Source organism: Nelumbo lutea, chromosome 5 (assembly GCF_056320005.1).
Source record: "Nelumbo lutea isolate HS-2025 chromosome 5, American lotus-T2T, whole genome shotgun sequence".
Taxonomy (NCBI): Eukaryota; Viridiplantae; Streptophyta; class Magnoliopsida; order Proteales; family Nelumbonaceae; genus Nelumbo; species Nelumbo lutea.
In genome coordinates, this window is record NC_142688.1 from 3296287 (window position 1) to 3440465 (window position 144179).

The 144179-nt window shown below is 38.4% G+C and overlaps 6 protein-coding genes across 18 annotated transcripts; 3 read left to right on the forward strand and 3 right to left on the reverse strand.

Moving 5' to 3' along the window:
* Nucleotides 1–5946: 5946 nt before the first annotated feature.
* LOC148849866 (ornithine decarboxylase-like) lies at nucleotides 5947–7921 on the forward strand. Its single transcript, XM_088947149.1, has one exon. The coding sequence runs from the start codon at nucleotides 6468–6470 to the stop codon at nucleotides 7746–7748; it is 1281 nt and encodes a 426-aa protein (XP_088803275.1). The 5' UTR covers nucleotides 5947–6467; the 3' UTR covers nucleotides 7749–7921.
* Nucleotides 7922–10271: 2350 nt separating this feature from the next.
* On the reverse strand, nucleotides 10272–35034 carry LOC148849867 (bifunctional nuclease-like). Of its 13 annotated transcripts, none has more exons than XM_088947680.1 (10): nucleotides 27059–27517; nucleotides 26891–26948; nucleotides 26708–26785; nucleotides 24084–24236; nucleotides 22590–22699; nucleotides 17826–17903; nucleotides 17649–17715; nucleotides 17297–17367; nucleotides 10826–10911; nucleotides 10272–10695 (listed from the first exon to the last, which is right to left on the reverse strand). In XM_088947680.1, exons 4-7 carry the CDS (start codon nucleotides 24174–24176, stop codon nucleotides 17661–17663), a joined length of 336 nt encoding a protein of 111 aa, XP_088803806.1. In that variant the 5' UTR covers nucleotides 24177–24236; nucleotides 26708–26785; nucleotides 26891–26948; nucleotides 27059–27517; the 3' UTR covers nucleotides 10272–10695; nucleotides 10826–10911; nucleotides 17297–17367; nucleotides 17649–17660. The 13 variants fall into 13 exon arrangements, with proteins under 13 accessions (XP_088803806.1, XP_088803808.1, XP_088803814.1 ...); XM_088947682.1 differs by having other exon boundaries at nucleotides 10272–10698; XM_088947688.1 differs by having other exon boundaries at nucleotides 17812–17903.
* Nucleotides 35035–40782: 5748 nt separating this feature from the next.
* On the reverse strand, nucleotides 40783–92491 carry LOC148849868 (phospholipase D delta-like). The gene is made up of 10 exons (XM_088945275.1): nucleotides 90894–92491; nucleotides 76679–76795; nucleotides 69394–69588; nucleotides 55290–55586; nucleotides 55119–55190; nucleotides 54785–54932; nucleotides 53742–53890; nucleotides 43536–43706; nucleotides 41598–41795; nucleotides 40783–41383 (listed from the first exon to the last, which is right to left on the reverse strand). The coding sequence occupies exons 1-10, from the start codon at nucleotides 91842–91844 to the stop codon at nucleotides 41090–41092; spliced, it is 2592 nt and encodes an 863-aa protein (XP_088801401.1). The 5' UTR covers nucleotides 91845–92491; the 3' UTR covers nucleotides 40783–41089.
* Nucleotides 92492–98653: 6162 nt separating this feature from the next.
* On the reverse strand, nucleotides 98654–109258 carry LOC148849869 (uncharacterized). The gene is made up of 13 exons (XM_088945276.1): nucleotides 109038–109258; nucleotides 106005–106115; nucleotides 105336–105448; nucleotides 104069–104191; nucleotides 103732–103937; nucleotides 103288–103363; nucleotides 101782–101835; nucleotides 101561–101641; nucleotides 101413–101445; nucleotides 101125–101178; nucleotides 100996–101037; nucleotides 99942–100020; nucleotides 98654–99064 (listed from the first exon to the last, which is right to left on the reverse strand). Exons 1-13 carry the CDS (start codon nucleotides 109075–109077, stop codon nucleotides 98871–98873), a joined length of 1206 nt encoding a protein of 401 aa, XP_088801402.1. The 5' UTR covers nucleotides 109078–109258; the 3' UTR covers nucleotides 98654–98870.
* A 26474-nt stretch (nucleotides 109259–135732) lies between these two features.
* Nucleotides 135733–137063, forward strand: LOC148849870 (24-methylenesterol C-methyltransferase 2). The gene has a single exon (XM_088943649.1). It carries the CDS (start codon nucleotides 135783–135785, stop codon nucleotides 136866–136868), a length of 1086 nt encoding a protein of 361 aa, XP_088799775.1. The 5' UTR covers nucleotides 135733–135782; the 3' UTR covers nucleotides 136869–137063.
* A 5433-nt stretch (nucleotides 137064–142496) lies between these two features.
* On the forward strand, nucleotides 142497–144078 carry CDSP32 (chloroplastic drought-induced stress protein of 32 kD). The gene has a single exon (XM_088942676.1). The coding sequence runs from the start codon at nucleotides 142970–142972 to the stop codon at nucleotides 143864–143866; it is 897 nt and encodes a 298-aa protein (XP_088798802.1). The 5' UTR covers nucleotides 142497–142969; the 3' UTR covers nucleotides 143867–144078.
* The last annotated feature ends 101 nt before the right edge of the window (nucleotides 144079–144179 follow it).

The window sequence follows — 144179 nt, forward strand, 5'->3', positions numbered from 1 at the left end:
ATTTTTCTACTTTTCAGAATGTTTTTAAATTTATTACATAATTTCTTTATTTTAACTATTTAAAATCTAGTTATGTTAAATATTTTATTATTTAAAATATTTAGTTATTTAAATACTTAAATAATATGTAAAATATTTAGATTTTAAAATATTAATTATTTATTGAATGTAATTTTCTATAAAATCATAATATATACTATTATTACATAATTTCATATGTTATAATTATTTTTCTACTTTGATGAAATTTTTTAAATTTATTACATAATTCTGTTATTTTAATTATTTAAAATCTAGTTATGATAAATATTTAAATCTAATATCTTTAATTCCCATTTATCTCCAAAATTATCTCTAATTTAGTAGAGAGTTTCTCTCCTAAATTATCTCTAATTCCTATATATCCTCTCCCCTACTTTTTCTCTATATCTATCTAAAGAAAGTTTGGATTAAAAAATTAAAAACTTATTTAAATATTCTAACAAAATTATATAACAAATTTAAAATATTTATTGAGAACACAAATAATAATTATTAATTTCATTGGTTGTTTAATCTAATCAAGATAAGCAGTGATTACTGTTTTATATTTTTAGAACAAAAGAAAATAAAAAAAAATATAAAAAATGGAGAAAATAGATAAATAGCTTCTCTCCAATGAGAGCTATGCTGACATAGCAGGACCAGTTAACTACCCTCTGAACCATGACCTGACCCGATAATCCCCTGTAAGGGCATATCGGGAAGGCCCCAATACGATACATACAGGCCGATACATAACGATATTTTAAACCTTGATCTACATAATATCACAGCCACACATGAAAACATCTCATCCTCCTACATAATATTATGCACATGGTAGTGTATTGTGGGTAAACGTGGACAGATTTCTTTAGAAAAGGCAAGAGATCTAAAATACTCGTAACCAACAAAACAGTATGCATAAAAGTGATGGCTAATCAGTAGGTATTCATTAAATTTTTTTTTTGGGAGGGGGGCGGTGATTGGTCTTCCATATCATACCTTCCGACATCATAGTTAATGGATTTACTCTTTAAAATCTATGGTTTCACTACTTACTAAAACCTATTTGCATTTTATTAAAACCCCCCTATAATTTGCAAATGGTTTACTCAATCAACTATTTCTCAAGAACCATTTGTTTTCTGTTTGAAAATGGTCACATGGCCACATAAATCAAATAGAAAATGTTTAAGGGCATATGTCCAATGGTTTTTTATTTAAAAAGTACCCTAACACATCAATTGTGTTTGGTTTGAAGGAACCCTTCCTTTTCCCTACCTTTTACTTCAAACCAAACAAAGCCTTCATACATGTCAAGCTTTTAGAGATGAAACCTCCCACTACAACAGAAATTTGATGGATAAGATGTTGAGTGTATGTGGTTGGAGAAGATCATGGTAATTTTCTCCCATGTTATCTATGTTTATAGGTTTAGTTGACTTGCATCGGTAATAAACTAATAACAACCACATTGTGATGCCTCTTATTTTTCTTTTTCTTTTTTTACTAGGGGTAAGAATGATATTTCTGTTTTTATCTTATTTTAGTTAAAATTGTGTGAACAAATGTTAAGGTTAAAATTGTCATTTCTACTTTTGTAAGGCTGATTAACTAAATGACAAGTTTCTTAAAGTATCCCTATGGTTTAGAAAATTGACTCACTCTACCCTTATATTATGTTTGGTTTGAAGGAAAAGATAAGGAAAGGAAGGGAAATGTAGGAAAACCTATAAGAGATTTGTAAAGGTTTCCCTACCTTTCCATTTAGAGGTGTAAAGTGGGCCGTGCCGCGAGCGGCCCATGCAAAGTGCGGGCCATGCCACCCTCCCCGGTGAAAAATTTAGGGGTCGGCCCGGCACGGCCCACGACCCAGGGCTGGCCCGTGGGCCGAGCCTTAGGCCAGGTCGGGTTGTGCATTTGGCCAAAGCTATTTATTTAAAAAAATTGATAAAAAACTTAAAATTTTAATTTTATATGAATTTTGTGTATACAATTTCTTATATATACAATAATTAAATAAATTACTATAATAAAATAAAAAAATATTTATTTTATTAATATATTATTATATAATTATAATTTATATAATATTATATAATATATATGGGCCGTGCTGCGGGCCATGCTGGTCCATGGACCTGAAACCCTAGGCCTAGCACGACCCACATGATCATGCCAGGCTTGGCATGGCCCGTGGGTGGCACAATCCGATTTACACCTCTATTTCCATTCTTTTCCCTTCAAACCAAACACAACCTTATTTTTTACATATTATCTTAAAGTACCTTTAAGTTTTCTAACAATTGTCTAAAACCTCCTTTGCCGAATTGTCGTTAAATTTCTTTCGCACTCTGGTCACATACGATATCATATGAATAATATATATATATATATATATATATTAAATTCCTAAAATACCCTTTATCGACATCTTCTTGAAAGAGATTTTTTATCCCAATTTCTCCTCGGGTACAGATTTCTCAGGGAAAAGCGATACATTACAGTCCATAATAATGCTCTCATGATCGTTGTGCGGGGTAGAGATTTATTGGCAATAAAACCCATTGCTCCGAGCACGGATTGATTAGATGAGAATCATCTCCAGATTTTATTTCGCCTTAGTTAGCTGTAGTTATAGAGAGGGAAGACGGGTTCTTATTACTATTCCATTATCGGGATCCATAGGGACGCCTACCAAAAACTCATGTTGAGCTGATGAGCCACTAGAATAGTTGTTCATCCAACCATCAAGAGATATTGCAATTCTTTGCTTCTGTTCACGCTAATAATTGTATTTCTCTCTTGCTAATAATTGTATAATAAGATCACGTCTGTTGTTTGTGTTAGTGTTAGGTTTGGCACTCAGGCTGGTGAGTGTGAGAGTGAACTGGGACATGGTCATTGACTGACCGACTCTACTCTGATTGAGTTTCACTAAGTTGGTTAACATTACCAGTTTAGTGCCAAATTACTGTAGATGGATAGGATGCGCAGGCAGGGGATACATGCTATATTTTGTTTTAAGAAGACAGATAAATGAATCTGATCTCTGTGTTTGAGTTTGAGAAGAGGGAGCTTTGACTGATGATGAATAGGTGGCAAAGAGGTGGACCAGTTTCGGTGGAGATCGATTTCTGATGCATCTGATGAATAGGTAGCAAAGATGTGATGTATTATGGTACTGTACATCAGTACCGATTCTGTAGGTTTCTTGCTTTGATTCTCCAATCTTTCTTTTCTTGTTGTTGATTTTTTTTTATTTCTTTTCCTTTAGTATTTACATTCGGAAAAAATTGGAAATCAGAGGTTTTTCAACAGTTGGGTATTGTTTTTCTTTTACAAATTTGATGATTAGTGAAGGGCAAATTCAATATATATATTGTTTTCCTTAGTGCTTATCAATGTGTGAATTGTCAAAAAATTTAAGGATATTTTAAGGCAATAGATAAACAGTAAGGGTCATGGTTTTTTAAAACTGAACCAGCGACTGAACTGGTCAGGGTTCCGGTTACCGGTTTGAACAGTTTGACCGTTCGACCCAAACAGCCAGCCCATTCTGACAAAAAATTGAAAAACGGTCAAAACCGTTCGAATGGTTAACCGGCCGGTTCAGCAGTTTGCTGACCAAAAACAACATTTCTGAGGAAAAACAGAACCGGTCATCTCAGTTTTTCCGGTCCAACCATCCAGTCTGGTCCGGTTTTAAAAACCATGATAAAGATAGAGTTAGTTAATTTCTTAAACCATAGGGATACTTTAAGAAATTTGCCCTTAAGTAAATTAGTTGTGAACCATAGGATAATTTGATAAAATAAAAACCATGTGGTAGATTTTAGTAAATCGATAAAACTATATGAGTATTTTAATAAATAACCCTTAAAGTTAAAAATGAGAACAAAATATTCTACAAGTTTTTTTTTCCCTCAAATTTCTCATACACTTCCATTTAACTTGCGACAGGTCATACGCGGAATGGAGGTGAAAAGTTGAGGAAAAAAAGGGGTAGAAAATGAGAACAAAATTTCAAGTCTTCCATGTTGCCATTTAAACAAATCAAAACAAACGTTTTCACTAATATATATATATATGCTACTAAATTATTTTTCATTTTTAACATGTACTTTGTATTTAATAGAAGCAAATGGATCATGGTTTTTAAAATCGGACTGGACTGGACGGTTGGACTGGAAAAATAAAAAACAGTTCTGTTTTATCCTAGAACTATTATTTCCCCCAAACCATTGATTTGGTCAGTAAATTGTTGACCGGCAGTTGAATTATTCGAACCGTTCAATGATTTAGTTGTTTTTTCCTAATTTTTTTTTTTACTTTTTGTCAAAATGAACCGTCTGTTTGATTCGAATGATCAGACCATTCGACCCAGAAACTAGACCCTAATCGGTTTGTTGTCCGATTCGGTTTTAAAAACCCTGGAATGCATATAGGATTATTTCTGCAGACAGATTTAATGTATGAAAAGCATGAAAAGCAAACGGTTAGAGAAAATTTCGAAGTCGGTTTTTTCAAAGAACGATAACATTTTCAATAAGCAAACAAGAGCAGGTTGGATTTTTTAGCTGATTTTCAGCAATCACACATCATATTGAGTAAAGCATAGGTTGAACGACCTGTTATTCGTTTGAAAGGAAGGAAATTTTTGGTGAGATCAATTAAGAAGTAGTCTTATTTGGCATACTCCTGACTTTGAAGAAGGTGGGATAAAAGTCATAAAACCTACCCTCCTATTTTCTCAGCCATTCCGCCAATGTGATTCTTGAGGCCCATGTTTTTTTTTTTATTTTTATTTTATGGGGGGGGGGGGGGTGTTCTCAAGTCAAGTTCATCATCACCAAATATAACATAAAAGTAGTCAGATAACAACCACAAAACAGTTGGGAAATGAAATCCCTGCAGCACCTACCTGTTATTCCTAAATCTTAATGGTAAAAGTAAAATTTCAAAAGATCAGCTTAGTATTAACGTTCTCGCTCGCCTATAGTCTAGCAGTTTTTCTGTTGAATTTGAGGCCTACAAGTGTGCAAGCAGCAGACAGAAAAGGGATTGCCACACTTTTCTGGGTTTATATTAAAAACAAAGAAACAAAAGGAAGACATACATAAAGGGACACAATGGGTTGAAACAGAGGAAAGAGATTGCCAAAATTTGATGGAAAGGCTGGTGTTTTTTCGTTGGAGATGGAGAGTTATTACCTATTTTAAAGATCTGGTGTTAGTGTTTTGTTTCTAAGAACATCTATTCCCGAATATACTCGTAGCAGTTAGCTAATGCTCAATAGGAATGAAAGGAAAAAAGAAAGAAAAAGAAGGATAGGTAATATAAAGGGTAGGTAGCGGTTATCTCAAGCGATCGAATAAAGAGAGGGAGATATATCGGGCTCCATTATTTGCCTTGTCTGCAAGCAACTTCGTTTAGTTGTTAAATTGTTTATTTTTTAGAAGAAAAATATGAAACAGAAGGATGATTCGGACTTAAAAAAAAAAATCTCCCTCCCAAATCCCAATAATGACCAAAAAAAAAAAAGAAAAAAAAGGAGGGCTAACCTACTGTTCTCATGCCACTAGACCTTTAGCACATAGATGATTCACAGGTAGCTCTGTGGATTAATTATATTGTTCAATCGGTTGGACTCGTTAGATGCATGTTTTGTAATCACGGGTTTAGGTAATTGATTAACATACAATTACTATGTGAGCAATCTTTTGGACGGATAATCCCAACTCCCATCTCACCATATTACGTGTAACCTGATACATTGTATCTTAGAATACGATTCTAGTACAAGAGTATATCCTTTTACTAGGAGGAAGAAAATTCCCAGCTCAAAGATAAATAGTTTGGCGCATGCATACTACAAGTCTACAAGACATGGGGATTTGCCGATTTTGGACACCCTCGGCCTCGGCCTTCTTGATCGTCACTTCCGCGTTACATACGCGCCGAGAGGAGAATCTTTGAATTTCGTATGCAGAAGGGGACCCATCTGAATTTCTCTTCAAACAAAATCAAACGACCTCCGTTTCCTCGAATCTGCAAAAGATAAACTAGCCCTTTTACAGCAAACCATAACAATTTCTGTGTTTTGAGTGACTCTGATATAGTTTGCATCTTTTTATTTATTTTTTTCTTCGGGTAAGCGGGTGAATTTGCATGTATCTTTCACCCCGCCTATCCTTTGTGCTGATTCTTTGAGCCCAAAAGCTAACTCAATCATAGATCACCTTTTCTCTTTTCTCCACTAAAAAATGGTGGTGGTGGTGGTGGAAATGGAGATGGAGGTGCCTTATATAGTATTTCTATATATATAAATAGTCGTCGAGGATGACAAAACAATTTCCAAGCGTTCCTTCTTCTTCTTCTTCTTCTTCTTCTCTTACGAATAAAACTATTTACTAGTGCTCTAGCTTAATTGGTTTCCTTCCATGGCCTACGAGCAACTTCGAGCCATGGGGTCGAGCCATAAGAGTCTCCAGGCCGTTTTGGCTGCGCCTGGGGTGAAGGGAAAGAAGGTCACCAGCTTATCAGCCGATGGTCTAACAGATTTCATTCAATCCATGATCTCCAAAAAACAAGAGATGAAAGACCCCTTCTATGTACTAGACTTCGGGGTGGTGGTGAGTCTCATGGACAAATGGAAACGTTCCCTCCCCAACGTCCGCCCCTTCTATGCTGTCAAATGCAATCCTCACCCAGCTTTCCTTGCTGCGCTTGCTGCGCTTGGGGCCAGCTTTGACTGTGCAAGCAGTGCCGAAATCGAGGCTGTCCTAGCACTCGGCGTCTCTGCAGATCGAATTATCTACGCCAATCCTTGTAAGGCCGAGGCCCAGATTAAATATGCAGCCAGCGTCGGAGTCAATCTCACCACTTTCGACTCTCGAGAAGAAATAGATAAGCTACGAAAGTGGCATCCAAAATGCTCGTTATTGCTTCGTCTGAAAGCCCCAGACGACGGGGGTGCTCGTTGTCCATTGGGACCCAAGTATGGTGCATTGCCCGAAGAGGTCACCCCTCTTCTACAAGCTGCTCATGTGGCCCGGCTAACGGTGGCCGGGGTCTCCTTCCACGTAGGCAGCGGGGCTACCCATTCGCGTGCCTACAGCGGTGCAATAGCAGCTGCTAAGGCCGTATTCGACACTGCCGTGGGACTGGGTATGCCACGCATGAGCATCCTCAACGTTGGTGGCGGTTTCACAGCGGGAGTGGGCCCACAATTTGAAGATGCTGCCGCTACCATAAATGCAGCCATAAAGGTCCACTTCCTCGATGAATCCGGTTTGACAGTAATTGCTGAACCGGGTCGGTTCTTCGCTGAGACGACGTTTACACTGGCGACCAACATCATTGGCAAGCGCGTACGTGGGAAGCTGAGAGAGTACTGGATCAACGACGGTATATATGGGTCCATGAACTGTATATTGTACGACCATGCTACCGTGACGGCGACACCGTTAGCCTGTACATCCAATCGTTCCAACCCTACTTGTCGAGGAGGAAAGACGTACACATCGACCGTGTTTGGGCCCACTTGTGATGCGCTGGACACGATTCTCACGGGTCACCAACTGCCGGAACTTCAGGTAAACGATTGGCTTCTGTTTCCCAACATGGGTGCCTACACGGCCTCTGCGGGGTCAAATTTCAACGGCTTCAACACCTCCGCCATCCCCACCCACCTGGCGTTCTCACCTCCAGCTCCATGCTAGACCGGTGTAGATGCTTTTCTCCTCGACTCCAACTCCAACGACGTCGCGGTTGTCAGGTAGCGCTTTCCTCTCTTTTTGTCTCCTCTCTTGTTGGGGGTGGTGGTTAGTTGTTAGTCGTTAGTGGACGGACTGTAACTTTGCACTTTGAAATATATCTTATAATTTCTATCTCAGGTTCCATTCCCTTTTTCTTGGTAGATATACTCATAAATTTGGTTCTCACACCGTCTTCGTAATATTTCAGCGGTACATTTAAAACATCATCCCATCAATGAATAAGATGAGACCAAATCACAATTTTCTTTTGGTATGCAAAAAATGAAAAAAATTCTTGGGTGCATTTCTACTTTGCTGGGTCTTTGATATTTGATGGGATTTTTCTTTTTCATGTCATATTAAAAAATAAATATTTTCTGCGGATGCCGGATGCCATGTATGAGTGCCTGTTTTGACCAAAAAAAATCTAGAAAAAAAAGTTGCACATTGGAATTTGGATGCCTTTAACCATTCATGCCTAAAATGTTGCCATGCAAGGCCCCCCTACCGCTGCAATAAGGTCCAATGCGTTCGTGAGATAATAACCTTTGATTTAATAAGGTCGGATGAGGTAAGTGTTTGAGAGGAGCAATATATATATAGGCACACACTCACCCACCACACAAAAAATAAATAAATAAATAAATAAATAAATAAATGAATAAAATCAATGACATGATATGCCCTGTGTCAGACATATTGTTTGTATCGAGGTTCATGGAAACACTATTTTAAAGGCATTTCAATAAACTTGTGTTTTAAATGTTAAAGATTACTAAAACCAATCCCCTGTTAAAATATCAAAAGAATCTATGATATGGGAAAAACAACTGAGGTTGCAAATAAGGTGTAATTTGTCAAAATTCATGGATGGGTTTCGATTTGAAGGCATTTCAATAAACTTGTGTTTTAAATGTTAAAGATTAATCCCCTGTTAAAATATCAAAAGAATCTATGATATGGGAAAAACAATTGAAGTTGCAAATAAGGTGTAATTTATCAAAATTCATGGATGGGTTTTAATTGGTAAAAACTTTTTCCATATCATATATTTTCTGTACCATAAATTTTCCCAATTGAAATGGTGCAAGATATTGCGAATACAAGGTATTTTATGGCATTAACAGATTCCGATACCTGAAGGGCCCCAATTGAATTAAAATCCTTATTTCCTCATTTCGAAAATATATATTTGTAGAAAAAGTTGTGTGCAATAGTCCACCTTTACGGGAGAATATTGAGAGAATATTTTTTTATGTGGGGATTCTGGGGACACCTAAGGTGAGAAAAATACTACCCATTGTGAGATAATGGCGTAGAAAGCAGTTTCCCCTGCCCTATGATGGAAGCCCAGGCGGCACCATCCCTTGTTCTAGGTTGTGGCGTCGTGCTTAGTGTTTTTACGGTTGTAAGGATGGCCTAAGTAAGGATTTTAAACATAACCTTTGGCTTCCAATTCCAGGGCCAACATTTATGTATCTGAAATGTTCATATATCATGTACAGAACTATTCAACGAGTACCTTCACGGCTTCACCATATCATTGTATGTGGATGGATTTTCTGAACAGAGCGCTGATATCAGATTATCATGTGGCACCTGAGTCCTGAGATGGCAGGCAAATTGCCCAAAAAAGAATTTTTTTTTTGGGATGTAAATGGATCTATCATATTTGAATCAGGTATATCTGAATCCCATCCGATAGAAAATGCATACGATCTGAGTTGGCCCTTGATTAAAATTTGATTTGGATCATTTATCAAATATCCAACAAAGGGTATCCAAATCCAATAAAATAGGATCAGATTTGAATCGGATGGGATCATAATACATTCCTTTTGCACCCTATGTTTGGTTTGAAGGAAAAAAGTAGGGAAAGACAGAAATGAATGTTTTCAACCCAATGTTGACCTATTCTAAATTTCTAACCATCCACTTCTACTAAAACCCATGAATTGGTCAAAAATCATTGACCTGATAAAAAATGTCTGACTCAAGTGGTTGGACCATTCACCCATTCAATCCAGTGATTTCATACTAAATGTGATTTTTTTAGGTAATTTTTCGAGATCTATGCATTGTAGGCACCTCATCCAACTATTTTTGCCACAAAACCCTTTTTCGTCTCAAATCACAAATTTTAGCATATTTATAAATAAAAATAAAAATAATACATAGATTACATGTATAAGTATAAATTATTTATTAATAAAATACATTTTTATATATTTTCTGATGTGACACGGTCTAACCCGTTTGACCCGGATGGCCAAATCAGTGATCCACAACATAAAAAAATAGTTCGATCTCCGGTTCAATTTTTAAAACATTGTTTTTCCACTTTTCCCCTTTGTACAAAAGACCTGCCTCTCTAAGCTACACAGGTCTCCTTACAAGTGTGCAATTATATGGAATATGGATTTGCCAAGCCATTGGAAGGAGATCGGATCTCCTGAAAACACAAACTTTGTAGTCTTAAGCACATAAATCCACCCACACACAAAAAACATTTCCCCATGAATTTAATATACATGCGTGAGAGATATTCACAATGTACATTGGATGAGCGTGGAAATATTCCCCAGTAATTTAGCACTCCTGACAAGACGATAGAACCTTTTTTCTTCCTCGCTCCATAAAAAGGAATTCACCATTGTTTATACATGCATATTCCATGCACTGATGCACATAAGTCAAGAATAAAAGATGTCATGATAATCCAGAATATGGTGCAACGTCCAATGGTCTAATGTCCAATGGCAAAGCTCCAACTTCTAAACCCATGAAGCTAATGTTTTCAACCCATTGTTGACCCGGCTCGCCAGACTGGTCGACCTGTCACCTAACCAGGAATCCAGGTCCATTACCCCCTCAACCACAAAAAATGTGGACCGAGTCACCAGCAAGTGACCTGCTTGAATTGTTGAGAGAGAGAGAGAGAGAGAGTGAAGGTAGAAATTATTAAGAAGAAAAGAAAACAAAAACATACAAAAAGGCCTGGTTCCATAGAGAGAAACCAGGCCCAAAGCGAACGTCAATACCTGGGTCTACGAGATGGCAACACACAAAAACACAAAAAGCAGACCCCAAAAGCTACCCCCAACAACTAGGTCCAACTACAGGCCCTCTACAGAACAAAACACCACAGTTAGTCAGTAACAAACCCGGGTTGAACCATCCCACCTGGTCAACAATAATGGGTTACAAATTAGACCTTTTTTTTAATCAGGAAATATCCTTTATTTTTGAGTAACTTTTATCAAAGTCCTAAAAACCTAAACCCATCCAAGTCTATTTTATCTGCATTCTTTATATATTTTCTGTATTTTTTGTCATTTTCATCATTAATAACAAAAATTCTTATATTATGTCACTCTGTTTAATATGATGAATTTAAAGACAAGGACAATTGATTATTGAAAGATGAAGTAGAAGGTAACTTGATTTTTTGTCATTTCCTCATGTTAGTGCACCAAACTACAAGGACAACTGATTATTGAAAGGCCGTATTCTTTGTCCTTCTTTAATTAGATCTTCTGGACAAAGATAATTGATCAAAGCAAGTAGTTGATCAAGACTCTTCCAAAGGATTTCAGATTGAGAAAAGTAGAAGGAAAGAGGGAGAAGAAGAAGAAGAAGAAAGCAGAAGTACACAAGGGTTTTGAAAAGGAGGGACAGATCGAATGAATCTGCCGCCATCACTCTCTCAATATTTATATATTATGTTCACTATTTGTAGGAAATGGCAGAATTGCCCTTAATGCTTACATGGCAAATAAAACAATAATAAACTGAAATAACAAGCTGTCTAAAATAACTACCAACTAATACTGACATAACTAACAAAGATTGCATGTGCTGTCATACGAACACCGTGGAGACCACAGCCGTGGAGCCTACATCAGTGTTCTCTACACTCCCCCTCAAGTTGGGAATAGATATTTGTCATTCCCAACTTGCATAGGTCTGCCTCTAACCTCTTCCTTGGACCAGCCTTGGTGAGAAGATCTGCAAGCTGCATGTTGGAGGTGATATACAGGAGACACTTCTTGTGATGAGACCCTTTCTCTGACAAAATGTCAATCAACTTCGATATGTTTAGTTCTGTCATACTACATCGGATTGTGAGTTATATTAATAGCCGTCTGATTATCGCAATACAACATCAAGGGCTTCTCATAATCAATACCCAACTCTTCAAGTAGTGATTTCAGCCATAGGATTTCGGCCACTCCATTAGCCATTGATCTGTATTCAGCTTCGGCACTAGAGCGAGAAACAACACTTTGTTTCTTACTCCTCGAAGAGACAAGGTTACCTCCTACAAGGGCACAATATCCAGAGGTAGACCTCCTGTCATCAGCACTCCCAGCCCAATCAGCATCTGTATAGACCTCCACCTTCATGTGATTATTATTCTTGAACAGTATACCTCTACCTGGACATCTCTTCAAGTATGCTAATATTCTCTCAGCTGCAAGAAGATGAGTAGTTCTAAGGGAATGCATGTACTGTCTGACAACACTGACTTGCATAACTGATGTCTGGCCGTGTGAGACAGATATAGGAGCTTTCCAACCAACCACTAGAACATAGCTTTGTCTTCAAGAGGCTCTCCATCCTTTGCACTGATCTTGTGATTCTGTTCAATGGGTGTATCTACAGGCTTGACACCTAACTTTCCAGTTTCCGCCAACAAATCAAGAACATACTTCCTTTGAAAAATAAAGACCCCCCGTTTAGATCTAGCAACCTCAATACCCAAAAAATATCGCAGTGCACCAAGATCTTTCACCTCAAACTCTTGATGGAGCTGTTTGAGGGACTCAATCTCACTATTATTATTCCCTGTCACTACAATATCATCCACATATACAACAAGTAAGGTCAAGGAAGAGTTCACTCTTTTAACGAACAATGTATGATCTGACTGGGCCTGTACATAGCCGAATTTTCCAAGGGCTAGTCTGAATCTATCAAACCAAGCTCTAGGGGACTGCTTTAGTCCATACAATGCCTTCTTCAGTTGGAAAACCTTCTTACCTATCTCTACATCATAAAATCTAGGGGGCAACTGCATGTAGACTTCTTCCTGTAAGTCTCCATTCAGAAAGGCATTTTTAACATCCATTTGGAACAAGGGCCAAGAGTAACTTGCTGCAAGGGCTAATAGAACTCGAATAGTGGTCATCTTGGCTACTGGGGCAAAAGTCTCCAAGTAATCTATACCATAAGTCTGAGTAAATCCTTTTGCAACAAACCGGGCTTTGTACCTTTCAATGGAGCCATCGGCATTATGTTTCACAGTAAATACCCACCTACATCCAACCGGTTTCTTTCCTTTGGGTAGGTGTATTATTTTTCAAAAGGGCATCCATTTCAACTTTCATTGCATCTTTCCACTCAGGAACTGACAAAGCTTCTTGCACTGTTCTGGGGATAGGAATATCAACAATGGAAGTAAGAAAGTACATATAAATAGGAGACAGACAATCATAGGATAGAAACTGGGAAATGCAATGAACTGTGGATGTGGTGCAACGCCATTTCCCTTTACGGACCGCAATAGGGAGGTCAAGGTCATCCAAAGGAAGGGAAGTAGCAACAGTGGAAGGTATCTCAGTGGGTCCTGGACCTAATAAGGGGACTGTAGTACCTGGATCTAGATCCGTAGAAGGAACTGGGGCTAGCCTAGACTGCTGATGACCGAAATCAACCTACCTCCATTGACTGTGATAGACTTTCAACTCCTGATCCCTCTGACAACCCTCACCAATACAACCCTCATCACTTAATAGAATGGGTAAAGGAACCTTAAATGAGTTAACCCCACTCCCACTGCGCTCCCCATGAGAAAAAGACCCAAATTCTCACTACTCTCCCCCTGAGGAGAAGCCCTAGGATAATAGATTACCTCCTCTAGAAGGTGACATCCATAGAAACAAATCTCCTCCCCAAAACAGGATCATAGTAGCATTAACCCTTTTGAGATTGTGCATAACTGAGAAAAATGCATTTGGAGGCCTTAGGGTCAAATTTGGAATAATGAGGTCCAAGTATCTGAACAAAAGCAAGTGTAACCAAAGGTTTTAAGAGGAATAGTAAACAACTCCTCGTCTGGGTATAGAAGGGTAAATGGAGGCTTCATGTCAAGAACCGGTGAGGGAACTTGATTAATGAGATACATTGCCGTAAGGATAGCATCACCCCATAAACGGATAGGCACATTGGAGGTAAACATAATGCTTCTAGCCACCGCCAAAATGTACCTATTCTTCCTCTCGGCAATCCCATTCTGCTGTGGTGTATGAGGACAAGTGCTCTAGTGAATAACCCCATGATCGAGTAGATAAGAGGCCAGTGGCTTGGCAAAGTATTCTTTTGCATGATCAGATCTGAGGATTTTGATTTTGACCCAATAAAAACGGGTATAGTCATCAACAAACAATAGAAAATATCTATACCCCCCATAGAAGGGATGTGATATGGGCCCCAAACATCGGTGTGCACAATATCAAAAGAATTACTACTTTTATTACTCGAGGAATAAGATGTTCTACAATGTTTGGCAAGCTCACAACTCTCACATCTCAAATTTGACATCTCAACAGACTCAAACAAAATAGGAAACAGACTCTGCAAAGACCGAAAAGATAAATGACCTAACCGATTATGCCAGAGCATAACTGGACTCACAGACTGAGAGACAAAAGACTTCTTATCCACAGGCTCTTTCCAATGAGAACTCTCTCCAAGCAGATAGATTCCATTCGTCTCACGGCCAGTCCCAATCACCTTCCTCGTCTCCAAGTCCTGAAAAACACATTAGTCAGGGAAAAAGGTTACTGAACAGTTCTGATGTTTTGTAATACTATTGACTGAAAGCAAATTAGTATCAAGTTTAGGAACATGCAAGACTGAGGATAAGGAGATAGTATCAGATAACTTAATGTCACCCTTGCCAGAAATGGGAACAAGGGAGACATTAGCAATGGATACTTTATCTCTACTAGAAGATAAGTAATAAATAGTGAACAGTGATGGCAAGCTAGTCATATGATCAAATGCACCTGAGTCTATTACCCAACAATGTTCAGTGTTACCTGGAGCTGAAGCATGGTAAGCTGAGGCTACGAGTACCTGAATGAGCAAATGCTGATGTGGCAGGGGCTGATGGTGACTGAGATGACTGAGCTAAATTCCCAACCTCCTATTCTAACTGTATTAGGGCAGCCCGAACAACAGCTAAGGTATCTAGGGGCGTGCCTTTTGTGCCTGATGAGGATGCAAAATCGGTATTCACAACCATACGAGCATTACCCCTTTTATTCCTTAGTTTTGCTGGGACTAAATGACAGTGCAGCTTCCAACATGTATCTTTCGTATGCTTAGATTTCTTACAATGTTCACATACTAGATCCTACTTATCTTTCTTCTTCATGTCCCTTTCTGTATCACCCCTAGATTAAGGTTTAACTACTACTAGAGCTGGGGGGAAGGATTGATGTTGCATCATAACCTTTCTTCTAGTCTCTTCACTATGCACTAGGGAGTAGGCTTGAGATAAGGTCACACTGTCTCCTATCAGTATCTGCTGTCTCACAATGTCATAATCAGAATTCGGGCCAACCAGAAATTCAAACACCCTATTGGTCTCGACTTGCTTTCTATGGGTCTGTGCATCTTTTAGACTTTCCCACTCAAGAGTCTCCAGATGGTCAATTTCATGCCACAGAGATTTCAAGGTAGAGAAATAAACAGAGACTGGTTTCTCTCCTTGTTTGAGGTTATTTACCTCACACTTCAGTTCATAGGCTCTAGCAACATTAAGGGGTTGGGAGTAGGTCTCTTTCATGACATCCCATATTTCCTTGGTTGTCTTTGCCCACAAGTAATTTCGGCTGATATGTGGCTGCATAGAGTTGCACATCCATGTCATAACCAAGTAGTTCTCCTGAACCCACTTGGTATACATTGGGTCATCCTTGGAAGGTTCTTTCACATCTCCCAATAGGTAGCTAAGTTTTCCCCTTCCCCCAATAGCCATCATAGCCGATTGGGCCCATTCCAAGTAATTGGATCCGTCAAATCTCACATTTGTAATCTGAAACGCAATCTCAAACATATTATCAGGACTGTTGTTCCCAAAGACACCTTCCCCCTGATTTTTGAACTCCATTCTTGGTTAAGAATCAGTAATTAAGAACTATTAGGGCTACTGCAATAGAAAACAATACTTAAATAACTGATCACAGTCAGAAATCTGTATGAAATCAGTTTAGATCTTATCTGAAACCAATCGACAGTCAGAATATAATTAGTCCGATAACAGTTCTCACCCCTAAAACAGGCTCGGAAGCCGAAACAGGTCTAGAAACCACTTAGAAAAACAACTTGTAATGCTGAAGCAGAATTAGGGTTTTAATCGTAGGGTTAGGAAAACCTTTGTGAGAACATAAACAGTGCTCAGCCGCACCTTCCAAAGGATTCACAGTCAAGTCCGGCCGTAGGGTTAATGACAAACCCTAAAAAAACTGATCGCCTCTAAGAAAATAAAGGAGAGTTCGGCCGCTCCTCCCAGATAGGTCCAGCCTATCTTGACTGACAGCAATCTCAAGGGAAAAATAAAAACTTACCCAGAAAACTCTGATCGCTACCTTCAATCGTGGCCTGAACCCTAACCTTCTCTGATTCTTCATGATTACCAAAACACTCTCCAAGCCTCTACAAGCCTTTGGGCAACTGCTAAACCTTTCTGGTAACCTCCAAGAATCAGCCAACGAACAGTCCTTTGTAAGCTTCCAGCCCTAGACAGTTCTCATGTGGTCGGTTGGACTAGACACACATGAGAAACCCAAGATAGGCTCAGATACCAAGTGGTCGATCAAGACTACAGTCAGTATTGGATTCCAAAGGATTTCAGATTGAGAAAAGTAGAAGGAAAGAGGGAGAAGAAGAAGAAGAAAGCAGAAGAACACAAGGGTTTTGAAAAGGAGGAACAGATCGAATGAATCTACCGCCGCCACTCTCTCAATATTTATATGTTATGTTCACTAATTGTAGGAAAGGGCAGAATTGCCCTTAATGCTTACATGGCAAATAAAACAATAATAAACTGAAATAACAAGCTGTCTAAAATAACTACCAACTAACACTAACATAACTAACAAAGATTTCATGTGCTGTCATACGAACACCATGGGGACCACAGCCGTGGGGCCCACATCAGTGAATTCTACAAAGCATTTTTACCCAAAAAGTAAAAAAATAAAAAGGCAATAGAACTCAAACAGATCGCATTCATTTAGCAAGAGAAATAAAGAGATGGTTGTGATTAGAAAACCAGATCAGGACTATGCACTTGTTTGTTGTGAATCTTGTGATTATTTATTTACCAAGACATGCACATAAAGATGGTTCATCCCAACAAATTTTAACAGCATAAGTGCATAACAGTTTACATTTTATTTACACCGACAATTTCCCTATTTGTAAGTTAGAGCTGTACATACCATTCTTTTGAAGACATTTTTTCTGTTGCATCATGTTCCACGGGATTATGGTTCCTCTGACTTGAGATTTTCTATTTAAGAGAAAAATACTTGCATTAGAAACACAAGCAATATGTATCTGTAAAACTTGCAGAAGAGTAAATGCTGAAATTGTAGTTTTATGAACCTAAGCAAAATCAATGAACTGCTGAAATCAAAATTCAACCGAGTTGTGACAATAAACTTTCTTTAAACATCCAAACCAAATGTGTGCTTGGCCTTCCAAACTTTTCTTCAAATTTAGTAAGGAGAAATAGGGGGAAAAATGAAAATAGTGAAGTGTACAAGTAAACAGCCACTTAGGTGTTTATACCTTACAAACCACCTAAAGTTCATAGCTTGATGTTCGGAGCTTTAAGAGTTTTTTTTTCTCCACATTGCTGCAGGAATAGTAAGCAACTGTGTCAGTCTAAAGTACATAAAAAAACAACAACAATAATGTAGAAGGAAATTGGTGGCTGTTTTGTTTCCTATACCGGCATCTCTGTACCTTTCTTCTTTAACAGCTAACTTGATACTTTTCACCAGATCAAGTTCCTTGGCCAGTATATCTGGACCATCTGCAGCACTGGAAAGATACATCCAATATTTAGAATGGTGCAGCTAAATTTATTCAAGGTTTTAAAAGGCTGAAGGTGTAGTTGAAGCATGGTGGCCGAAAAAGGTGAGGCATAAGTCTCAAGGGCGTTCTGAGGTGTAAGCCTTGAAAATTAAGAAAAAAAAACAATTGAAGTTTATAAATGATAGAATAACATATGATATATCAAGTTAGAATGATAGACGTTCATAAGCAATATAAACAACTAATCAACTAACAATTATAAACCTTTTTACATTTCAAGTTTCTCAAATTATTCAAATAATCAATCATAATGTTTTAGACTATCAAAATTCTCCATCATCAAAATTGTTTTCGTAAATGAGATACATATAATGAATCATCCATATAATTTATATTAGATTTATGGTTACCCAACAACTTAGAATAAAGGAAACAACTTAGGGATTTGATCTATCTATGCAAAAAAAAAAGTCAATAAAATGAAAATAAATTCATTAGAAAAAGGAATGAGATAAATAACAAACTTGGGACGTTAGATTTAGAATATTAAAAAAAAAAACTCACTTGATTTAACCAATATAAAACTAAGAGTTTGATTGGCCTTTTTTGCATTGAATTGTCCTAAAACACAAAGATAACTTGATTTGCCTTATTGGCTTTTCATTTAACTTTTTTTATTTGGCACATAATTACTAGAGTGCCTCTCATACATTTTGAACTATATAAATACATAAAATTTATTTTTGTTGTATTAAATCATTGGTTCTTGAGACTTACACCTTTTTATGCCTCAAGCTGCATCTCATGCCTTGAGGCTTGAGGTGTACGCCTCTTTCTGACAAGGGCCTTGTGAGGCTTAAGCCTTTTAAAATAATGGCTTTATTTGTATTCTTTACCATCAAGTGGCCTTAAGAATGAGCACATGTAAAACAACTAATTTGTTGGCAACAAGTCGACAAAAAAGTTGAACAACCAAAGAAATCTTCAGCATGGCAAAGTGGTTGGGGCAAAAATGGATCCAAACGTTTTTTTATCTGTAATTGATAAAAAAAAAATAGTTTTGTGAGTATTACAGATTACAGAAAAACAGCAAAAAGAGCAAGCCATTTTCTGCACATCCCAATACATCTTTAGGCCAGTCCCAAACAAGAAAAGATTCCCCATTTACGCTGATTGATAATTAGAAGTAATCAATACCTATGTGAATGAGGTATTCACACTTCTAGCCAAAGATCTTGCACGGTGCATTCCTCCCTCTATTCCCTATTAATGGGGAAATTTTGAACTTAAAATTCCAAATGGTCAGAAACAAACCCCCTTTTTCATTCTATATCATGAGAGTTTGGCAAAAGTTTTGGTGCCGGCTGTCAACCTGACTCACCTTCCTTTATCTGGGCTTGGGACTGGCAGTGTGAGACAAAAATATAATATTGAATTTTTTTTTTCCTTTACATTCTATCAAAAAAAAATAAATAAATAAACCCCTTTTTAGGCAAAACTATAATTATAATATTGAGACTTTAAATAGTCAATAACCTGTTCTAGACACTAATAACAGTTGGGTCAGACTAGAATATTTGTACAGGTGGTCAATCCAGAGTATCCCCTAGTTGACGGATAGTTCAGATTGCCCACATCATCTCTCCACATGAAAGAAATATGGTAGGCTGTGTAGGGAAGCTCCCTACTTGGGAACGGGATCTGCTCCTCACACGGGTGCCTCACAGGCACACCCACTTGTACGGGATCTCCCGTGACTAATAACTTATAAGTACGGGAGATGTTCCCAATGCATGATAGGATGTGTCAGTGAGGTCGGTGTGAGGACAGATCCGGTCTCCCCTACTTGACCCAATTAAGGAATATTTTGTACAGGTGGTCAATCCAGAGTATCCCCTAGTTGACGGATAGTTCAGATTGCCCACATCATCTCTCCACATGAAAGAAATATGGTAGGCTGTGTAGGGAAGCTCCCTACTTGGGAACGGGATCTGCTCCTCACACGGGTGCCTCACAGGCACACCCACTTGTACGGGATCTCCCGTGACTAATAACTTATAAGTACGGGAGATGTTCCCAATGCATGATAGGATGTGTCAGTGAGGTCGGTGTGAGGACAGATCCGGTCTCCCCTACTTGACCCAATTAAGGAATATTTTGTACAGGTGGTCAATCCAGAGTATCCCCTAGTTGACGGATAGTTCAGATTGCCCACATCATCTCTCCACATGAAAGAAATATGGTAGGCTGTGTAGGGAAGCTCCCTACTTGGGAACGGGATCTGCTCCTCACACGGGTGCCTCACAGGCACACCCACTTGTACGGGATCTCCCGTGACTAATAACTTATAAGTACGGGAGATGTTCCCAATGCATGATAGGATGTGTCAGTGAGGTCGGTGTGAGGACAGATCCGGTCTCCCCTACTTGACCCAATTAAGGAATATTTTGTACAGGTGGTCAATCCAGAGTATCCCCTAGTTGACGGATAGTTCAGATTGCCCACATCATCTCTCCACATGAAAGAAATATGGTAGGCTGTGTAGGGAAGCTCCCTACTTGGGAACGGGATCTGCTCCTCACACGGGTGCCTCACAGGCACACCCACTTGTACGGGATCTCCCGTGACTAATAACTTATAAGTACGGGAGATGTTCCCAATGCATGATAGGATGTGTCAGTGAGGTCGGTGTGAGGACAGATCCGGTCTCCCCTACTTGACCCAATTAAGGAATATTTTGTACAGGTGGTCAATCCAGAGTATCCCCTAGTTGACGGATAGTTCAGATTGCCCACATCATCTCTCCACATGAAAGAAATATGGTAGGCTGTGTAGGGAAGCTCCCTACTTGGGAACGGGATCTGCTCCTCACACGGGTGCCTCACAGGCACACCCACTTGTACGGGATCTCCCGTGACTAATAACTTATAAGTACGGGAGATGTTCCCAATGCATGATAGGATGTGTCAGTGAGGTCGGTGTGAGGACAGATCCGGTCTCCCCTACTTGACCCAATTAAGGAATATTTTGTCCATATAATTATATAATTATACAAGTATATTTAATTGCATGTCAATTATAAATTATTAAAACTGCAACTTGAATTTCTAAACGATTATTAAATAAAAACTTACACATGATTTTAAAAAATGGTGACAAGATTTTTGAATAACTTCACTGGCTCAAAGTAAAACATAGAAACATATAAGGGATAAGAGCCCTAAATTTTAGCTTTACTGTTTACATGCACTCCTATTGACCCAAAATAGTAACACAAATATCAATATACAAAGGGGATATAATTACTTATTTTTCCATTTTAAAAAACTTCAGCTGCGTTTGGTAAGAGTGCACATGCAGAACAAAGTGAATTTGCACTATCATTCAGTTTTGCAGGCATTTGGTAATAATACGTTTTTCGTACTGAAAAAGAAAGTAATTTTGTTTTTTCAACTGTTTTTGCACTCAAAGCTGGTCGAGATAAAAAAGGTAAGTTCCAACCTTGAGGTTCATGTTTTCACTTTCACGAACAAACATGAGACTGTAAATTTATGACTGCAAAACCGAACCAGCTTACATCCTTCTATTTGAACAAATTTGCATTCACAACAGTGCTTTCACTTTTTTCTCTTCCCAAACACAGCCTCCATTATGTATTTACTTAATTGCTTCCTCTAAAATGTTTGAAAAAAAGTTACCTAATTAAATCAAAGTTAGGAATTACATGATCTATCTGATTTCAGCCATGCAAAGGATGATGCAGCAGGTTCAAACCATTCATCAGGTGGACACTCCAGATTGACCTGGTATCCAATTCCCTAGTGAATATTATGCTCAACTTTGCATTGGTGGTTTCCCCAACACATTTTAGCATCCAAAGTTTTTTTTAATTTTTATTTTAATAGTGTCCAACTTTTTTTTTGATGAATTAACAGTGTCCAACTATGATACCAAAAAAGCATGATAATAGTATGAGTTTATAAGAATTGCACACAAGTCTTCTGAGGTTTGGTCATTTTGGCTGCTATGTCATTCATGTGATGCAGAGAAATGCTCTTGCTACTATTTAGACTGGACTTAATTTATAAAGTGCTTTTATCACATATTTACACAACCATATAGGCAAGGCCACCTTTTACACACCTTGTAGCACAGTAGCAGTGCCTCACATTGAACATGTATCTATTTTATAAGTGGAAGGGAAAAAAACTATAAAAGGAAGATACAATGGAGTCCTTACACCTTGACAACACAAATCTAATATTAAAACAAAGCCCTCAGACAAGTGGCATCTTATTTTTCAAGAAAGAGAAACTCATAGTGGTTATTCCCACTCTCAAAGAAAAGCTTCCTTACTCACACATGTGCCTACCCACTCAAATGGTAATTACCTCCACTGAAAAGAAAAACTCATTTTAAATGATGTAGGGTCCAATAAAATGGGTTATTATTTAGAAATAAAACTTGATTTAATCTATTAAATAAAATAACAAATGTCACCATAAAAAAATCAAATAAAATAATGGCCTATATTTACAACATAAAAAGGGTGTCAAATAAAATTTGTTAGAATACAAAAATAGAAAGAAAAAAAAAACAGAATACTGACCTTGTACTTAGTACGGGGGGTCATTCTCTAGTTACAGAAATAAGAAAGACCAGAAAAAGTAAAGCCTAAGAATGATTAAGTACCTGTCCAAAGATACATCATAAACTGACTTTGCACGGTTTCTTCTGTGTGCTCCATAAACAATCGTAATAGCATCAGACAAGATAATTTGTCTGTTGACATAAATCGGAACCTGTATTCAATTCAATTGTGAAAATTCTAGCATCATAGAATGATAGAAATTGCCTTTTTAATAATAGAACTTTCCACAAAAATAGAAGGCTTATGTCAATGCATGGCATGGTTTTGTGGTTGAATTTTGGCCCATTATTTACCAACGGATATGGCATTGAACAGAATGGAATGGTGAAACAGGATTCGTGTAGCCAACCTATATAGTTAGGTCAAGGCTTGGATGATAATGATAATGATTCAATTCAATTGTGACAAACCGTGACTCACGAGCAACCAAGACTTGTCCAACTTAAATTAGTTTATGCTTCCATTACACTAAAACTCAGAATAGCAAGTGTTTGTATACCTTCTACACAAATAAGCACATACCTTCATATGGTTTAACCAAAATGGCCTAGAATTTATTAGTACACACGTTATTTGGAATATTAAGAATTTAAGATAGAATATGCCTTTAACATGCCTGCTGAAAAAGAGATGCCTATAAACAATGCATCAGAATGTGCCTTCTATTTTATCAATGTCCCCAAGAATATTTCTTGCCTCTTCAAATTCCAGGAATCTAAAAAAGAAAAGTTCTCAATGATGTCATTTTTACATCTAAAAAAGTTCTCCAAGGATATTTTATACAGATGTATACAAAAATTCTTGAACACAGAGATGACCAGATTATTTCAAGGGATTTTAAAACATGAAACACGTATCAGAAAAAAAAAAGTTGGTAAAAAGGTCTACCTCCCATCCCAGGCCTAAGGACACAGCTGGACAAGGTACTGGACACAAGGCCATAAAGGCCATTACTAAATGTTGCTTCCAGCCATAGGGGGGTCATGGGAGGGGTAGATTGGATATGGTCCTAACCTTTGGCATTTTTTGCATAAAGCTATACAAGGCTAACACTAAATAATTGTAGTGTCCAACATGATAGAGCACTCATGTAAAAGTGTGCTGGTACCATAGATTTTTCTTTAAAATATTATATTGCAAGGGAGAAGTACATGAAAGGTGACTGCTGGACTTGACATACTCACAAGCGTTGACTGGGCAGGTATGTATGCACTCTGAGGAACCCTGGCCTCTAAGAAACTTGATTAGGATAGTTAAATCTCTGGAGTTTAGGGTTGCATCATATTATATTCCAGGGAATTATTTTAAGGATTCTCTATCCTTTGATTTATCCAGTTTATTTTTCACCATGTTTTTTAAGGAATCAATCTTGGGATTCAATGCCTTCTGTTGTATGTAGTCCAACCCTTTGAATTAATCACCACAACTTATAAGAATCAAGTACAACTACTAACAAAGCATCTTCTAGCTCTTCCAAGATCAATAACATTAATTGCTTCCAGGCAACAGGAAAGAAAAAGCCCTAAAAGCATTACCTTGCATCTTTTGGCCACATTTATGGCATCTGATGGGCGTGCATCCACACTTAGAAAAGCTTTTTCCCCTCGCTGCAGATATAAAAGCCTCATGAGGGCTAAAAATGAGCTTTCATAAACCTAATGTGTTTACCAAAAGGAAAGCAAAAGTATCTGGTACAAGCCAATCATATATGTAAGAGTTGGCCATTAAAAAAAACTCCTAGAAACTAGTTTATCATAAGTTCTATAGTTACTTGCTAAAATATATTCTGGCATGGTAAGTATTAACCACTCTTTCCATAATATGCACCATTTTCACCTGATGTAAAAAAGAAAATCATTATATGGAAAGAGTACAGCTTACTTCCAGTATATGTAATCAAAAGAATTGATTCCAAATGGCTGTTAAAGCTTAAGAAAATCAATTAAGATGTTTCCTTCAATCATATCTACACAGCAAACTGTTTATCACTAATTTTATCATTAGGTGTCTAAATTTGAAGCCAGGAGATTGAAGTTCCAAAGACTCAAAGATTATGTTTCACTTCTAGGTTTCAAAAAGATCAGCTTTGAAATTGCCATTAATCATATCCATGTTTTATTCTGACAAAATTATTATGTGTACTATGCAGCAGAAAAAAAAAAGAATTAAATTTGCAATGTACTGGGAATAAAATTTTTATAAATATGGTTCAGATTTAATGAAAAATAGAAGATGAAAAGGAAATGGGTGATCACAGGTTAGGAGAGAAGAGAAGATTACTCTCTCCTGCTTGGTGGAAGTTCAATTAAGTGAGTCTTACCCCAGCATGTGACATATAAATACTTTAACATCAATATATGAAAGAGAACAGACCAAAGTAACCCTATTCAAACCAGTACAAAGATAAGAATACTCCTAACCACACACCTATTACATCAATATATTCTAAGAATTCTAAACCAACATTAGGCCTCAAGAAGTCATCTTTCTCATCATCATCCAAGTCTTATCCCAACTATATGGGGTTGGCAAGATGAATCCTGTTTTGCCATTCCATTCTGTTTAATGCCATATCCATTGTTAAATTATGGGCACTTAAACAATTTCTTACTACTTCAACCCATGCCCTTTTTGATCTACCCCTAGCTCTTTTAGCCCCTTCAACTTGCAATAAATCACCTCTTCTTACGGTTTCTGTTGATGGTCTTCTATGTACGTGAACAAACCATCTCAATCTACTTTTTCTCATTTCATCACCTATTGGAACTACTCCTAGGTTCTTTCAAATGCACATTAAGAAATTACATGATGCACATCTCTGCAGAGATTATCTAACTACCAATGTTACAGTAATGCATAATAAAAGTAATGCAAATAAAAAATGAAACCAAAGCAGATAATTTTTTGTCATTCCAAAAAAATAAGCATGCACAAGACTTTACTTCTTTTCAATAAAAATTAAAGAATAGATAGACACTTTTTTAGAAGGGAAAGGATGGAGGGAGAATACACAAAGAATAGGACAAACAAAAGAATAACAAACATAAAGCAAACTGAGAAGGAAAAAAATGACTTAAACAAGTGATGAGAGGGTAATAACAAATTACAAATAAACTGATATTTGCTACTTTCTCCATGTTCAAGACTATCACTGATTTCAGTACATGGAGGCACAAAAGTAGGGCCACTAGTCAAAAAAATTGAAGGACACAAAAAGTTTAAGCAAACAATGGGCTTTCTGAGCTTTTTATGAACCATTGCTTATAGGCTATCCAGGTGGAGCCCACCTTGCAAAGCCAAATGCCACCATCGGGGAGCCCTCCCAAACAGGCATTAAAGTATTTTAAGAATTTATTTTTAATATGGACAAGCAACTTTACACATGTTTAGATATGGGTATTCTTTAATGGAAAGACATTTTTTTGGCTGAATGACAGCAAAATCAGGCTTTCTAGGTTTTTCACCAAACATTGCTTAAAAGCAATTTTAAGAATTGCTTGAACTTTTCATAATCAGTTATGTGATAAATTCATGGTGAAGACAAAGAATACCCCATGTAGAAAAGTAAATCATTGCGAAGTTCTTATCTAAAAAACATCTTAGTGTATCAAAGGAAATAAAAGTTATTCATCCTCTATTGAACAAATATGAGAAATAAGTCCCTTTTCTTTGATAGTAAAATAGAAATTTCATTAAAATAAAAAAGAGAATACAAGAGGAAGGTGATAAGCAAAGTTCATCCACCATCACATTATCCACTCTTGGAACATGGGAGGCTATCTTGTTTAAATAAGAGGAAAACTCCCTGAAATAATTATTATGTGATATAATCTCCCAAGGACCTTTCTTTTCCAGGGAGCCTAACAAATAGCATAGTTAAGATTTATTAAGACTGCTTTCACTCGCCACAAGAAGCAGGAAGAATAATGATATGCCTTGAATAATTATAAACATGAACAGACTGGTTCCGTAAGTCATAATGTCATATCCAGGTTTAGGAGAGTGGGAGTCAGAACCTAAAAACCTTGCTTGAATTATAGTCACATTTACAGAACATTTCAACTCAGAATTTTATTATGAAATATTAATGAAAGAGATAAATTATGAAATGACAAAGAAATAAGACCATAAGTTATATAAAGAGACGGCTAATACATACGTAAGGAGATTAGGTCCTTATTTCATAGCCAAGTTTCTCTACAAGATTTCTCACAAACTGGAACTGGTCTGGAGAATCCTGCATGAAGCACAAATTTGATTGCCAATTAGGAAGTTGAATAGAAAGAAAATGCAAATTGACAGTCAAGTAGCAACGGAAGCAAACTGAACAATGAAATCATACCCCATTTTTATCCTCCATGAATGCATCTATTATTTTTTTGACAGCATATTCCCCTGCACTAGTAGACAGAGTTACCAATATAAAAAGACTGTCCAAAATGACAGAGAATACTGGACAACGATGACTAGCAAAAGAAATTAATAAAATGTGAAAGCATCATATACATACCAACAATAATTGGCAATAAGAAGCCTCCATCACAAGAAACTTTTAGGAAAATTGTAGGAACCCTTGACCAATCGACGAAACATCAGCTTTGGACTCGTTTCCTTGAATAGGAAAAGGAAATAATTGACCAGATGACTGCCACTTTGTTTCTATTAGAATGCTTGAGTCAGGGGTATTTTGGTCATTCTAGTGTATCTTATTGAAAGTGAAATGTCTATTGTATCTGAGTTTAAGTTATGTGTCCCATCTTCTATGAGGGACAACACTGTCTTTCTTGTAACTTAAGTTTTATGAATAAAAGTCAAGTGGGTCAGCTAGGAGAGGGTGACTTTCACTTTTCTCTCTTCTAATCTGGCCGAACATTCTTCTCCTTCTTTCTCTTTTCTTTCTTCTTCCTTCTTCTCTGCTTTAACCTAGAATGAACTAGGGTTTATTCACATGGTATTAGAGCTGTAAGGTCGTATCCTTATTTTTTTCTTGTTGCTGTTCTCTTTCTGGGTTCGCTGCCAGCTTTCACAGTCGTCTTCTTCTTTTTCGATTGACCTGAGTGGAGGTTCGATAAGGGGCTGAAAAGGAGCTGTCGTTTTGTGAGTCTGGAGGTGAGAATGCCTCCTGTCGTTGCTGTGGTGATCGTTGAAGTGGTATACTAAACCCTCTATTCAGTATCGAAGAGGGTTGAATGTGGATGGGTATGAACACTACTGTTGTTTGTCCTAGTAAGGGACTATAAATGTTTTCTTGTTGCTTCAAAAGTTGGTTGTGGTGATTCTTGGTGTGACTAATATGCATTTCAATCGTATTCCTCTTCATATGTATGTTGAAAGAAGAGTTGTCAACTGCTGAGGTTCACAACAGCAGTAGATTGGTGGTGGTTGTGTCGTGGTGATTGGTGGTAGTGGTGGTTGGGTCCTAGACCTTGTGTGTAATCAGTTCTGCAGTATGCAACCCAAGTGTTTGATGTGAAGACTGAGTGATTTGTCTTAGTGTGTGATGGTGAATGGTTTTGCAGTGTGCAGCCCAGGTGTTTGATGTGAAGACTGAGTGATTTCAGCCTTAGTGTGTGGTGTGTAATGTGTATTTAAAGCTGGGATTGGTGGTGCTATAAGTGAGATAAGCCGTGTGAAAGAGTGTGTGGTTGTGTTGTATACATGAAAGTGAAATAATGGAGATGGCTTCTTCCGTAGATGGGAATGACAACAAAACCAACATCATGCTTTCTTCAGATTATATAAGTGTTCAAATGACATCCATCAAGTTGAATGGTGAGAACTATGTACCATCGGAAAAATCTGTGGAGGTGTTCTTGAAGGCCAAGAGGAAAGTAAAACATGTGAGGGAGGAGAAACCTTCCTCTTATTCTCCTGGGTTCAGTGATTGGGAACAAGATGATGCACAGATAATGACATGGCTTTGGAACAGCATGGAACCAAAGATTAGTGTGAACTTCATGTTCCTAGATACAACCAAAGAGATCTGGGATCATGCTAAAAAAGTTGTACTCTGGACAAGACAACACAACTAGGGTATATCAGTTGTACCAAGAGTACTTCAATTTGAAGCAAGGAAGTTAAAGCTTAGAGAAATATTATGCAAGTTTGAGGAACATCCGCAATGAGCTAAATGTGTATCACCCTCTAACATCAGATATCCAGATCCAACAAAAGCAACGTGAACAGCTTGATGTGACTAGGTTTATTATGGGCTTGAAGGTTGAGTATGAGCCTGTTAGAGCACAAATATTGGGGGGATCAACTCTCCCTTCACTTGAAGAAGTTTTTGCCCATCTCAAAAGGACATCCATTGAGCCAGTGGAACATTCTTCCTTCTCTGATAGATCTGGTTTGGTAGTGACTAAAGGGAGTGGCCGTGGAAGTAGAAGTGGTGGTGGCAGCAGTGGCCCTCCAAGCAACTGTGGTGGACACATATTTAACCGGGCTAGTGGCCGGACTGGAGGCCGAGAGTCAGGGGGAGGCCGCGGAAGAAGGAGTAATGCTCAGAGAAAATGTACACATTGTGGCTTAGAGGGGCACACAGTTAATTTCTGCTATGATTTGCGTGGTCCACCCAACACTTGGGCCAACCATGCTACATCTAAGAGTAGTAGCACCACTACTGAAAGCCAGCAAACTGTCCCAACCCCCTCCACACCCGCTTGTGCTTCCAGGCAGGAAATGGTGAGTGTACCACGGGCAGTGTATGAACAGTTCCTTCAAACATCTCAACAGAACACAGCTACACTTGCCCATTCAGGTATGGTTTGCTTGGCTTCCAAAGCCTCACCCTGGAACATTGATTCCGAAGCCTCGGACCATATGTCTAGGACTCTTGATGTATTTTCTTCCCTTTCTTGCTCCTCCACATCTCAATCAGTTACTCTTGCTAATGGTTCTACATCTCCTATTTGTGGTGTTGGTGATGTTGATTTTTCATCCATGTCTTTAGCATCTGTTTTATATGTTCCTAAGTTTCCGTTTAATCTTATTATGTCTGTTAGCAGATTAACCAAGTCTCTTGATTGTTATGTAACCTTCTATCCTTCTTCTTGTGTGTTTCAGGATCTCAAGACGGGGAAGAAGATTGGTGGAGGGCATGAAGCAGGTGGTTTGTATTACCTTGATGGTGGTGGCCCCCTAGTGGCTTTTCAGTCGTCTCTTACTCCTCTCCAATGGCACTGCAGACTCGGTCATCCCTCTCTCAAGTCTTTGAAGCTGCTAGTTCATTCTTTGAGTCATCTTTCATCGTTAGATTGTGAGTCATGTCAGTTGGGAAAACATCATCGAGTCTCATTTAGTCCAAGAATTGATAGTCGTGTCTCTAGTCCCTTTGCTTTAGTTCATTCTGATGTATGGGGTCCAGATAAAGTTGTCATACAATGGGTTTAAGTACTTTGCAATCTTTGTTGATGACTTTTTAAGGATGACATGGATCTACCTTATGAAAAATCGTAATGAATTGTTCTCTATTTTTCAGAAATTTCATGTTGAAATATGCACTCAATTTGGTGTTCATTTGAAAATACTTCGCTCTGATAATGCCAAAGAATACATCTCCTCACCATTTTAGCAATACCTAGAACATCATGGAATAATTCATCAAACTACTTGTGCCTACACCCCGCAACAAAACGGTGTAGCTGAATAGAAAAATAGTCATCTTCTTGAAACTGCTCGGTCCTTGATGATCAATATGCATGTCCCAAAGCATTTTTGGAGTGATGTTGTTCTTACATCCTGTTTTTTGATAAATCGGATGCCCATGTCAATCCTTGGAAGTCAATCCCCTTTCTCTGTGTTGTTTCCCACTTTGTCTCCCTTTCTTCTCACCTCAAGAGTCTTTGGTTGTGTTTGTTTTGTTCAACACTTGGGGTCTGGAGTAGACAACTTAAATGCTCGAGCTACGAAGTGTATTTTTCTTAGCTACCCGATGACTCAGAAAGGGTATAAGTGTTATAACCCAAAATTTTATAAATCATTTGTGTGCTCTGATGTCACCTTCTTTGAATCAGTTCCATTTTTCTTAGATGCCAGGGTCTCTTCTTCTCCCTCTGTGGTTCCTCTTCCTGTACCAGTTATGAACCCTCTTCCCGTAGCTCCCATTCCTACTGCAGATGCACATCATATGCCTGTTACTACAGAGAGGCCACCAATTACTCAAGTGTATACCCACAAAAGTGCTTTGGCCCCTCCACTTCAGCACCTGTCGGCAGATCCTACTACTACTCCTTCTCCCTCAAATCTTGATCGTACTTGTACTTCTCATCCCATTTCAGACTATGTTTCCACTGCTCACCTTTCTGCTTCTCATTGCAAGTTTATATCATTACTCTCATCGGTTCCCATTCCCAAGAGTGTACAAGAAGCTCTTACCTCCCTAGGGTGGAGGCAAGCCATGGAAGAATAATTCTCTGCTCTACAACATAATCACACATGGGAACTCACCACCCTTCCTCCTGGTAAGCACACTATTGGGTGTAAATGGGTCTATACAGTGAAGCATCTTCCTAATGGCAGTGTGGAACGATTGAAAACACGGTTGGTGGTCAAGGGCTATTCTCAGTTATATGGTGTGGACTATATGGAGACATTCTCTCCTGTGGCTAAAATTGGTTTAGTTTGGTTGTTGATCTCATTGGCTACTATGTATGATTGGCCTCTCCTACAACTTGACATAAAAAATGCCTTTCTACATGGTGATCTTGTTAAGGAGGTGTATATGGAGCAACCACCAGGGTTTGTTGCTCGAGGGGGGGGGGGGGCTGGTAAGGTGTGCAGGCTCAAAAAGGCAATCTATGGACTGAAACAATCTCCTTGTGCATGGTTCGGCAGGTTCAGTGAAGTGGTGAAGGCCTTTGGGATGAAACAGTGTCAGGTTGATCATTCTGTGCTCAACTATAACTCAAAAGATGGAAAAATCTTGGTAGTCGTGTATGTGGATGATATTGTCATAACTGGAAGTGACAGCAATGGAATTGACAGACTGAAAAAATTCTTACAGGATCACTTCAATACGAAAGATCTAGGGAAGCTAAAGTACTTCTTAGGAATAGAAGTTGCGAGGTCAAAACAGGGGATCAACCTATGTCAGAGGAAATACGTTCTTGACCTACTTGAAGAAACTGGGTTGTTAGGTGCTAAACCAGCAGAGACTCCTATGGAACTCAATGCCAAGCTAAGTGTGGATGCAGGTGAAGAGTTTGATGATCTTGGAAGATACAAAAGATTGGTGGGAAAGTTGAACTATTTGACCATTACCCGACCAGATATATCATTTGCTGTGAGTGTGGTGAGTCAGTTTATGCAACATCCCCGAGTTTCTCACTGGGAAGCTGTTATGAGAATTGTTAGGTACCTAAAGGGTGCTCCAGGTCATGGTTTGTTATACCAAAAGGGAGGAACTCTTGAGATAGTAGGGTACACAAATGCTAATTGGGCTGGCTCTATATCAAACAAGAGGTCAACCACAGGGTATTGTACCTTCCTGGGTGGCAATCTTGTAACATGGAAGAGCAAGAAGCAAACAGTGGTGGCAACAAGTAGTGCAGAAGCAGAATACAGGGCTATGGCCCATACCACCTGTGAACTAGTATGGATGAAGAACCTACTACAGGAGATGGGTTTCTCAATTGACAAACCCATGAAACTATACTGTGATAATCAAGCTGCTATTCACATCTCATCCAATCCTGTCTTCCATGAAAGAACTAAACATATTGAGGTGTGTTACTTTGTGAGAGAGAAAGTGATAAGTGGGGTAATAACTACATCCCATATGAGCTCAAGAAATCAGTGGGCAGATCTCTTCACAAAAGGATTGTCTTGGGGAAGAATAGATTACATTTGTAACAAGCTGGGACTATATGATATATACTCTCCAGCTTGAGGGGGAGTGTTAGAATGCTCGAGTCAGGGGTATTTTGATCATTCTGGCATATCTTATTGAAAGTGAAATGTCTATTGTATCTGAGTTTAAGTTATGTGTCCCATCTTCTATGAGGGACAACATTGTCTTTTTTGTAACTTAAGTTTTATGAATAAAAGTCAAGTGGGTCGGCTAGGAGAGGGTGACTTTCACTTTTCTCTCTTCTAGTATGGCCAAGCATTCTTCTCCTTCTTTCTCTTTTCTTTCTTCTTCCTTCTTCTCTGCTTTAACCTAGAATGAACTAGGGTTTATTCACAGTTTCTTCCACAAAACCTTGCTTACGCAGTTGGTAATGCCTGGTAGTCTCTGTGGTAGTTGAAATAATGAAAGATAACTATCAAAACTAGATAAAATATAAAGGACTAAACATAGGAAGAAAACTTAAAGTTTAAACCATACAAGTTTCATTAGACCCAGAAAAGATTACTCTAAATAATGTTATAATAAAAGAAAGAGGAAACTGGAAAAGATGGTTAATTCAGTATAATTAAAGCAGCTAGGCAATAGCTAGGAGCTTTGGCCTGGTAAGGTGAGTCAATGCCTAGGTGACAATCAGGTGATGCCTAGGCAGCAAATATGATATAACTATATATTATGGAATTTGAGTTGATTTTATATAATGCCAAAATTTTTAAATAATCTGCATACATACAAAAGAGTTAAGAGAACCAACTATTAGATCTACATGCACTCCTATTGATTGAAAATGGGTTATACATATTCATATCAACGTACAAAGAGGGCATAATTAGTTATTTGCCGCCACTAAGATGCTTATATTTATACTGCTTGCCTGGTCCATTGCCTAGGCGATCACCTAGACAATGCTTCAACCACATGAATGAAATTTAAAGAATATCCTGAGGTGCTTCACAAATGATAGCTAATGAAGTTGAAATTTCAAATATTATTTGAAACTCAAAAGCAAGACTAGGAACAAAAAAAAAATAGGTAAAGATAAAACTTACATAACAAGCAAATGAACAGACCAGACAAGAGACACACACAAACATATACTTCATATGGATACCTATTGCACAAGGGAAAGCAACTGAGGTAGTAATATGAAAAAGACCAAGGGGTCCGCACGCCCGTGAAAGTGATCCGATGTGAAGTGAACGTCGTGATAAGAATAGAGAAAAAAATGATTATTCGGTGATCTCTATACAGACTACAAATTGATGCAGATTATTAGAATTGGATGACTCGGCTTTACATCGTTTTCCATTTATACATTGATTTATTCTTTCGGGTACCAAATTGGATTCAAAGGCGCAGTGCATGGTTGATGTATCAACCATACGAGATACGAGATACGGCACAGAGAGAGAGAAAAAAAGATGAAATCCAGAATACATCTTACTTGCTAGTTATGTTTCCTGATAATCTGAATTCTTTAGGAGGTAAAAGCACAACTTGATGTTGATCTACGATATCTTCACCAAGTAAAGGTGAAAATGAATTTAAAATAAAACGAAGATAGTAAGAGAAGCTCAGAATCGCTTCTAATATACAAACTATAACGAGAACCTAAATACCAAGGCTCAGTTTGGGAAGATTACAAATATGTACAAAGTAGATACAAGGTTTAAAAATATAGGCTCAGTTGGGAAATAATGCGAATGCAAACATCTACGGTGCAAATACATACAACATGATACAAAATACAAGGTTTTGCACTCTACATTACTCCTGCCAAACTGAGCGATAGTATAAAAAATTTTGTATTGTACATATTTGTATTTTGTATTTGTATTCTTCCCAAACTGAGCCAAAGGAAACTGCAACAGAACGTTTTCAAGCAAGGACATGCTGCAAGGAAACAACCAAGTGATTGCAGCATTGAAGCAGAAAACAAAAAAACTAGCAATGATGGCGACCTTAATGTCACTAATTTCACCAAATTAAAGACAATCATTATTAGAAAATTGAAAAAAAAAAAAAAAGATAAAGGCGGATTCGAACCTGAAACCATAATGAAGGCTTCGAGGTAATCGTTGTCGCGTTCTTAATCATTATTATTGGATTCCCCACCAAAACTTCGACGAGAAGCCTTGCACTAAATGATAAACGATTTGGTTCCGTGAGATTTTCTGGTCTGGAAGCCTAATTGAAACGATGAATGAGATGACAAGCAACTCAGCGAATTCGACACAGAACGACTTGCATTCGCTTGGGCCATTGGAAAAGCTCCCATGCAGGAGATCGTACGGACGCGTAATTGGTTTCCGATCATTCTTCTTTTTATTCCTCCCTTCCGACGAAACGAAATCGAAGACAGGACCTCTCTAAGAATGAAGACCCACAGAGGATTGATAAAAACTAAAATGTAATCAAGTAATCGTTGAAATTAAGGGAAAAATTTGTCAACTGATTCCAGCGTTTTATAGGTAGACGGGATTTCCCGAAAGCAAATAAACGTGCGAACACTGTGAAACGAGAGCACCCGTACGGGAGATATGCCCAATGTGCGGCTGGATGCGATACTCTGAGAGTGGGTAAGAACTGCTGGTTTTAAAATACCGTCCTAATAAACCGCTATACCTTTCCCTCTCTGCTCTTGCTCACCGATTTGTTCTCAGCTACCTTCTTCGTCACGAGGGTTCTGACTTCTGCCTTTGGATTGGCTCAAATTTCTTCCGGTATAATACCATTACGGCATGGTAGGTGTTAGGCAAATAAAATATCTTCTTGTCCGATATCCAATCTGCGCCAAAGGCGCGCCCACATTCACATCTCAGCGTGTATTGCGAACATCTTTCAAAGTTGTCTGTGCGAGATGTTCTCAATGTTGAGATATGCTGCGGGACGGATATGTGAATTCCTCTTATCTACGTCAAATATGATGGATAATCTTTATATATATATATATATATAGATTACAAGATATGTGAATTGCTCTCTCCATTTCCTATTAATAAATTTATATAAGATAATTAGATATATAATTACATAAATATTGTTAGATATATATAATTATCTAATTATATAAATATATAATAGGTATTATAAATATTGTTATTAATTATATATTGAATCATTCAAATGGTTTTGACCTTTTTTTATTTCTTTTTTAATTTTTTATTTTTTTGTCAGAATGGTTGGACCGTTCGACCCGGTAACCGGACCCCTGACTAATTCGGTCTCAGGGTCAGTTTTAAAATTATATAAATATCGTTATATATAATTGTATTGTTAGATAATTAGATATATATAATTATCTAATTATATAAATATATAATAGTTATTATAAATATTGTTAATAACTAGATACCGAACCGTTCGAACTATTTTGACCCTTTTTTTAATTTTTTTGTTAGAACGGGCCGACCGTTGATCGTTCAACCGGTAACCGGAACCCTTACCGGTTTGGTTTTAAAAACCATGATGTTATGTCATTCGAGTGTGTGACTCATACGCCCCAAAAATGAAACCATCCTGGCCACTAGGTTTCGGGTCAATGGTTCGACTGTTTGATTCGAACGGACGGCCCGTTCTAACGACAAAAATTAAAAAAAAATGGCTAAAAACCATTGAGCGGGTGAACGGGTTGATGGTTCGACCACTCGGGTCAATGGGTCATTGATCGATTCAACGGTTTCTTGCCATGGACCGGGATTAGGGTAAAACACGAGTTGGTTGCCTGGACGGTTTCCAATTAAAAATATAAAAAATGGATGACCCGTTCTGACAACAAATATTACAAGCAAAAAATTGAGTGTGTGAGGTCCATTAAGATATACCATACGTGTTATGTCATTCGAACATGTGACTCATACGACCTAAAAATAGAACCATTTTAACCACCGGTTTGACTACTCGGTTTGAATGAGTAGCCCATTTTAACAACAAAAAAAAACTACCAAAAACTATTGAATGAGTCAGCAGATCCTAAGTCGAGAGCGGGTTTTGTAAATTGAGTCCAAAAGTTGTGTTTAATTTTCTATTAACAAACAAAGTTACAACAACAAGTATTAAAATTTTCAATTATTTAATTGAAATATATAAAAATTATATAAATTATCAATTATACTTTACATAAAATTCAATACATAATACATAAGTTGATATGCCTTATAATAATAATTTAATGGTTTTAGAGAATTTTAATTATAAATATTAGGAATATTTTAGTAAATTCAGTATATAAGTCATGTTTAGTTTAATGCTGTACCCTACCTAAACCGTTTTAAAATCCCAAAACTCACCTTTGCTCCAAAATCTTTTTTTTTCCCTAAAAAAAGGCTGCCTCATCAGAGTGTAGGGGCGAGTAGCTAGTGGAAATTGCCATCCTTGATATCGAATAATTATTTTATCAATATTTTTAAGGAATGGAGATCTATGCCCTGTTGTGTATATATAAAAAACTTATAGAACCAATCACAAGTGAGCACGCCACTATTGAATGCACATGAATGCACACTCATGTATATGAAACACTCTACATGTTGTAAGCTTTTATAAATAGCATGTCAAGCAGTAGTTAACAGATTCAGGCTCGTATTAAGGATCATATTAGGGTTGTTCATAAGAAGACCCAATTCGACCAAATCGACCAACCTGGACCGACCCAATCTGAATCGCCCGGGTTTTCTTCAGCACCAGTTGGTTCGGGTTGTAAAAAATCATAAATCGATGGTTCTGGTTGGTTTTGGTTTTCATGTGTGAAAACCGAAATGACCCGAACTGAACCAACGTAGTAGTTAGTTCCTAGTTAGTAGTTATAACCTACTTAGTTCCTACTTAACTAAGCTGTCTCTATCCTATTTACAACATAACTTAATTTCTAGTCTATAGTTAGGAATGACATTAATGGCATGTATTGTAAGCCAATTAGACAATGATTTTTTATTGGAAAAGTTTAAAGAAAATAATCAAAGGATCCTAGTTTCTATGGTCTTTTACACCAAATAAGCAACCAATTACAATTAGAATTAGGTGTATTTTTTACTTAGATTAGAAGGTTTATTGAAATATACAAATTTTTAATCTTATTTCTTTAATACAGTTTGACTTTTTATTTTCTTGATAACTTCTATTCTAAGTTGGTCCACCCCCCTTAGCCCCTCAACTCAAGCACAATCTCTAATACAATTTGACTCTCAAGAATCAAAATTTTGAAATTTCAATTTATTACCATGGTTGAACTTAGAGCCAAAATCGACCCAAACTGATCCAACCCGACTCAAACCGACCAGGTCGGTTTTGCTTAACACAAGATCGATTTCGGTTTCAATTTCAGGTAACCCAACCAAGTCGGGTTGGTTGGAAAAATTCAATAAACCGACCCAACCCGACCCGTGAACAACCCTAGATCATATATCCGGGTGAACTCATTTTAGCATCAGTTTTTAATACATCTTTGGTTCACCATATATGCAAGTTCAGCTTTGGTCACTACAAATTCATGCTCATACCATCCTCCAAACAGCCTCTTGCAATCTTGTATCGAGAATATCTCCCCATGATTTCATAAAGCACATAAGTAGGGAAATATTCTCAATAGGCTGTTTGAACGGGCATTGCACTGATGGAAGCCGACCTCTCATATAATCGCGTAGAAATCTGCATCTAAATGGATTAAACTCAATACAAGTTCCCAAGTTGAGCCTTAACCAGCCTGCCACCATGGTTTTCAAAATTGGACTAGACTAGACGGTCGGATCAGAAATACTGAGAACTGATTGACCGGTTCCATTTTTCCCCAAAACCGTTGATTTTGGTTAGCAAATCGCTGAACTGGCTGGTTAACCATTCGAACCGTTTTGACCATTTTTCAAAATTTTTAATTTTTTAATTTTTGTCAGAATGGGCCGACTGTTTGGATCGAACAGTCAGACCGTTTGAACCGGTAATCGGACCCTTGACTGTTTCAGTTTTAAAAAACATGCCTACAACGATGCACTAGCCCAATAGCAATAGCAGAGTTCACATCTAACGCCCCACAATTTCCCTCAACACATTCCGCCGTGTATTAAGAAGCTCCCAATGATGTATAAAAAATGATGATGTCATCATCGGGAGATGTTCCCAATATATGCCAGGGATTTTTTGTGATCACCTTCCCACAAAAAAAAATTGTCGTATAGGACATATAGTCCCTCATTGGGCTCCATTTGATAAGAGTGCAAATGGAATATAAATAAAAATATGTAGATTGCATTTTAATCATGCAAATGCAAAATTGGTTTAGTTTGCATCCATAAATTTACTTTCTTACCAAGCGATCTTTAGTTGTAATGAGTGTAAATATAAAACCCAAGATTGAAATACACCTTTTTAACATTAATCAGCTTTGAATGCAAAGTTTTTCATATAAACTTTATTCTCATTTTGAATGCAAACATATCTTGAAATTTGTGAAAATTACTACTTTCAATACATAAATGCATTATTACCAAACACCATCAAAAATAAATGAGAGTGCATATATGCACTCAATTGACATCTGAATTCTTCCCAAATGAAACCCTGGGAACATCTTCCCGTGAATTTAACATATATGAACAGGAGATATTCTCAACTTGTGGTTGGATGTCATGTGGGCAAGAGATCCTGGCTCTACAATGGCCACCTTACTATTGTCATTGTGGCATATCCAATAAAGATAAGGATTATTATATAAACTTAACTTCACTTTATTCCATTTTTCTTAAATTCATCCTAATTTTTCAAAAGAGTCATTTACTAAACCACCCTCTATAGTTTCATGAATTTACTAAAACTACCCTATATTTTGTGTTTTACTAAAGCATCCCCTATAGTTTGCAATCAATTTACTTAATTGACCTATTAGATGAAAGTGAAAAATAACAGTTTTAATACTAACATCCATTCAAAAAAATTAATCAAAAGAAACAAAAAACAAAAATGCCATTTTTACCCATAGTAAAACACAAATAACCACTATATTTTTCTCTAATTGGTCAATTTTGTTTTCTATACAAAAAAGTGTTAGGGGTACTTTTGGAATAAACAAAACCATGGATCTATACCCTTGAACATTTTCCACTTAGCTTAGGGATACTTTTGGAATAAACAACCATGGGTTAATGCCCTTAAACATTTTCCACTTAGTTTAGGTGATCATGTTACTATTTTCATATGACAACAAATAATTCTTAATGAAAAGTCGATTATTAAGGCTGCATTTGGAATCAATGTAAAAGTACACTAATGATGTTTTACACTGAACTAGAAAGTGACCGTTGTTTTTTTTTTTTTGAAAATAGTGATGGGTGGAAGAGTGTAAAGTTTTACATCGATTGTCAATGTAAAACATTAGAACTGATGAGGTTTTACATCAATTATTGACATAAAACTAAACTACATCCAAATGCATGCAAAACTGAACCAAAGTGTTTTTTACATCAATAATAATTACACCCTCTTTCCAAACACATACAAAACCGAACCGATGTAAATTTTACATTAGATCTTGATTTACATTGCATCCAAATGCAGCCTAAGTAAATAGGTTGCAAACTAGAAGAGGTGTTTTAGTAAAATACAAACTATAGGGTAGATTTAAGTAAATCTATAAAACTATAGGGAGTGTTCTAGTAAATGACACTTTTAAAAACCTCCAAAGAGCTGCCAGTCAAAAATATAGTCATTAGATGAACGATTTTTGTAGATTTACTATGCCACCCTTGCCCTTTTTTTATCATAATAAATTGTCAGAAATGGACACTTTTTTGAGTTCTTACTTCTTAGGTTAAGATGAAGAACTTCCAACCGGTTACCAAACACAACCCTCATCAAAATTGACCTGTCGGGAAACAAGTAAAGGTAGTGCAAAAACTGTCCATTTCTTAATTTTCATCAACGTGGAGTGCAGTGGATAGTTGCAAAAGGCCCTCTCGTTCAGCTTAATAGAGAATAGAGAAAAGGGAGCTAGCTACAAGATCCTCTGGCCTAACTATTGCCCAGGAGAAAAGCCGATTAAGCAACATACAAAAAAAAAAAGTTGGGGGCCTTGGGGCTATAATTCTTGAATTGGGATCTGCTCCTCACCTAGCGCACCTCACACTCACATCGCACCCTGTATTGGGAACATCTCCCCATCCCCATGAATAATAAATTTAAGGATGGGAGATGTTTCTGATGTACGGCCAAACATGCTGTGAAGTCGCAATGTGAGGAGCAGATCTGCCCTCTTAATTCTTATGGTTACTCACAAGACAGGAAGATGAGCCCGAGATTTTCAATTTGAAGTTCTTATTGCTCATGATTACAAATTATAGATCCATTTGGTTCGCAGTAGGAATCAGAATTGAAATGATCTATTCAGACAAGAATCAAAATTGGAATCAGAATCAACTGGAATACATTCTTATTCTCAAGAGAGGGGAAGAAATGGCCATTCTCTTAAATGAGAGAATGCCATTCCACCAGGAATTTAACGAATTCTGATTCTACCCAACAAATGATTGAAATTTCCAAGTCTGATTCTAGTAGACCCTATTCCCACAAACTGAACCCCAACAGTAAATGGAAGGTTTTACACGGGAATTCATTTTTATTCTATTTTTAAATGTAATATAAAAAAATACAAAGCATAAACGCACTCGTCAATCTATCAGAATCAATCTACAATGTAAATGGTTGGAGCTATGTGGTCAGAGCATCAGGGAGGGACGTATAGTTGCCGAGTACCTTGCCACCAACATCAGGAAAATTCTCGTACCCAGGCAAAGGGCCCACCTTTCCGTCAGCTTCCACCTGGATCGGGTACCTGAGAAGGTGGGCACGCATTTCTGTAACCTCCTCAGCTGTAAACTTTTTCCAGTTATCTTCAGCCATACTGTTCACAGTCCTCACACAATCCACACTCTCAGGCTCCAAGAAGCAGTCCTTCATTACACCAAGGTGCTCCACCCAGAGAGACATCCTATAACCGTGTATCTGCATGCATAACCAACAGTAAAGATTTTTTTTTTGTCTGGATTAACCACAAAGAAAATTGCAATAAGAAAAATTGCCGAGTCCAGTCCATTGATACCTAATCACAATCTATGTGTGATTTAAATTGTTATACTGGCTGGATATCTTGAATTAGCTCAGAATGTATACTATGTTGAAATTAAAACAAACAAAACATAGAAGAAATATTGCCAACCTGACCGCGTGGGCGTTTCTTCACAGCCCATGTGTGATGAGGTTGATAAGCACCCATAGCTATCTCTGTGTCCCTGTTACCAGCCAAAGATCGTTCATTGATATTGGCAGACCCTAACATGACATACTCATCATCTACTATCATTCCTTTGGCATGTACATAAATCATAAATCGGCGGGATCTTTGGGCAGCTGATGCCTGTAAGAAATCAAGCTCACCATCAAATCTCTTACAAGTGGAACAAGAAAATCATGCTCTGTACATGAAATTCTGTACTCAATTAGGTATCATGTAAATCCAAAATTAATCAAGTACTCAGTAAAAACATATTTACTTCAGTTTACCAACTATGGCATTAATATCCAAAACCCAAAAACCTAAAAGATGAAACATTCATTATTAAGGGCAATATCCTCCAGTTTGATGTTAAATGGTTTCAGGTGTGACTACGTCTTGGGTGGAAGTTCATAAGCTACATAATGGTAGATTGAACATGAAACTCTGTTTGCAATGCAAATCTGAACCAGATATAAATTTTGCTTCAGTTTTGCATCTGTTTGATTTTAATTATGGTTTTCACTATTATCTGATGCAAAATTTGTACCTTCTGTCTCATTTTCATTTATTGGCAGTGCAAAATTTTCATCTCAAAAGCTGATGAAAAATTTGCACCACTTTTTTTTTTTTTTTTTAACCCCAAAATTTACTCAGTGGAGGGGAGGCTTAGATTTGCGCCACTTTCCTCCTACCTAAATTCTCACCAAATAAAGTGGAGACCACATCAGTGCAAATAAACTCTATTTGCACTACCATGCATTTATATTGATGCAAATAACATTTGCACTGCATCCAAACAGAGCCTTAAATGTACAATCTCGAACTAAGCAAGCAAATTACATTTCAGATGAAGAGGAAACAACAAACAAATGCAATATGAAAATAAGTGGAGATGCAGTAAGTATAACAGGACGTATCTGTAATGGACTTTGCATAAATTCATGTTTCAACATTCAAATGGTATGCTTAAAACAATTAAGCATATGATCAATATGTCCAATTCAGGAATAATAAAAAGAAGGTACAAACTCATGTCATGTGGTGGCAAATGTACTTGGGCGAAAAAATTATGTAGAACAGAATACATTTTGAGATATAAAAACCCAATGTTTTAACAACCAGAAACTGGATTGGAATATTTTGTGTCCCGTTCAAAAGGTTCAACAGCTTAGCAGGCTGTTTGGATGATAAGACCCATTAGTAGGCCCCACCAAGGTTTAGAAGTTTCTCTACAATGCATCCAATGAAAATTCCCCACCTCCACCTCAAATCTGAACTTCCCATCCAAATCTCCAAAGTATTATGAACCACAAAAAGAACAGTAAAATCATACATAAGATTAGATACACACCTTTGGCAGTCAGTGAAGCATAATATTCCAGTAATTGTTGCTACTCAGTTAGGCAGAACAGGGCTTGGGATGTAACAATCATCCTATGTACCATATTAATACTTTGTTGTGTGATTCAACAAGGAATAATATTATAAACTCCATTCAGCTAGGTGTTTCTGGTTTTCTACTGCATGAAAATTATACACAATGAAGCAGAATTAACTCTGTAGCTGGCCATATGGCAAAAGGCTGAGGTTGAAAATGAAAATTATATGCAATGTCAGAGTGCTTTTCCCCCTTTTGGTGGTAATGCATAAACGTCAGACATAGAAAATGCCAAAAGACAATATAGGGTTTGGTCAGGCAACTAAATTTTTAACCAGACATCAAGAACAATTCAATCCAAAGTCTGCCAAATTGCAAATTCATAGTTGCTTTTAAGTGGATCTACAGTTGCAAAATCAGAGGCATCTAGCAAGCTAATGCATCAGGACACAAGGGACAATAATAACAACTAAAATTAACAAACAGAGTTGCTATGTGATTACCGTATCACCATTAGTAGAAGCTAGACTACTTGAACCAAGCATATCCTTGGGTAGTTCTTCCCGTTTACCAAGACAATAGAAATTCAGGTAGTCATTAACTTGTGAGTTCTCAGGCTGCACAGATTTTAGTTCCTTTGCAATAATTTCATACATCATTTGCATTGTTTGGCCCTGCAAAAGAAGAGTAAAAAACTAATTTTTAAGTGCCATACCATGTATGAAATAAATAATTTCTATATAAGTTCCTCACAAATATATCTAAGTGATACATACACCAATCCAAACCTAGTTTTTGAAACAAACCATATAGATATTATGATAAATGAAAATGAAATTGATCATTTTCTTTTATCAACACCATACTTTATAGAGTATTTTATTTTTGAGAAAATTTAACCAGAATTCATTAAATGAAGAGGAGGTACATGAGAAGATGTACAAAGCAGGGGAAGAACCCCTACGAATTACAAAGGAGGAAGCTAGTTGCTATACAAATGCTCCAAATACGCACCACATTTGGCTAAACCATCCACAGTATGATCGTGTTCCCTAGGAATCCAAACTAATTTTACATTTAAACAGCCCAAAGAATCCCTAGCCTCTGCCACTCAATCTCCAAGGACCCCCCTCTTTGTCTCTTAACCATTTTATAGTATTTGCTGAATCACCTGCAATGGCTAAATTCTGGATTCCTAATTTTATTATTATCCTGATTCCTGTGAGAGCAGCCATCACTTCAGCCTTTGTAGAATCAGCCAAACCAATTGGACTGCTAAAAGTCCAACATATATTGCCCCTTTTGTCCCTTACTGTACCTCTAATACCAGCTAATCCAGGGTTACCTAAGGCACTTCCATCGAAGTTAAGGGTCATCAGTCCTTTTTTTTTTATCAATAACAGATTCATTATATTCATTGAAACAGCATAATATTTATAGCAAGGAAGACAAAGACTCTTATCTTCTGAATACAACTTAAACCCTCAAAAGAAAGAAAAGGAAAAAAGAAACAGTTAAGTTACAATTTGGCCCAAAACATTGCTTCCCTTTCTATCCCTTGTTTAGCTAATCCATCAGCTATAGAATTAGCTGATCTCTTAACCCAACTCATCCTGATTTCCATCTCCCGCACCAGCCACTTGAATTTCCTCCTCTCATTGCTGTAGTTCCATAAGCCGCAGTTGTCTTTAATCAGCCACCCTATCACCACCTCCGAGTCCCCTTCAATTGTGAGTTTTCTAACATTCATCTCCTTGGCTTTCTGAACTCCTTCCATAACTGCCAAGATCTCAGCTCCAAGGGAATCCCCACTCGAATTGGGCTTGAGAACAGGGCAGAAATGATCCCATTCTCATCCCTAAAACACCTCCAATCCCTGATTGTCCAGGATTCCCCCTACAACTCCCATCAAAATTCCAAGACACCCTTATTTCTGGTTTGGTCTATGTGCAGTTTGCAATCTCAGCCCACTTTCTAAACATGTTATCCACTGTGTAGTCTGTAAATAGCTCTAGTGATTTCAGCCACTGTACAGCCCTTATATGGATCACAGCCCTCAATTCGTCATCCCTTATCTCATCTTCTGAGAAGATCCTAGAATTTCTTTCTTCCTATAATGACCAGCATTCTGCAGTCCTCAGTCCTCTCCACATAGTCCTTCCCCTTTTCATGCGCCACTTGAAGAAAGAAGGGGAAAAGAGACTGCAAGTCTGATGGAGGGTTCCACCTACACCCAAAGAGAGAAAAAACCCACTCCCAAATTGACTTTGCAAATTGGCAAGACACCAGTAAGTGAAAACCAGTCTCCCCATCCGCTTTGCAAAGAACATACCAATGAGGTGACAAGCAAGTATTGGGTCTCTTCTTTTGGAGCAAATCACCAGTTTGAATCTTTCCAGATAGGCTTCCCAACAAAAAACTACCAACCCTAGGAGGAATTGGTCTGCACCAAACCTCATTAACCGAGAAAGGGGAGGTTGTAGGACTGGTGGACTGGCAAAGGACTTTGAAGAAGGAAGCACAAGAAAAAGAGCCCGTGGGGGTAGGGGTCCAAATTCTAGATTCCACCTTAGAGGTGTCTAAGAAAACATTATCAAGAAGTTCAAGGAGGCTCAAAATACTGCCGAGGTTTGAGTCCCTCATAGCCCTCCTCAGACCCAGGTTCCACCCAAACCCAGAACTGGAAGAAGGGGTGAGGAAAGAAGAAATTGGCTCATTTTTAAAATCAGAGAAAGCATACAAAGAAGGAAATTGGTCCTTAAGAGGAGCATTCCCCACCCAAATTTGTTCCTAGAATTTTATGGAATTTACCTGAATTCAAATCATACTTGACAAGAGGGGAGAAAACTGGAAGCAAATCATGAATGGCTTTCCAAGGTGAAGTGCTTGTGGTCCTTGCTCTGATTCCAGCATCCCATCCATTTTGCTCCAACCCATGCATGCTTGCCACTATTCTAGCCCATAGCTTCTCTTGCTCCAAAGGAAACCTCCACAACCACTTCCTCAAAAGGGCCGAATTCCTTTTCCAGATGTTCCCAAGCCCCAAACCACCATAATTTTTACTCCTGGTCACCACCTTCCAGCTAACTCTATGGTCCCTCTTCTCCTATCCCGACTCCCAAAGGAAATGTCTCATCAATCTCTCCAGCCTACTACAAACCTTCCTTGGAATCTTGAACACTGAAAGGAAATAAATGGGTAAGTTTGCTAACATGGTCTTGATCAGTGTAGTCTGACCACCCAGAGAGAGATAATTCTTTTTCCAAGAGACAAGTCTTTTTTTCAAATCTTTCCACCACCGGGTCCCAAAAGTTCTCTCTTAGGATTATCACCTAGGGGCAACCCTAGATAATTCAAAGGCCACCCTGAAACTTCACACCCAAGTACTTCTGCACTCTCCCTAATCTCTCTCTCCTCCCGATTCACACCCACTACACAACTCTTCCCAAAGTTCACCTTCAAATTTGACATTTGCTCAAATAGTTGAATCACCAATTTCAAGTTCTTGATGAAATTCACATTACCTCCACAAAACAGGATCGTATCATCAACAAACTGTAAGTGAGTGAGTGGGATGTTCTTCCTTCCAACTCTCCAACCTCTAACGAGACCCCTAGAGTCTGCTCTGTGGATCAATTTCCCCAAAACATCAACAATCAGTAAGAACAAAAAAGGAGATAAGGAGTTTCCCTGTCTTATACCCCTAGTGGCTGGGAAGAAATCTACCACTGTCCCATTCACTAGCACTGAATAATGACAATTCCGAACACAACCCATGATCCATTTGCACCATATAGCCCCAAACCCCATTTTGGTCATAACTTTCCTTAAAAATTCCCAATCAACCATGTCATAAGCCTTCTCTATATCCAACTTACATACCACACCCTTCTTTTTATCCTTCTTGAAACTCTCCACACTCATTAGCAATGAGGATTTGATCAGTAATCTGTCTTCCACTTACAAAGATACCTTGATTTTGTTCAATTGTGTCTGGTAATACCTTCTTCAGTCTGAAAGATAACACCTTTGCAATGATCTTGTACATGCTGTTTACCAGACTGATTGGTCTGAAGTCCCTTGGATGTGAAGCTTCTTTCTTTTTGGGAATTAAAGCTATAAAAGTGGAATTCACCCCCGAATTAACAATTCCTCTCCTATGAAGCTCCTAAAAAACCATTAGAAGGTCTTCTTTCAAAATATCCCAACAGTCTTGATAAAAAGCCATTGTAACCCGTTCGGCCCTGGAGCTTTTGTTCTGTCCATAGAAAACACAACCTCCTTAATCTCTTCCAAGTCAAAGTTCCTTTCCAAACTTCTCCTGTTATCCCCCTACATCTGGCCAGTCCAAACCTTCTACCCACACCCTTCCACTTACAGGCCTTCTTAGAATGGATTTAAAGTGTTCTACACATGCCCTAGCTATCTCCTCTTGTTGAGTTAACTCAATTCCATCCACAACCAATTTGGAAATGAAACTTTTCCTTCTCCTTCCATCTGCCAAAGAATGAAAGTACCTAGTATTTTTGTCTCCCTTTTGCAACCATTTACACCTAGATTTTTGCCTCCAGCTTATTTCCTCCTCATGTAAGCAATCCTCTAACTGTCTTCTCAAGCCCCTTCTTAGTTCATTGTCTTCCTCTCCATATTCTCCCATTTCTTCTTTAGAGTCAAAGCTTTCAAGTTGGTCCATCAAATCTCTCTTTCTTTCTTCTATTCTCCCAAACTCCAAGATATTCCACTCCTTGATCTTTGCTTTCAAGAATTGTAGTTTCTTATGGAATCTCATCCCCTCCCATTCCACCAATGGGTTACACTCATTCCACCACTCCCTTACTCTATTGGTAAACCCGGGATGGAGTAACCACATATTTTCAAATCTAAAAGGGGCAGGTCCTCCACTCCTCTCTTCCATACATATCACTATGAGCTAATGATCCGAGGTCACCCTAGGTAGAGATCTAGATGCCAAGTTCCCCCAATGTTCTTCCCAGTCCACAGAAAACAGGAACCTATCCAGCTTAAAGCATATGGGTCTAGATTGGAGATTTGACCAAGTAAATGTCTTCTGGGCTAAAGGTATCTCCTTATGCTCAAAGGTATCCACAAACCTATTAAACTTCCTCATGCTTGTTGTCATCCTCTAATTGGTCTTATTGGTTTCCTCTAGGTATCTGATAACATTGAAGTCTCCACCCACACGCCAAGGTCCATCCCACAGCCCTCTTACATCATCCAACTCCTCCCACAGTTCCTCTCTCTCTGTAGTCATTTGGTCCATAGACATTTGTAAACACCCACACATTTCCATCCTCCTGCTGTTTGAACTTCATGGAAACCGAGTATTTTCCAATTAGTTCCTCTAAGCCTTCAACCACATCCCTCTTCCACATTGTCATTCTCCCCCCTGAAGCACCCCAAGAGGGAGCAGCCACCCAACTAATGCCCCTGGCTTTCCATACACTCCTTGCCCACCTATTATTAAACTCCATTCTCTTGGACTCCTGTAATAGTACAATGTCTGGGTCAAACCTCTTTATTACCTCTTTTACTATCGCTCTTTTCCTCACACTTCCAATTCCCCTCACATTCCAACTAAATATCTTCATACTCACTTCTTTCTTAGTTCCCTTCTACCCTTAACCACTACTTTCTCCCTTTCCTTCTATCTCCTTTTGCCCCACTTCTTGTGGGGTCATCACTCCTTCACTGATGGGGTTGGGATGCCTCAAGGATGTTTGATGGGGGTGAGGGAGAAACAAAAAGGGGTAAGCATCTCTATTGAGATCATTGAGTGAGAGTCCTTTGAACAGATCTGAGTTCACCGTCCAGAGGTTGCAAAGATAAGTAATATCTGAAATTAATTCCTCCAGGGTTCTGAATTTATTGTCAAAGAGGTGATTGTTTCTTTCATCCCAAGCACCTCACAACACTGCATGTAGCATTGATTGCCAATAAACTTTACCCCTTTTACTTAACCCTGTTCCTTGCCATTGATGCAAAGTGTCCATAATGTGCATTGGTATAACCCAGCTGTAACATGCCATTTTCAAGAAATGGAACCAAATCTTTTGGGTGAATTTGCAGTGAAGAAAAATGTGATCTGCTGATTCACCTTCACTGAAGCATAGAATGCAAACACAAGGAGAGATGGACAGTCTTCCCAAAAACTTTTTCTGCAAGAGATCACAAGTATTTAATTTCTGGAGACAAGCTTCCCAGACAAAGAAACAAACTCTTGAAGGGATGTGGCTACACCAGATCTTCTTATAAGGAAAGGAGGGATGTTGTTCATCAGCAATCAAAGCCCTGAACATAGACTTAGAAGAGAACTCGCCAGTAGGGTGCAGGGTCCAGATTCGGGTGTCAGAATAGGAGGGGGAGATGCAGGCTTCTTTAAGGGTCTGAATTAAGTCTATTAATTTAGAAATCTCCAAATCCCCTAGGGGTCTTCTGAGTTGAAGGTTTAGGGTGTTCTCAGCAGTTTGGTCTGAAAGGCAGGAAGAAATAGTGGCTTCTTGGTCAAGGGTAAGATTAAAAAGTCTAGGGAAAGAGGCTGCAAGGGTAGTTTCCCCCCCACCAAAGGTCTTTCCAGAATTTTATTTTAAAGCCATTTCCCACTTTATATCTTATAAAAGGAAAGAAAGAAGTATGGATGGAGATGATACCTTTCCAAGGATTTTTTGCGGATTTTATCCTGTTCAAGTGGAGATTGCTATCCCACCCATTTGCATTTGATCCGTATTTGCTTGAGATGACAGCTGTCCAAAGAGCATTGGGTTCTTTAGGGAACCTCCATAGCCATTTTCCTAAAAGAGAAGATTTTCTCTTTTAAGTGCCTAATTCCCAAACCACCTTCCTCTTTAGGCTTGCATACTTGTTTCCAACTGACTAGGTGGCTTCTCTTTTCCCCACCTCCTTCCCAAAGAAAGTTCCTTTGAATCTTCTCAATCTGATTTCTGACTTTGGTTGGAATCTGGAAGACTGAAAGGAAGTAGAATGGCAAATTTGCTAAGGAGGCCTTCAAGAGAGTAAGGCTTCCCCCTTTTGAGAGATAACACTTCTTCCAAGTTGATAGTTTCTTCTCACATTTCTCCACCACTGGTCTCCAGAAGTTGAGAGATTTTGGATTCCCTCCAAGAGGCATCCCAAGATAGGAAATAGGAAGATTCTCCTCTTTGCACCCCAACAAAGATTTAAAGTTTTCTAGAAGTTCCACTTCCATTGAGTTAAGAGCTACTATACTACTTTTGCAAAAGCTAACCTCAAACCAGTGATAAGTTCGAAACATTCAATTATCCTTTTAGTGTTTGTGATGTTGGTTATGGAGGCATCCAAGAACAAAATTATGTCATTAGCAAATTGTAAATGTGAAATGTGAATCTTGTCCCTTTCCACTTCAAATCCTTTCACCAAGTTAACGAGAATAGACTTATCAAATAGATAGTTAAAGATGTCCATCACCAAAGTGAATAGAAAGGGGGAAAGAGGACAACCTTGTTTGAGACCCCTACTAGCCTTGAAGTAACCTTCCGCATCACTATTTATTAATACTGAGAACCAAGGAGAGCCAATACAACCTTTAACCTACCTGATCCATTTTCTACCAAAGCCTCTCAACTTTAAGCAATCTAAAATACAATCCCAATCCACTTTATTGTACGCCTTTTCCAGATCTAATTTCACAAGGACCCCCAGGTTCCCAGAAGATTTTCTTTCTTCCACACACTCATTTGCAATTAGAATGCTGTCCACAACTTGTCTCCCTTTTACAAAAGCAAATTGGTTTGGGGAAATTAGATCTTCTAGGACTTCTTTAAGTCTATTGGCCAAAACCTTCGCCAAAATTTTATAGATGCTCCCTGTCAAACTTATTGGTCTAAAATCTTTAACTTCCAAGACTCCCCCTTTCTTTGGGATGAGGCAAAGAAAGGTTGAATTTAGGCCTTTGTTAACAATGGCAAAAGAGTGGAAATCCCTGAAAAAATCCATGAGATATGACTTTACTATTTCCCATCACTGCTGGAAGAAAAAAATTGGGAAACCATCCAGCCTTGGAGCCCTATTTCCATCCATGCTAAAGACAGCCATTTTAATTTCTTCCTCTTCAAAGCTTCTTTCCAACCAAACCCTCTTTTCAGCTGATAAAGTTGTGCCTTCCCATCTGTTCAATGTAAACTGGTTATTACTATCCTTGGAGTAGAGGTTTTTGAAGAAGGAAAGGAAGACTTCCATAATTTCCTCAGGATTCTCCACTTTCCTCTGGTTCAGTTTCAGCTTAGAGATGAAATTCTTCCTACTTCTTCCTGAAGCATAAGTGTGAAAGAATCTGGAGTTATTATCTCCTTCTTTCAACCATCTCACTCTTGATCTTTGTCTCCAGTAAATTTCTTCTCTTCTGACCAGCTGTTCCCATTCCTTTCTCAAATCTACTCTTCTACTTCTGTTTAAAGCATCAAGGGTCCCATTTTGTTCTCTACAATCCAACTCCTCTAATTCCATGAGGATTCTTTTCTTATCTTCTTCAACAGCTTTAAATTCCTCTCTCCCCCAAGCTTTAAGGTTTTTCTTCAGAGCTTTTAATTTCTGTAATAGCCTGAAACCAGCCCACCCCTCTACTTTGCAATCTTTCCACCATGCTGCAACCTTTTTGCTGAAATCTTTGTGATATAACCAGAATTTATCCAGTCTGAAAGGGGTCTTTCTTTTGATAATTCTTTCAGTGTTTAGCAAGATAGGCCAGTGATCTAAAGTACATCTTGGGAGAAGTTCTTGGCAAAGGTTGGGGAATCTCTCCAACCAGTCCTGAGAAATCAGAAATCTATCAAGTCTGCAACTTATGACATTTTCTTGCATATTTGACAAGGTGAAGAGTCCATTAGTAAGGGAGAGGTCACACAAGTTGTGTCTAGAAATAAAATTAGAGAAGTTCCTCATACTTCTGGTTGGGGCTCTACCATTGGAATGTTCCAAACTAAATCTGGTGACGTTGAAGTCTCCAGCTAAACACCACGAGATATCCTCCTCCTCGTGCAGGGAATCCAATTCATCCCAAAATCTCTCTCTATCAGAGGGAGAGTTGGGGACGTACACTCCGGTAAGAATCCATCTGAGCCCATCTTTAATATTTGTGAACAAAACCGAGATTGAGAATTCACCTTTATCAATCTCCAAACCTGAAATTTCGTCTTCCTTCCATGCTAGGATGATTCCACCAGCAGATCCCACCGCTGGAACAGCAGTCCATTTCCTACCCCTTATTCCCCAAATTATCTAGAACTAGGAGAAATCAGTGTAAGGAAATGATCTCCATAGCCCCAACCTTCTTATAAGGCATTGGGCCTTTGCCTTAAAAAATAAGCCCTAGCACAACTGACCAGCTAAACCATTGCAATTACATTCATCACCTTTGAAATTCCTCTAATTTACGCTGGAGAGATTATGAGATTTCCTTATTCCATTAGAGAAATGCTTTGTTTTCTAATGTGATGAGATGAAGAGAACTACTTGCACCCTTCAAGTGGTGTATGCTTCTCGTGTAAAAAATGCCAAAAGTTTTTGGTTAATGGCCTTCTTTGTCTCTTCATGTCTTCATGTAGAACATGCCAAGTATTTTGATATTGCCCTTTAAGGAGAACACGTACAACATTCCTTATTTCATCAAGGTAGTGATACAATCCCCAGTCCCTATCCCACTCTTTTACTCCATCTAATTGCATTTGTTGATCAACCATAAAGTATGTAAAGCACTCACTTTTAGCTATTGCCCTTTAAGGAGAGCCATCAACTCTGCTTTGGTGTGATGCCAATGGGGCCGCTGGTTATCCATGTTTTTGATAACCAGAACAATCTTGGAAGTCCATGGAACTGACATGGTTATAAACTTTTTTTGGTAGACAGTTATAAAATTATAACTTACTCTTGTTACACTTTTGGTACCAAGGGCATATACCAATCCAACCACCTTGAGTTTCCAGTTTGGTGGAATTTTGAACAAGTTGAGATGAACCTATGCCTAAATCTCCACCCATGATTGAGTTTGGGCAGAGGAATGCTGCAGCCAGGTCTCTCTCTGTAGCTTGTCAGAGAACCACAACAATGATTGCTCCTGTTCACTTTCTTTGTCCTTTCGTTTTTTTTTTAATGAGAAATAGACTAATTCAGGTTTCAACCTCTATCTATCCATTCTCAGATTAATTTCTTTCTGTGTTAATGCATGTTATAAAATAAGAACAGAAACAGCCAACAATCCAAGCATCTCTTCCCTCTGTACCCAAGATTTAAGCACCTCATTCATACCTCCTCTATCCCTTTCTACCAACTACCATATGAAAATCCATAGATATAACCACTTGACTTTCTTATCTCCTCTGCACTGTAAAATGATTTCTTGAATTTTTTATCAAGTGGCAGCGCACAGCAGTAGTCATGCAATTTGACCCAAATCTGGATCAAACCATTTTAAATATTCATTTTAACAGTAGGAAACTTGAAATTTAAGATTATTTGGTTTTGCAAATATTGTTTTTCACCTTTTCCCCAGTATGTCAAGATGATACATTATGTAAATGAGGAATTCCATTTTTCGTCCTTCATTACTTCCTAGGTATGTTACCAGTTCTTAAACAGTAAATGCCTGATAAATTTCTGAAAACAGAGTAAAGCTGCTTTGTGGATGAAATGATTTAGTAATTGATGAAAAACATTACCTGCCAATAAAGAATTTCTTGAACAGAGGCAGAAGTAGGGATACCCTCAGGCCACATTGGTATTACGACATACACTGCAAATCTCTCCTTAGCTCTTATTTTACTAGCAATTTTCAACGCCAATTCCATTGGTATTAGATTATCAGCACCTAATTAAACCAGGAAACATTAATTTGAGAAATTTAAATAGAAGCAAGTATGAAACATATAAAAATAGGTGTGTGTTTATCAGAAAAGATAGAATAGGATTACAAACAATAAGAAAGACAAGATAAGGTTCAATAAGATATTGAGGCAAAATAATTAGCCATGTTAGCTTATACTCAAATGAAACTACAGGTATGTGGAAGTCAAAAATGAATATAAATCGTTGTAGAATCATGACTTGAATGAAGATAAAAGGCATGGCTTTTGAAAATAGTCATCTAATGGTTAACAAAATTTAGATACATGGAGAAACTATCATCATCAAGCCTTGTCTTAACTATATGGGGTCAGCTACATGAATCCTGTTTTACCATTCCATTCTGTTCAGTGTCATATCACCGTTAAATTATGAGTGATTAAGTCTTACCTATAATTTAATAAAGGGAGAGGCATAAAACATGCAACAAAATAATATAAAATCTGCAAACATGCAACATGTGTTTTAGTTTAAGATACCTTCCACACACACAAAAAAAAAAATACTCATTATTATAACCATAAAGTTTTTTAATTGCTAAGATGATGTGCTAAAAATTTATTATAGTATGGGGTATTCAGCTATTTGACGACTTCTTTGCATGGATTACTATGTAATATGCACCATTGTCTTTTCAATTGTCATTTCGTGCTTGTCCTAGTGCATTGTGGATATGACACCCAACAGAAGAAAATGGCAGAAACAGGATTCATGTAGCTGATTCCATATAGGTGGGATGAGGCTTAGATGATGATCTGTATCTTCTCAGCAAAATGGAATATTTTCTCCAAGTGATGAAAGTGGTTTACTTCATAGAAAATGAACCATGCAATTCATACAGAGAAAAGTTGCTTCTAACCTGCACTCTTGTAAGATGGCCATCCGTAAGATGATCCAACAAAATACTGATTTTCGATATATATGAAGTGCTGGGCAGATCTTATTGCCTGGATATATGCAGTTTGAATGCTTTTCTCTATCACCAGATTTTTTTCACAGACAAGGTTCTGCAATAGCAAATATCAAAGTTAGACCTCAATAGAAAGTTTTTCCTTAATGAGCTTTTTCTCTACTTTCACTGAAAACTACTTGTTAAACTACCCTGAGAACCTTTTGTTTTGTGTTCCATTCACTAGTCCTATTCAATATGTAAATTTTGTGTTCCAATCAATAGGAGGGTTTTATAAATAGACCTGCTCATGAGCTTGATGAACATTTTTGGTAGGAAATCCTTTTAGTGACCCAGAATCAATAGATCGGAAAACCTGTCAAAGAAGAGAAACTCAACTAAGACTTATCAGAGAAAACCAATGAAAGTAAAAAAAAACAAGTACTTCCAGACTAGAAATTTGCACTAATCCAACCTGAACATGCCAGGTTTCAGGATCATCTTCCCTAGAAACCCATAGGGTAGAATCATCAAGAGAAACAGATTGTGAATTAGGATCCCCACGTGGACTAAGAATCCATGATATCCGTTCTATCTTTATCAAAGAATCATCATGCCAATGAGAAACCCTTTTGAAACGCCGTCCAAATTCTGACCATTTTCTTGCTCTTCTCCAACGCTGCTCAAAGTTTTTAAGCACATCATATGCAACAGGGCCTTCAATTTTGCAGTGCAAATCATGCCATGGTTGCCTTGGAGCCTTAGTTCCTGCCTATTATACATACAACCAGAAAGCAAGCAATCTAGATGATTCAAAAACAAAAGCACATGATAATAACATCACCACATATCAAATAGATGCATTACAGAACCAGAATCTTAAAGAATAAACTGTTAACATACATTGACATAGGACTGATTTGGATGCAGACAAAGATACCCATGGGAGAATCCTGAGTTTTGGGGGAAGATTGATTGTAGATGGAGTTCTTATTGCTAATGAACTAATTGATTCATGGAAAAGAAGTGGAAGAGCTGAATTGCTGTGTAAAGTGGATATAGAGAAGGCTTATGACCATGTAAATTGGAATTTCTTGGATTATATATTAATGAGAATGAATTTTGGTGAGGCAGAGAAATTGGATAAAAGTCAATATTTTATCTCCTTTTTTGGTGTTTGTGGATGGAAGCTCTTATAGGCTATTTTGGAGTTCAAGGAGCTGAAGACAAGGGGACCCTTTATCCCCCTGTTTTTCCAAACTGGTTGAGAGAGCAAGTTTGGGAGGACTGATGGGAGATTTTTATTTTCCAAGAAGAAGAAGAAGAAAAAAAATGTGAGAGAGACTAAAAAGCATGCTAGCAGCGCCAGCTATTCTATTTATATATTATTAGGGAGACTGTACATAATATAAAAGAAAGAAAAAAGACTAAAAATGCCCCTACAGTACATAGCTGGCATATTACATCACTCCCCCTCAAGTTGGGGCGTAGATGTCAATCATCCCCAATTTGTCACAAAGATCATAATGCCACAAGGAATTCCTTTGGTAAAAACATCTGCAAGTTGTTCTTCAGTGCTGACATAAGGAGTGCAAGCTTCTCCCTGATAAAGTGTTTATCTACCTCAATATGCTTGGTTATGTCATGGAGCACTGGATTAGCTGCAACATTGATGGCAGCCTTATTACCACAGTAGGGTGACATAGGACCATCAAGAGGAAAACCCAATTCTCCTACCAGATTTTTAATCCACAAGAGTTTAGCAACACCATGAGCCATGGCCCTGTACTCTACTGCACTAGATCTAGCAACCATACTCTGTTTCTTACTTCTTCAAGTCACAAGGTTTCCACCTACAAAGGTATAATAACCACTAGTGGATTTCTTGTTGTCCACTGAGCCAGCCCAATCAGCATCAGTATAAACTTCAACTTTCATATGTCCATGCTTCTTAAAGAAGAGGCCAGTCCCAGGAAATTTTTCAAGTACCTAAGAACTCTATTTGCTGCCTCAAGGTGTGCAATCTTGGGAGCATACATAATCTGAATGAGGACTCCCATGGAATATGCAATGTCAAACCTAGTCATAGATAAGTAGAAGTACTGCTTTGCATCCTTTATGGGCTTATCATTGCAATCCCCTAGTTTGTGGTTCACATCAATGGGAGTGTTAGCTAGTTTGGCACCTAGTTTCTGTAGAGAACACTGATGTGGACCCCACAGCTGTGGTCCCCACTGTGTTCGTATTGGCAGCACAGCATGTATTCTTTGTTAGTTATGTCAGTGTTAGTTGGTAGTTATTTCAGTTTGTTGTTACAGCTTCTTATTTCAGCTTTATTATTAGTTTATTTGCCATGTAAGCAATAAGGGCAATTCAGCCTTTTTACAATTAGTAAACATATAAATATTAAGAGTGGGTTGGCAGATCATAACAATTCGACCCTCTCTCTCTCCTTTTCTAAAACCCTTCGTGTGCTTCTGTTTTTCTCCCTCTTTTCTTCTTTTCTCCTTCTGAAATCTTCTCTTTTTACTTTCGGATTCAAGACTGATTGTAGTCTTGATCGACTACTTGGTATCAGAGCAAGGATTAGGGTTTCTCATGTGAGTCTGATCCAGCCAACCACATGAGAGTTGCCTAGGGCTGGGAGACTAAGAAGGAGGATCGGCTGATTCTTGGAGGCTACTGGTAGTGTGCGGCTACTACTAAGAAGATTGTAGAAGGCTGGGAGAGTTCCAGTAGTCAGGAAGAATTAGAAAAGACTTCGGATCCCCAAGATTAGGGTTTCGCATTAGACAGAAGGCGGCGGCCAGAGATCTTCTTTCACAAAGTAAGTTTTTGCTTGAGAACAACCTTGAAAGAACCATCTTGGTCTATTCTGAGAGGTGCGGCTGAAACTTTTTTCTCCTTAGGGTTTTGAGAGAAAACCCTAAAATTCAGAACTGTCGATTGGTTTCAGATCAGATCTGAACTAGGTTCATACAAAATTCTGTTTTCTCCTTGTTTATGGAAGACCTAGGCCGGCTGTTATCAGTTGCTTAGGTGTTGTTTCCTATTACGGTATCTTCAAAAGATTGCTAATTCTTAACCAATAATGGAGTTCAAGAATCAGGGGGAAGGTGCTTTTGGAACTAGCAATTCTGGTAATATGTCTGAGAATGCATTTCAGATTACAACTGTGAGGTTTGATGGATCCAACTACTTAGAATGGGCCCAATCGACCATGATGGCTATTGAGGGTAGAGGAAAACTTAGCTACCTATTGGGAGATGTAAAAGAACTATCTAAGGAGGACCAAACGTATACCAAATGGGTTCAGGAGAACTACTTGGCTATGACATGGCTGTGCAACTCTATGCAGCCACATATCATCCGAAACTATTTGTGGGCAAAAACAACAAAGGAAATCTGGGATGTCATGAAAGAGACCTACTCCCAACCCCTTAATGTTGCTAGGGCCTATGAATTGAAGTGTGAGGTTAATAACCTCCGTTTACTTCTCTACTTTGACATCTCAGTGGCATTGAATTGACCATCTAGAAACACTTGAGTGAGAAAGTCAGAAGGATGCACAGACTCATAGAAAGCAAGTGGAGACTAATAGGGTTTTTGAATTCCTAGCTGGTCTGAATTCTGATTATGGTACTGTGAGACAGCAAATACTAACAAGGGACAGTGTGACCTTATCTCAAGCCTACTCATTGGTGCATAGTGAAGAGACTAGGAGAAAAGTTATGATGCAGCATCGGCCCTTCCCACCAGCCTTGGCAGCAATTAAACCTAAGTCTGGGGGGGATACAGAAAGGGATATAAAGAAGGAAGATAAGCGGGATCTAGTGTGTGAACATTGCAAGAAACCTAAGCATACTAAAGACACATGTTGGAAGCTACACCCCCATTTAGTCCCAGCAAAACTAAGGAACAAAAGGGGTAATGCCCATATGGCTGTTAATACCGATTCTGCATCCTCATCGGGCACAAAAGGCACGCCTCTAGACACCTTAGCTGCTGTTCGGGCTGCCCTAACACAGTTGGAAAAGGAAGTTGGGAATTCAGCTCAATCATCTCAGTCATCATCAGCTCCTCCCACATCAGCCTTTGCTCATTCAGGTACTCAGGCCTCAGCTTACCATGCTTCAGATCCAGGTAACACTGAACATTGTTGGGTAATAGACTCAGGTGCATCTGACTATGACTAGCTTTCCATCATTGTTCACTACCTATCACTTATCTTCTGGTAGAGATAAAGTGTCCATTGCTGATGGTTCCCTTGTTCCCATTTCTGGCAAGGGAGACATCAAGTTGTCTAATACCATTTCCTTATCCTCAGTTTTGCGTGTTCCTAAACTTGATATTAACTTGCTTTCAGTCAGTAGTATTACAAAACATCAGAACTATTCAGTAACCTTCTTCCCTGACTGATGTGTTTTTCAGGACTTGGAGACAAGGAAGGTGATTGGGACTGGCCGTGAGACGAATGGGATCTATCTGCTTGGAGAGAGTTCTCATTGGAAAGATCATGAAGATAAGAAGTCTTTTGTTTCTCAGTTTGTTAGTCCGGTTATGCTTTGGCATAATCGGTTAGGTCATTTATCCTTTCGGTCTTTGAAGAGTTTGTTTCCTAATTTGTTTGAGTCTGTTCAGATGTCAAATTTGAGATGTGAGAGTTGTGAGCTTGCAAAGCATTGTAGAACATCTTATTCCTTGAGTAATAAAAGTAGTAATTCTTTTGATGTTGTGCACACCAATGTTTGGGGCCCGTATCACATCCCTTCTATGGGGGGGGGGACAAATATTTCTTGTTGCTTGTTGATGACTATACCCATTTTTCTTGAGTTTACCTTGTGCGTTCTTGAGATGAGGTTCCTGTTCTGACCCAGACCTTTCATCAGATGATTTTAACCCAGTTTGGGGTCAAAATCAAAATCCTCAGATCTGATAATGCGAAAGAATACTTTACTAAGCCACTGGCCTCTTATCTACTTGATCATGGGATTATTCACCAGAGTACTTGTCCTTATACACCACAGCAGAATGGGGTTGCCGAGAGGAAGAATAGGCACATATTAGAGGTGGCTAAAAGCATTATGTTTACCTCCAATGTGCCTATCCGTTTCTAGGGCGATGCTATTCTTACAACAGTGTATCTCATTAATCGAGTTCCTTCACGGGTTCTTGAAGTTGACAAGCACTTTATCAGAGAGAAAATCATCACAGGCAAAGTATGCACTCCATACATCAGCTTTGAAGACCAACTAGCAGACATCTTTACAAAAGGGCTAAACCATTCCAAACACCAAGGTCTCTGTGACAAGTTGGGCATGATTGATATCTATGCCCCAACTTGAGGGGGAGTGTTGACAGGTGTATTATATGTACTGTACACAGGTTTAGTGCCCGCAGGGGTAATTTTGTAATTTTGTAGACCTATTGTGTTGTATGGCTAGTATAGTATAAATATAATGCTTCACTCGACTGAAGCAGTTCCTTTGAGGCCTTAACTCAGTTGCCTCTTCTTCCTTTCTCCTTCTCTTTCTTCTCCTGCTCAACATTTGGCAAATAGAATGCCTTTCCCTGGAGTACCTTTCAAGTAACATAGAACTCTTTCTGCAGCAACTAAATGAGTATCTATGGGAGAATGCATAAATTGACTAATAGCACTCACTGCATAGGAAATGTTGAGCCAAGTCATGCAGAGATATAACAACTTCCCAAGCAGTCTCTGAAGCACTCCCCTATCAGATAAAAGTTCACCATCTGTAGCAGAAAGCTTATGATTGGGATCTGTTGAGCAAGAGCAAGTGAAGGGAGGAGAGGAGAAGAGAGAAGAGAGGTGAGTCGAGTAACTGAAAGCCCTCCAGAACACTAGGGGCGAAAGAATGATTTTATTATTTATACTAGTACAGTCGAACAATATAAACAGAGGAGAAATTACAACAGTACCCTTATGGTACTAAACCTGAATACATAAACAACTGTCAATAGGATCAATAGGAGTGGAGGCTGGTTTAGCACCAAGTTTACCAGTCTCAGCAAAGAGGTCAATGACATATTTGCACTGAGAAATGAATATACCATCCTTAGATCTAGCAACTTCAATGCCCAAAAAAATCGAAAATCTCCTAAATCCTTGATTTCAAATTCGGAGTTAAGAAACCTTTTGAGCTTACTGACCTCCTGGGTGTCATGACCCGTGACCACAATATCATCAACATAAACTATTAGAAATCAAGAACAAGGTATGGTCAAATTGAGTTTGTGTGTAACCAAATGAGACAAGTGCAGCCCTGAATCTCTCAAACCAAGCCCGAGGAGATTGTTTGAGACATAAATGGATTTCTGCAATTTACACACCTTCCCTTGCATTTCCTTTCCATACACTCCTGGAGGCAAAGAGATATAGACCTCTTCATGTAGATCTCCATTCAAAAAGGCATTTTTAACATCAAACTAGTGGAGATGCCATTCAAAAGTAGCAATTAGGGACAACAAAACCCGGACCGAGGTCATCTTAGCCACAGGAGCAAAGGTCTCAAGATAGTCAACACCATACATCTGAGTGTAGCCTTTAGCAACCAGCCTGGCCTTAAACCTCTCAATAGAGTCATCAGAATGATATTTAATTGCAAATACCCATTTACAATTCACTGGTTCCTTCCCTTCTGGCAAGTCAACAATATCCCAGGTATGGTTCTTATGCAAAGAATCTAGTTCAGCTATCATGGCATCCCTCCATTCAGGTTTTGATAGGGCTTCTGGTACAAACATGGGTATCACATGGGAAGAAACAAAAGCAAGAAAAGAAATAGTAGGTAGGAGATAGAAGGCTACAGGACAGGTGTTTAGAAATACAATGGGCTGTACACTTCCACTTGCCCTTGCGAAGAGCAATAGGAAGATCAAGGTCTGGGAAAGAAGTAGATGGGTCAGAGGAAGGATGACCTGTTACCTTAGTAATGATAAGAGGAGCAGGAGACTCATCTGTAGGAGTGTAAACAACTTGCCCATGTCTGAATCTGTCTTTGGTACCACCTTTGGGGAATAGGATGAGGTGGAGGAGGAATAGGAATACTGGAGGTAGGCCCAGTGGGAGAAGTGGACACCTCATTAGATGACTCAAAAGGAACAGGAAGAGGAACTGCTAGAGACATAGCAAAGGGTTCCTCAGATTTCTCCCCCTCAGGAGGAATGCTAAAGAAAGGAGTAGATTCAAAAAATGTGACATCCCGAGATACAAAACGGGTGCCACTAACCGAATCAAAACATCAATATCCTTTCTGCGTGGAGGCATATCCTAGGAAAGCACATTTGGCAAGCCTTAGGTTCAAATTTGTGCCCTTGATGGCTGTGAACATGTACATAGCAGGTGCACCCAAAAACACAGAGAGGAAGAGAGAAGAGATCCTCATTCGGAAAGAGAAGGCTAAAGGGGGTTTTGAAGCCAAGAACCCGGGAAGGCATACGGTTAATAAAAAAGGTAGCAGTAAGGACAACATCTCCCCAAAATTTTATAGGAACATGGGATGCAAAAAGGAGGGATCTAGCAACTTCAACCACATGCCGGTTCTTCCTTTCCGCCACTCCATTCTGTTGTGGAATGTAGGAACAAGAACTCTAATGAATAACCCCAAAAGTTTCAAGATAGGTTGAGAGGGTTTTCTCAAAATACTCCTTAGCATTATCAAAATGGAATATTTTGATCCAAGTGTTAAATTGGGTAAGAATGAGTTCATGAAATTTTTGCACAACAGGTGGTACTTCATACTAGGATTTCATGAGATAAATCCAAGTGTAACGAGAGTAATCATCAATAAAAAGGGTAAAGTACCTGTAACCCCCCATAGTAGGCAAATGATATGGCCCTCACACAGCAGTGAACAATAAGAAAAGGAGAAATAGATCTTTTCTTGCTTATTGAATAAGATTGTCTACAATGCTTTGCCAGTTCACATGACTCATAATGAAGACTAGATAAAGACACTCCCTTAAACATATCTGGGAACAAATGACTCAAAGCAGAAAAAGACATGACCAAACGAAAGTGATAGAACATGACTTTGTCAGCAAACTCTGACAAAACTGATTCCAAGGCAACTTCATGAGGTGGTCCAAGAACTCTATCAGGTGTGTCCAGCAAGTATATTCCATTCACATCATGGCCGCTCCCAATCATCCTCTGAGACTGCAGATCTTGAAAAACACAATGAGTGGAAAATAAAAGGTGTCAAAGGTCTTGATATTCCCCTTGCCAGAAATGGGAGCAAGAGACCCATCAGCAAGGGAGATTTTCTCTCTACCAGAGAGGAGGTGGTATGAACAAAAAAGATTAGACAAGCTGGTCATATGGTCTGATGCACCGAAATCAATGATCCAAGAGATTTTATGATTACCTGAAATTGAAGCATGGTTTGCAGAAGCACGAATACCTGAGTGAGCAAATGTTGATGACGATGATGTGTTGCCTGAAGAGTGAGATGTAGAGATAGTAGCTTCCAAGTGATTTAACAACCTTCCATACTTTTCAAAATCTGCCTTCATTGCTGCCAACTGTTCCATGGTTGACTTCTCTTCACTCTCCTTACTTCCTTCTTCAGGTACTGTGGCAACATTAGCTGACTTAGGCTTTCCTGTCTAGCTGGTCTTCTTAAAATTGTTGTTATTCTTAGGTAGAAGATCAGGATGAAGCTTCCAACAAGTGTCCTTAGTATGCCTCGGTTTCTTGCAATATTCACATACCTGCTCCTTCTTCTCAATTGGACTCTTCGATTTTATTCCAGCATGTGCAAAGTGTTCCCGTAGGTGGACTCTGTAACTAAACCTGATGCCTACTCTCCTCACTGCTTACCATAGCATATGCCTGGGCAAGAGTAACCTCATCTTTGGCCAAAATATTCTACCTAATGATATCAAACTCAGGGTTGAGTCCTGTAAGAAACTCAAAGACCCTATTTTATTCCACCAACTTTCTAAAAGTTTCTGCATCCTTCGTACTCTCTCATACAGCTAGCTATCTCCATAACATCAATTTCCTACCATAGGGATTTCAGCATAGAATAGTAGATTGCCACACTCTTCTCCCCCTGTCTTAGGTTCTTCACATCACGCTTCAACTTGTAGACTCTAGCCACATTCAACTTTTTGTGAATAGGTTTCGGTAACACTATCCCAGATCTCCTTGGCTAAGGGCATCCAGAGATAGTGTTGACTGATATGAGGCTGCATAGAGTTGCCCAACCATCCTATGACTATATAATTCTCCTGCATCCATTTCTCAAATTCAGGGTCTACCTCTTCGGGTTTCACCTTACTGCCTGTGAGATGCCCTAATTTTCCTCTACTATAGACATAAATCCTTATAGACTATGCTCAAGCAAGATAATTAGTTCTATCTAGCTTAATTGTGGTCACACCGGTCAAAACGGAATCTACCGAGCCAAGCCCAAAAATAGGCACTTGCTTGAGCTCACTTCCATATTGCTCCATTAATCAAACGAAAATAAAAAAACCAGAAATCTGATCTTTATAAACTTACTTAAAGTCAAACCAGTACCCAAATGCTTGAAAACTAGGGTTTCATTGCGTCCGACTATCGGGGAGAAAGAGAAAAGATGCAACCGCTTCTACTAGAGCTTCCCAATCTCTTCCAAAACTGAACCGCCCTCTTTTAGAAGTCAAAAGGCACCTCCCAAGCACAAAGCTCCACACCCAATGCTTCACTTTTATCTGTAACTTCGAAAATCTCTAATTGGCTAGGGTTTTGGGCAGAAACAGTACAGCATTGCTTCGTGGCAGTTTCCGGCCAAAATACAACTTTCCAAACCCTCTACCAACTAGGCAAAAGGTCCTCTAAATTATAGAGAACCTATCTCTCCATACACTCTCTTAATTGAAGAGTGTATGGGAAAAAGAGAGAAAGAAAAAGAAGGAAAAAGAAACCTGCTCTGATACCAAGATGTAAATCAATCTTGTAAAACTGATATAAACTTGGTAAAATTTAGAGAGAAAGAAAACAGAAAAATAGAGAACAGCAGTACAAAGGAAGAAGATGGAGAAAAGAAGAGGAAGAAGAAGAAGAATTTGAATGTCTCTTCCCTCCCTTCTCTAATCTTTTTGTTAAACTTCAATCTTAGGTTAATTAAAAGTATGCCCTTAAGTGAGCAGCCAGCTAGGCAGTAACATAGCGAGAACTAACAAAAAAGAAATAATAGGCCCATAAAGATAGGCCCATTAGCTAACAAATAAATAAATAGCATATTACAAGAAAAGATACTAGGGCCCATTCGGCCTAGTCTCTCTACAAACCGCATGCCCATGTCTATCCTTGAAGGTCATTTTCCATTCTCCGTTCTGTTTCCTACTTTGTCTCATTTTCCTCTTACTCCCAAAGTTTTTTGCGTTTTGTTCATAATCTTGGGCCTGGAATGGACAAGTTAGATGCTTGATCCACTAAGTGTATCTTCCTTGGTTATTCCAGGGCTCAAAAAGGTTATAAGTGTTATAACCTTGGTTCCTGGCGTTCTTTTGTGTGTTCTGATGTTACATTCTTTGAGTTTGTTCCTTTTTTTCTCCAGGTCAGGTGTTTCTTCTCTTCCATCACCATCACCTCCTCTTCTAGTTCCTGTTGAGGACCCCATTCCTCTTGTTCCAGTTGTGACCAAGTCTTTGCCTCCAGTTCAACTCCCTGCTAAACGACCACCCATTCGGCAAGTGTATAATCATCGTCAGGTATCGGCTCCTCCTCCAGCTTCGTCACCGTTGACAGATCCGGAAGTTGTTACCACCCCCTGTTTCTGACCTTGATCTTCCTATTGCTTTGCGGAAAGGTAAATGTAGTTACACTCTCCACCCCATTTCTAATTATGTTTTTGTATCTCACCTTCCAGCTTCCCATCGCCAGTTTGTTTCTATGTTATCCTCTGTCTCTATTCCAAAGGATGTTCAAGAAGCTCTCACTTCTCCAGGGTGGTGCCAAGCAATGGAGGAAGAACTCTCGGCCCTGATTCGTACTCAAACGTGGGACCTCACCACTCTTCTGCCTGGTAAGCATGTTGTAGGCTGTAAGTGGGTGTACACTGTTAATATTTGCCTGATGGGAGTGTTGAATGGTTGAAAGCCTGGTTAGTTGCCAAAAGTTATTCACAACTGTATGCTATCGATTACATAGACACCTTCTCCCCTGTTGCCAAAATTGGTTTCGTTTGTGTTCTGATCTCCCTTGCTGCTATGTATGATTGGCCCTTCTTTCAGCTTGGCATCAAGAACGCCTTTTTACATGGTGACCTCCTTGAGGAAGTGTACATAGAGCAACCACCAGGGTTTGTTGCTCAGGGGGAGGGTGATAAGGTATGTAGACTTAAGAAGGCTATTTATGGGCTTAAACAGTTCCCCCATGCATAATTTGGTAGATTCAATGAAGTGGTGATGAAATTTGGCATGAAACAGTGTCAAGTTGACCATTCCGTATTTAGTTATGAGTCCAATGCTGGGAAGATCTTATTGGTGTTAAATGTATATGATATTCTTATCACTGGCAGTGGTAGACCAGAGATTGATAGGTTGAAGACTTACTTGCATGATCACTTCTAGACAAAGGATCTTGGCAAATTAAGATGCTTCCTAGGGATAGAAGTAGTGAGGTCCAAGATTGGTATTAATCTGTGCTAGAGGAAATATGTCCTTGATCTACTAGAGGAGACAGGGTTATTAGGTGCCAGACCAGCTGAAACACCCATGGAACTGAATGTCAAGTTGAGTAGTGGTGTAGGTGAGGAGTTTGAAGATCTTGGAAGGTATAGAAGGTTGGTAGGTAAGCTGAATTACCTAACCATCACTCGGCCTGATATCTCATTTGCAATTAGTGTAGTGAGTTAGTTTATGCAAAAAACTCGAATTCCACACTGGGAGGTGGTTCTAAGGATTGTACAGTACTTGAAGGGAGCTCCAGGTCGTGGTTTGTTATATAAGAGTGGAGAAAGTCTTGAGATAGAGGGATACACGGATGCTGATTGGGCCGGTTCCATATCTGACAAAAGGCCCACTACAGGGTATTGCACTTTTCTTGGTGGCAACTTAGTGACATGGAAGAGTAAGAAGCAGACAGTGGTAGCAATAAGTAGTGCAAAGGCTGAATATAGAGCCATGGCACACACAACATGTGAACTAGTGTGGTTGAAGCATCTCCTAGAGGAAATGGGGTACTCGATTGACACAACTATGAAGCTATATTGTGATAATCAAGTTGCAGTTCATATCTCCTCTAATCCTGTGTTTCATGAAAGAACAAAGCATATAGAAGTTGATTGCCACTTTGTACGTGAGAAGGTGCTTAATGGAGTGATAAGTACAACATATGTGAACACAGGAAATCAATGGGCAGATCTGTTTACCAAAGGGTTGATTTGGGGAAGAGTGGACTACATATGTAAAAAGTTGGAATTGTATGACATATACTCACCAATAGACTTGTTCATGGGTCGGATAGCCCAACGGCCCGGCCCGCACCCAATCGGGTTTGGACATGCAATTAGGCCTTTTGGGCCTAACAAGCCCGATTGTGTGTCTGGCCGGACTCAGGATTTGTAAAAAAAACCCAGCTCGGCACGACTCATTTATATAATATAAAATACATAACATTTATTATAATATATATTAATAATTAAATATATACATTTTTTATTTTTTCTTTATAATTTCTCTCTCTATTCAGTCGCTTCAGCAGCGGCATGAGCTATATACTTCGGGCTTGGGCTCGGGCCTAGACCCAGGCTTCGGGCTTTTTATGAGGGCACTCGGGCCCAAGTTGTAGGCCTGATGGTCGGGCCGGGCTCGAGCTCGGGCCTTAAAAAAATCTGTTAATGCAGAGTGAAAGACCGGCCTGGCCTGGCCCATGAATAGGTCTACTCACCAGCTTGAGGGGGAGTGTTAGAGTTGGCTGTAAAGGGGTAGTATAGGCATTTTACATTAAGTTATATGCTAAATGTAATTATAAGTGGATCTTAAGTTAGCTGATGTGGCTCTCACTTAAGTGAGGGCATAAGAGTAATTCTGATTTGTTTAGAAAGGTATAAATAAAGCCTGTCTGACTAGAGAGGGTGATTTTTCTCTCTAATTCAACCAGAACAGTTTTCTCTTCTTCTCTTCTTCCTACTGTTTCTACAGATTCTTCTTCTTATTATTATCTGGAATTATAAGGACACTATACCTGAATTCTATCAAGTATGTTACAGACACTGTATAATGTTAGGAAGACAAAAGGAGGACTCTAATTTCTCAAGGGATAGGATTTGGATCAGAAATGTACTGCCTAAATTGGCTAAGGGGGTTAAGTAGGTATACAGGTGGTGGATGAGAGGTGTGTTTTGTGCAATAAGTATGGAGACAACAAGTCATCTACTGATTCATTGTGATTTTGTTTACTGGATTTGGGGAAAATGTTGGAAATTTCAGATAAGTTAAATTTCAGCTCTTTTACTGCTTCAAAACACTTCAAAATGTTTTTTAGATTGACAAGCTGCATAATGAAGATGACTAGATGAGTGACATGAATACTTTCTCTTCCCATCAAGAAACCTCAAATCAGGTTCAGATTTGTAGCCTTCACCAAAAAGGCATTCAGAATATCTGCTACCATTAATAGCAACATTTATCTAACAATTTTGTTCAATTGTAATTTTCTTTCTTCTTACATTTTTATTTATTTATTACATGCTTTATGACGTCCTGGGCTGACCTGTTTGACATGGATGATCAAACTGTTGACCCACAACCCAGAGCCAAGAACGGTTCAATTTCCGGGTCACTTATTACAGCACTGACAAGGACTAGAGTTAGCTACTTGGCTTGCCTACCAAGAAGCTCAAAACCTAATTAGAAGTTGAAGCATGTGAAAATTAAACAACACTGTGGCTACCCTTTTGGGTTACCCCCTATATGCCCATGTTTATTCTCCATATTCCAATAAAAAACTTGGTCTGAAGTTTTGTAGTATGTCCTAAGCATAGAGTTTTCTATAAATAGGGGCAGTTCAATTCTCTTGGATTGCAGCCTCAAATTTGGCATTTTTGTCAGGGGTGTGGAACTCCTCATAAGCATTAACCGTTTCATCAAAAGAACCGGCTCTTCATAAAAAATAGGTAGGTAAATCTTCTTGAACAGATTATGCAGGGGATAATGGCCATTTAAGGTTTTCTTGATGCCTCAGTTCCTTATTTGTACTCATTTACTTGGACCAAAAGAAGTAAAAGAAAAAGATGAGGATGATGAAATCCCCATAAGAGCATTGCTTAGGATTTGGAGATGTTATCCAAGATCAACTTCAAGGCTTGAAGCATATGTTCTATGCTGTGTGTCTATGCATTAGTCAACAGTAACTTGTTGAGGGTATTGGTGTATTTTTACAATTACTTTTCTTTGGTAATAAAATATGGACAGTGAAGGATGTTGGATTATGATAATCAATTACTTATTCCAAAACCGACAGTATATAATCCAAAAAGTCTACATGCAGTATTTCAAGCATAATGAAATAAGGAGCAGGTTAAACAGAAGTTCTAAAATAGAATCAAAGAATGAATTGTACTCACAGGGAATGTAGGATTGTGATAATCATCCTGAAACACAGAATCAAGATCAAGAAACAATCGATGATCAGGTGTGTCATATCGGCCATCACAAAGATCAAGCCCACCTATAAATGCAGTAATTTTTCTGTTATTTCCAGGTCCTTGTGTGTCCACTAACACACATTTTTGGTGATGTGTAAAAAGGGTACCAACAACCTGGATGCAGACATAACAAAAGAAATTTCAACAAAATAAAGATTATTAAGAAGCTAAAATCATCAAGTGGAATTATGTACATAAAGGAAATCTATTCTGGTTGTCAATAAAAAAAATTAAAAACTGAACCAACTTGAACCATCTTCCAACAAACAACCACCAATCACTTAATTGATATTTGTGTCTCTCATACCAGAAGTAGACAGGGTCAAGTACAGTTGTGTTAGACCACAAATAAATAAGGTCAAGCATGTAAGATATACTGATAAGTTCCTGAGGTGCATTTTCAGAAGCCAGCATAAGTTAGATATTTAGAAGTTGGTAGGCTTTTCTCTTGGTGCTTTTTTAAAGTTCTCTTTAATTTTCAGGAGGCAGGGGTGTTTTGGTATTTTCACATTTGGTGGTCCAGCTTTGGGATTCTGTTGTCTGTGTCATTCTTAATGTTAGTTTTAGTCTCCCAAGTAGGGGTGTCAATAGGTCAGGTTCAATTTGGGTCCATTTATACCCAGACCGGTACCCCATTATATGCATCAGTACCTTCTTTGGTGGGTCAGCACCCAAAGAGTGTAAAATTCAAATATCACCATTTTGGTGACCAATGGCAGAAGATCATCTAGGACAATGATTTTGAATTTTGAATAGGACGAATCTGTAAATAAAAACATCTTGTATTTTGAATGATGCTTTCCTGATACAAAATGCTCTGTATATATTATCCTTTTAGGAAATCTTTCCTCCAGTTAAAGTTAAAACAATACTTCACTTTTACTTTTCAAAGAAACCTGGTACTAGTATTTCCCAGTGTTTTAAAAGTGAGAGGCACAAGAAAAGTGCAAGGGCCTTTTAGCTCCAAGGTGTAAGGCGCAAGACGAGGTGTGTACCCAGACAAAGCCAGGCATAAACCCCTCTTGTACTATGGGGTCAGTGACAAATACACCCCCCCTGAAATTTCATTTGCGACAAAGACCCCCTGAACTTTCACTTTGCAACAAATACCTCCTGACCATTAAGTCAGATGATGGAATGTGTTAATTTACCAAAATACCCACCTAAACTTTTCATATTTTCTTTTTCTTGTCATTTTCTCTTAAACCCAGTTGACCAAAAATACCTCCATTTTCTCCAAATGAAACTATCTAAAATAACAAGAATCATTTCACTGGCATAGAAAAAAAAAGTTTTTTTTTTTTTAATTCTCGATTCACTTCACTCACATGAATGCCTTTCTTTATCTTAAAATATAAAAACTATCCACTCTGTTCTCCAATAATTCAAGAAAAAGCAAATGGAAGCATAAATTTATATCTATTAGAAAGAAACCTCTACCATTTCATTTGAATATTGAATCCAGCCAGAAATTTGCAAGGATCTATTGGAGCAATCAAGAGGCCTTCAATGTTATATTTAGAAAACTAATCAAATCATAAATCATTCAAATAAATAAAAGGGTATTTTGGGGATTTAAAAATAAATAAACAGCTGAATGAGAATTTTTTGAAGTTAACTGATGGAACTCTAATGGAGGGATTATCAAAAAAACTCTAACAGAGGGGAGTATTTGTCGCAAAAGTGCAAGTTCATGGGGCATTTGCCACTAACTCCATAGTACAGGGAGGCCTTTGTAATTTATACATAAAAACAGGCAAATTGATCAAAAAATACTTAAAATATGCAAACCTGAATTCTAAAATAAATTAAATACTTTAAAGATTTACTACCTCAAAAAAAAAAGCATAACATATAAAACAAATTCAAAGTGGAAGTGAAACCAAGCAAATGCAGATCATACCAAAGTGCTTCAAGAACTCAACAATGTTTGCTTATCTCCTAGTTGCATTACATCAATTTCCTAAAGCTTAGGAAATTGGAGCCTTTTATGAATGTGAAGCACTGATAGGCCTAAAGCTGGAGGAAAGGCCCCTCAGATGCAAGCCCAAACAAGCCCATAAACGAGTTTGGGGGCAGTACCTCTGAGCTGAATATTTTGCCATATATAATGTAGGAAACTGTGGACCCCACATTAAGTGTATTCGTGTGATACCCTGAGATGTACTTAGATTTAAATTGATTAGGATCAGCTTTCCTGGTAGGATTAGTTTTATTCTATCTTATCTAGGATTAGATTTATTTTAATCTTATCTTTTATTGCCATGTAAGCATTAAAGTTCTTTTACAATTAGGAAACTATGTATATAAATTAAGAGTGGGGTGGCTGTTTTTAAACACACCAACCACTCTCTTCTTTCTAAAACCTCTCCACCAGTTCTCCCTCTTCATCTCTCTTTTTCTTCTCATCTTCTCTCTTCCTTTCTTTATTTTCTGTTCAAAACCTAAGAGATATTTGTAGTCTTGTACGACTACTTATAAAAGGGGGTTGGTTTTGTGATTTTGGTAGCAGTTTATTCTATTTTGGGGTTTGGGATCAAAGATCAGTTTTATTGTTTTTTCTTTATTAGCGAAAACTTTGTTATTTGAGATCCTATTCACAAAAAGATAATTTTGCATGGACTCCCCTCCACTTTGGAGGATACTTGCAAGTCAAAGTGTGTCCATGAGCTGACTTGTGTCCAACTTTTTGAAATACATATCATTCTAATTAATTCATCTCCAAATTCTAAATGGCGGCCTAGACCTTTCAGGTTGCTTGAGGCTTGGAAAACGCATGAAAGATGCAAGAATATTATTTCTGAAACTTGGAATGTTGAGGTGGAAGGGACAAAAATGTATGGGTTGTCTAAACAAATTTCGAAGTTAAGTTAAATCTGGGAAAGTGGAACAACTCCACCTTTGGATTCATTGGAAAAAATATATATAGAAAAGCTCAACGCTGACCTGGTAGAGGTTCAAGGGCTTCCTCCTAGCCTGGCTACTGAATCTACGAGAAAAGAGTTGGAACTGAATTTGGATCTAGAACTCAAAAGAGAGGAGATATTATGGCATCCAAAGTCTAGAATCCAGTGGGGGATATGGCAAGTTATCTGGGTTGTGAGAAAGGAAATTGGCCCATCAAGTACCTAGGATTACCACTTGGTGACAATCCTAAAGCTTTGAGTTTTTGGAATCCAGTGGTGGAAAGGTTTGAGAAGAGATTAGCTGGGTGAAAGAGAAATTGCATTTCTTTAGATGGGAAGATAACATTGATCAAATCTACTGTAGCTAACCTTCCTGTCTTTTTTATGTCGATTTTTAGGATGCCCCAGGCTGTTGTGAGAAAGCTGGAAAAGATCATGAGAGACTTTTTGTGGGGACCTGGGGAAGGGAAGAAAGATTAGGTCTTATTGAGTAGAAGGAGGGCTGGGGATTGGGATCATTATAATTAAAAATTGGGCCTTATTGAGTAAGTGTCTATGGAGATTCCTCAATCACATCAGGTATGATTTGGTCTTGGGTCAAAAGATTAGATTTTGGAAAGATATTTGGGTTGGGGAGACCCCTTTGATGGAGATCTTCCCTTCACTTTATGCTATTACCAATCTCAAAGGCAGACCGGTGGCTGAGTTCATTTTCTCCTCTTCCTCTCCTTCTGAGCTAAATTGGAAATTTGGAACTTGGGCCTCATTAGGAATCTTAGAGAATCTGAAATTCCCCTTGTTTTTGCTTTGCTCTCTTTGCTGAATCCAGTGGTTCTTGGGGATGGGGGCATGGACAGTAGGGTCTGGACCCTTAATTCGGCTGGGACTTTCACTTGTAAATCCTTTTTTAACTCCCTTGTAGCTTCCTCACCTTCTCTTTCACCTACTTTACCTGTTAAGGAAATATGGTGTTCTCCCATCCCTCCTAGAATCAATGCTTTCTATTGAGAAGTGTTTCATGGTTGCATTAATACTTGTGATAAGCTTCAAAGGAAGTAGCTTGGGAGGGTTGTTTAACCCTTCTGCTTGTAGGTGTCTACTAAAAGAGGTAGATTGATGTGGAAATGCACAAGGGCAGCAATAATTTGGACAGTCTAGGAGGAAAGAAACTCTAGAATTTTGGGGGAAAAGAAGAGGAATAAGGAAGAACTGATTGAGGTCATAACCCTAAGAGTGGCACATTGGTTCAAGACCTTGAATTTGTTCTCAGACTTTAAGATTGATGATTTCTTCAAAGCTTGGGGGGACTATAGCTGCCTCATCTTCTAGAAGACAGATTGCAACAGTGATCTGGTCTCCCCTGCCTTGTGGCTGGTTGAAACTGAATTTCGATGGGAGTAGTGTGGGCAATCCAGGCCCCGCTGGAATTGGAGGAGCTATCAACAGAATTGTTAGCAGCTATTTATGGGCTTGAGAAATCCAAGGAAATGGGCTTTGAAAGGCTAATTATTGAAGGTGATTCCAAAACAGTTGTGGACTGGACCGACTGGTTAAAGAAAGGGGAAGGAGTTTCATGGCATTTAAGGAATGATCTTAGGAGGTTCAAAAGGTCTCCAGGGATATACTGATTCAAGTTAATTGGGTTAGAAGGTCGGCCAACAATTTGGCGGATAGTTTAGCTAAACAAGGGGGTTTGGACACTGATTCTTCCAGAATTCAGTCAGCTAGAAAAGGAGGATTCTGGAAATAGTTTAGGAGAGTTCCTGGATTATCAGATTTGTAATGTGATGACTTGTCACCCTCTTGTTATTTATTCTGGAAGTAGTTTAGGAGAGTTCCTGGATTCAGTCAGCTTGTTATTTATTCTGGAAGTTGGTCTATGTATTTGGGTGATGACTTGTCACCCTCTTTTGTAACTTGTTTTATCTTTAATTAAATTTTTATTTTACTTATCAAAAAAAGGGGGGTTGGACATATTTGTAATATTTGGGGGTTTGGACACTTGGTGTCTATTTGTATCCTCACAACTTCTTGTTGTGCTGCCTTAATTTGCTTAATGAAATATTTTTTCTGAGTTATTGATCAAAAAAAAAAAAACAAAAAGGCTTTGGAGGTTTGGGGAGCAACAAGGGAGTCCTTAGAGAAAAGTGAGCGAAACTAAATATGGATCAAGAAACTCGGATGAGATCTGGGTGTCTAAGCCAATCTTATGGATGGATTTTCAGTGCGGAAGGGAATTGAGAAAGCTTATAACCATTTTCAGTGTAGAGGTGTAAGATACAAGATATGTAATGGCAGAACAGTAAAATTATGGAGGGATGCCTGGTGTGGGGACAGATAATTAACAGAAGTCTTCCCAAATTTGTTTGAGTTGGCAGTTGACAAGGAGATAGTATGGCACATTGCTTCCAGTGTCGGAACGGAAGTATGATGTGGGCACCACAATTCAGAAAAAGTTTAGAGGATTAGGAAGTTGGTTCTGTGGTGGAGCTGCTGAAAGGGCTGTATGACACTCAGGTGAAATTCAGAACTTAGAAGATAGGAGGATATGGATCCGGGAAAGTCAGGAAAGTTTTCAGTGTTAAATCTTTTTCTGATAATTCAGCAGTTATAAATAGACTGAGGTCCCAATTAACACAGTTTGCTGGAAAAACATTCCACCCAAGGTGGCTTTTTTTTTTTGTGTGGACTGCCTACTTGAACAAAATCCTAACTAGAGATAATATAGTAAGGAAGGGTGTGGCTGTATTATCAACTGAATGTGTGCTGTGTGAGGAGGCTGATGAATCTTTTTCTGATAATTCAGCAGTTATAAATAGACCGAGGTCCCAATTAACACAGTTTGCTGGAAAAACATTCCACCCAAGGTGGCCTTTTTTTGTGTGGACTGCCTACTTGAACAGAATCCTAACTAGAGATAATATAGTAAGGAAGGGTGTGGCTGCATTATCAATTGAATGTGTGCTGTGTGAGGAGGCTGATGAATCAGTGAACCATATGCTGCTGCCTTGCAGATATGCACAAGATATTTGGGTTAAGTTTATGGGCATGCTTGCCATTAAGGGGTGCTGTCCACAATCTGTGTTGGATTTCTTAAATGGTTGAAGGTAATGGATTGAGTAAGAGAGGTTAAATCATTTGGATATTGATCCCAGCAGCTGTCTTCTGGAATCTGTGGAAGGAAAGAATTCCAGAAAATTCAAGGATAAGGAATGTTTGGTGGACAAAGTTTTTCAGATGATATTGGGCATGTTGCATTCATGGCTGAATGTTCATAAGTCTTTTAAGGGAAGGAGTCATGGTACATATTTTGTATTTGAAAATCTATTTTGTAAATTGCAATGGTATAGTTTATTAGCAATGCAGGGGCAGTTTTTTTTTTTTTTTGCAAGCTCCCCTTGTACAGTGTCTTTGTTGTTCAGGGAATTTTTAAGATAAATGAAAATTACTTTAACTTTTCTCAAGGAAAAAAAATGCTCTGAAGTGGATATAAAGCTACCCCAATACAACTTCTTTCTAACACCTCTCTAGACAATGAATCTATCTGATTTCTGGATGTTACACCAGAACAAAAGTTTCCTGAATTGGAATTATGTTGTTTAGCCCATGGAATATATACAGGAAGATGGAAAAGACAGGCCACAAAGGAATAGTTTCACTGGACACAACCATCTGATATATCAAAAACATAAATTAAATAAGACTCCAAAACATATAAAGCTACTCTAAAGGTTAGAACCCCCAATACAACTTCCTTCTTCCTAACACCTCTCCAGACAATGACTCTATCTGATCTCTGGATGTTACACCAAAACAAGAATTTCAGACAAAGTTTCCCTTAATAGAACTATACTGTTTAGCCCATGGAATGTATACAAGAATATAGAGAAGGCAGGCCACTAAGGAATAGTTTCACTGGGCATATGTGACAAGAAATTCCAATAGATTGTTTGCATAATTTAATAAAAAATGCAAAAGTAGGGATCATGTAGTAAACCAATAATAACATGTATGTATTTTGCCTTCCTGGTCAAGGACAGGAAAATTTTGCATTCAGAAAAGGAAATCGAGTTAACTACACCTAAGAAAAGAGAGATAGAAGTAGTAAATGAAAAATTAATAGTAGTTTCATCCACATATATCAGTGGATTCTCTGTTAATCTAACAAAGTTTGTAAAATGAGAACTTCCATTAGCATGATCAATTACTTCATATGTAATGCAAACATACTGCAGCCAAATGATAACAAAATATATTCCAACAAAACAATATAACTTATGACATGGTATAAATCCTGCCTGTTGCTTGACAACGCTAAGCTTATTGCTGGCATAACGAGGCGATAGCACACAAATGACTGATGAATGCTTGAAAAATTTCTTGGTTTCCTCATCATGAGTTTGCATCACACCAGCCTGCACCCAAAATCATGCTGCCTTAAGACTAAGAATATGTAGTCTCACCCATATTTAACAAAAAATATGGTTACAATTATCTTACAAAATTATATCCAGATAATGATGGCAACACATTGCAGAAGAGCACATAAGGGCAACATCCAGATTCCAGAGAACATTATAAGCATTTGCTTTATTAAGCAAATAGAGAGACATCAGCAAGAAACAAGTAAAAGTTTTCAAAATGGATAAATAACATAATATTTGTATACCCAGTGCCAATCATGAGTAAACATAAGTTCAGACACAACAATATTATTGAGATATTAAGATCAACACCAGGGCCAGAGCTCAAAAGTTTCTCCTGAGAGACCCATAGAACTTATAATAAAAACAAATTATAAAATCCAATTAGAAAATAGCATCAGCTGTCTCACCCCAGCACACCCTTTTTACATTTGAGCCCAAAACAGTTGCTGTCTATTGGCCCCCTGTCTAGCCAAAGCATCCTCCACACTGTTTGCAGACCTTTGTTCTCACCTTATTTGTAGCCGCATGTCTTTTGAATACCATCTGAACTGTCTTAATTTATTTCTTAAGTTCTATATCACTCTCTTTTCCTTCATTAACCAGCTTATTACCTCATTTGATTCACCTTAAATCATCAACCATTCAACTCCCATTTCCTTGGCTTTCTGCACCCAAATACTTCTGCCAAAATTTGTCTTTGTTGAATCTCCTTCTCTAATTGGACCTGAGTACATCACAATTATAGTTCCCTTCTCATCCCTTTTTACTCCAATTCCAGAAATCCCAGGATTGCCCATGCTACTTCCATCAAAATGCAGCTTTGACCACCTGCTTTCCAGAGCCATCCAATCCTTTTTTTCCTTTTGGTTTTTAGATGGCAATCCTCCAATTTATAATAAACCATTCTTTTTTTATCAGTAACTCAGAAAAAGGTTTTATTAAGATTAAGAGAAAGCAGGACAAGACATTGTGGAAGATAAAGTAGACACCAAGTGTCTAAAACCACCAAAATATTACAGCTGAGCTCAAAATATGGTCCGACTCCGAACCCCTTGCTTAGGTAGATCATCTGCCAGGCTGTTGGCAGATCTTCTAACCCAATTAACTTGAATAAATATGTGTCCCTAGAGGGCCATTTAAACCACCTAAGAACATTCCTTAGATGCCAAGATACTCCTCCCTTCTTTAGCCAGTACACAACTATTTTGGAATTGCCTTCAATAATTAATCTTTCAAGGCCCAATTCTTTGGTTTTCTCAACTCCAAAAATAGCTGCCAAGAATTCTGCAATTGCCACATCACTAATGGACCTGAGAAGAAAGCACATATATTTCCTTCCTTGTCCCTGATTACTCCTCCAATTTCAAAGGGGCCAGGATTGCCCACACAACTCCCATCAAAGTTCAGTTTCAACAAGCTGCTTGATGGAGGTGACCAGCCCACTGTTGCTATCTGCCTTCTAGAAGAGGAGAAAGCTATAGCCCGCCAAGACCTAAAAAAAAATCATCAACCTGAAAGTCAGAAAACAGATCCAAGGTTTTGACCTGATGAGCCATCCTTAGAGTTATGATCTCAATCAAGGCTTCATCATTCCACTCCTTTTCCCCAAATATAATTGAATTTCTTTCCTCTGGAACTGTCCAAACCACTGCTGCCTTGGTACATCTCCACATTAGCCTGACCCTTCTATTTGTACAACTGCAATTAGAAGGCTAAACAAACCTTCCAAGCTGACAGGAGCCAGGAGGGAGCAACTACAACCAAAAAGTGAAACAAACCAATCCCAGAAAAAACCAACAAAGGGATAGGAGATTAAGAGATGAAATGCAGTCTCGCCATTTAACTTACATAAGCAGCACCAATTAGGGGATGACACCAGTTTGGCCTCTTCCTTTGGAGCTTATTGCAAGTGTTAACACAACCGTGATACACAGAAAGCATGGACTCTAGGAGGAATGGGAGAACACCAGATTTCCTTGACAGGGAAAGAAGGAGAATGGGAAGGTAAGGAGGCTACAAGGGAATTAAACAAAGGTTTACAAGTGAAGAACCCGACATGATTAAGAGTCCACACCCCCATCCCCAAGAACTAAAGGCTTCAGCAAGGTAAGCAAAGCAGACACACTGGGGATTTCAGATTCTCTAAGGTTCCTAGTGAAGCCCAAGTTCTAGTTCAACCCAAGAGGGGAAAGAGGGAGACAAATAAACTCTGATTTTCCAATCGAGGTGAGCAAAAAAAACCGAAAAACCGGTTAACCGAACCGGTCAGTTCAGTTTCGGTTCGGTGTTTCTAAAAAACCGAAGGTACCGGTTCGGTTTCGGTTAACCAATATAGAAAACTGGCGGTTAACCAAACCGACTCGGTATACATATATTTCTATATATTTATATATATATTTATTTATATTATATATATATATATGTTTATATTTTTTATATATTATAAATTAATAAATATGCATTATATATAAATATATATTTTATAATATATGATATATTATTTATTATTTAAAATATAATATTATATATATATTTATAATTTTTATTATATATTTATATATATTTATAATATATATTGTAAAAATTAAAAAACTGAAAAACTGACGAACCGAACCGGTGGCCAACAATCGGTTAACAAACTAGAGTTCGGTTCCGGTTACCGGTTTTCCAAAAACCAGTAGTACCAGTTCAGTTCCAAAATATGCCCCACGGTTCGGTTAACCAAATCGTGTTTTCCAAAAACCATAGTAGCTACAACCAACATCTCAGGTTCGTTACAAAATAGCTATTTACTCATTAGCCCTCACATTTCCAATGCCCATCCCCCCTTCTGTTCAACTTCGTCAACTTCTCCAAACTAAGCAAATTAACCTCTCATAATCCAATTTTTTTCACCACAACTTGTGAGCACCCCACCCAGAGAAATAGGAGTAGTGGTGTAAATGGGTTATAGGATGTTTGCAATCAAGTCATTACTCAAAACTTGTCAATGGTTTGGGCTGTTCAGTGGTTGATTTTTTTGAAGGTACTCAAGGTCTTAGACAAGGCAACCCTGACCCATTATCGCCTTTCCTTTTTACCTTGGTAGTTGATGTTCTGAGCTAATTGATCTCTAGAGCCAATAGCCTATAGCTAATTAAAGGTTGGTCAGTTGGGAGGAATTCTAGTCACTCATTTGCAATTTTCTAATGCTATCCTAGTTTTCTATGATGTGGACTGTAGAGATTGGGTGGAAATTTTGAAGTTGGTAGTGAACCTTTTTGAGAGAATCTCCAAATTTGAAGATTAATTTATAATTTTTTTAACTTATAATAAACCATTCAAGCATTTTAAAATTGTAAATGCAATATGGTAATTGTTAGACAGTGTATGCCCTTAGCTCCAATCAACATGATGTACATTATGACATTTATTTTAATGAATAAAGTACATATTTGATTCATATTATTATGGTGTGTTTTTGTGTAATACCCGTGTTAGTTTAGAATCTTCACAGTCGTTGGATGGACCTGGGGAGATTTATCCTACAAAGGCTGACACTGATGTGCCACCAAGTTGGTTGGGGTAGCTTGTCTCAGCTGCCAGGGTGAGACCTGAGGTACATGCAGTGTGGGTTTTCTTGAAACCCTGAACCGGACCAAAATTCCAGTATTGCCCTGGACCTTGGAGATAGATGGGCAAAACTATAATGTTACACCTGACCCCTAAACTCGATTATGATATTGCACTAGGTGTCGGATTGGGCTATCTTTGATATGCCAATCAGTGAGATCCTTAGAGGGGGTCAAAACCTGGGTATGTTGGTACAGTCCGAGAATTCATCTGATTGGGTGATCATAGTGACAGGACCATCCCCTTTGTCAGATAAAGTAAATGATCGGGGATGCACTCTCTCTGATGGAAACCTAAACTGCCGGCAGTTGATTTCAACTGTTGAAATTTGTTTTGCAAAATATATTTATATAGATACACACACATATATTCAGGGGTTCATTGTATTCAGTAGTGAATTCGGCCAGGCCTTGTAACAGAGGCTGGGTTGAACCCATGTGGCTAATGTGTAGATCAATGATAGGGTCCCACGCCATACAAAGAGAGCCAAGCTAGCCAACATTAAAGTGGAAGTGAGCCTGAAAGCTTAATGGGCCTAAAATCCCATTAAGAACTGGGTTAATTAGATTAATTAAATAGGGGCAGATCTGGGATTTAGATCAGCAGATAAAATAAGGGATTATCCTTATCCACTTAAAGAGTCCAAATCCAAATAAAGATTTGGATCAAAGGAACTCCTAATTTGATTAGGAAGGCTGATCTTTATCTGCAGATAAGATAAGGGATTATCCTTATCATTAAAGACTCCAGATCCAAATAAAGATTTGGATCAGGAAACTCCTAATGAGATTAGGAAGTTGTCTCTTTTAAGGCTATAAATAAGAGAGCAGGGTAAACTTTGAAGACACACTCACTCAATACAAAGAGAAGACAACTCAGTTAGACTGATCTTGCCTTCAGCTCTTTTTCTCCCTGCTCTTGCTGCCCTACCCTGTTCGATTTCCAATTCTTGGATTTGATCAAGATTCGATCTTGATATTGTTTCTTGCCAGAAGAAACAATTTAGAAGTTGTGTTCATTGTCCCATTTGGTTATTGCTGAAGAATCACAAGTTCTTGGTGAAGAACTACTTGTTGATCTTACCTCATCCTAAGCTGTGTCATCTTCAGTGGAGGGAGGATTTGGTACACTCTTTGGGCGTGAACACCTACATTGGGAGGAGAATTCTTGCGTGGATTCCATATCAGGTATATCCCTCCCTAATTTTGGTTTTAGATTTGGTCCGGTTTAGTTACAAGAACGAACCTTGAAAATGTAGTTTTCTAAATCGAGAATGGGATTCCCGGATGGGAGTAAATAAATTTTTGAAATTTCGCCCAACCTTCCTGTAGGGTTCGGCCATCCATATGATGGATCTCCCATCCCTTCAGTAATACTATAGAAGTGCCCATGTAGTACCAAGTATGTATAAATTGTTATGTTATACATAACCAAATTATGGAGTAAGAATTAGTATGGAAGTGTAGGATCACCAAACTTGTGAATCTCTAGAGGTTAGAAGTATCGAAGGAGTATGTGTTTATGTATACACATTATGCTACACGGTTTGGGGATACACTCACTCACAAGACTTGTCCCCTGCATTCTTGCCCAGGCTTTTAAATAGGCCAATACAACTACCATGGTGCCTTGTAGGACAACCTACCCAAATGCCCAGCAATGGGCCTATACAACCGTTTGTCCAAGTTGTCCTGTTGGAGCCACATGGCCCAAACCCAAGGCCATGGCTTTGCATGTGCACCAAGTGTCAAGGATAGCCTCCAGCATTCCACCAAGCTTGCATGTGCTGCATCGCATGCAACTGTTCCCATGCCTTATCTGAATGCCAACACAAACAACTGCTCATAACAACCCATGGCCAATAATGGTTGCCTATGCATGCACACACCTCGTACACATTAGACACCTGCATGTCCACTTGCCTAGCTCAGCCAATTTGTCTCAGCTCGATCAACTCCACCCCAACTCACTAACGTTCAACTAGCTCCTAGCTAGCTCAGTTCAACTAACACACCCTTCCAGCTCAAGTAGCTGCCTATTGTCATCTATAGCTACTTGCACTATTGCCTCCACCTAAATCCTTTGGCCATGCCAACAGCCACCATTGGTCATGTTCGCATGACACCATGAACCAGGCTAGATACCCACGCTACACCCAATCCAATACTGCCTTGTGCCTGTGTAGGCCGCCTGCGTGTCCCTATGCAATACATAAGCACTCCATGCTTCTGCTTCAACTTAATTTGCCAACCAGCCTCCTACTTTGGACATCCTTCCACCCTACAAATATAAAAGCTTTGGCCGCCATCATATCTTGGACTTCTATCGATCACAACTTCAGGGAATTCCCCCATTAAATACTTTTTAACTTTGGTATTTTGTTCAAGCAAAGAAGTACATTCAAATCTCACAACTTGATGTCCAAACTACTTTGTTTCTTAAATAACAAGATTATCCAAGCTAATGCCATTTTGGAGTGGAATCCATTCACATTTTCAAATTATAGTTATAAAATACATAAGTTGCACTCCTAAATTTAACAATGTGTGGATTCATTCATGTTCCAGTTCTAAATCCTAATAATTACAAATTAGAGTGGACATGTCCCCTCAGGGAATGGTTTTGGTTATCAAGGTATACACTAAAAAATAAAATCTATAAATTGGACAGGCCATAGGCCTATACCCATAGGGTTTTCCCTTGCTATTTATATGCCCAAACTTCAATGGGTTCTCTTCTTGTAGCGTGACTACCTAAAGCCAAACATAGAAGCCTGCTAGAACAAATCAAATATAGAAGGATCTAAAATAGAATATGTAGAGAACACTGATGTGGGCCCCACTGCAGTGGGCCCCACTGCAGTGGGCCCCACTGCAGTGGTCCCCACTGTGTTCGTAGGACAGCAGTATTTGTTTCAGTTATAGTAGTGTCAGTTTGAGTCAGTTTGCTAATTCAGCTGTTATTTATTTCAGTTTTATTTACTTTATTTGTTATGTAAGTACCAAGGGCAGATGTGTCCTTTCATCATGTACTAAACATAAACTTATAAATATTAAGAGAGTGGTGGCGGCAGATCAGTTAGAATCTGTCCCTCCTTTCAACAACTTGTGTTCTCTTCTATTCTCTCCCTTTTCTCTCACCTTCTCTTCTGTTTTACGAACCTAAAACCTTTTAGGATTCAAGACTGATTACAGTCTTGATCTTCTATTTGGTATCAGAGCCTATCTAGGGCTTCTCATGTGTATCTAGTCCAGCCGACCACATGAGGACTAGCTAGGGCTGGAAGCCTTGAAGAAGTTTTTCGGCAGCTGAATCTTGGAGATTACCAAGAGAGGTTCGCAGCAGTTGAAGACTTGCCGCAGCTTGCAGAGAGTTGGTAATCAGGAGGAGGCAGCGAGAGTTAGGGTTCAGGTAACCCTAGAAGACAGTACACCGAAGACAGGAAATCAGTAAGTAAGTTTGTTTCTTTACTGATTTTTAGATATTGCAATCAACCGAGATAGGTTGAACCCTATCTAGAAAAAGGGGGCGAACTGTGTTCAAGTTTGCTCTAGGGTTTGGCTTGCCGAACTGTGATTAAGTTCATGTCTAGGGTTTGATTGCTGGGCCGAACCCTTCTCTTCAAAGGTGATTAGTCTTTAGGGTTTCACAGTGCCCTACGACAAGTCCCACTTGTGCTACCTGCTTGGAGAGTGCAGCTGAGTACCTTAGTGATTTCAAACCTACAGTTGAAACCCTAGTTTTTGCTCTCACGGTAGTGGGCCCTACAGTAGTGATTTCAGAAAATAGCATCTCAAATTGATAGGCGATTGGATCATATCAGATTTCAGATCGGATCAAATCAGTTCCAGATCAGATCAGTTTTGTGTTGATATTTCTGATCGGATCAGATCAGTTTCAGATCGGATCAGTTTTGTGTTGGTATTTCTGATCGGATCATATCAGTTTCAGATCAGGTCAGTTTCGGATCAGCTTTTAGACTTACTTCCTTGACTCTGTTTTCTGGTATAATTGCTCTAACAGTTTGTAGCCACTGAATCTTGATTAAAGATGGAGTTCAAGGGTCAGGGAGATAGTAGTTTTGGAAACCACAGTTATGGTAATGTATCTGAAACCGGGTTTCAGATTACAATTATGAGATTTGATGGGTCAAATTATTTGAAGTGGGCACAATCAGCCATGATGGCTATTGGAGGAAGGGGAAAACTGGGTTACCTCTTGGGAGATGTGAAAGAACCTCCCAGGGAGGACCCAACATACACCAAGTGGGTTCAAGAGAACTATTTAGTTATGGCATGGCTGTGTAATTCCATGCAGCCACATATCAGCCGAAATTACTTGTGGGCAAAGACAGCCAAAGAGATATGGGATGTTGTAAAAGAAACATATTCCCAACCCCTTAATGTCGCCAGAGCCTATGAAATGTAGTGTGAGGTGAACAGCCTTAAACAAGGAGAGAAGTCAGTTTCTGTCTACTTCTCTACCTTGAAATCCTTGTGGCATGAGATTGACCATCTGGAGACCCTTGAGTGGGAGAGTCCCAAAGATGCATAGACTCGTAGAAAACAAGTTGAGACGAATAGGGTATTTGAGTTTCTGGCTGGTTTGAATTCAGAATATGTCATTGTGCGACAACAGATATTGACAAGAGATAGTGTGACTCTTTCTCAAGCATACTCCTTGGTGCATAGTGAAGAGACCAGGAGGAAAGTTATGATGCAGCCTCAACCTTCTTTCCTAGCCTTGACAGCTATTAAACCCAAGCCAGGGGGTGACTCAGAAAGGGATCGGAAGAAGGAAGATAAACGGGATCTGGTATGTGAACATTGCAAGAAACTCAAGCACACAAAAGATACTTGTTGGAAGCTACATCCTCACTTGGTCCCAACAAAACTAAGAAATAAGAAGGGTAATGCTCATATGGCAGTAAACACTGATTCAACATCCCCATCAGGTACATCCCTGGAGACTTTAGCTGCTGTTTGGGTTGCCCTCATACAGTTGGAAAAGGAAGTTGGAAGTTCAGCTCAGCCATCCCAGTCCCCATCAGCTCCTGCTACATCTGCATTTGCACATTCAGGTACTCGAGCCTCAGCTTACCATACTTCAGCTCCAGGTAATACTGATCACTGTTGGGTAATAGATTCAGGTGCATCTGACCATATGACTAACTTGCCATCTTTGTTTACTTCTTATCACTTGTCCTCTGGCCGAGATAGAGTATCCATTGCTGATGGCTCTCTTGTTCCCATTTCAGGCAAGGGGGACATCAAGTTATCAGACATTATCTCTTTATCTTCTGTCTTGCATGTTCCTAAGTTTGAAACCAACCTGCTTTCAGTTAGTAGTATTACCAAACACATGAACTGTTCAGTAACCTTTTTCTCTGACCGGTGTGTTTTTCAGGATTTGGAGACGAGGAAGGTGATTGGATCTGGCCGTGAGACGAACGGGACCTATCTGCTTGGAGAGAGTTCCCGACGGGAGGAGTCAGTGAATAAGAAGTCTTTTGTTTCCCAGTTTGTGAGTTCGGTTATGCTTTGGCATAACCAATTAGGTCATTTGTCTTTTAAGTCTTTGAAGAGTCTGTTTCCTGCTTTATTTGAGTCTGTTGAGTTATCAGAGTTGAGGTGTGAGAGTTGTGAGCTTGCCAAACATTGTAGAACCTCTTATTCTCTTTAAGTAATAAAAGGAGTAATTCCTCTTTTGATATTGTGCATACTGATGTTTGGGGGCCATATCATATCTCTTCTATGGGTGGGTACAGATATTTTCTATTGTTTGTTGATGACCATAACCCGGTTTTCTTGGGTCTATCTTATGCGTTCTCGGGATGAGGTTCCTGCTCTGACCCAAAACTTCCATCAGATGGTTCTCACTCAGTTTGGAACTAAAATCAAAGTCCTCGGATCTGATAATGCAAAGGAATACTTTGCTCAACCATTGACCTCCTACCTTCGTAGCCATGGAGTTATTCACCAGAGCACTTGCCCTTATACACCACAGCAGAACGGCGTTGCCGAAAGGAAGAATAGGCATATCTTGGAGGTGGCTAGAAGCATTATGTTTACCTCCAATGTACCTATTCGCTTCTGGGATGATGCTATCCTCATAGCAGTTTATCTCATTAATCGAGTTCCTTCCCGAGTCCTTGATATGAGAACCCCCTTTTCCCTTCTTTACCCAGACAAGGAGTTCTTCATTGTTCCCCTTAAAACCTTTGGTTGTACCTGTTTCGTCCAACTTCTCGAGCTTCATCATTCCAAGTTTGAACCTAAGGCCTCCAAATGCATTTTCCTTGGTTATGCACAAACTCAAAAGGGTTATTGCTGCTATGATCCGGTTTCAGGGAAACGACTTGTCTCCATGGATGTCACCTTCTTTGAGGAGACACCCTATTATCCTAGGGTTTCTCCTCGGGGGGAGAGAAGTAAAAGTGGGGCTGTTGGGGCTGTTTTGAGTTTCTTTTCTCAGGGGGAGAGCAGTGAGAGTGGAAGTGGGGCTGTTCCTTTACCTATTCCACTGGGTAATGAAGGTTGTAGTGGTGAGGGTGGTCAGAGGGAGCCTTAGTTGAGAGTCTATCACATAATGTAGCCCAAAAGATGCCTAGAAGAAAAGGTGATGAAATTGATTACAAAGCAGCCCAAAAGAGCTCCCCCCCTATTTGGCCCTTGTTTAGTTAAACTGTCAGCCGTCCTATTTGTTGATCTTCTACTCCACTTGAAGGTAAAACAATCTCCCTTGATAAATAATTTATCTCCTTCATGACCTGCTTGTGGGTCCACACCCCCAACTTCCTTGTTTGCATCCACCCTATCACTAGCTTAGAATTAGAGCTGTTCATGGGCTAGGTAGCCTGATGGGCTGACCCGGCTTGGCCTATTATTTATCGAGTTTGGACAAATCTTTAGGCTCGCTGGCTCGGGCTCGGGCAGTCGGGCTTTAAACACCAGGCCTGATTATTGTTGGAGCCAGGCTCGGGCTTTCTCAAATAAACCCAGCCTGATAATATTACATATAATAAAAACATACAATAATAATATAATATAGATAATATATATTAGTTTACTAAATTATTACCAAATACCAATTTACAATTCAGGAAATAGGAATTAGTTTATTAGCTTATTTAATTACACCATAAATAGGATTTTTTATGTCCAGACCAGGCTTCGGGCTTGGGCTCAGGCTTCGAACTTTATATAAGGGCCAGGCTTGGACTCAGGCCTAGACATTTTCTATTGATAAAGAGGCAAAGCTTGGCCCATTAACATTCTACTTAGAATCATTTTCCACTTCAATCTACTGAAAGCCCAACTCTGTCCAATTTCAGTCCATGGAGGAGGGTCAAATTTTCTACTCTCAAGGAGTCTCCTGCCCCTTTTGAACCTAAGCATATAGCCAAAACCATTCCTTCTTCATCTCTAAAGAATCCCCCAATACCAAAAGTTCCTGGCTTGCCAGAAGATCTTGCATCAAAGTTAAGCCTAATTCCTTGAATTGCTGAAGGGACCCAACTTTCCTGAACCACAGACTTGATAGAAGAAGAGTTAGCTACTGCATTCCATCCCCTGATTATATCTTGCACTAAAAATTCCTCAAACAATTCGCTTGTTTTTACCAAACGTTCTACTTTGAAGGTGATGCTTTCTATTAGATCTTCCATGGATTTTGTAGAACCTTGAAAAATGTGATTGTTCCTTTCTTCTCACTTCCCAAACCACCTACAAGGTTGCTGCTCTAGTGGCTCTCTACAAAAACCTTCCTCTCTACTTTGGTTGCCTAAAAAAAGTTAGCATCGAATAGAGCTTCCACAGAAAGAGGAGTGACCATCTGCAACCAAAGAAAGAGGAAAACCAATCCTAAATACTACATACAAATAAACATGAGATTAGTGAGTGTGATACTGTCTCACCACAGTTATTGCAAAGGATACAGACATGATGTTAGGAGCGTTAATCCTATTAAGGGCTGCTTCCCAGCAAACAGCCCTGATGTTAGGAGCCACCGGATAACACCACACTTCTTTAGCTGGAAAGGACAAAGCCTGACTAGGGGAGCTAAGGAGGGCAATGAAAAAAGAAGCATAAGAAAAAGAGCCAAAAGGGGAGGCCATCTAGATCCTGTTATCTGAACAAGATTGGTCTAAAAAACATTACTTAGAAGAGAAAGAAGCTCATAAATGGCCCCTATTTCAACTTCCCTAAGCCCTCTCCTTAGACCCAAGTCCCACAACACCCTATCACGACAAATGAAAGAAATAGATTTTAACTTATGTAAAGACAGATAGAAAAGAAAGGAAAATGATCTCCTTAAGGGGGGAATCCCCAAACCAAGTATCTTCCTAGCAGAGAACTTTATTAGCAGAATAAGCACCATACCTTATAAATGAAATGAAGGAGGGTAAAGTGCCAAGAATAGCTTTCCAAGGAGAAGAGTGCAACACCCTGGGGGGAATCCCCAAGCCAAGTATCTTCCTAGAAGAGAACTTTATTACTAGAATAAGCATCATACCTTAGAAATGAAATGGAGGGCAAAGTGCCAAGAATAGATTTCCAAGGAGAAGAATGCAACGCCCTAGGGTAGAATCCAAAGTCCCAGCCATTTGCCATCAAGCCATGAATGCTGACTATCACCTTATGCCAAAGCCTATCATGTTCAAGGGGCAACTTCCATGGACATTTCCCCAAAAGTTCTAAATTTCGTTTCTTTTTTTCTACAACTTAGGAAGTAAGATTAAAGTAACCTGCCTCTCTTTAAATAGTTGCATTCTCTTTCTTTCTTTTTTTATACAACTTGAAGCTTACGCATCAAGAAGCCCACTTTCTCTCTTTCAGTGGCAACACCATTAAGGAGCCCACTTTTACCTTCTCTCGTTCCGTACTGTTCTTCCATTTCTGTGGAAATTACTTCAAAGTGCTGCATAAACTCCTTCCTGAGAAAGTGTTCCATACCGTTTTTCATACAAGGCTTCCATGCTATCCATATATCCCAAATTTTAGTGGGCTCCCCTCTTGCAGGTTGCTATCCACAGCCTAGAATTGAAGCCCATTACCCATATAGAAGAATTCAAAATATACTCTAGGAGATGCCTAGAAGATATTTTTTCTTTATTTTATTTTATTAGGTTATTTGACTAGAAATTAGGGTGAAGGTTTGTTGTCTCTCAACAAATATTTTTGTTCTTCTTTTTTGCAGCTCTTGGAGTTTGTGAATTGAGGAGTCGTCTTTCTCTCTATTCCATTAATTCCCCCTTCTCCTTTAGGAGAGGTTTGGGACCACTGCTGATTCCTCCAATGAGATTTCTCAAAAATCAGTGATTTTTGAGAACACTGACTTCTCAGAAATCAGAGAAATTGCCTGTTTGGTACCATTGCTGCCAAGTCAGCCGATTTCTCAGAAATCAGTTATGAGTTTGTTTGGTAGTGCTTATCAGCAGTGATTTTTGTGTTTATGAGAACTACCTCCCCTACCCATGTCAGATGCCACATCATACAACAATAATCAGAATCAGCATGAAAATAGGAATCAACGAATTTGCTTCTCTTTTCAGCCTGATTTTAATAATTTTTTCTGACTGATTTGCTGATTTCTCAGAAATTGGCCAACCGACCACCAAAATAATCAGAGATTTTTTAATCGCTGATGTGGCTCTGTCATGGTGCCAATTTCTGATAATAATGCGAGCTCTGTGTTTTTAAGCACCCCCTGCCCCAAAGAAAGAGATAGGGAAGACGATAAGAGAATGTAATGAATGATAAAGTCTGCTTCTTTTGGAGAGAGAAGTTTGAGTTTATAATGAAGGTTGAGTTGTTTAAATATTTCTTTTGGTAACCAAGTGGTGGAGCTTTCCTTAGAAACTTGTAGAAAGAAAGAAAATGTATGACCAATACCAGATACAAAGAATCAGTGATCCAAAGATATTGTATAAAATATATGGCTGCTAATCAATTTAGCAGCATCTTCTTAATTCACTGTGAAATAATGAAACAAGATCCCATAGCCAACCCCATATGCTTTGCATTATCGCATAAGGTTTTGTTGACCTGGGTCGAGTTCCTTTAACCACATAAAGAAACAATATGAGAACTAATTGGCAAGACAATCCAATAGTGTAAAAGAACATATTCTTTCAAACATGATGGTACCGACTAGCTAATTGGTAAAGTTTTTTGTTTATTTATTTATTTATTTTTTCGGGGGGGGGGGGGGGGGGGGGGCGCTGACCTGTGCTTTGAATCAGTTTAACAAATTTGATGTAATAGGATTATAACAAATATGTCTTCTTAGTTTATTCTTTGAATGAGGGATAAACAAAGTGATGAAGTACATTATGTGTCTGTGTAATTTGTTCAATTCAGGCAGACATCATACATTATGTTTTACCATTATCAAAAAGAAAGGGTCAAAAACAGGATTTGAAGAAACTCTGCAAGAAAAAATTATGACGATGGTTGTCGGTAAAACTTCTCACCGTATTGATGAAGAGATTGCTATGGGAGGTCTTATCATCCCAAACCAACAACAACACCCGTACTCCTTCTTGCGACTTGTACCTGAGCAGCTCACCCAGTGTCAGATCTCCACTTCTCGGCAACGGCTGGGTTGGCTCTCTGAGTAGCTTCACCTTATGGTAGACAGACCAACCGACAATATAAACCAAGTGATGAGCTTCCACTATGGCATGACAAATATCTTCCCAGCACTTGCCTTGACGGAAAATATTTCCGTTCTCCAATTCAATCTCCGGAAGCTTCCCGTCGGGAACATGTGCGTCCTGATAAAGAGTCACTGACCCTCCTTTCTTCAGAGGAAAGTAAGTGTTTCTTACACCCAAATGATCTGGATCCGCTGCAATGCCATGTCGATACAAGGGATTAGTCTCGACGGGAGTAAATTGCATTTGCAGGTAAAGAACTGAACCAGGTTTGGGCGGTTTTCCGTTAGGTCCAATCACCGGAAACGGTTCATTAATGAACTCTCCAGATATGATTCTCTGAGCAGAAACCAGAATAACACCGATGAGCTGAGCACCGAATATGTCATTATCCTTAACACTGAATTCGACATTGGCGGTGGGATGAGCAAGGGGAATGTTGAACTCTTCGTTCCAGCAAGGGTCTTGGGAATTAGGGATAACTCGCGTGCGGGCGACCGTAGCTCCAGCAAGAGAAACAGTAACGTAAGGATCGCTGGTGATGATTTTTCGGTGATGTCGTCGCTGTTTGGAGTCCTCTGAGGCGGACGGATGTCGACAGGTGTCGCAGGCGGTAAAGCAACGGCGGAGACGCTCAGAGATTAAATCCATGTTAGGTAAGTTTTCAGCATTGACGATTTTCAACTTCAGATCTCCGTGAAGGTAGATGATTTGGTTTGAAGCCATCGAAGCCGAATCTTCAACGTTTCCGTCAGAATTAGAAGCCATAACAGTTGTCAGTTGCGGTAGAGTTGAGATATAGTATATGGCGTCACAGAGAATCAAAAGAATCGAACAGGAAGAAGAAAAGCATATAAGGTTTGCTTGAGTTCAACTGCTTCGAATTCGTGTTCATGCGGCAATCTCTGAAACTGTAACTAGCCGGAGATTTTCCAATATTTTTCCTTTTTTTTTGCGATTTTTATATATTATATATAAATATATAATAAAATATGTCTGTAATATTATAATAATAAAGAAAAAAATGTCTGTATTCCCCTTCATCAATCGTTATCTAGAATTAATTATTGAACACTTGAAGACTACGACGCAAAAACGACGTGGGATCGTGAGCACTGAGCAGGCGAAACCGGAAGATCTCGTCGCGTTCAACTCTAACAGCATTAGTTTGAGGGAGTACTGACGACTGCTGAGTACATCCCTCTCCGTTGCTGTTGCAGTTATACTGTTCGCCGTATTCATCCTTCTTCTCCACTGAACAGATTTTAAGATCATCAGCGGATAATATCACTTGCTAGTTGCTAAGCGTTAACCATTTAATGGGCTTAATGACCATTGACCAGCACCGAGAGGAAGGCAAGTATCCGCTTTATCAATCCGGTTCAATTTGGGGCTGGGTTGGGCTGGGCTGGGTTGAGCTGGGCTTGGGGCATCATCAGATATCAATCCGATTCAATTCAATGGGCTATGGATGGTGATGATCATGTAGCAGCTCATCGTCCAAAAACGAATTTTCACTTAAAACGCAATAAAAGCCAAAAGCAGCATTTTGTGTAAGTCAAGTGGACTCAAATCTATCATTTTCTCTTACACCAATTCAATGGGCTATTGATTCTTTTACAAGAACGTGGTTTTTTCTGAATTAAACAATAACCACACTAGTGTTTCAAATAACAGGCATAGTTGCTTATAGTGGTGCAAGTCGGGGCCGGGTTAAGCCGGGTTGAGGTCAATTCTAATTTAACCCGAGTTGTTGGATGGCTGGGTTCAGGTTGGTACGATTTCCCTATTTTCAACTGTTAAATGTTATTTCTTTTTTACAATCGTTCAATTTAATTTTAACATTATTATATAAAAAACAGACATAATTATCATGGTCTAGAAAATTTTCACTATACTTATAATTAATCATAGATAAATACATATATAATTATATATTTATATAGATAGATACATTTATAAATGCATCATGCATAGTTGCATTTATATATATAAAACACTTGAACATGTTTATACAATAATTATACATAAAAGCTAAATTAGGTTCGGGTTGGGTTGAACTGACTAAAGCATCAACCCCAACCCAACTTTTTCGGATTGGATTGGGGCTAACCAAACCCAGAATGCAGTTAAATTAGAAAAAATAAATTACGGGGTATTAGACAACATAGTTGATTTTTTATGTAGCATTATTTTTTGTTTTAAAAACAAAATTAATCATAATTTTTTTTTTATTTTTACCTTAAAAAAATGGTGTTTTGATTTTTGAACATTCCCTACAATTGCAAAAAACAACCAAGCAAACAAAGACATTATACCAAGAAAAGTAGAACACACTAAAACACCTAGCGGCTGTTTGGCATCGTTGCTATTTCCTTGAGCAATAGTGTCACATCAGCGTCATGTAGGAAAAAATGGTACTCCAGGAAATAGACATCTGTTTGGAATCATTTTTCCATAGAAAACGATACTTTAAGTCACGTCTTGAAAATCGGGAAAGCATGGTTTGAAGCAATGCCAAATTTGGTGTTTCTTGGAGCTTCAACTCATTGTTGCCAACAGGGCAGTGATGTGGCACACTTGCACTAGATAATGGATAGAATTGTAGAAAATGTTTCATAGAGCATTGGTACCAAACAGAAAAAGTTGTTATTGCTCCAATAAGCGTCCTATTTGACAACAACAATTCCAAACAAAAAAGGCACTGTTTTATGAAAAAACGGTGCATCCAACCCACACATTAGTAAAAAATGGTGCTACAACAAACATATACCTAATCTATATAAATAGATAAATCAAGCAACCTATCTAATCTATATAATTATAATAAAAAAAAAAACACAGGTCCACAATTCAAGGCAAGCATAATAAAAGTTTGGGACTTGGGAGACAAACGCACGTACACCAATCACATGGGTTAACTGTCACCAGGATCTACTCGTCACAAATGATCGCTTCACGGGCACATCCACCATGCATTGGAAGCATCTCCCGTGAATAATAACCAATAAATACAGGAGATGTTCCCAATGCATGAATGTGCGTGTGAGGCGCCTGTGAAGCGCCAGGCGTAAGGAGCAGATCCGGTCTCCACGGCAACACGAAGCCACCGACCACCATAAACATGTGACGCAGGGTTTTCTTTTATTATTTTATTAAGTTTTACTACTTTATTAATCCGTCAAGGGAGTTGGGATCTCACCAATAAAAACCGTTCCAACACTTCCAGCATGATCCAATGCATCGAGACTTTCGAGAATGAGATCTCTTATACCTGAGATGTGCAGTCGGCAGTGTGCAAAGTATTAAAAATACATGATATATTGTATTTGAACCGGTTTTTATGATTGCTATAAAAGATTCTATTTCTGTTTGATTCACAGGATTAGGGGTTTACAATTGAAATTAAAATGGTTCAATCCTATTTCAACTGTTTGGTTTAACAGAATTGAATCCCATTTTCATTTATGGTGGAGCGGTATTTCCTCACTTAACCCCTCTCTTGGGAATGAGAATTCATTTCAGTTGATGCTAATTTTAATTCTTGTTTGAACGAAATAGGTGGGGATGAATAAACCATTTTGGTTCTAACTAGGATTAAAACTAATTAGATTTTTAAGGTTTTTTTATTTTTAGCTGAAATTAGAGCCAAAATTAAAATCATTCAAAATTGAAACCAAAATCGGAATAATCTATTCCTTCACTCTTTTTTGTTTAGAGTAAAATTAGAATGGGAATTGGATTCTCAATTCTAATGGAGAAGAGAGAATAGCTAGGGGTGGAAAAGAATCGAGCTTTGCTCATGAAAATCTTAATTAGTCTTGGTTTAAATCAAGCTTCAAATCAAATTCGAGCTTGATATTTAGGTTCATTTGCTAATTAAGCCAAGTCCGAGCCCAATGAATTTCAGTTCCTGAGGTTCACGAGCTTAATTGAGTTTAATATATATAATAAACAATTTTTATTACATGCATACATACATGCATGCATGCATATGTATGTACATGTATATAATATTTTTATTTTTTATGTATAATAATAAATATTTTTTTTGTATATAAACTTAAAAATGTTTTTGTATATATAATTTTTATTTTTTATAGGAAGTTTGGCTCGCAATCGAGTTCGAGACAAGTTGAGCTCGAACTTGCAAACTTTTGGGTTGAGTCGAATTTGAGTTCAAGTCACTAATTCAAATCGAACTCCAACCTAACATTGTTTTGAGAAACCAAACTTGAATAACCAAGTATTCAGCTCAGTTCCACTCCACAGAATGGCTATTTCCTCAAACGTGAAATGCCATTTTACTAAAAATGAGAATCAGACAATCACAAATAAATGAATAGAATAAGAATGGTTCTCATTCAATTTTAGATCCCTATTCCCTCAAACCAAACGACCCCTAATTTCTATTACGAGGCAAAGTTGTTGGTGCATCATTTTATTTGTAGAGTCGTACTATTACGTGGAAATTTGGAAATCATTGTATTTACAAGTGTCCAACCGGAATGAGATCTGCTCCTCATTATTCGGCGCCTCGCATCACATCCACCATAGGTTGGGAACATCTCTGTGAATAATAATTTATAAGTACAGAAAATGTTCTCAGTGTAAGGCGCTTATGAGACGCCCTATATGAGGAACAGATCCGGTCTCGTGATCAACCTCAGTTACAAATTTCGGATACGTGCATGGTAAAGATGCGCATGTGAGGTGTCAGGTGTAACGAGCAGATTCGGTCTTGAAATTTCGTGGGATCAGGTATCATAATCGGAAACACATACAAATATAACACGGTGACACTCCCCAATTATATATACTTTGACATCACATCAGCTCCGGATGTGACATGTGCCATGTCATTGGCTCTGGTTGGTAGAGTTTTCAGGTAGGTATTAATTGTGATGTATCATCATTTATAAAAGTTGGCGTTGGGAGTTGCAATTTATGTAGAGAAAGTAATTCTCAATTTCTCGGTGAGACGTTCGGTATTAGATGAAATTGGTAGAGGATTGGAACGTGTTTTGTGGTAAAAGATCCTAATTCTTAATTGCAATGAATAGAGTTACAAACTATAATATTTGAACTGTCGTCGATTCCCGCGATTGGATTGTTGAACCATTCAGGCAATCGACCATTGGCTAAAAAAAGTTGAATTTGTCAATGATCTATTGAAATGGGTGATCAAATCATTTAATTCGTTTAACGATTTATGGTCATTTTTATTTTAATAAATTATTATTTTTTTATTTTTATTAAAATTGACCATCTGTTTGGATTAAATGGTTGAACCATCAACCCAAAAACCGATGGCTAGAATGATTTTGAGTTCGGGTCATTTTTTAAAAGGTAAATTTCTTAAACTACCCTTATGGTTTTGACTAAGTAGATCCTTACTGTTCAGCTATTGTCCAACGCTACCCTACTATTTCTAACAATTGACTAGTTCTACCCTTATTGTTAACATATGTTAATATTCCGTTATACATGATGCATATTTTTTTAAATCCAATTTTACCCTTCATCCCTCTCTCTCTCCTTCTTCCCCTTCTTTCTCTCTCCATCTCTCCCTTGTGCAACGGACCACTCCACCTCCGGCCTCTCTCTCTCTCTCTCTCTCTCTCTCTCTCTCTCTTCTTCCCCTTCGTTCCCTCTACCCTTGATGTACCTTGAACCTCTCTCCAAGCCTCGGCCCAAACCCTAAAAAATTCCCAATTCTCTCATGTCATGTCTCGAAGCTTCTATACAAATGTGCTCTTATTAGTTGCAAAGAACGTGAGCGAGAGAGAGAGGATTTAGGAAGTGGTGCTAGTGACATTATTTGTATTTTCTTTTGTAATTTTGAGGGAGTTGGATTTTTTGGAGTTAGAAACAAGGTTCAAGAAATCGATATGATACGCCCTGTATCGGGCATATCGTATCGTATCTTTTGGGTCCCGAAACACCTGTAGGCAAATGTTTTGGGACCCCACCCTTTTTTAATAAAAAAACCCCATTTTTTATCTCCTCAAAAACCAAAAGTTGAAAAAAAAACTACAAGAAAAATGTATTTCAATGTGTTTCAAAGTGCCAATACGTAGAGGCATATCGATACTTTGAACCATGGTTAGAAGTGTCATTTAGTATATGGATTCGAATGGGTGAGGGTTTTCTTTGATTTTTTTTTCAAATGCCATTTTGTTACTTTGACTGGGATAGTTAGATTTTGTCTTTGATTTGTAAGCGAAGATAGAAAAGAAGAGATGACTGACTTGCATTGATTGCTTTGAGAAGCACATATAAAGCATGACAGTTGTAGATGCAAATCATCACCACTAAGTGACTATTACCATTAACATTTAGAGATGTATTGGAGTCAAACGGCCGCCGGTCTAAAGTGGGATTAATGGAATCCCACTTCAGTGCAAACGAAATTCCATGGGGGTACACTTAGCCGGTGCAAACGGCCATTGAAATCTCGTTCAGTCTCATCTTTAACGAAGTGGGATTGTTGGTTTTGATCTAACAAAGTGGGTGACCATTGGCGACGCCACGATGGAGATTGACGAAAAAACAATTCCCTCCTTTCAAAGAGAGAAGACCGGGTTGACGGATTCAATGAAGGCCAGTCTAGGATGGTGCTCGGAAGTTGTAGTGGCCGTCGTTACCTATGACAATCGTGGTGCTCAGTCTTTGTTTTTGGGTGTTATAACAAGGGACAAAAAAACATAAATTTAGCTTTGGTCATAAATGTGAATTAAAGGGTAAAATGGGCATTTCAACTGTTCCGCCCGTATCAGGAACAGTAAATATATGGAAAGAGTTTTGACTAATCAAAATCCACCCATAAATTTTGATAAATAATACCTTATTTATTGGTCAATTGTTTTTTTGATATCATATCTTTTATTTATGGTAGTCGAACCCTTTTCAAATCAGTAAGGATATATTTAATCAATTCTCTAAATCATAAAAGTAGTTTAAAAAATTTACCCTTTTTTAAAATATTGTAATTCTGGTTAATTGAACGCATTGGCTGTGAAATCAATAATAACACATGATCCACAATAAGAAATCTTGGTGGTGTGGAGCATTTATCATTGGTTCGACAGCTTGGTGAACGGTTATTGTCGAGATAGAACATCTCCTCTATTTGTGATGGGTAGCCGATCTGATCTCATTATTGCCTTCAACTAACCTTATCTCCTTGCAGAGTGGATCTATTCATTCAATGACAAGTGTTGGGATCTGCTGCATTTTTCCATGAGCAGATCCAGACTCCAGAAATTCCAAAACCTAATTTATCAATTCTCCTGCTTATCCAAAATAAATGAATGAATAAATAATCTTTGTGTGTCTTAGACCATTCGATCTTTTAGCCTCGCTTTCAGCAAGAAGGAAGATAAATAAGAGGACCTGCTGGTTGCTACATCCCTAGTCCTCCTTACACAGACATCCATGATCCAGAATTCCGGATTATGAACATGAAGAAAGTAATATTTAGATTAGACGCTAATTATATAAGCAAAGACCTTCATAATCTAGAGAGAGAGAGAGAGAGAGAGAGAGAGAGAGAGAGAGAGAGAGAGAGGGGACTATGGAGTAAAAAAATCATTGGTTCTTGTTTCATTTTTCTGTCCAGAATGCAATTTTATCAACTTGCACCCTGCCTTGTGAACTGAACAGCCTCTAGCTACAAACTGCAGTCAAAATTTTATGAAAGGCAGGCATCTCTTTCAAAGCTGTTTGCTGCAACTGTCAATAGATATATGAAGGTAAATTGATTGCTCGAACCAATATGATTAGCACTCGATCTCAACTTTCTTTACCGACATTTGAGCATGCAAGGGTGCCCGAAGAACCTGGAATGCCAAAGAAAGATGCTACTGTGCTTAGTAGGCATTTACATCCTACAAGATTAGTTCCTAACAGAGGCTGCTGCTGTTGATTTTGTGGCATGAAGTAGGAGGAACAGCCCTTATCACGATACTCTGTACGAAGGCTATCATCTGCATGGGAAAATGGCCTACTTAAAAAATTTACATATAAAATCAAGAATGAATTAACCATAATAGGTTATCAATATTAAGGTCCCATTTTGTTTGCAGGAATAGGAGTCTGGAATCGGAATTGGAATGGGCCATTGTGATTCCAACTGTTTGGTTGGGTGGAATCGGACTTCCATTCCCATTCCTGGTGGAATGGCATTCCCCATTTGAGGGAATATCCATTCCCTCCCCCTCCCTTGGGAATGAAATCCAATTCCCATTCTGATTCCTGTCTGAAGCAAACAGATTATGGGAGTAGACCATTCTGATTCCGGTTCCAAAGGATTTCAATTCCAATTCCAACTGTGAACCAAACGGACCCTAAGTATTTAAGGAACATTCCTTTATTACAAGGATTTCATTAGGGCTCAAACATTGTAGAGTGAGGTTGGTGATGTTACTAGCTATGTTAGGAGTAAAATGTTACTAGAAGATCCAGACACCTGAGAGCACTTGCTTTTATTGACCCAATTAAACATGGACACGCCAGCCCTTTTGATTTTCTTTTTTCTATTTCCATTGCTGCCATGTCTGTATCTAATTGGGGGATTGCAAGGAAATACTGCGACCACAAGCAGATGTGGACCTGGTCTAGATAGAAAAAAGTTCAAATTATTTAACAATGGTAGCCTGCAAACTATTACAGCCGGTCACATTGATAAAGAACTTAATGATGCAAATCCAATGCACATGATACTGAAACCAGGGAAATGAAATGGTGCATTTTCAGATAGGAACAAAGCTGCAAGAACAAGAGCCAAGAAGACAATGAGTTATAATTAGTTCATAATAAGATTGATTTTAGACTGCAAAAGATTTTAATGAATTTTCCTGTTACCTGTTAAAGGAGTGAAAGCTAATGGAGAAATAATGTTGGCAAAGGAACATATGCCTGAGATACATCCTTGAGCCTTCCCCTGAAATAGTATGTGTTCAGTTGTATAAGCCAAGAAGCAAAGGCTGGCTATTATACCAGATAATGCATACCAACATAGACATACATAGGGAAACAGGGATACAACTCCCCATTTCCTAACATCTCAAACATGGATAGGTGGGCATACCATATGATATGCTTATATCATGTTTTTGTATTTAGTTGTAATGTCTTAAGATTTATTTCTTATCAAATTTAATTAGGTCTCTAACATATGGCCTCATTCATTTGCATTTTTGTAACTTACCTGGGTAAGTGCACTTACCCAAGGTAACATTTACCTGGGTAAGTTCACTTACCCATGTTCTTTTGATTTCCAGGATTCCCAGGTAAGTAATGCAATGGCATTTTTACCCATAAAAAGCTAATATGAAAATGGGGAAAGTTGTCCCATTATGCTTTATAAAATTCCCCTCCCCTAGGAAGTTACTTACCCACATGGGAAATGGGTAAGTTTTACCCGGGGAAGTGGAGCTTATTTTACCGTGGAGCCCATTAGTTAGTAAATGCAAAAAGAACATTGTAAAGTTGGTCAATGGGAAAAAGATACCCATTGACCAACTTTCCCAAACTCATTTACCGGTAAATGAATGGGGCGATAAAGATTTTTATAACATGATTGTCAAAACATGCCATTTTATATATTGGTCAATGGGAAAAAGATACCCATTGACCAACTTTCCCAAACTCATTTACCGGTAAATGAATGGGGCGATAAAGATTTTTATAACATGATTGTCAAAACATGCCATTTTATATATTTTTAAGGTGGTAATACCACTGAGAATTGGATAATGGTACATGTAGGTTTTATTCAACAACTTGGAGTTTTAAATTAAATTTATTTAAAACAAAAATAGTTTTTCTTTAGATGAAAACGAAATGTTTAGAATTCAGATTCCTATACATGATATAAATAAAATTCATCACCTGCAACATTTTATTGAAAAGTTACCTGTTCATTGGGCCCAACTTGTTTAGATACAATGCTCCTAATCTGCATGACTTAGAAACTCCACATAAGAAAACTAATCTCTAATTATGACAAGTTAGTAAGGAATAAGCTAAGAAGTAAAGAACTCACGCATGGGGCTGCAAGAACACCCAAAACAGAGAACATAGCAGCAAGGTAAGGAACCTGCAAATTTTCAACATGTCAACTAAGAAATATGTTTCCGACTGAAGTGCCCCCTTATAACAACTATTAGAATATTGACCAAAGTAAGAATAAAAAATGATTAAACATGAACAATTGGCTGTTACAAAGAAGAAAAGTCAACCCAAACCAATAACAAAATCCTATATTGTGGGAATATAGATAAAATAAGCCATCAAACAGTAGAATGGTTATGTGCAGGAGGAGAAAAAGTACCGAAGAGGCCCATGGTATACTGTAAAGAAACATCTGCATCATTCCATTCCATGGATCAGTAAATCCAAAGTTTGAAAATATACAATATCAGCTTAGGTGATAAACATGAAGAAAGTACCAGAATTGGAAAAGCTACCTAGTTACTTACATGTGTACAGTTTGCCAATAACCCTATGGTGAGCAACTTCTCCTCCCCAAGAGTAGGCGCCAACGTGGGCATGACAACCAACTGCTTTGTGTCAATTGTCATCCAGAGTAATTGGGAAAAAGGAATATGTGAATACACAAATGAAAATGCAGTATAAAATACATGAATTCACAAATTATGTGAAATTACTTGTGAGATGGCTCTGCAATCCCAGATATTACCATTAAATCAGCAAATTGATCTTTGCTGAAGTGAAAACGGGCCTTCAAATAGTACTGCATAATGCAATTAGAAAGTCGGATTTATCATTCAGAATGTCTATTTGAAAACAAGGATATTATTTATAAATTGAACCTGTACTAGCTAACAATGTAGTGCACTAAATTTAAAATTTCAATTCTTGATTAGTTTTATGACTTAAGTACACATATCTACATCAAAACATTGCTAGAATTGATCGGGTGTAATATAGTTTTCATTTGATATTGAAAGCTTTGACTGTAAAAGCCTTTCGACATCAAAGACCATGATGAGCCATCAAAAAAAGTGACCATTACTTCTCAACAGAAAGATCTCACTTCCCAAAGGAAAATTATTCTTCACATTTCCCTGCACTAATTTGGTAGTTGTTGGACAGTATCCATGTGAGTGTCACACTTTCAGTAGTTTCACTGCTTTCTACTTTAGACCCTAATAATTCACCAACATTAGACATGATACGTTATTGTACTAGCTACTCTATTCATTAGTTTATGCACAATCTGTAAGTTTCACTGCTTTCTACCTTTTTTCAAGCTCCAAACTTGTTGCTAGTCACAAAGCTTTCCTTAAACTTAGTAGAAGGTTGAACATTGGAGGTCATAAAAATGTTACTTTCTGTCAGCAGTAAAATACTGACTAATTCATTGAAATAGCACATCTGTTTACTTCATATGAAAATATCCACCAATAGAGTCACAGGTTGGAATGGGCCTTTTGGTGATTAGTCTTGGGACCTTCCTGAAGGATATATATGTAATAAGTAATAGCAAAAAAAAAGGAGAAGGTATGGCATAGGGTCTGGCTCCAAAGTTGAAGCTATCCAGAAGTTCTGCTTGAAGAACCGTTCCTGTTGGCATACATCATGCTAACCAAGAGCTCTTCATCCATTGCTGTTATCAACAGAACACATCAAATAAATAAATATTGTTTATTGTCTATGTCAGATAGCCGACTCCATATAGTTGGGGTAAGGCTAGCTTGGATAATGATAGTGATGATGTTTATGTCAGATTTACTGTTTTCTAATGAGATTACCAGACCATATATTGACTTCTTGGATTAACTAGATGACGTGTCAAGTTTCTTACGAGAGGAGCACTTGCAACACCAAGACAATCTCATGTTTAGTAGATTGCGGAAGAGTATTCCCTCAGTTATTCCTAATATTTCCCCCTACATATATGCTATCTTACTTACAAACATCTCTCAATTAAAACATAAGAATAATATACACAAAAAGGATTACTATTCAGCTCCGTCTCAGTAATTTTTGTTAAACATGATTACCACGAGCTCTTCTTATATTTGGACTCCACCGAGAAAAAGTATTTACATTATGCAGTTTTTTTTACAATTCTTTAGGAACCAGTGAGACCATTCAATATAAAAAATAACGAAACAGAAGAAATTTGATCATGCATTTTATAATCTGGTTTCAGTTTCTGATTCATGGAGGGAGAAAGTACCAATAGTGAAGAGTGAAGGGCACTTTCTGCAAGATTGGTGAAGAATGCAACAATTGCTGCTTGTGAGAATGTCAAGCTGCATGGTAAACTTTTGTAACCTTATGAAAAGTACTCAGATGGAAGAAATTTATGACTTATTTTGAGAAAACTCGAAAAAAAAAATGTCTACGAAAGCAACTCAGGCATTCTGCGACTCAATTGCCAAAGGTTCTATGGGTGTGTTGAGGTAATCAGAACCCAATTGGACCCAATAAACTTGAACATTCCACTTCTCTACCTCTTAGGACCAACTGTCCTTTACACAATACTTCCTTCTTAGTTACTTCATCAATCATCAGCTCTAAGGTGGTTGATCAGTTAGCAATAACAAGATTGAATATATATATATATATATAACCCCAAAAGGAAACATATGTTCAAAAAACAAAAGTACAATCATCTGACCTACTCCTCAATAAGCAGATCATATCATTCACCGATGGAATTCTTTTAAAGAATTGCGCCTTCCTAATGGGGTCTCCATTGGAACAAATAATGAAAGGGCTCTTCTCCGACACTTGTTGCTTGGGATCATTCAAATCTTCACAGATCGACTCCTTGAGGAAAGCCATCATGTATACAGCTGCAAGCACAGCTACAGAAGTAGAAACCTAGAACAAAAACAGTGATTATTATACATGAACATGGAAGACATTGGTGAGAATTGAATCAATTGAAAGATAATAATGGAGAAAATATCGAAGAGGGGAATAAAAAAAGTAAAAGAAAAGACTGTTAAAACCTGGAATGTGGATGAAGTAGAGAGGAAACGAGCAGTTAGAGTTCCGCAGACAAATGCAGCAGACACAATGCCAGCAAGAATTCCGAACGCCGATACTCGTCGGCTATCTGGAACGTTGTCCGCCTGCAAAAGCAGAGAGAGAAGTAATGTGGATTGTGGAGGGAATTTTGAGTGAAGTTAATTTACTAAATTGCCATGGAACTTGAAATAAAATGAGCCCAGATGATGAGCAGTGTCATAATCCGTTAGTAGTTTACATAATACCTTGATGTATTTTTTACATCGTTCTCAGTAACTAAACGTCTTATCACGTAAAATGGTTTTAAAATTATATAAATGATATTTTTGACATTATGTAATATTTAATTAAGGGAATACTAACAGATTGACTTGTAAGGTTGCAAAGGGTGGTTGGAGATGGAAGCCAATCTCTTTTTCAGGGGGTTCGGCTTCAATAAGCTCCAACCTTTACAGCCTTCCATTGAAAATATCTTCCTACATTTGTATCTTATTTAATAAAGAGATATTCACGGGCTTGCCCTAATGGAAACCAATCTCCGGATTCAGCTTCAGTCAGGGGTAAAAGTCCGTTTGGGCAGCCTTTCGGTCTTGCATTAGAATATCTTTGTACTGACGGAGTCAATCTCTTTTTTAGGGTATTCAGACTCAATTTAAAATGATTATAAATACAAATTTATAAAATATAAAACCTTATATTTTATATTATTTTATATATATTTGCACTGTATGTATTTATATTTATACTCCTTCTAAATTTAACCTCAAGTATTGCAATCAAAAATTCAGGTTAACGATACCACTAACCACCTATTTGTAATTTACCCAAAATTTTGTTATCTCATTGATAACTGACAACATTTGTCCTGTCCATGCGCAGTATAGCCCGGCCTATCAAGAAATTGCTCCGTATCTCAGCTGAGCTTAGTTAGAAATCAATTTAATTCCTGATCTTGACTGATTGACACGGTATATTTACTCAGCAAACAGCATGACCATTCCCGCAGTCCCACTGGATCATCCCTCTACGGCTCTGGTGTCTGGTCTGAAATGTAGCAAGCCTCTAAGGCCTTGCTAGAAATGGGCCAAGCCAAACAAATGGGTCGTCGTGGTTCTCTGGGATGTTCTGGGCCCAGGGGAATACGAATATCCTTAGTCATGAACTGACAAAAGAGAAAATATGGATTACAGGTGCGAGGTGTCCTGTAATTTCGTCAGACAAAAGAGAAAATATGGGTTGAAGAATTACCACATAAGCCAATGAAAGGCACTGAACGCTGCCATCACAAAGCATAGATGTGAGAGTCTTGAGCACGTAGTATGCGTAGAATAAGCTCTTTGTTCTGCTGCAAGCCAATATAACTGTAAAAAAATGCGTTACTATTATAACGTAAAACCATTTCCGTTCTCTAATCTCTACTTCATTATTGTTATTTTTTGGGCTTGGGCCAAACGGACTAAAATTCTGAAATGATCTATCTGTTTTGATGTGAGGCCAAGGCAATCATCGGAATTATGTACAGTAACATTTTGAGTTGGTTCGTGATGGGTGTCAAAACTCAAATGCGTTCAAGAATCAAGAATCAAACATTTATTATTTAGGTCTGTTTGGTTTGCAGGAATTGGGTCTGGAATCGGGAATTATAATGAATCGTTCCAATTCTAACTATTGAAATTTTATTTTCATTGCTGTTGGAGTGATATTCTCCCATTTGAGAAAATGGTGGTTCCCTCTCCTTAAGAATAAAATCTCATTTTTATTTATTCTAATTCAGATTCTCGTCTAAACCACAAACTTTAAGAATAAACCATCCCAATTCAGAATTCAGAATTAACCAAGGGGACTACAAGGCTAAACCATTCCAATTCCAAAAGATTTTGACTAACCAAACAGACTTAGTGAGGCAAGAAAGAATACCTAGTGGAAAGATGGCGAGAGTCATTGGGAGGATAAGCAAAACTTTCCTGCCGTAGATGTCGGAGAGGTTTCCAACCAAAGGCGCTATGATGACCGAGCCCAGCCTGTGATCTGCAACAGAACAATACACATCCGTTGGTGATCTTGCGTGATCGATTAGTTAGGTTGATCATTGATCCATAATTCCATATACAATGCAACGTTCAAAAAATTGATATCTATCGGGAGTTTTCCTTACGGTGAGTGTATCGGAGTTTTAATTGGTTCAGGGGATGCATGGACTTTAAACTGGTTCTTCTGAATCGGATTTGAAAAAAAGAAAAACTAAAAAAACAAAAAATAACCGATTCTGCCCAATACTCTTTTACCGATGTATCAGATGTATCGATATTTTGAATCTTGATACAATATATTTTTAAATATTTTAAAAAAATGTATTTTCAAATATTAATTTAGTAAGTGGAAAAAAAATTCTTGGCATAAAAGAGATGAAAATAATAACTCAAAAGTTTTCAATCTGAAAATATTTAGACTAAACAAATGAAAATAATCATCTTTGAACCAAACAACGTTCAGCTCGTTAACCTCGTGCATTCAATATGTAGACCGCATAGGTAGTAGGGGTTCAGTCTTGCACTCTTGGTTCAACCAAATCTGACATCGGGACTACCTATCCTATTTCCCAAAAATTACTTTTATTTTTTTATACAGAAAGTTTCCAAAAAAATTTACCTTTGGTTAAACTCCATATACCCTCCCATTAGAGTGTTTCGCTTAACTACCTAACTTCATTCAGGTTAAATAAATAAATAAATATATTTGTTAACATTCTATTATTAGGAAAATGGTCATCAGAAAAATGCCCTTGCGTGCATCATGTAATACATTAGCCACTTTTGAATCCAATTTTACGTTTTTGGACGAATTTTTCCTTGAACAAGCAGATAACTCTGTTGGACTGGGTTTAGGGACGCTGTGACATTGACATATGAATTGGCAAAAGCATCCTTAAAAAAAGTAATTTGGACATTTAAAAATATCTAATACATAATATGATCGCCACAGGCGGCATTTTCCATTTATTTTCCTAATGGAATATTTAGAGGTTTTTCTTTGCTTGTAATAAATAGTTCAGGGGATAGTTTTATACAAAATAAGCTTAGCTAATTAAGCGAAACATCTCCATGGTATTTAGTGTAGGGGCTACACAATGAGGGATAGCTCGTCCCTCATCAAATCCTTAACACGCCAAACCAGTGATGGTGTGGGTAGGGGTGTAACTTGGATTGACCCGACTTTAACATTTTATACTGTTTTGTCTTGGGTTGGGTCTATTTAAATATTGACAAAAGCCCAAGTTGAGACCACCCAAACTATACCCTTTTGACATTGTTTTGGGTTGGGTCTATTTAAATATTGACAAAAGCCCAAGTTGAGACCACCCAAATTATACCCTTTTGACATTGTTTTGGGTTAGGTTTATTCAAAATTTGACAAAAAACTTAGGATTGTGTTGGGTGTAGGTGGAATCAGTTCCCAACCGATTAGTAATTGGGACGAAAACATAGACCTATAAATGTCCTCGTTAATAGTCAGGTCTATCATGTCCATATCAGGTTATATTAAAAACTATATTTGTTTATTAAAATAATAACTTAAATATAAATATTGATCATATAATCTTAATAAAAATGATGAAAAATATTAAATTATTTATATGTTAATAAATTAAACATTTTTAATTAATATTTTTTATTCATTATCTATCAGATTTATCATTTTAAATATAAATTGTGATAAAAATTATAAGTAAAAAAATTATTATATATAAAATAAAATAATTAGTTCTTGGTCTAAACTGTTTTGAAATTGGAAAGAACCGGAACCAATCCAATTATTAATTGGAATAAAATTATGAATCCAAAACCCGTTATAATCAGTTTGGTCAATTTGACCCGACCCATTACAATCCTATAAAAGCCGAACAAAATCCTAAGTATGCAATACAACCAGCCAAAGACGTTACCAACCGAGATAACAGGGGTAGTCGTTCCCTCGTACCTATAACCCCCCAATTAGACCTGTTCATGGGCTGGGCTGGGCCAGGCTTTTACTCTGTATTAATAGATTTTTCTAAGGCCTGAGCCCGAACCCGGCTCTCATAAAAAGCCCAAAGTTCGGGCCTGGGCCCGAGCCCAAAATTTAGCCCATTATGATACTATTGCTGAAGTGGCTGAATAGAGATAGAGAGAAATTACAAAAAAAATATAAAAAATGTTATATTAAATTATAAATATATATACTTCAATAAATATTATATTATTTATATATTTTATAAAATATATAATATTGAGTCGGGCCGGGCTTTTTTGACAAATCCTGAGCCCGACCCAAAACACAGTCGGACTTATTATGTTAGGCCCGAGGTCAGGCCCACGGACTTAATTACATGACCAAACCCAACCGGAGTGCAGGTTGGATCATCGGGCTACCCGACCCATGAACAGGTCTACCTTCAACCTTTTGGTAATGGGATTTTCATCCCAAAACTCTGCTGCTACAATCAGCCAGGAAACTTATGAACTGAGTCACCATCGTTTTTTTTTTTAATGGGTGAATAAGAATCATAAGCTTGAGAACAACACAACAAAATCAAAGCCTTTGCTTTCAAATGAAAAAAAAAAAAAAAATCAAAGCCTTGGAAGTATTGTGGCATCGTGTGGAGCGACAACAATACATGGAAAGACCATGATTTACAGATTTAGCCCTTCACCAAAACCATGTCGCAACAGAAGTGAACTCGCATGTAGTTGCCACTTTACAGGAAAATCCATCAGCCTTGGTCCAACTAAAATAGAAAAAGGGGAGTAAATCCTCTTCCTCCCTCAACTGTGTGTCCTTGGGAGATTTACATATATAGTGCTTCACTCTGATTTCTGAAGTTTAGCATCCTAAGCTTGACTGGCAATGCATTGAGAGAGAGAGAGAGAGAGAGAGAGAGAGAGAGAAGGTTAATGATAGTCGTAGACATACCGCCTGTTGGAATCCACTGAGGTAAATGGCGATGGAGCATTCATCTCTTCCGGGGCAAAGCGCCGACATTGTAATAAGGAAGTGGCTCAACCCTGCAATTGCATACGCCATCTCTCTATCTCTGTATATGTGTCTCCAACTCCCAGGTGTAGTAGTACAACACAGATAGCAAAAGGAGAAAAAGAACGAAAGAAGATTCAAGGCACATCACATAAAACAACATGGGGCCAAGCAACTTCATTTAAATTTTAAAGAGCTAATATAATGTATGTTCATTCTTCCTCTGTACGTCCACATCAGAAGTTGTGTCGTCATATTCGCTAACCTCGAATTAAAACTTTTTCTTTTACGTCTAACTACTTAGCTTCCACGCTTTAGGCTAATTGCTTCCGTACCGTATATGATCATCTATTAATTAATTAACACAAGTTACTTCCATGTCCTTCATGTTTAATTGGATTTGAAGCCTTTGATAAAAATTATAATTAATCATGCATCTTCACTTGTGTTAAAACCGAGAATTATGGCCTTGTATGTATTGCAGTGGCTCTACCAATGCGTTATTTCATCTAATTCAAAGGCTTTGATTTGATTTGGTTGTTTTAGCTCTGGGCTAGCTATTGTCGTAGAAACAGTGGTTAGAATAATAAGAATCTTCTGTCAGTGTTGGATCATCCATATACAGGTAGCTAGAACTTTCCAGGCAGTTTCGAAATGTTTTCATTTTCATTGTACCCCCCTTGCCTTTTGTCAATCATGCACAGAATATCGTGCTATGCACACTGCACAGCATTTCATCCTCCTAAGGCCACTGTACGATTCACCAAACAACTCAAGTCTTTAATTCAGTTGGTGGACGAGATACGGATACATGATAGAGGAGAGGAGTGCATATTCCCGACTTAATTTTTGATGACGGTGATGATGATGTCCATGATGATCTACAACTACCCTTTGGTTGTGTTTGGTTTAAAAGAAAAGGTAAGAAAAAGAAGGAATCGAGTGCAAATCGTCGTCGTTCACGCTTGTTTCTGCTATGCTTCTAATGCTGTTATTCGTTCTTGTCATACTTGTTGTTCTGGATTCTTCTCTCTTCCAGTCAGCAGAAATGATCACGTAAGCAGGTTTTCAATCGCTAGCTGCTGCTGCATCTGCTTTTTTTTTTATCAATAAAGTCATATATTTTGTCTCCATTTGTTCGTTCAATCGTCATCGCAATCTGCAATATTCAGAAATGATGGTGTCGGACTCGGAGAGAGAGGGTTGCAGTGGACGGAAGTTATCTCATGGGAGCCCAGAGCAACCCTTTATCACAATTTCCTGGTAATCTTCGCTTTTTGACGAGGAAGAGCTCTTTAATCTATACGTATTTTCTACGTTCATAACCATATGCGTATCTTGTACGCATATGCATTATCTCTCTATTCTATGCTTGTAAAGTGGGTAGACGTACGCTGCACTTATAATTACTCTTTTATTTTAATGGAAAACTAGTGGGGACACGTGTGATGTACCGCTTTGTTAAAATAATTTGAGGCATAAGGAGTTAAGAGCGAAAAGTTGGGTGGACTCAATCCTAGCCCAACCCCAACCCTACTCAATCAAAAATTTTGCATAGGTTGGGCTTGAGTTTTTGAACTTCATGATGGGGTTGGGCCAAAAATCTGTCTAACTAAACTCGGAGTAGGCTTATGCAATTTAAGCCTGCCCAACATTTTATGTTATATATATCTATATATTATCAATCTATTTTATATGGAAATTGAACTACAAAGATCGATATGCCCAACTTCCCAATCCATACTCACATCAAAATCCATATTGGCTTGGATTTTGAGAATCCAAATCCTCATCGCAAATGAAAATGCAAAGTGCTCCTCAACCCCACATTCAAGGATAGGGTTGATAGCGTTTAGAACCCATATCTAATTTCCTATTATTTCTTTGTTATATATAACTAATAAACAAGTAAAGTAACATAAATAAACAACAAAGTTTCCAAATATTTGATTAAGACATAAATAAAAAAAAACACATAAACTATCAATTATCCTTTACATCAAAATAAAAATATACAAAAATTCATATGCTTTTCAACAATATGTGGGTTGGGGATCGGAGGGTCGGGTTTAGCCTAGTACCATACCCTACTCATAACATATGGGTTGTAGAATCCCAAAACCCAACTTGCCCCAAAACCCATCTTAAAGAAAAAACCCGCCCTGTTGGGGTGGATACCCATTGGGTAGGATGGAAATTGCACCTAGGTTTATAAACTCGAGCTTAACCTTGAGTTGGGCCAAGCCTAAGCTCAAGGTTTGAGACTTAGGATTAGGTTGACCTTAATCCGACCCAACCCACCCAAGTTGCACCCAAAGAGGACTATGACATTCCTAATTGTATTAGTTTCTATTTTTTATTACATTGTTTTAACTTTTACTAAATTGTTATTTAGTATTAGTTTTTATTATTTTAAATGGATTAAAGGATTTTAAATTAATAATAATTGAATGTAAAACTAATAATTTTATTACTTTTTTGGTTTAAAAAAAAATTGTAGTATCATTATCAAATTATAAGATTTAATTTTGAAAGTAAAATTAAACATGTATTAACTTGTATTTACTTTCTTTTAAATAAAAAATCTTGTATTAATAAAAATTTTTAAAATATTTTTATTAATTTATATCATTTTTATATATAATTTTATATGGAAGAAACTTAATTAATAATTTGCTGCCTTGACCAATAAACGTAAATTAACTAAATAAAAGTAAATTATTAAATAACCTAGTTAGGCGTACACAAAGTTAACTAACTACTAATTAATTAGTCTTGACTAATTAACTTAATTTAATTAAGTTAATAAAAAATTAATTGGTTCGATGAAACACCCATTGCAACAGTATTACATAAGAAATCCAAAAAGAACTGACCAAGTAAAAGGTTTATTGGGTGCTTGGCATTGGAGCATTCCTTTTCTATTGATGTGGCACATTGAAAATTGAAAAAGATGACTTTTTTTTTTTATATGTTATACATTTGTTATTATAAATATATTATAATATTAAACTAAATCATGTTAAACGCCTAGCCAATCTGCATCCCAAGTTTTTTGGTGTTAAAAAAAATAGGTGAAATGAAACTTGTGAGTCAGGGCCCACTTGTGAAACATTCTGGTGCCAAACACCCACTTAGGCAGAGATAAATCCTGTCTAACAATTAATTAAATGCGCAAAGACATTTGCAATCCAATTAGACTTGTTCATGGGTCGGGCTGGGTCAGGTTTTGCCTCTACATTAACAAAATATGCTCAAGCTTAATCCCAAGCCCAGCCTAACTATCGAGCCTAGGTCTTAAGCCCGAGCTTGACCCTCATATAAAGCCTGAAGCCTAGGCCCGAGCCTAAGCCCGACTAGAAATTTGGAAAAAAAGATTTTGTTCCTTTTCAGTTAAAAATTATTTTATTTATATTAAAAGACTTTAAATCTAAAAATAATAATAAAAGACCTTACTATTACTTGAAAATGTGGAAAATAATAAAGAAAAATTATATTATATAAAATATATTTTTATTATATGATACACTATCAAGTTAGGCTCAGGCTGGATTTTTTTGAGAAAGCCTAAGCCCGACCCCAAAAAAAATGTCAGGCCCGACGTTGTACTCCTGAGCCCAAGCCCACGGGCTAGAAATCCTACCCACGCCAGACTTAAATCAGGCCAAATCGGGTTGGCCTGTCGAACTACCTAGCCCATGAATAGGTCTAAATCCAACACACACAATTTACATGGCATGAAGGAAGGTAAGATTAGATTCTTACGGGCAGTAATGATATGAAGAAACCGCCGCGATGGAGAGTGAGCGTCCACCAGCATGAGTTGGAAAATAACACTTAATTTGATAACTAAAACTCTTAAACCAATGAAAGACCTTTATATATAGCCACTACTTCAGCCATGGCAGGGCTCTCACATTGAATAGGGAAAGCTCCAAGTAAGTGTTTGACACCGGTCCAAGGATCATTGCACCATTTTCTCATAAAAACGGTGTTGGGCATGTGGAATTGTAAGTACCATTTTCTAAAAAAAATGGCGTTTATTTTTTGTTTGGAATCGGTGCTATCACATAGGCAATTTCTAAGAAAATAATACTGGTTTAGTTTGGTACCAGTATTGGTAACAACGATTTCAACATTAATCTATATTATCCAACGTCCAAAATGATGCCACATCATTGCACTGTTGTTAACAATGCACCATTTTCTCAAAAAAATATTGAATTTGGCATTGCTTTATACATAACGTTTTTTTAGTCCTAGAAAAATGTTTCCAAGCAATAAGGCATTGTTTGAATCACCACTTTCTCTGATGTATGGCGCCTAAGTGCCACCATTTGTCAGAAAACAGCACCGATGCCAATCGCCCTAGCTAACAGAAAAGCACCATTATGGTCCCAAAGAACCAGCTCAACAGATCCTGCACCTAGTTTGAAGAAACCTGCATCTACATTCAATATATTGGACACATGATTCAAAATATCAATACTCTTGATATAAAAAAAGATCACATTTTGTGAGTTTTCAACCATGATATTCTTTTCTTTTCTTGATAAATTCACAAATTAAGATAAGTATCTCAAATTTGACGTTTTGGTGACGTGTTGATAATTTGAATCATGATTGGAGAAAAAAAATTGATCCTACAAGGTTGGAATGATAATGCCACAAGGGTAAACCACATCGATTGCCAAAGCTAACTTAAAAGTCAGTTCAAGCTTAGAAGCGTTCATCAAAACAGTTTGAAGCGCCGATAGAGTGACCCACCGGTTTGTTAATTAGCCCAGAAACATTGCTGGGAGCTCATCTGTCTTACTTGCTGGATTAAGCAAGCCCAATGGGGGATCGGATAACCTTTTCTAATATTTTATTGAGATGATTATTGATTAATTTAACTTCATTTAAGTGATATTTTTTGGAAAATGCCCGTAGTTTAATTCATTCATCATCAGGATTCATGGTACAAGTTAAAAAAAAAAACCGTTGTCCTTTTCTTTCATTAATGGTTGATCCAAATACAGTAGTCTAAATAATTTATTTTTTCAGTCGTGCATTTTTAATTTGACCGTTTATGGATCCAATTTATTTTAAGCTTGTTATGATTGTGATGAACGCGTAGAAAAATAAATTTTTAAAGGACATTTTAAGTTTTCAAATGTCTTGGTTTCAAAACTTCTATCAAATCTAATAATACCAGTGAGGTGAACCAGGAGGGTCTGAAGATTCAAATTCTAGCCGTAGGAATGGAGTACCAGTTGTATGTGTTGAGGTCGATCACAGATAGTTCCTCCAATCAACTAAATCATGGTCAACCTGAAAGCTGGATTCTACCAATCGGAAAGGAAATCAGTTTGATCATTAGTTCAATTTTTAAAATATGATCTCGCCCACCCTTAAGCTAGGCTTGAAAATTCCATAAATTTTCAAATGTCTTGATTCTCTTGATCAACGAGGAGAGAGAGCAGGGACTGCTTGTATTGCCGCCGAGGGCCAAAGGGTGGCAAAACAAAAGCCAAACCTGACCCATGAACACGTAATAGTTTTTGTATATACGTTTTAGGCAAAAGCCAAGAGCAACTTCAGTCGATTGCGCTGGGCTTGAGTAATAGCTTCTCTATACGTTTTAGGCACAGGTCCTAACTATATAATTAATACATCCACATCCACCTCCTCTAGGCTCTGGTTCTTTTAGGTTATTTATAGAAAAAAGGAAAATTGTCTAAAACTGAGATTTTAGCATTTCTTTTAAACTTATCACAATTTTTCAAAATGTTTAAAACTCACCATGTCACTAACTTGACGTTAAACAAATTAATGAGTGTTAATATATTGTCATTTTAACCTTCGTAAAAAATATAAAATATATACACATATTTTAATAATTAGACATGAAAAAGTTCAAACAATATTTTCAAATATAAAATACATAAAAACACAAAAATTTCAAAAAATATAAAAATTATAGAAATTGCAAACAAAATAATTTTTTTTTTAAATTATAGAAACTATAGAAATTGAAAAACAAAATCTGAAAATAAAAATAGTAGAAGAAACACCAAAATTTATAGAAAAACACAGAAATTGCAAATAAATAACAAAAAAATACAGAAAAATTTACAGATTGTAGAAAATAGAAAAATGTGAAGAAAAAAACAGAAATTATAAAAAAGCATTGGAAATTATAACAAAACACTAACTATGCAAAAAAAAAATGAAAATTGAAAACTGAAAAAGACCATTTTCCTCTAACTCGCCATCAAAGGGTAATTTGGTCATAAAAATTGATATTTATGTTGATGTGGACACCTCTGTTAAGAAGCACTAATGGTGCACTAAGGGAAGGTAAGTTTTGTAAAATAAAAACTTACTGACATAGTGAGTTTTAGATATTTTGAAAAATTGTGATAAATTTAAGAGAAATACTGAAAACTGATGACTTTTATACAATTTTCCTAGAAAAAAATAATCTTTATCTTTCTTTATTTCAGCAATGAGTTCTACCAAAACAAAAAGAAAAAAAAAAAATTCAGCGAAAAGGACCGAGGAAGTCGATCTACATATTTCTGTTACCACTTAAGACAAACGTTCCATTAGACGTTAACTACTCAACAGAGAGCTATTTCTGTCTTTTCTGGCAGAGGAGGAATTTGCCTAGTCTCTATCCTCGCAAAGCAGCGCACCATTATGAACAAACACACAAATATCTCTCTCTCTGTCTTGTTGAAGTTTCTTATTCATTCAACCTGCAGCAGCCTCTCTTTAGGTGCCTATGGACCTATCTTAAGCGTCTTCTCACTCTCACTCAACTATCTTTATAGCTGTCTTTAAGCTCATCTGACCTTGCAATGTTAGTGCTTCGTCAGTGCATAAGCACTACTGTGAATGAGTCAGATTTTTCTCAGCCTTATCATCTCAAAAAGTAAGCACTGAATTGCACTCCTAAATCCTATCTGATATATAAAAATTAGGGAGGAGTACCAATCAGCCCATATCAAAATTCTTTAACCCCAAAGTACAGGGGGAATGCATCCTAACCGTAAATTGATGTTAAATTCACGGACAGGATGTGATTTATAGGGGGCAGAGGGCTAGTAGTAGGGGGGGGGGGGCTGGAATTCAGAATCCTGCATCGTGTGTTTTTGTACTTATTGTCTCATTTGCAATGCAAATTTTGCACCACCTTCTTAATTATTTTTCAGGTCTCAAACAATGTGGAAACCACATTATCTTACTCTCTCATTCCCAAACAAATAACCCTCTTATCTCCATTCTTTTTTATATAGACTGGAGATTATTACTTCATTAATCAGTAAATACTTACTGTTTTACTTTTCACAAATAAATAAGAAAGCCAAAATGAGGCAAAAGTAAATCAGAATGTACACACACCTATTTAGATTCCTATGCATGCATTTGCACCAGTACAAATGAAATTTATACTGCAAACAAATGTAAATCAGGCTTCATTTGAAAGGAGTACAAATACAAATATATAGAACGCAAAATCTTATATTTTGTATAAATTTATATTGTACATATTTGTATTTATACTCTTTCTAAATTGAACCTAAATGTTAAAACTAATATAATAAATGGGAAAGTGGATTAAGTGAATGGCAAAAGTTAAGTTTAAAGCGTTTTTTAAAGCTGAACAAAACCAAGTTCATACTTCATAACAACTGTATTCACCAAAAAGTTAGTTCATTACGTGGAGTTGAGTTTAATTAGACCCAGCTCAAGGCTTTTGCTGCGCTTTAGATTTATAAATTATAAGTTGGAGCCAAGCTGGCTAGATCTCTCATTTTCAACACACACACACGTTTAATTTACGGGTAATACTATTAACTACAATGTCCCTCTCACATTTTATATATGCATGCTCTAATTATAAATTATAAGTTGGGTCACATTAATGACATTGTGCATTCTCGATCGTGATGTTGTTGTTAACAAATATAACGCTCAGAGACCTTCGTAGCCATTTGTTGTGGTTGTGGTCCTTTGAGATTTGTGTCAAATACTTTTGAATCTTGAATCTCAGTTTTTAGGCAATTCTCTCCAGTCCATACTTTTTGCCAGGAATGCTAACTAGAAAGCAATTACCTTTAACTCAGATTCTTTGGGTTCGATCCAAGCTTTGAATGAGTCTGACGTGGCTGTTTTTTTGGTTTGGATAGTTTAAAGGATAGTTTGTTTTTTTTAGAGGATTTTGTTAGTATATACTCCTAAATCGCCCAATAAAGTGTGCTTATATAACTCAAAAGAAATCGAATTTTATTCTCACAGAGTACGTCTCACACCAATCTCACAGCACGTTACAGGTGCATTAATTGTTAATATCCTCTCATTTAGGCTCCATTTGCATATTGGTAAATGATTGATTTAGGATCACTTACCAAAGTTATTTTACACCCCAAGGTGTAAAATGACCAATTTATATAAAAAAGTGATATTAATGAAGGGATAATATTGTCCCATCACATGCATATTAGCAATTTCCAACATGCAAGGGTAAGTAATTTACCCTAGTCTAAAAAGAGTACTACTTCATTGGGTAAATGAGCTGCTTTGAAATCATTTTTTTCTATGGGACCCACTAATATGAGAAAATGAATGCAGTTTTTTTTTTTTTTTTTTTTTTTTTTGTTATGTGGAATCTACCAACTTATCCGCCCTTACTTCTTAGAAATCAAACGAAGCTTATGAGGAATAAAATCTAATTTCCTCACAAAATCGCTAACCACGAGGCACTACACTAGCCATACATCAAGAACATCTCCCCATTAATGACAATATATTAAGTACGAGAAATGTTCTCGATGTGTAGTTGCATCGTGTGTTATGGGTAGATGTGGATAGCATCCTTGAGGATAGCAATTAGCATAGATCCATGCTCCAACAAGATGGTTCATGAGAAGATTGGTAGTTCCTTACCTATTGGTTGCCACTTATCTCTTAGGCCTCATTTGCTTTTCGGTGAGTTACTTACTCGGGTAAATGCAATTACTTGGGTAAGTTTTTCTTGGAAAACACTTATCCGGGCAAATATATTTACTCATGTTCTTTTATTTTCCAGGTAAATAAGGTAATGGCCATTTTAACCTTAAAAATCTATTATTAAAAGGGGCATTTTTGTCACATTCAAGTGTTAGAAACTTTCCCCCAAGGTGGAAAAATTATTTACCCACCTAGGAGATAGGTACCCAGGAAAGTAAACTTTCCCTTTCCCCATATAAATCTGAAAAAATGAGCATGGGATTTTTGGTCATGAAAACCAAAATCCCATTGACCAACTTTCCCCCTTCTCAAAATCCAAGAAAAGAACACCCCCTTAATGCTGAAGAGATATGATTCACTTTAAGAGGTTTTAGAGCGTTCATTTGTTGAAAATCTTCAAACCTCTAAATTTGTAGTAATTTGTATTGACGTCCCATCAATCAATTGGCATCATAAATTTAATTCCAATTTTAACCCTCTCTTTATATTTGTATTATATTTTCTACTACACACTATTTTCTCCACACGAGTCACAAGGGTACCCATTTCGGGTGACACATGTGGACTATGGCTTCCATTAATAATAATAATAATTTTATTTAATTTAGTTTAATAATTACAATAACCATTTCAATCATTATTTTTTACTTAACTAATTAAACAAATTTATTATTAAAATATATTAATATTTAACCACAAAATAATAATTATATAATTATTTAAATAATATAATTAAAAACTCTTATTTTAATAATTAAGATGATTATATTAATGTTTAATTGCTAATTACTTAAACATTCATACAAATATTAAAAATAAATAATTGATTATTGAAATAATTTATTTTTAATTATTTAATAATAACTATTAAAATAACTAATTTAGTAAATATTATAAATTAAAATAAATGTTTTAAATATATGAATGATTATTCTATTATATTCTCAATTATTGAATAGTTATTATTTAATTATTTAATTTTTATTTAATAATTAATAAAATATTATGTACTAAATATCTCTTAATAAATAATTATTAATTGTTTTATTAATTTTCATTAATTCCACTTTTCTTAATTATTTCATATTCATTTAATTAATTTGTTAAATAGTTAAACAAAATTTTCATATCTAAAGTTAAAATGGTCATTTGCTAATTTTTAGAATTCAGCATTTAGATTTCAGAACAACATTTTTTGTATTCAGACTTTAGAACTAATAAAAGTTCACCAACTTCAACACAATTATAAAAGTAATTATTATAGTTTCAGTCATTCAAAGGCATTCAGACTTCCTAATTCAATGCAAGCGAACAAGCCCTTAGAGTCATGAACTGATTGGACACACTTTTGTATTATTGTATTAATAATTGAGAAAAATCTATGATATTGGAAATAATTTTGATGAAACCCACCTGATTGGTTGTTAGTGCCTAATTGATTGGTTGTAAGTTTTTCCGACAGCATTTCTTTACGGCAGCACGGTCAAGCCCAATTAATTAATAGTAAATGTATTTTATCATAAAAGACCCAATTGATTGGATTAATTATTTGTATTAATTCAAGAGTCAGTTTTATAAAGGCACCCTAGTGCATGAATCTCGTGTTAATGCAGAATATGGGGATTGGGGAGTGACAGATGTATACAACGATACATAGAGGATGTTTCCAAGATTTCAATCCACTCAATAAAATCAATCCAACCGTTGTGCCACGGCCCACCCTATTGAGAGCCAGTTTTATAGAAACAAAACATTTACATCTCACCTTTAGACTGGGACTCACCATATTTGCGGTGTGCAGATAGAGATCACGTTGAAATAACTGTTTGTTGTGAATAGATCCAAGTCCCCCTAACCCCTCCTGCTGAAAATGAAAAATACCTCATATTTTTTCCTTTTTAAAATGAAAATGAAATAGATAACTTTCCTTTGAAAAGTTGGCTTTTTTTTATTGGCACAGACGTACTTTATATTGGAGATGGATGAAGATCCAGTTAGTACTACACCCATTGGCCAGCTGGCGAAAAACTGTGGGTGAGGGGGACAGTCTGGCTTGTTTTGAAAGTTTTGGGCATGACACGTTGTCATGAGTGTGCAATTGCCCTCAATATTCTTTTGACAAAAAAAGGCAAACAGGGGACTGTAGTGAGTTGAAATCTGCTCTCCACACCAATCGTGTGTGTGTATTGGGAGCATCTCCCAACTATAAGTATGGGAGATGTTTTCAATGCATACTGACATGTATCATGTATATGTATATGCGGGGCGCATTCTGTGGGGGCAGATGTGAACTCGGCTGTTATGACCAAAAACATTCACAACAGCCCAAAGTTTTCACGCCAGCTGATTTCTTCAAAAACTCGATTTGATGAAATGCTTAAACCAATATAAGTCAAGCCTTCTGTGACAAAGGGCTCAAGAAGATAGAAATTTGAGAGGTTTCCTTCATCAAAGTTGATTTCTAAATGTGTTTGCTAATTTATCTAGTATTTGCATAGCACTGTTTGGATGTTAAAGTTGGAACGGACGGGGTAATTCTATTTTTTCTCCACATCACTGTTCATTTGATTTTGACCACCGAGAGAAAGAGTGTGCGTGTTTATTTATTATTGTTTTTTTTTTTTTTCATAAAATCAAGCAGTGCTACACAACACGGGGGTAACACGTCCCCTCGTATCACTATCACAAATAGCAGCTAGAGGGCAGGGCCCGGAAGGATGTTCAGATTGAGAACAACAGAGCCTAAGGAAAATGAATTAGCTTCGTTTTCTAGCCAATCCGCAGCTTGGTTTGCCTCTGTAAAGCGCCTCCTTGTTTAGACGATCTCTCAACTGAAGACAGTCCTGCACAATACTCTTTAGTCTCCACGGGGGATCAGTGATTTACTTCAAGCAAAATATCACGAGTTTTGAGTCTCCCTCGATGACGATAGGGTTGCTAATGAAGTTTGCTGCTAGGTTGTGAACCTCCCTTACCACCCACGCTTCTGCAAAATTGATAGAAGTGGTACCAAATTTGTAGGCCTTAAAATCCACTACTCCACCCATGTGATTTCTACCAATGGCAGCAACAAGCACATCCCATTTGAGGAACGAGATGCATCAAAATTTATTCTGATTGTGTTCTCTTTAGGAGGGTGCCACAGAATATGCTTCCAAGACTTAGTCAACTGAAGCATAGACTTTTTAAAGCTTAGATCAATATTTTCCTTATAGGCTCTTAAGGCTCTTTCTAGAGTCATTTGAAGTAGATTTATTGTTTAAAGTTTTTTGGTTTCTCTTCTTCCATATATTCCATAAAATAAACACACTTTTTCCTTCAAACCAAGCACAGCCTTGGTGATTTTATCCCACCAATCCACCACTCAAAGAGAGAAGAATCCAACAAGTCACTTAGACTAGCAATAGAGGAGCTAACATTCTCCATATCTATTTTGAATACACTTCTTAAAAATGTGATCCAAGCCTTCCATATATTTATGGGTTGTGTTTTATAGTACATTGTATATCCCCTGTTTGTAGCAAATCTAATCATATAGGCTCAGTTTAGAAATAGTACAAATATAAATATGTATAGTGCAAATTTTTTAAATTGGATTTGGCCCTCACAGTTCTTGCAGCTGTGCATTTAGAATATTGAAAAACACATACACATACTGTGATGTTCCCAATGCATGACTGCAAAATGCTGTGAGGACAAATCCAAACTCCAACATTTTGCACTATACATAAATGTATTTGAACTATTTCCTAAGTGAGCCATAGATATAAGGATTGAATTGCAATGTGCATATTTGTATTTGCACTCTTTTCAAACTAGCCATACATACAAGGATTGAGATGCTAATGGGCTGACTATTGATCATGTTGGGGTGACGTTTTCAAACAATTAGGGACGTGTTTTACAACAAGAATATTTTTTGTTTTCATTAGTTTTTGGAATAGCCACATCAGCAAAAAACAAAAACATGTTCTTGAACCCTGTTTTTGTTTTCAAAGGGAAAAAAAACTGACTATTGACCATGTTGGGGTGATATTTTCAAACAATTAAGGGGGCGTTCTAGAACATGAATGTTTTTTGTTTTCACTTGTTTTTAGAATCGCCACATCAGCAAAAAAACATGTTCCTGAGATCAGATTAATTCAAGAACATGTTTTTGGTTTCAGTTTTGCACAACTAAGAACATGTTTCTTGTGTTTTTGTTTTAAGAAACAATCTGTTTTCAAACAAAATGGTTTTGATTTGTTTTTGGAATTGGCAGCAAGAAAACAATTCATGTTATAGAACACCCCCTATGGGTTTTCTCATTCATTTTGTGATACTTTTGAAAAAAATATGAATGACCGAAATTTTAATAATAAAATGTATAGCCTCTTGGAAATTGTTTAAAGAGCTCTTGAAAGTACATGAGAATATTTGGAGGCTGAAAACCATATAGGCATGAAAGAAAGAAAAACCCATTGGATTAAGTGAATTCCTCTCAATCCTAATGAATGAAAATCAATTTTGATGTTTCAAAATGAGCTGATAATAGTTGCACCTATACGTGTGTTGCTCGAAATTATAAACGTGAGATTCTCAAAATTGTAGTTGGATAGATAGAAAACTCTTCCATGGTGGTAGCTGAATGAGAGCTAAATAACTGTGGAGGTGCAAAATATTAGAGGAACAAGGCTTCAAGTTCAAACCAAAAAAATAAAGTTTGAATCAAACTCAAACTTGAGTTCGAACCTAGTAGTAGTTTAATCAAATCGAGCCAAGACATGCCAATATGTATTTACATATTTTATGTGGAGTTGATCCTCCTCCTCGTCATCATCATTAAACCTATTCATAGGTTGGGTTGACGCTAACTTTTTCAAATTTTAACTATGCCCAACTCAATTCTCAAGTTCGAAGCATCAAGCAAAGTCCTGTTTGTGAACAATTCTAATCATCTAACTATTCAAACATTGTCCCAACAAATATCTTATTGTTATTATTTGGTGCTACATCAATTGTTATATTATGAACACTTACATCATTTCTTACTACTTCATCCCATGTTATTTTTTATCCTCATATGGCCCTTTTGGTCACTTCAACTTGTCATATATCTTAGGGTGTGTTTGGTTTGTGGACAGGACCGGAATCAGAATTGGAATCAGCCAAAGTTTCCAATTTTACCCCTGTTAAAAGAACCTCAAAAACAATCACTTTTTATATATTTTCAACATATACGCACATTAGCAACCTGCTAACAAGTGCATATATATGGATAAAATATGAAAAGAAAATGAAAAGAAAAACACAAACAAACAAAAATCACACACAAAAAAAAAATCATTCTCCACCATAAAAATGAAAAAATGTCCAACAATTTCTCACAAAACCCATCTACAAAAAGATGACCCTTTAGAACCTTTAAGTGTGGAATTCTTAACAGAGTTGAAATTCTTAACAAAGAAATCAACAAAATCTTCAGTCTATATTCGTTCTGTTCATACATGAGCCCAATGGGAAACTGTTTTGTGTCTGTCTAACTTTCACAAATGTGCCAAACAAATTACTAACATCAGATCCTGCAAATTTTGGGATGACATCGTGCTTGTGTATCTGCAGAACAGAAAGGGTAACATAGTTAAACAATTAACGTGAGAAGAGAATTTTGGTGAAAAGACCCAACTCACGCAGAGCTCAAACATTAAAAATAGATTAGGCCATCCAGGTAAATCAGTAATCTCACATAAAAAAATTGATAGACATAAAGTGTGCCTTTGTTTCCTATATATAACTAATCACGACCATGGCCATAGACCATGGTTAATCAATTTCACAATCTTGTGAATCAGCTCACTAAATATCACTGAGCAAATTTATTGAACAATCTTAGCAGTTGTGACACTATAGGTCTGTAATCTTGCATAATCAGCTATTTTACAAGCCAAAGCCTTGGAAAATATAAAAGTACAATCCAAAGATACAGAATACAGCATAAAAAATGAAATGATAAGTAAAATATATTGAGCTTTTCATAAAACAAACAAGAATACCTTGTTAGTCTGCTTCTTTAAATGTTTAAATCTTGTTTTTTATCAATAGGGAAAATTTGAAGCCCTGCAACCATTGAGTTGACACCTGAAGATGATCCTTGGATATAGACCATAACTTTGGATGGTTGCTCCTCATTTTTAAAAGAACCTGCCATTAAATGCCACCTATCATCATTAACCTCAACTTGGCCACCATTGACCCACTGGTTATCCACACTAAGTGCAAAATTGACATTTTGAGGACTAGTTGTTCCTGGACTAATGCAAATCCAAGCAGATACTTGGTATATCAGGTAAAGTTTTAGTTTCTTGTGATCATCTGAGCAGGACTCATCCAGGTCTGTGTATTGCTCACAAGGATGTAGCGGCCACTTAAAGGTTCATGGGGCCCGAGGGAATCTCTTGCCATTGGAGGAAGTAGATGAGGAGAACCAGTGCCCACAATAAGAGTACAGTTACCAAGAGAAAACCGCCCATTGAGGCCATCAATAAGATTGTTGTTCTCAACTATATTAGCTCCAAAAGCAGGATTCTACAAAACAAAGAACCATACATGCGATGCTTAGAACACTAAAAAATGACTCTCATAAGAAGGCTTGCATCAGACATCTCTCACATATATGGAAATTATTGTGTATATCTTGCATCAGATCCTTCCCCTTCTATCTTATCCCTCCCTTACCTCCTAGTTCTTCCTTCCTTTATATCCTCACTTAACTTTTATCCATCCATCCCCTCTACTGCATCAGCTTCACTCCAACTCTCAAAGCACTAAACATTCATATACAAATTCATCTTCCCCAAGAAAAAAATGAACTCATACTTAATTGACCGATTTTTTAGTGGGGAGGGGAAGGAGGTAGTTAATTTTAACCGAAGTAATCTATGATCTCCAAGATAAAGAAACTAAGAAAGGAAATGAAATTTCAAAATTTATCTATTTTTTAAGCACAAAGAAAATGGTGCTACCTAGATAGTAAAGACCCTCACAATATGGTTCAATCCCAACCCCACCCTTCAAAAGACTGTTGGTAATCAAATTAGATAAGCCAAAGATCCATCAAGGAATGATCAAAACCATCTCTGCTCCAACCAACAACACCTTTGAAAGTCACCCTGCACATCTACCTGCTAAAACCTTAGAGAAATGCATCCACCTGAGGCAGAGGCCATAAAGCAAGGTCAGTATTCCAACTAATAAAAACTAGTGAACTAATGAACAAGTGTTTGTAGGGCTGGAAATGGATCCAATTAAGGTTTAGGGGTCGATTAAACATACAAGAAAGATATAGTTAAGGTCAGAAGGCAGTGTTCCATGTTTATGGAAACAGGAATCAGCATCTGATCATACATATCTTGGAGTCCATTTACAGCACAGTGATCTGTTACAAGTTGAAAGGGCTAGAAGAACCAGGGGAAGACCAAAATGGTTAAGCAAACTTTGGTGGCATGACTTCAACACAATAAAAGAACATTGACTGAAAATTCTGAAATTCACCAATTAAAAAAACAATCTCAAATGAGCCTCCTGCACTTTTTGTTTTTTTGTTTTTTGTTTTTTTTTTTTTTGAAACAGGTAAAGTATAATATCTTTGAATAGAGAAAAAAACATGTACGACAAAGAGTTGTACACAGGGAGGTGGCCTGACCCATGGGTTGACATCACCATGGCATTAGCATGCGGGAACATATTTCTCCATTCTTAGTTGCCTAAGCTCCCGTCTAGTTTGGCCTTAATGTGGTTGCTTAAGTCTCTTTTGTTAGACCAAGTATGTTTAGGTCATGAGCTTGGAATTTCTTCCAATCCCATCCCCTTAGGTAACTCCTATTTTTCCTTATCTTCCTGACTTTTATTCCTCCAGCTCTCACTTTATCATCCAAGTTGAAAGTCATGTTAAAATCTCCCACACAACACCACACCCCCTTTGAAATTGTAGCTAATTGGTTTAACTTCTCCACAAAGGAGATTCTTCAGCTTCTATTAGGTTCTCCATACACAAAGCTGCACCACCAGGAAGTACATTCATCTGTACTTTCTATTTTTGTGTGAATAACATTCTTATCTACTGCCAGAACTTGCAAAGAAATCTCCTTGTCCCAAAAAAGAGCCATCCCTCCTGAAAGTTCATTGGCATCCACATCCCAACAGTTCCAGTCCCACAAACATCTGAACTTCTTTTGATAGTTTAATAAATTGCACCTTTTTTTCACTAAAGAAAACAACGTTTGCTTTTATCTTCTATAAGGCCTTCAATACATGAACTATCAAGGGGTATCCTATCCCTTGACAGTTCCAACAGTAAGCTTTCATTTCCCCACTGGGAGTTGAATGGGGACTGATGGTGCGCGATCTGGTCTTTCCCTGCTAGATGGCAGCTCGGACTTTGTTCTGCTTAGGCAGCCACTCCAACTACAAAGAAACACTATGAGAGGAGCTGGGGTGCTTTACCCGGTGTGGGCACTTCAATGCTTAAGTTAGTGATGAATGTAGTAGCGAGCTTGAATGCTTGTGAGTAAGAGGGATAGAGAGTTAAATCATGCATACATTATGAGGTTAGTGGTGATGCCCTCATATAGGCGAGCTGCTGTAGGCCTCACGGAACATACCCAAGATCTTTAGACCGCGTTACCTAGAGTCCATTTTGCACCTGGAGATGGACTTCGTATACCCTGGTAAGTCTTATCGTATCTGTCCGATTCAGGCAGGATAAGGATAAGGCTCGCTGGCGTATAGTGTGATCCCAGAAAGGTTGGAGACAACTGGCTAGCTTTTAGAAGTGGGCTATGTGGCACCTCGACAGGTCGGGACACCATGAGGTGCTCGGACCTCGATCTTGGTTGAGGTACCCAAGATGCCCGAGCTGACCTGGCCAACTGAGGTGTTGGAAAAGGATGAATTGTCATCCAGTCATTAGGTCATTCCACATGTCCACGTGCTAACAAGTGGGGCCAAATTACCCCTCATTAGGGACAACTCCCGCAATCCCATTCAGATTTGCATTTTTTGAGGATTTATGTCTTTTGATTAGAGTCAACTTTGAGGACAAGGCATTAGACTATGTTAGTTTGAAACAATATCTCTTCGATACTATACTATGACTTGTCATCCCCATTCCAAAGCTTTTGTTTTCTTAAATTTGACAGAATTTAAGTTCTTTGGATGTAAAAGTTCAGAGAGGTAGCACTTAGGGTCTGTTTGATTGCTGAGAAAATTGGACTGAAAAAGGTTGGGATGAGAAGAGGAAAATTTATTTTCTCAAATAGTTATAATGTGTTTGTTTGCTGAGAAAATCCACTTTTCTGGAGTTTGTTTTGCAAAAAAATTTATGGGAGAAAATTCATGCTCAACTATAAAAATGCATGTAATTTACTTTTACGACAACTTGCATCCCCAAATGTATGACACATACAATTGAACTTGCCACGTGGCATGATAGTCTTATTAAACTTACTCATTCAAAAATTTTACTTAAAAAGAGTAAGAAATGCTTCATTATTTGGGCCTGCTCATTCATCATAGAATTTGTTCATAGGAATATTGGGAACTAAAATTGCTCCATTATTTGGACCTGTTGGTACATCAAAGAAGTTGCATTCAATAACCTATTTCATTCAAAAAGTCATACATACATCAATAAATCATTTGAATTTGTCTTTAACCTGTAATTAGTTCATCAATGCCAATAATTCAACCTATTCATTCCATGTAGTCATAATCATCCATATACCAATAAATCCATTGTGGAAAAATATAACCATTCATTCCACCTAATACAAGTAGATTGACCATCACAAAAAAAAGGGACAACAATCAAATTGCCAATGCATCCCCAAAAAATATACAAAAATGGATGCAAAGGCTCAACCATCAAAACAAGTTTTTGTCATATAAAATTAGTACCTAGTTTGTTAATAAATGTGAGTTATAATAGTTTAAGTCTTTTAACAATCCCTTCAATATGGAGGCCCTACCTAACTTTATTTGAAGCCACGCGGTATTGAGGCCAACCCGGACAAAATAAAGGCCATCGTAGATATGAGACCACCCTGAAAAGTTAAAGAGGTTCAAAGGCTAAATGGCAGGATAGCCGCTCTAAGTCGCTTCATGTCTAAGTCAGCAGACCGTTGCCTGTCCTTCTTCAAGGCAATAAAAGGCAAAGGGTTTGAGTGGAACCTGAATTGCAAGTTCGCATTTGACGAGCTCAAGAAATTCCTCGCCAGCATCCCGGTGTTGACCCGACCCGAAGAGGGCGATGTTTTAAAACTATACATATCGGCAAATGACGAAGTGGTCAGTTCAGTACTAATAAAGGAAGCAGATCGGGTCCAACGACCCATCTACTATGTTAGTAAGATATTGCAAGGATCCAAAGATAGAAAAGCTGGCCTATGCGCTGGTCATTGCGACTCGTAAACTCGGCCCGTATTTCTAAGCTCATACCATCACCGTCCTCACAGACAAACCCCTGCGGCAAGTATTACTCAGGCCCGAGGTCTCTGGACGATTGACAAAGTGGGCCATCGAACTTAGTGAGTACGACCTCCAGTACAAGCCCCGAACCGCCATCAAAGCCCAAGCCTTGGCGGATTTCGTTGCAGAATGCACGTTCTGCTTTGAGGACCTTGGCCCAGTTGAGCACAGGGCTCCCAGTTCAGGTGAGCTCGGTGCTCTCAGGATGGCTGAGTCCGAGCCCTGTGAGGTCGCACTCAGTTCGGTATCTCTCTTGGTTAGGCCAAGCGCGAACTGGGATGAAGAGCCCTGGATCCTTCACATAGATGGCTCCTCAAACCAGCAAGGTAGCAGAGCCGGTGTAGTTCTCCGCGGTCCGAGTGGCACGAAATTGGAGTACGCACTATGCTTTGAATTCGTGACATCCAAAAATGAGGCAGAATACGAGGCGTTGATAGCCAGACTAGCCCTGACGCAAGAAGTAAAGGCAAAACACATAGTTATCTGTAGCGATTCCCAGCTCATGGTCAACCAAGTTACAGGGGAATACAAAGCCCGCGAGCCAGCTATGATCGCCTACCTAGCAAAGGTAAGAGAAGCACTGCTTAGCTTCCAGTCACACTTCATCAAGCAAATCCCGAGGTCGGAGAATACTGAGTCCGACGCCTTGTCCCGGCTAGCCAGCACCAGTGATAACACCATGAGAACTGTGTACATAGAGGAGTTACCTTAGCCTAGCATTCTCCGGGGGGCAAAGGAGGTCGCTTCTGTCGCCCAAGCAGAACCGAGCTGGATTGATCCACTTGCGAGCTTCCTGCTACATGGAACCCTCCCCATGGAACGCAACGCCGCCAGGGGGTAGAGCGTTAGGCAGCCAAGTACGTCATGATAGACGGACGGCTATACCGAAGATCCTACACGCTCCCCTACTTGTGTTGCTTGCGACCTCCCGAAGCCTAGCTTGTACTCTGCGACATTCACGAAGGCCTATGTGGCGAACACTTGGGGGGTAGGGCCATCGCTCAGAAGGCACTGCGACATGGGTAAAATTGGCCAACAATGAAAGCAGACGCCGTCGGGCTAATCAGGAAGTGCCAGAAGCACGCCAATATTCACCATCAGCTTGCCGCCAACCTCAAGTACCTCACCAGTCGACCTACTTGAGACATTCTCGCCAGCAACAGGAGGAAGGAAGTTCCTAGTAGTGGCAGTAGACTACTTCACCAAGTGGGTTGAAGCTGAGACTCTCATAACCATCACAGCTCGAAACGTCTAGAACTTCTTCTAGAAGAACATAGTGTGCCACTTAGGGCAACCTCGGGTGCTGATCTCCGATAACGAAAAGCAATTCAAAGACATCAATTTCCAAGAGTGGTGCCAAGGCATGGGGATCTGGCAAAACTTCACGTCGATTGTGCACCCACAAGCAAACAGTCAGGCAGAAGCCACGAACAGAACTATCCTCCGCGGACTAAAATTCAGGCTAGACCGAGCTAAAGAGTTATGGGCAGACGAATTACCCAACGTCCTATGGGCATACTGAACTACAGAGAAGACTGCCACTGGAGAAACTCCCTTTAACCTCACCTACGGCACGGAAGCAGTCATCCCATCCGAAATCGAAATCCCCTCACTTCGGTTGGAAGCATACAACGACAATACTAATAACGATGAGCTACGTACCAACCCCGACCTACTTGACAAGGTGAGGGACCTCGCATACATCAGAACCGCAGCATAACAGCAAAGGGTAGCTTGGTACTACAACGCCAGAGTTAAGAAACAAAACTTTCGCGTTGGCGACCTGGTCCTCCGCAAAATCATAGTACCCGAGCCCGGCGTTGGCAAATTCGGGCCAAACTGGGAAGGACCCTGGAGCATACGAGCTCGAGACCCTGGAGGGTAAACAGATACCCCGGGCATGGAACATCGTCAACTTAAGAGGATTTTACCTATAAATCATCAAACTAAGTAGGCCCTGAGCCACTACTAGTTCATAAAGCCTAGAATGCCGGGCTAACAAGGACCTTGGCACCAAAAGGGGCGGAATATCGAGCTAAAGATGACCTTGGCACCTCATCAATGAAAGCAATCTACACAAGTATGGAACCCGAAGTACAGAGCCCGGGAGGAGAACAGATCGGGCACATAGCCTTACTATGTTAACTCGCCTCGGGGCTTAAGTCTAGCAGCTCGGGTATATACTCACTTCGGTAAGAAGAGGATATTTTCACAACTTTTTAACAAAAAGTACTTCATTACTAAATGTTTGCTTTATAGTGTTTAAAAGGAAAAAGCAAAAAAAAAAAAAAAAACCCACTCCGACTTACCAGCATGGCGTGAGTTGCAGCCCGAGCACCTATGAGATTGGTAGGGAGATCGGCTCACTACGCGACCTCCTCAGGACAAGTGGTAGCCTTGCTTTTTTAGAGTGCGTAGCTCGGTGTCAGCATGCTCCTAATCCCACCATGGCTCCCTGAGCCCGAAGGCGCAGCCCGGGCATAGGGAGACCCTGCCGCCTCCTGAACTGAAGGGGGCACCTTGGGCTCCTCAGGAGGCTCTGTCCTCGGTACCTCGAGCTCTGCCACTCGGGAAGGATCGGCGAGAACTCGATTAGCAGCTTACTTCTTTCACTTCATGCCAACAAACAAGTTCTCACCTCGAGTCTTGTCTGCCTCCATAACACCTGCAAAAAGGAGCTCGACATCAGAAGATGGGAATAAAAGCAGAAACAAAAGTATCTTTATCTGAGCAAGAAACCTACCCGAACTCAGATCGACCTGAATGATTTTATCCTTCGCCCGATAGGCTTCGCATTTGAGCCCTTGCCGGGCCCAGTCCTAGAGGCCCTTCACCATGTCTTCATCTAATACGACACCGAGGTCAGGAGTGACCAAACCCCACTCAGTAGGAAACGGCCACCCCGTAGCACTTCGAACCATGAAGTAGTCCCGCTTCTATGCCGGGACCTTGTTTGGAAGGTCGTGTAAAAGCTTGAAGCTCGGGCGAGGTGACTAGTAGTATGCCTTCCTATGCCTGGGCAGGGGACCCGTCTATTTTTTGAGCATGAGGATAGCTGAAACGACTTCCAGGTCTAAAGGAAGGCAATGCTCACAGCATAGGGAGATAGTCCCAACAAGGTTACGAACAGAGTTCGAGTGGAGCTGACCTATAGTAATGCCAAAGTGGTTCATGACTTCGACGATAAGAGGATGTAAGGGAAGGCGCAGCCCGGCAACAAGCTGCTCCCGGAATCATGTTTTATGCTAGTCTGCTTTCTTACTTTACCCTTGCATATACTGGCTTTCCAAAACTTCCCTATCTTTGTTTGCAGGAAAGGACTTTTTGTCTAGGCCCTGTAGACATTTAAACCATACTTAGCTAAGAAGTCAGCAGCCTTATTGGCACACCTAGGTACAACCTGTATAACCTTATTATCCCCCTCAACATACTCAGAAAAAAGACCAAGCTCCCAACTAAAACTGAAGAGAAAATGGGTTTTGTTTCTAGAAAATTTGAGCTTAACAAATCCACCTAGAGGTTTACTCCTAGAAAAATTAAAAGAAAAAACACCAAAAAAAATTGTGTAGTACACATTGGTTTGATTTGCATTAATCAAATCCTTGTATCATGTAAATAGCAAACATGTAAAGATCACGGAGAGATTGATTTACATTTGGGTTCATAGTCAATCATAGAAACCACTGTACCAAGATAAATCACTATAATTCTATATAAACGCTACTGGTGCAAGTCTCTGAATACAAGCTGCTTCAGATCGGAAAATATTAATCATCCAAATATTTACATTTGGATGCCGATGATCAGAACAAGGGGACATAAGACCATCAACAACTACCAAGATAAAGTTAAAGAAACAGTTAAAGGAATGAGCATCATGACTCATGATGCTTCCTAGAATAACCCCATGGTTAAGATGATTAATCATGACTCATGAACACTTTATTCAAGACAAAACAAATGCAACTCATGTTATCAAAACATTCAAATGGATTTATGAATTTTGTTTTGCAAAAGAAAATTGAAAAGAGAAAAACTTCAATCATCAAAGTTTTTCTTACTTCAGACAGAAATAGCGTTGTCTAGAGCTGGAGCAGAAGTGGAAGCTTCTTCACCTAGGAGGAAAACTGGCTCCTTCTATATCCTAAACCGGATGAGTGGGAGAAACTTGGATTCTTCATAAATCTCTCCATAAGGCTAAAACTTAAAAAAAAAAATAGTAAATCAGTGAAACCAATTTCATTCTTCAGCACTTCACTTCTTACAAAAAATGAGAGAGAAAAAGAGTGAGTAACGACATAAAGAAAACCTATTGGGTTTGAAGTTTCAGTGATCTACACAAATAGGGTTAAAATGTTAGATCTGGACATGGATGCATGCTTGTAGAGTGTGATTTTATTTCAACAAAACCTTTGCTGTAGACAATGAAGAAAATGGCTGAGCTTCCAGCCACTGAGGGGAAAAACATGGGGTTGGGGAAGAAGGAACCATGGATCGAAAAACAATAGAAAAAGTGTAGAATAGGACCGCTAGAGAGAGATATTCATGGATCTTGTGTTACCTTTTAGAGATATGGCCGGAGAAGCTATCGGAGATATGTCCGTTGGATTGCTACTTTGAAGGGAGAGGAGACTGCCGACTTCTTGACAAATCCCAAGCAATTTTCTTAGCTTTTTATTTTGGGATAATAGCATATAAGGGCAACTTTTGGGCCCTAAATATCAATAAAAGTAATATATTTTAAAAAAATCAAAATTAGGTTAACTTTTTTAAAAATAATATCAATTAAGGGTAAAATCAGTGTTCATCTTCTTTTTCTTGCAATCTGTTCAACAGTGCCGCCACTTGGCCGCCGAAGGCGTTGGTGGTCATTCCTCTGCCCAACGCCACCACCTCTGCCTTTGGCAACATTGTCGAAGGTGGGCAGAGACAGAGGTAACAACGGGCGGCGGAAGTGGCGGCGTTGGGCAGAGGAATGACCACCGGCGCTGTTGTCGCCGCCTCTGCCTCCGCCCACCTCTGACAACATTTTCGAAGGCGGAGGCGGAGATAGCCGGAGCGGCGATGAGCGGTGGTGGCCGATGGTTGGTGTGGTGGCAGCTGGCGGCGGTGCTATTGAACAGATTGCAAGAAGAAGAAGATGAAGAGTGATTTTACCCTTAGTTGATATTATTTTTAACAAGTTAACCTAATTTTGAAAATTTTTTAAATATATTATTTTTATTAAAATTAGGGCCCAAAAGTTGCCCTTATAAGCTAATATCCCTTTTCTTTTTCCATCGGATTCTCATTGTTTTGGTATGATCCCACTCGCTTTATTTTGAAATCCCGCATCCCTCTCTTTTCTCATCTCAAAATACTATTTACCAACAAATAAACACAAAAAAAAAAAAAATCATTCAAGAATATTCCCTTTTCTCATCATTTCTCACTAAACGAACAGACGCTTAAAGAGAACATGTCATTCTACTTCTTACCGGATTCCCGTAATGGTAACCCGAGGCCTCAGGTTGCACTTGCAGCCCTGTTAGTAATAAACAACGAAGTTTATTCCCGCAAGCCTCCAATGCATTGCATAAAAAAAGAATTGGGCCGTGTATGTTTCCATGCTTCGCGGGCCTGGTGATAACCCATTTCGATGTAAAACCCTAACGATCGGATATTGACACACGGACCATAAAACAGTATTGGCCCCACTGTACAAACTTTGGTACGATGAGATCTTTAAGGTCAATTAATGAGAGTATATCCCACTAGCACTAGGTTTTCTCTTATCCACCATTGATTTCACACTCATATCGGGACAAGAGATCCTAATCAAAAGAAAACAACTTTTTTAAAAGGAAATAAAAAAGATACGCCTCTAGATGCGCGATTGTTGTGGCCGTAGATTCACTTTTAGCTTTCTTTTTCTTTTACCTTTTTTTATTAAGATAAAAAGATAAAAGATAGATTAGATTCATTCATGTCAATGATTTCAGTCAAGTAATTTTTACTTCCAAGTTCCAACCAACCTGTTTTTCACAGTTTCCTTGTGCTGGTGGGAGTAATTCGGGCGCAATTACAATGGGTATGTAACTCCTCGTGATAATCACAGATTAGGATTAACCCACATGAATACTAGATCTGGCAATTGGGTTGGTGGGTCGGGTTCGGGTTGGGTTAATGTATTTCGGGTTGATTTTGGGTCAGGTTGAATTTCATGTTGATTTTTCAAATATTAGACCCTAACCCTAAATGTTTGGGTTAGGGTTGACCTATGGGTTAATTTGGGTCATCACAAAAAATAATTAAAATAAAAAAAATAAAGAAAAATTACATGAAAATGTCAAAATTAAAAGAATTAACCTTAAAATTTTAAATATAAAATAAAAAACTTAAACATTTAACAATTTAAAAAATAAACAATATAAAGTAAAGACTAAATAAAAAAAAATAAAGAGTAGAAACTTCTAACAATGTACAAATAATCCCAATTAGACTTGATAATCGAATCAACGGATTGACCTATAAATATAAATATGAGACTCTAACCCTCTTTTTTCGGGTTGGGTTGGGTAAACTTTCTGTCAGGTCTAACGAATACCCTATATTTTTTGACTTTTTTGATATTTGTTCGTTTCTATTTCTACACTTTGTTTCCATTTCCACTATTCGGGTTTGGTTCGATCTGGTTGATACCATCTCAACTCAAACCGATCTGAAAATATTTAACGTCATTCGATCTGGTTGCAGCATGATGCCGGGAAAAATTATAACCAATCAACCGGTATCAAATAAAGGTGGCAACTGGCAACCGATCAGGTGGAGGTTGGCATTCATGAAACTTTACCCATCTTTAAAGATTATAAAATGCCCAAACCAACCAAGCTCAGAATCTGGTTGGGTCGGTCAATTCCGCTTGACTCGCGCCGAGTCTAATGCGATAAGTCGGTTAGTAAAATTCGGGTACGCCAGGATCAATCCCAATCCCCATCAAATTTTCAAAATTTTCCACTAATAACGCACCAGCGGCCCACTTACGGCCCCCAATCGTCGGAATTTTGGAAACGACAAAACACCGTAAATTCTAAATTGACTAAAGTGCCCCTGAGATGTTGTCATCCTCCTTATTTAACATCACTTTCCTCTCTCACACTCCCTCTACACTTTTTCCTTTCCCCTGCCTTCACCCTCCACAAAGTTATGGATTCTCTCGCAGCCCTCTTTTGTACGGCTGCCGTCGTCGCCGGCGGCCTTTACTGGTTCGTCTGCATTCTCGGCTCGGCCGAGCAGAAGGGTAAGCGAGCCGTTGATCTCTCCGGTGGCTCCATCTCTCGCGAGAAAGTCGAAGACAAGTACAAGCAGTACTGGTCTTTCTTCCGTCGCCCGAAAGAAATCGAGACCGCCGAGAAGGTACCCGTCTTCGTCGACACCTTTTACAACCTAGTCACCGACATCTATGAGTGGGGTTGGGGCCAGTCGTTCCACTTTTCTCCTTCCCTCCCCGGCAAATCTCATAAGGATGCTACCCGTCTCCACGAAGAGATGGCCGTCGATCTACTGCAAGTCAACCCAGGGGATCGAATCCTGGACGTCGGATGCGGTGTCGGTGGGCCCATGCGTGCCATTGCCGCTCACTCGCGCGCTAAGGTCGTCGGCATCACCATCAACGAGTACCAAGTGAAGCGCGCGAGGATGCACAACAAGAAGGCCGGTCTGGACTCTCTGTGCGAGGTCATGTGCGGGAATTTCCTCCAGATGCCGTTCCCGGAAAACAGCTTCGACGGCGCTTACTCGATCGAGGCCACTTGCCACGCTCCGAAGCTGGAGGAAGTGTATTCGGAGATCTACAGAGTGCTGAAGCCGGGGGCATTGTACGTGTCATACGAGTGGGTAACGACGGATCTGTACAAGGGGGAGGACCCGGAGCATGTGGAGATAATACAGGGAATTGAGAGAGGAGATGCGTTGCCCGGGTTGAGGAGTTACGATCAGATAGCGGAGATAGCGAAGAAAGTGGGGTTCGAGGTGTTGAAGGAGAAGGATCTGGCGAAACCGCCGGCAAAACCGTGGTGGCAGAGGTTGAAGATGGGGAGAATCGCTTACTGGAGGAATCACATATTGGTGACGATACTGACGTGGTTGGGAATCGCTCCAAAGGGTGTCGTTGACGTTCACGAGATGCTCTTCAAAACTGCAGACTACCTGACTAGGGGCGGTGAGACAGGAATTTTTACTCCCATGCACATGATCCTCTGCAGAAAGCCCGAATCTTCGTCATCGTCTTAGGACCAAATATTAAACCGGGAGGAGGTATTACTTCTACATCTACTAGTCTTTTGTTTCTCTCTCTGTTTCTGTTTTTTGTTCGCTTTATTTTTAAATTTTCATGGTTGTTTTTTTTTTTTTTCTCTTTTTAAATTTCTACTCGTTGATGTGGTGGTATGGTGGTAATGAAGAGAGGTGAAGATTCAATTGAAGAAAGGGTGGCATTAGTTTTTCTCTTTGTTTTTTTTTTGTTTTTATTTTTATTAATTTTGGTCCCATGTATTAGAGAGAAAGAAGAGAGGACTTTTGGACTTTGGAGTAGTAGAAGTGACAGACAGACCAGCTATAGAACACTGAAGAAGAAGAAAATATAATCAAGGAAAACTGCTCTAAATTTCCATGTTTGCTTAAATTTAAGTTTAGGGTTTTTGGCCTGATAAGAATGTTTTTGAATTTTAAACTTAAATGGATGCCAACACTAAGCCAGAGCCCAGAGGAGAGGGGAGAGCGAATTTTCTTTTGTTAAAGATATGCAACGCATCGCTGCATCAGGGTGCTTGGTAATTATATCAAGTATTAAGTAGCTGCACCCATTTCGTTCAATCTTCCCGAATGCTCCATGAATAGATTACAATTTACAAATGCTTTTCATTTATTTATTTATGTTTTGTAAGGCTTAGATTTTTAGCAGGCTCCCCGCTCCCCCATGTTTTATGTGTTATGAGAGATTATGACGGTCCGAAATCTGAATTCAGCTATCAAAGAAAGAGAGAAGAAAACAAAAAATTCTGAAATTGGGTCAGTCCAAATCGAACAACTGGTTCTTGCTGTCTTTGGCATCCCACATGGAGCCATGCTATGGTATAAACCTATAAGGATATGAAAATTTGTGGTGGATAGATTTTTTGCGTGTCGTTCACGTGCCTTTCTAAAGTTTAAATGTTGGCGGTTTAGAAAATTAGAATTCAACGTGGGGGGGGGGGGTTAATTTGATAAAAATCTCTGGATGTCACGAAAAGGCAGAGGAGTAGAGGGAGGATGAAGAGGAGCATCTTTTCTTTGGTCGGCCATTGTCTTTTAATAATTGTCTCTGATGATTCCTATTTCATTCTAGTATCTATGTGTATATATAATACAAAATTGAGACCTGACGCTCCTCACTTGCATCCTTTTTTTCTTCCATAATTCTTTACTTTTTTTAAAAGGACAGATCTTGGTGGAATAAAATTGAAAACAAATCTCCTTTTTGAGTTGTGAGTTGTTGACAATCAAAGCCACTTTTTCTTAGAAAAAAGAATGGTAATTATATTCCAATCAATACCTCATTCCTTAGTCATGACATGTGGCAAGTTCGTGCATTATTGCTGGATCCAGATCAGTAGTCTGTCGAGTGGTACGGGTTGTTGTTGGTCTGTGCATACTGCATACGCTTTACATGTACAGATATACTGCATACACTTTGAGGGAGGGAAATACTCAAATACATGGATCATGGATGGGGGACCTGGAGAGAGAAGGGGGACAGATGCCTCGCGAGACCCAGATGATCTGTCAATGCTGGTTTGGCTTTAGCGAGGATATTATGCTATCTCATACGGTCATACTGTTGTGTTCGTCTACAACTCCCAATATGTTTATAAGATCTCTGGTGGAGTGTGGACACATACATTTGCCGATATGAAATATAGATATGTGGGAAGTGGGATTGGCAATAGTGGCAGACACGTTGCCAGCTACTTGGGGGGACCTTTTGCCATGTGCTTCTTGTCCTCTCTCTCTCTCTCTCTCCCCTTTTTATTATTTTACCTTCTTTGTTTATTCTCTCTCTCTTTTTCTTACATAAATATAAATATATATTTTCAAACACCAACGTGCTTTTGGGTCCAAAGGGATCCAGTCCCTTTTGCAGATGACCTCTGCCTGATATATTATCTGCTTCTGGGTCTGGCTTTGCCTTATTTTTTTCCCTTCAAGAAAAAAAAAAAGAATTACACATATAATACAAGATTCAGTCTCTCAGATAATAATGTTTAATTTGATAATTTGCTGTTCCTTTCTACTTTAATTTTTGTCACTTGTTGCTTTGCTATCTTATATCTCCCTCGAAGGGTATGATAAGCGAGTGAGTCCTTCCCTGATGTATATTTTTGGATCATGTGCTGAACCTTGTCTTTTCATTACCCCTCTCTTTAACTTTGTCTAGACTAGTCGGCCTAGTCCCTATTCTGGAATCTGGGCGATACCCTTCATTTCAATTTTCAGCATACTGAATCGGGTGACTAATGACTAGTGATGTTGCTTCTTCAATCTTCATGCCATCTATAGCTGATGGATGACAAATGCTTTACGTGGAGACCCTCGCCCTCCAACTCCTAAAGTCCGAAGGCAATGATTTTCTTGGACCCCCACTATGTCTGTAGTCTGTAGTGCTGTATTGCATATTTGTATTTGCATCCGTAGACTCTGTAGGCCGTGGCCGCACTGCCCCAGTGCCCCCCCACCATGGCCATTGTCCAATGTGTTGCATTTGCCGCTGAGCTGTTTGATTGCATCAGCCTTACATCTTGCTGCAAAGGTGCTGCAGCGTTAACGAACTTCCTGATTCGCTTGCAATTGGACCGGTCTGGCCCAACTCTAGCCCAAAACAGACCGCCCCTGCCCCTAGGCTTTCTTATTTGAACAACTCAACATGTTTGTAACGCTACTTGGCAAATGGCAATTGCAACTTGGTCCGGGCTGACACATGTCCAACCTGGCGCAGCCAACACTTGGGCGTTCCCGTTCCAAGGTTTTGTCAGACCGACCTAACCTACAGATGTATTACTTAGGCTTCCTTATCGGGAGACAAGTCGGACCGGGCTGGCTCAACCTTGCTCAGCTACGAAGCAGGGCCTGATTGTGCCTGGCCCAAGGCTTTGTCAGGCCTTATGGTTGGGTACGATGGGATGTTCGATCTCTCTATATGTACACAAAACTTATACATTTGGAAAAGAAGAAAATAAAATAGTTGATACTTGATAGGTTAAGGGATCTGAAAGACCCAAGAGTCTTTCCCATCATGGCAGGACTCAGGCGTCATCCAGCTTGGAAGGACTACAAGTGTTTTCAACTATTGATCCCTATGCCCTATTTCTTGTTTATGCCTTTGTGGGGTTTAGGTTCAACTTTCAACTGAATGGTTCCTTACCTACTATTCAGTTTTGTGTTTCTTTTTTCTTCCGACCTTTTCAAATTTTGTAATGTAATTCGTATGGTATCTATAATTTAGGTGGGGATATGAGCCGGTTGCAATAGTATCATTCGGATTTGGTATGGGTTTTTCTTGATACCAAAACCCGACTTGAACCATCTGGGAAGTGGTTCCTCTAAACTTCTAGGCTGTGGTTGGTTTGAAGGAAAATGTAGGGAAAGGTAGGGAAACATTTAGGTTTGAAGAAAATTGCAGTATAAAAATTTACACTTCTATTATTTGGTTTTATGTATGAGAAAATAATGGGAAAAACACTGTTCATCATCTCCTACCTTTGGATAGTGTCGTCGGAGATAGTAGTTTGAACTAACAGGTAGCACTATTCATCTTCTCCGTTCGTTAGTCCTCTGTCGAACGTCTGTATCGGTGGCGAGGGAAGTACACCAGAGTACCAAAGCCGTTGGTGAAACAGTGAGAGAGGCTTGAACTAGCTACAACAGTTCATTAGTCCTCTGTCGAACGTCTTTGCCGCTACAACTAGCTGCAGTAGTGAGAGAGAGGATTCAATGCGGTTTGGGAAATCCAAGTTCACCACCCTCCATCGGACTTTGTGTTTCCTGCCAGGTTGAAGACAATGAAAACATCCCTTTAGCACAATCCCTCTTCTCTCTCTAATCGTCTCTTCTCTCGCCTAAATTGAGAGACCCTAGCCTTTACCTGAGAGTCTCTCTCTGCACCCAGCACAACCTTTCAAAGGGAAACCACCGGAGCCCTCCCCCTCTTATGCTCTCTCTCTGGACTTTCTCCCTTTCTATCTTAGTCTCTCGATATGCTCTCTCTCTCTCTCTGACTTTCTCCCTCTCTTTCTCAGTTTTCTCTCTCCTTAGTTCGATGGCAACAATGCTTTCTCAACTTTTTCCACCAAGCAAGGTTCAAAATATTGTTACGTATCAGCCCGTATCGATCGTTCCGGGACCCTTTCGATACGCCCCTACAGTGGGTGTATCGAGGGTCTGACCTGTTCAGGGGATGGAAGGGTCTTAGACTGGCTCCCTTGAACCAGTTTTGAAAAAAAAATTAAAAAGAAAGAAGTAAAAAAAACAAGTATCGAAATGCTTGATATGCCCCCACCAGCGTATCGGGCGTATTGATATTTTGCTCCTTGCTACTAGGGTCGCATGGTTTTGGTGGACCCCAAATTCACAATTTTGGGATCTGACATCTCACATTTTCTCATCCCAACCTCTATTTCCCTCAAAGCAAATGAGAGAAAAAAGGAATATTTTTGAAATATTCCCTTTTTCTCATCACCATACCACGAGCCATACGGAGCCGTACAAACATTGTATATCTTTCTTTGCTTTTTCCTTCAAACCAAACATAGCGTTAAGAAATCTTACAGGTGTTTTTTCAATCTAAATAAGTAACAACAGCCCACTCATTAGATTGGTCCCATCTAATTTTCTTCAAAGGTTTAAATTTTGCAACAATGCAACTCCCACATCAGCAAAATATCATATTTCACCCTTTAGTTACCCTAAAAGCTTGTTTACCTTCCATTAAATATCTATTTACTCTTCTACTTTCCGTTCCTTTTTTTTCCTAGAACTTTTACCCACCTTTCAAGCATCTAATCCATATTGTCTTCTTGTAATCTTAAATCTTGACTTCAATGTAAATCTGAACCATTGATTTTCATCATTTCTTGATAGAAATTTGTACTTTGTCTTATTTGCACTCACTGACAATGCAATTTTTGCATTCCAAAAAATTGATACAAAGTTGTACCACTTTCCTCCTTCCTCAATTCTCTCCCATTTAAAGTGATGGTCACATCCTGAAACAGATAACGCAAGGTCGGATCAAAAACAAAGTTAAACTTACAGCAGAATTTAATGTCAGCCCATTTGCCTTTTCAAGCATTTACACCAGTGCAAACGAAATACGCTCTGTGAACAAACTGAGCCATGGGCTCAATTTATTGTTATTTGTTAGTATTTGATTTGGAAAAGCAAATCTTGACTATTACTATGATTGCCATGCCGCCAATGAAACGAAATCCTTTCGTCCTTATTTATTTTAAAAATTAAAACTAAAACAACTATCTTGGTGTGGAGTGTGGAGGACCATCCATCGACCGGCTCAGGGAAAATACGACCTTTAACCTATGTAATCATATCGGATTTAATATTCAGCAGCCAGCATCGTTATTCCTTCCATAGAACAATTTTTTTTTGTGGGAGTAGAATAAACCATTTGGGCATAAATGCAATGCAAGATATGGCTAGCTAATATGAATTTCATTACGGATTGAAGGAAGATGGCTTTCAAGGATTTAACCTGCGCCATCACCTTTGACCTTTCAAGTTTCAACACCACCACTCAAACTCAATATGGATAAACTCGGAAACATATAGAAATGGTAATTCTGAGTCAGTTATGGGCTAGATTATATTGGGCTCAGCCAAATGGTCCAGTCCAATCAGAGCCCAATAACAACCCAAAGTTAAGTACCCAATCCTGATGTGACATCGCTCCCATTTCCCTACTCGCCACACCGCCCCTCCCCTGATATTTTCTCATACAGATGAGTAGACGACAGACGGCAGAACCAGAAAAGGGATAACTGAATAAACCATAAACAGACAACAAAGAAAAATATCTAGAAAGAATACCACATATGTGGATGATATGAACCACACATCAATGAGTGGATATGGTCTTTTGGCACTACGGTCGATCTCCATAAAGACCATAATAATCTCACTCCCTCCATGCGACAACTTGTGATCTTTGGAGAGCCTGATCTCCAAAACCCGAACTCCGAAGACACACATCTGAGTTTCATCAACAACTTCGTACTCATTTCTTATCTTTCTATCTCTCTTTATTTACTGAATTTTCCAAAGCCAAGTCAGAAACTCACAATTTTATGGCTACAATCACAAACTTTCTCTCTAGATCACCTTCGTCCCTTTCCACCTTTCCTAAAATCGACCCAGCACGTTTCCAACCATCCTCCTTTACTGTGTCTTCCTTCACCAAGCGCAGACCACCACCAACAAGACTAGGAATTAGTCGCACCAAATTTGTCACAGAGGCTACCGCCGCCCCCACTACCCGGAAAGTAGAGAGCGATGAAAGAGTTCAGCAGGTCCACAGTATAAAAGAATTCGACGAAGCCCTTCGTGCCGCTAAGAACAGGCTTGTAGTGGTGGAGTACGCGGCCAGTCATAGCTACCAAAGCAGAAGGATTTACCCGTTCATGGTCGATCTGAGCCGAACGTGCAGTGATGTTGATTTCCTTCTCGTCATGGGTGACGAATCGGAAGAGACGAAGGAGCTTTGCAAGAGAGAGAAGATCGATAAGGTCCCGCACTTCAGCTTCTACAAGAGCATGGAGAAGATCCATGAAGAGGAAGGGATCGGGCCGGACCAGCTAATGGGGGATGTGCTCTACTATGGTGATAACCACTCTGCTGTGGTGCAATTGCATTCCAGGGACGACGTAGAGAAGTTGATCGGAGAACACAAGGCCGATCATAAGCTGATTGTGCTCGATGTCGGGTTGAAGCATTGTGGGCCCTGTGTCAAGGTCTATCCGACGGTGCTTAAGCTATCCAGGCAGATGGCTGACACGGTTGTCTTCGCTAGGATGAACGGCGATGAGAATGATAGCTGCATGCAGTTCTTGAAGGACATGGATGTGATTGAGGTGCCTACTTTTTTGTTCATCAGAGATGGTGAAATCTGTGGAAGGTACGTGGGTTCGGGTAAAGGGGAGCTTATTGGAGAGATTCTTAGATACCAAGGAGTTCGGGTTACATAAAGTTGTCTTACAAAAATTACAATCAGGTGCATGATAACTGTTGAGATGCAACGATATCATTAATTTATTATTGAAAGCAATTAAGGGCCCATTTTGTAATTACTCTTAATTGTATGGTTTATTGTGGAATGGAAAGCGTGAGGTGAAGAATTAATGGGTAAAAAAAAAACTTGAATGAATTGCTTTAAGTTGAGTTGCTTGAGTCTGTTCAAGTTATGCCTCTCCCTCGCTAATTTTTTTAATCACTTATTTGTTTTAAGTTTTGACCTAAACCGAAAGGTTGTTTGAAACGGTATTGACGGGTCAACAACCG

Bases quoted from the DNA above. Each gene is read 5' to 3' on its own strand.
- LOC148849866 (XM_088947149.1), top strand. From the start codon at position 6,468: ATGGCCTACGAGCAACTTCGAGCCATGGGGTCGAGCCATAAGAGTCTC.
- LOC148849867 (XM_088947678.1), bottom strand. From the start codon at position 24,176: ATGAGGCTTTTATATCTGCAGCGAGGGGAAAAAGCTTTTCTAAGTGTG. The intron at 17,904-22,589 runs GTACTTAATCAT...GTATCTTTCCAG, and splicing joins TATGATGTATCTTTGGACAG to TGCTGCAGATGGTCCAGATA. The intron at 17,716-17,825 runs GTACAGAGATGC...CTATTCCTGCAG, and splicing joins TTAGCTGTTAAAGAAGAAAG to CAATGTGGAGAAAAAAAAAC.
- LOC148849868 (XM_088945275.1), bottom strand. From the start codon at position 91,844: ATGGCTTCTAATTCTGACGGAAACGTTGAAGATTCGGCTTCGATGGCT. The intron at 55,191-55,289 runs GTTGGATTAGTG...CTTCTTTGACAG, and splicing joins CTGAAACCTGGCATGTTCAG to GTTTTCCGATCTATTGATTC. The intron at 41,384-41,597 runs GTTGGCAATATT...TTATGCATGCAG, and splicing joins AGAAACGCCCACGCGGTCAG to ATACACGGTTATAGGATGTC.
- LOC148849869 (XM_088945276.1), bottom strand. From the start codon at position 109,077: ATGCTCCATCGCCATTTACCTCAGTGGATTCCAACAGGCG. The intron at 106,116-109,037 runs GTATGTCTACGA...GTTCTGTTGCAG, and splicing joins TCAGTGGATTCCAACAGGCG to ATCACAGGCTGGGCTCGGTC. The intron at 101,836-103,287 runs GTACTTTCTCCC...TGCATTATGCAG, and splicing joins CCCTTCACTCTTCACTATTG to TACTATTTGAAGGCCCGTTT.
- LOC148849870 (XM_088943649.1), top strand. From the start codon at position 135,783: ATGGATTCTCTCGCAGCCCTCTTTTGTACGGCTGCCGTCGTCGCCGGC.
- CDSP32 (XM_088942676.1), top strand. From the start codon at position 142,970: ATGGCTACAATCACAAACTTTCTCTCTAGATCACCTTCGTCCCTTTCC.